The 135703-nt window shown below is 59.1% G+C and overlaps 5 protein-coding genes and 2 long non-coding RNA genes across 12 annotated transcripts in view; 4 read left to right on the forward strand and 3 right to left on the reverse strand.

Moving 5' to 3' along the window:
• Positions 1-1681: 1681 nt before the first annotated feature.
• On the reverse strand, positions 1682-9538 carry LOC134473726 (uncharacterized). Of its 3 annotated transcripts, none has more exons than XR_010044141.1 (5): positions 8562-9538; positions 8344-8476; positions 6661-7700; positions 6172-6267; positions 1682-5925 (listed from the first exon to the last, which is right to left on the reverse strand). It is a non-coding gene; the product is annotated as an uncharacterized LOC134473726 (long non-coding RNA). The 3 variants fall into 3 exon arrangements; XR_010044140.1 differs by having other exon boundaries at positions 1682-4845; positions 5086-6267; XR_010044139.1 differs by having other exon boundaries at positions 1682-6267.
• Positions 9539-26748: 17210 nt separating this feature from the next.
• Mln (motilin) lies at positions 26749-30774 on the forward strand. The gene is given in 6 exon segments (NM_001172860.2): positions 26749-26821; positions 26824-26870; positions 28072-28188; positions 29994-30095; positions 30097-30120; positions 30657-30774. Coding segments are annotated over 6 exon segments (381 nt in total). The 5' UTR covers positions 26749-26754; the 3' UTR covers positions 30681-30774.
• Positions 30775-36031: 5257 nt separating this feature from the next.
• Positions 36032-49415, forward strand: Lemd2 (LEM domain nuclear envelope protein 2). Its single transcript, XM_003473911.5, has 9 exons — positions 36032-36793; positions 38267-38307; positions 40243-40318; positions 42603-42679; positions 43623-43702; positions 44941-45086; positions 45860-45961; positions 46044-46146; positions 48441-49415. Exons 1-9 carry the CDS (start codon positions 36070-36072, stop codon positions 48589-48591), a joined length of 1500 nt encoding a protein of 499 aa, XP_003473959.2. The 5' UTR covers positions 36032-36069; the 3' UTR covers positions 48592-49415.
• Positions 49416-52788: 3373 nt separating this feature from the next.
• On the reverse strand, positions 52789-61139 carry LOC106028487 (uncharacterized). Its single transcript, XR_010044142.1, has 3 exons — positions 56833-61139; positions 53813-56667; positions 52789-53209 (listed from the first exon to the last, which is right to left on the reverse strand). It is a non-coding gene; the product is annotated as an uncharacterized LOC106028487 (long non-coding RNA).
• A 697-nt stretch (positions 61140-61836) lies between these two features.
• Ip6k3 (inositol hexakisphosphate kinase 3) lies at positions 61837-82399 on the forward strand. Of its 2 annotated transcripts, none has more exons than XM_003473913.3 (6): positions 61837-61990; positions 70051-70355; positions 76017-76230; positions 77072-77247; positions 78558-78733; positions 80754-82399. In XM_003473913.3, exons 2-6 carry the CDS (start codon positions 70157-70159, stop codon positions 81192-81194), a joined length of 1206 nt encoding a protein of 401 aa, XP_003473961.2. In that variant the 5' UTR covers positions 61837-61990; positions 70051-70156; the 3' UTR covers positions 81195-82399. The 2 variants fall into 2 exon arrangements, with proteins under 2 accessions (XP_003473961.2, XP_013012432.2); XM_013156978.2 differs by having other exon boundaries at positions 77111-77247.
• A 6590-nt stretch (positions 82400-88989) lies between these two features.
• LOC100728900 (ubiquinol-cytochrome c reductase complex assembly factor 2) lies at positions 88990-99920 on the forward strand. 2 transcript variants are annotated; one of them, XM_003473914.5, is made up of 4 exons: positions 88990-89186; positions 96302-96376; positions 97147-97216; positions 99735-99920. In XM_003473914.5, exons 1-4 carry the CDS (start codon positions 89049-89051, stop codon positions 99860-99862), a joined length of 411 nt encoding a protein of 136 aa, XP_003473962.1. In that variant the 5' UTR covers positions 88990-89048; the 3' UTR covers positions 99863-99920. The 2 variants fall into 2 exon arrangements, with proteins under 2 accessions (XP_003473962.1, XP_063095122.1); XM_063239052.1 differs by lacking the exon at positions 99735-99920 and adding an exon at positions 98486-98802.
• A 708-nt stretch (positions 99921-100628) lies between these two features.
• Positions 100629-135703, reverse strand: part of Itpr3 (inositol 1,4,5-trisphosphate receptor type 3) — a 51116-nt gene continuing 16041 nt past the window's right edge. The window contains exons 3-58 of one of the 2 annotated variants that reach the window (XM_003473915.5): positions 130777-130898; positions 129904-129990; positions 129433-129591; positions 128965-129063; positions 128687-128770; positions 127741-127887; positions 127515-127610; positions 126856-126906; positions 126572-126714; positions 125311-125410; positions 125064-125224; positions 124399-124540; positions 122835-122996; positions 121947-122119; positions 121570-121689; positions 121282-121464; positions 119676-119927; positions 119437-119581; positions 118881-119022; positions 118381-118580; positions 117416-117545; positions 116947-117004; positions 116123-116288; positions 115348-115512; positions 115204-115266; positions 114761-114886; positions 114230-114352; positions 113951-114151; positions 113156-113407; positions 112921-113046; positions 112723-112848; positions 112207-112327; positions 111195-111385; positions 110583-110731; positions 110360-110468; positions 110184-110274; positions 109901-110070; positions 108911-109085; positions 108627-108811; positions 108300-108500; positions 108047-108157; positions 107546-107641; positions 107328-107429; positions 107146-107232; positions 106524-106634; positions 106255-106447; positions 105915-106040; positions 105517-105689; positions 105006-105170; positions 104273-104465; positions 103881-103985; positions 103671-103798; positions 103104-103269; positions 102561-102721; positions 101703-101864; positions 100629-101317 (exon numbers count right to left, since the gene is read on the reverse strand). In XM_003473915.5, the coding sequence (XP_003473963.1) occupies positions 101249-101317; positions 101703-101864; positions 102561-102721; positions 103104-103269; positions 103671-103798; positions 103881-103985; positions 104273-104465; positions 105006-105170; positions 105517-105689; positions 105915-106040; positions 106255-106447; positions 106524-106634; positions 107146-107232; positions 107328-107429; positions 107546-107641; positions 108047-108157; positions 108300-108500; positions 108627-108811; positions 108911-109085; positions 109901-110070; positions 110184-110274; positions 110360-110468; positions 110583-110731; positions 111195-111385; positions 112207-112327; positions 112723-112848; positions 112921-113046; positions 113156-113407; positions 113951-114151; positions 114230-114352; positions 114761-114886; positions 115204-115266; positions 115348-115512; positions 116123-116288; positions 116947-117004; positions 117416-117545; positions 118381-118580; positions 118881-119022; positions 119437-119581; positions 119676-119927; positions 121282-121464; positions 121570-121689; positions 121947-122119; positions 122835-122996; positions 124399-124540; positions 125064-125224; positions 125311-125410; positions 126572-126714; positions 126856-126906; positions 127515-127610; positions 127741-127887; positions 128687-128770; positions 128965-129063; positions 129433-129591; positions 129904-129990; positions 130777-130898 (7844 nt within the window). In that variant the 3' untranslated portion in view covers positions 100629-101248. Of the gene's footprint in view, positions 101318-101702; positions 101865-102560; positions 102722-103103; positions 103270-103670; positions 103799-103877; positions 103986-104272; positions 104466-105005; positions 105171-105516; positions 105690-105914; positions 106041-106254; positions 106448-106523; positions 106635-107145; positions 107233-107327; positions 107430-107545; positions 107642-108046; positions 108158-108299; positions 108501-108626; positions 108812-108910; positions 109086-109900; positions 110071-110183; positions 110275-110359; positions 110469-110582; positions 110732-111194; positions 111386-112206; positions 112328-112722; positions 112849-112920; positions 113047-113155; positions 113408-113950; positions 114152-114229; positions 114353-114760; positions 114887-115203; positions 115267-115347; positions 115513-116122; positions 116289-116946; positions 117005-117415; positions 117546-118380; positions 118581-118880; positions 119023-119436; positions 119582-119675; positions 119928-121281; positions 121465-121569; positions 121690-121946; positions 122120-122834; positions 122997-124398; positions 124541-125063; positions 125225-125310; positions 125411-126571; positions 126715-126855; positions 126907-127514; positions 127611-127740; positions 127888-128686; positions 128771-128964; positions 129064-129432; positions 129592-129903; positions 129991-130776; positions 130899-135703 lie in introns of both variants that reach the window. The other variant, XM_013156712.2, reaches the window with a different exon arrangement.

Here is a 135703-nt window from a genome sequence, read left to right on the forward strand (position 1 = left end):
TGAGGTGCACAGGCCCCATACATGCCCTGCTCTGCCCTGCCTGGGCAAGCAGTGTTGCTCAGTTCTCTGTGCCTCAGTCTCCCCATCTGTAACCATGGTGACAATGGTTCGCCTGAGCGACTGGGAGGGCAGGGTGCTGGCACCGTACCCAGCCATCTTGGGGCTCCGTCAGCCCAGGGTTGGTGCCTCATGGGCCTACATCCACTGTCCCCCACCTGCCTGGGACACAGGCCCTGAGCCTGCCTGGCCTCCGGGGTCCAGCTGCAGGCTTTGGAGCGTAACCCAGGCCTGACTACTAGAAGGCCCCATGTCCTGGTCTGGGATGGACTCAGGACTGGCACGCAGCCCTGGCTGGCCAACCGGAGCTCCCTGGACCCCTGCTGGGCTGGGCCACTGGGGCTGTAGCTGTCAGGAAGATGTAGCCCCTCTCTGCCAGATACACTCCCTTCCCACACCAAGACAAAAGGAGACTGTCACCTTACAGGGTCTTAAAAGGATAAATTTACACTGGTTTATTTCAGCAGGCTGTATGTACCCTAATCAGAGAGACACCCACGGAACAGGCAACATGCAAACCAAGCACAGACAAAAGCCACCACAAGCCAAGAAATACTGTATGTCAGCAGGACCTGAGAGAGGCAAGAAAGGATTCTCCCCCAGAGTGTCCAGAGGGAGCCAAGCCCTGCTGCACCTGGATGGTAGCCTTCTGGCCCCCAAAACGCTGAGAGAATGCATTTCTGTCGGTTGAGGCCACAAAACTTGTTACCATAGTATTTACTATGGCAGCCCCAGGAAATGAATATGGATGGTGAGTGCTGGAGCACTTGGAGCCATCTTGTGCCATGTGGAGAGGGTGAGCTCAAGTCTCCGAAGGAGGGGTAGAGAGGGACAGAGGACTAAGGAGATCCCTGAGGACACTGGGTCACCCTTGAAGGCAGCCTTCCCTAGTGGGTCTGCCCAACATAAGCTAACACATCTCCCTTCTTCCTTAACCCAGCTTGAATTGCTTGACTGCTATCCTTCACTCATGGAAAACAGGTCAAATCTTTGACCCACGAATCCCAGCTTTCTGCTCTAAGAAAATATAACCTGTACAAGAACAGTCGCTGTAGTGAGGAAAAGAAAAATAGAAACAGCACAGACATGGCATTTCAGGACAGGCATTCGTTAACTATAGGGCATCTTTACAGGAGAAACTATGCAATCACTACAAACCATGTTTTCGGGCTCATTATAAAATGGTAAGGAGAAGCAGGACGTTAAAAATGCATACATACACACATGTACATAAATTCATGGGTTTCCTACCAGCAGAATATCTCCACTTTAAAAGTCTTTTGCTTTAGATTATTTTTAAGGAAACCAAACATTACACATCCCGTTGAAACCCTGTGTGACATCCCCCGTGCTGTTCCCTCTCCAGCCCGCCAGTATTATTCCCCTGCGTGCTTTTAAATATCCGCTCCCCCTGCGAGCATCTGCGGGCAGCGCAGAAATGCGGCTGCTACATTTCAATACGCAGTGCGAGGCCGCCGCTTGGCTTTCACTCGGCCGACGTGTCCACGCGTTCACTCCATCTCGGCGAGCGCGCCTCCAGCTCATTAATTTTAACTGCCGCCAGGAATTCCAGTCCTGTGCACTCCCTTCTGCTGGCTCATAAATGCCGAGATGAGGAACAATATTTTTGGACTTGAAGATGCCACACTTGGGGGGCGGGGATTTAGCTCAGGGGCACAAGCACCTGCCTGACAAGCAGGAGGTCGTGAGTTCGATCTGCGGTACCAAAAATAAAAATAAAAAATAAAAAGACGCCACGCTTCTCACTGTCTTTCTAGGACAGGGCTGAGTCCATCCCTAGGGACTTGCACAGGGGGAGCAGCAGCTGTGTCTCCTCTTCATGGGGTGTTGCTGGCCCTAATGGCAGGGGTGGGAGGGGGCTCTGCGTCCTCCACGTCCCCTGGACACTTTTCCAGCAGGTAGGATGTGTCAGCTCTGGGGTTTGGGGCTTGTTTTGCTTTTTAGGGTGTTTTGTTTTGTCACAAGGGCATTAAAACGCTAGGGCTCTGCACTCAGCTACACCCCCAGTCCTTTGGCTAGTTTGTTATTTTAAAACAACCCAAATGACATCCTGCCTCAGCCTTGTAGGCAGGCACCACCAAGACGGGCTTCAACTGTGTCATAAGAGCTTTTAGTTTCTTCTTTGCAGTGACGGAGGGCACCGTTTGGGAGGCGGCCTGTCCTCTTGGTCTGGAAACACCGGGCAGCACCCTGCCAAACACCCTCACCCTCTGTTCGCCCGCAGCCAGCAGCTCTGGGCAGAGATCCCGCCTCGCAGGCAGCAGCGATTGGGCCGGGCTCAGGCACGTGACCCAAGAAAGGCCAATCAGAGTCCTTCTCTGGCTCCGGTCAGACTCTAGTTTGTGGGTGCTGAAAGCCTGTTGGAGTTTTATCTACACGGTGAGCAGTTTTGGGGGAGAAAACTGAATGGATTATGTGTTCCGGGCGGGGTCTCCAGAAGGTGGCAGGGATTAGACCAGGTCGTTAGGGTGGAGCACCTGTGACTAAATGCTGGGACTTTGTAAAAAGGGAGAGACCAGGACACACACACGTGCATGCACTCGCATGATCACACGCACCGGGCCCTTGCCACGGGATGCCTGTGCCACCTCTGAGAAAACAGCCCGCGTGAGGACAGTCAGCATACAGAAGCCATCAGCACCCGTGGCCCTTTGACCCTGGAGCAGATCCGTGAGCATATCACCTTTCCGTGTCCCACCCGTTGTGCAGCGTCTGGTTAGCAGCAACAAAAAGTCCACGAGGCACCTGGGATTTCCAACCGAAGCTCGAGGAGAGCCGCTCTGTCCTACTTGTCCCCGTGTAGGCACGAGGACCCCAGAGCCACCGGGGCCTAGGGAGGGGTCGTGGCAAGCAGGCCTCCCACTCGGCCCAAGGCTCTGCAGCTCTGACCTGCAGGGCTGCAAAGACCAGGCGCTGTGGAGGCGTGGCCTGGCCAGAAACCTGCCCGGCCAGGAGGGTCGCCCCCCACATTCTAGCTCCTACCTTCTTTTATTTTGTACCTAATCCTACTTTGGGGGGTTAAAGGAGAGTTGCTTCCACAGCCTCCACACTGGTCTGCAACCCTTGCCCTTGTGTATCTTTTATGTTGGAATGGGGCCTCATTAAGGCACTCAGTGGCTCACGTGGGCCTCCCAGCATGCTGGGATCACAGGTGTGCGCCAGCTCACAGCAGGAGCAGGGGCAGGGGCAGGGGCAGGGGGCCTGCTGACCTGTGGGAGGGGCTGGCAGCTCCCCACTCCACCTCCTCCTCTTCCCACACAGGCTCAGAAGGCTGAGAAGAGGCGGCTTAAGGGACAACTCCAGCCAAATCAATTAGTGCTAAAACCCTTGAGCAAACACAGCTACTTTTGTCGTTTTACAATGTTCTGATCTGAGCTGCAAAAGAAATTAAATTAAAAACGCAGGAGTCCAGGTCAAAACCCTGGCCGCTCTTGTTGGTTTTTAATCTCCTATTAAACGATGTATCTTCTGATGGCTTTTGTCGGCTTATTCAATGTAATAACCCAGGACAGGCGGCCTGCTGACCTCCTCATTCCTGCCACGTGGCCAGGTCAGCGGCCAGCTTGAAATGGGGATGGGCAGGTGGGCCATAGTCACAGGGAACCAGGGAGTGGGTACAGGGGACCTAGGGAGCGGAGCTGAGCACAGGGCAGGGCAGGCGGGAGCCCCAGGGCCTTCTGTGGCCCCTCACGTTACAGAGGAGCCCCGGGGCCACAGACAGCACCAGTTTCTCCAAGCCCCTCTCAAAAACAAGCTCAGAACCCGAGGCCCTGGACACCCAGCCCCTGGAAAGGGTCTGAGCCTGAGCTGGGAGCGTGTCCTTGGCTCTCCGCTCTCCTCATCTGCATGTATGGGCAAGAAAATTAGAGGCTCCACCTCCATCTTCAGGGAGATCCTGGGCTGACGGAAGAGGCGGCTTCTGTGCTTGGGGACCTCCCCAGGCGATGAGGGGATGCCATGTGAAGGCACCGGAAACTGTAGTAACCAGGCCTATGAGTTCTGATTTGGACAGCAAAAGAAATTAATTCCATGTTTTGGCAAGAACAAGAAGGGTGGCAGGGAGCTGGCATCAGCTTCCCCTGGAAGGGCTTCCTGAGGAGGCTGAGCAGAAGGGGGCACCTCCAGACAGCTTAGGGGAGTCGTGCTGCAGAGCCTGGGCATCCTCGGCGAGTGGACACATACGGGCACACTTCTAAATGTGCTACAGCCCTGTACATACACACTCACACCTGCAAGCACGAACTAATCCATGCATCCCCAGAATCCCAGGCCTAAGCGCTGGGATGAGAAGCAGGAGCTGTCTCCTCCTTCCACGCACAAACGTGTACGTGGGCACATGCATTTGTGTCCACACAATCATACACAGGCTACACAGGCACACGGGGCCTGTGCTTTACATGGTGCTCAAATAGGCTGGAATCTGCATGTGGGCAGGGGTTAGGGGTCAGGGGTTAGGGTGTGCTGGCCTCTGGTGGCTGAGTCATCTGTTGAAAGTTCCTGAGCCCCTGCCTGTGCTGCACCTGTGCCCCTGCCCTTGGCACAGTCCAGCTGCCAGAGGATACTCCTAGGCGAGCCCCTTGAGTCCAGGGTACCCACAGGAGGGGGAGGACTCTCCAGGGGGTGGAGCAGGACTCTACTGGTATCCCAGCAGCCACTTGCTCCCTTGTTTTGTAGTTGGCCTCCAGGGCAAGGCAGGTTCCTGCAAAGTGGACCCTGAGCTGGAGATCGGTGTGCAGGGCTTCTGGGGAAAACTCCTGGGCACAGCCCCTGTGGGTGAAGGAGGAACGTGGGGCAGAGGGAGAAGCTGAGCAGGAAAGCAGCCACAGCCCTGTGGCCACCCAAGGGTGGGGAGACTGTGCCCAGAGATGGCCCCTACAGGCTGTCCTACCTGGGGACAGGGGACCATCCTCTACCCTCATGCATCTACTGGTCATGGATGCCAGCTGCTCCAGAGAGCAGGTGTGTTAGATTTTATCACTACGTCAAATACCTAGGAAAGCCGTTTACCTCATGGCAGCCAGGAAGTGGAGAGAACTGGAAAAAGCCAGAGAGAGGGCAAGGAGCTGGGAACAGAGCACATCTCTTCAGGCCCCAACTCCAGACCAAGACAACGGGAGACCTTGAAAGAGGAGGTGATTTCAGCCAAGACCATCTACAGGGAGGAGGGGTTCGGATTGGAGCTAGCTGTCAGCTGCAGTGTCCCCACAGCTGGAGAACGATCTGCATCCTGAGGAGGGAATTTGGGGTCCACTGTGGTCTCCCCAGTGCCTTCCAAAGCAGGTCTCCCCCAAGGCCCTCCTAGCATGGTTGAACCTGCCTCTCTTGGGTATTCCTGGGCCCCGCTCCTCACCCATCTGCCCATACCACCTCATTTTGGACGGATCTCTGCAACTCCAGGTTTGGGGTCTTTCCTCTTGCTCCCCAGAAAATCAGGGCATGAGCCCCCCCCCACCCTCCACCTGGACCTGGGACGGACTCCGAGCCCAGGGAACTGAGTCACCAGGTCGGGGTCTGGACAGGCCCCACCTGTTGATGCACCATGAGTCAGACAGCGGGACCCAGGTCACCTGTCTCACTCCGAGCTGACAACAGTGGGTGGGCTGGTGGCTTTGTTACTCAGCAGGCTCCCTGGGCACAGATTGCTTTCTGTGTCTGTCACAGGATACCCTCCTGCTTACCTCTGTGACACTGTCACCATCACCATCTACTGTCACCCTGCCCTGCCAAGAGCAGGGGCCCAAGGCCTCTGGATCCGAAGAAAACCTTGCATTTCCTCGGCCGGGAAGGTGTAAGCCACAGCACAGCATGGACGCCTGTGTCTGCTCCCCAGTCCTGTGTGCGGCCTGCCTGGCAGCCCAGAGCACAGCAGGTTTAATCGGCAGCGTTTTCCCTTGGGGTAACCATGTGCCAGATTCTTCCAAACTCAGCAGTATTTTTGTACGCATGCGCCAAGGCCAAACCACTCGCCACACACCCCTGCCTCTGCCTTCCCGGCTGGGCTCTGAGTCTGCCCTGCCCCCGCCCTGTCCTCGCACAGGCAGAGGCAGGGCAGAGCCTGCTCCCGCTATTTTTGGAGACTGGGGCAGACCTTACCTCCAGGGCGCAGAAGACCTCAGCCCGGTGGCCACACCACCTTTTGGGCCTCCAGAGCATTCTGGGCCTGCGCTGAAGCAGGCAGAGCTGAGAAGCCTGGGGTTTGAGAAGAAAACTTGGCATTGGAGGGGGGCGGGGGCCCAGGCTGGCCTCCCGGGACTCTGCACCCAGGCAGCCTCTCTGCTCCCCGGGGGCTTGGCTGAGCGCGGATCCCTACTGAGCAGGCAGGCTACCAGAGCAGGACACTGGGCAGGGCGTGAGCAGTGTCCCCACACCAGGCAGGAGGTCCTGTGCCCCTCCTCACCCTCCACAGCAAGGGCTGCAGGAGGAGGAGAGGCCAGCAGTTTCCCTGGGGCCCAGGCTGACCCTCCTCACTCATCCCTGCACAAACGTGGGCTGAGCACCGGTGTAGGCCCACACACGGAGCTGGGTCCTGGGGACGCAGCGGTGCTGCACATGGGCAAAACTCTCTCCTCCCGAGGACTCTACCTTCTGGCGTGGTAGAGTGACAGAGGTGTCACTTCCGGGCTCTGGTTAGGGTCAAGCATGGAATGACAGCAATGCTGGGAGCCACAGAGAAAACGCAGCCGGAGAAGGATGGGAGGGCTGGAAACACTGCTTCACGGAGCACAGGGAGGGTGGAGCAGGCCCGGTGCAGCGGGAGGTGTCTGCGGGCTCTGTGCTGTTAGCAGCAAGTGCAAAAGCCCTGGGGAGAGGTGGACTTGGGGCGGCCACCGCTTACAGGAAGGGCAGGGCGGGCGCCGGGGGAGGGGGAAGGGCAGGGAGGTGAGCAGCCCGTTCAGGGGCTTTCTGGGCCACAGGAGGGAGTCCGGCCCCCACACTGAGTGAATAGGCAGCAGGTTGGCAGGTTCGGTCTGAGGGTTGGTTCAGCGGGACAGGCAGCAAGGCAGAGCAGGAAGAGGTGGAGGCAGTGGTGCTGGGAGCGAGGTTCTGTTTACCAGATGGAGCACGGAGATCCGCTCACAGGCAGTGGCCAGCACGTGTCTCAGGGATCAGCTGCTGCTTCGTGACAAGCCCTGCCCAGTCCTTGGGACCGTAAAATGAACAGTTCTCTCTTTGGCTCATGAATCTGCAGATCTGGACAGGACCCAGGCATGGGGCTCCTTTCGATTCCACAGGACATTGGGGGCCTCCCTGGAGGGGGTACAGCCACCTGCAGCATGGGTCACCCTGCAGCTGGCTCGGCCCTGTGCATGCGGCCCCCTCAGGGCCTTGGGCTTTCTGCGATGTAGTAGGTGGCTTCCAAGGGGAAGGTATAGGAGTGGGGTTGAGAATCTTCCGGTGCCTCAGTTTCCCTGCCAAGCTGCTGTACGTTCATCTTAGGATTATCATGGATACAGGTGAGCTTGGCCACAGGGCGCCAGGGTTAAAGGGTGGGAAACGCAGGGGACAGCTGCAAGGCCCCCGGTTCTGCCCGCTTCCGTCTTCACCAGAGGTCCACCATCCCTGGGCAGGGGACCAGACCCTTGTCTCACGGCACACAGCTTTGTGGCTGTCAGCAATCTGCACTGTGTCGAGAGGAAGGAGACAGCATGTGATCCTGCGACGCTCGGCCTGGTGCATGCTTTGGTGGGGGCCACCTGCCATTACTGGCCTGCCAGAGACAGCTGTGCCACCTTACCCAGGGTCCTCCCCCTGGAGGGAAAGGACCTATTTCTTCCCACCTGTCAGATACAGGGTCTGCTTAGAAGACACCCATGCCTCAAGGCGCCGCTGTCCCGTGGGTCTCATGGGACCAGTGTCCCTCCCCACCCAGGGAAGCCTGAGGCAGCTGCACTGGGGAGCACTGCAGGAGGCTCCTGGCTCTGACCCCTCCTGCCTCTGCCTCCAGCATGAGCTCAGATGTGCCCAGTCCTGCACAGGGGCCCAGTGCCAGGTCAGAGCTGCCCTGGGAACGTACACTCTGGAAAGAGGTGGCCCAGCCAGCCCGCACATGCCAGGTCATGGTCTCCAGACATTGCTGACCCTGTATCTGCCACCACCACCCTGTGCCAGGCAGCCCGGGCTGGGACCCTGACATCCCTTCCCTGGTGCAGAAGAGGCAGGAGAATCGCTCTGGCAGCTGTGAGCACCCAGCTCCAATCCTGTGGCCATGGGGCGGCTGGAGCTCAGTGTGTCACCCATCCCCCAGAAATTCTAATGCCCACAAACCTCTGGGGTGTCGATAAAGTGTCCAGTCAGATTCCACCTGCATGAACCCTGATTCTGCCTTCCTAATCGGGTCCCAGTGCCACTGGTCCAGAGTCGGGCTTTGGTCTGGCCGGGGTGAGGGCACACTAGGAAACTGTGACACAGAAACCTCAATTGGAGGGGCCCCGTCAGCACCCCCACCACAGAGGACATGACAGCAGCTACTGCACATGGAGCACCTGGGGTGTCCCTGTTAGGAGCCAGGTCCTGGAGCCATGCCGCTCAGAAAGAGGAGTGAGGTGGCTCCTCCATCTGCCTGGGTCTCTGTCTGTTCATCTGCAAAATGGGGAGAGGCCCGGGAATTGGGGAGGGGACCTCACAGGGAGAGGGAAGGAAGGCGGTAGTGAAGGAAGCCAGATGGAGAGGACCTTGGCAGGAAGGGGCTGGCACTGGGCTTGGGACAGGACAAGAGTATACACGAGAGGGTGGAGGCGGGTTGGAAGCACCCCAGACCCCATCTCTCATCTACCCGGAGCTCTGGGGCCCGGTGGAAGTGATGTCCCAGCTGCAGTCCTCCTGGCACATGTCCTGCCTTTTCATTTATGAGGAAAAGGTAAAAAATGACCAGGGAGGCAGGCTACTTTCTTTTAGCAATCGCAGCAAAAATGTCACCACTGGGAGCATAAAAGCCCATCAGGCCTGGTGAGTAACGGCCAGGCCGCCTTCAGCAGGCCCAGCCACCACGGCCGCCCTCCCAGGCAGTGTTTCACCCTGGAGCCCTGTGGCCAGGCTCTCCTATAGCCGTGATGATCCTAAGATAAACGTAAAGCAGCCTGGTAGGGAAACTGAGGCACCAGAAGATTGTCAACCCCACTCCAAACCACAGACCTACTCATTCCCCAACCACTCAGAGGCTCACAGGGACTGGGCTTGTCCTGGAGGGTCCTAGAATGACCCCGGGGAAACAGGATCACCTACCTCTGCCTTCCCATGGTCCACCACCCAAATGCAAACTTCCTGTCTTGATGTTTCCCCCAGACAGCTCCTTGTCAGATGACACTGGCGGCAGGGAGGGGCGGTGGCCTCGGAGGACACAGGAACAGTGTCGCCTTGCAGCCAGAGCTAGAGAACAGTTCTGTGCCTCAGTCCCCCTACTTGGGGCCGACCGGAGGGAAGAGCAGAGGCTGAGGGTGAAAGCCTTTCAGAAGCGCCTTCTGTTCAGGCACAGCGAAAGAAGCCACGAGGCTGGCCAGCTCAGGTCGGGTCCACGCCTGCCCGCCCCGAGACTGCAGCCCCCGCCGCATCCCCGCTGCAGCTGCCCCGGCCGGGCCAGGCGCCCTCCCCATCCTGGGTGGCTGTGCGCAAGCTCGGCCTTCAAGGCCCTGGCAGGTCTTTTTCACTGAACACACAGGCCCCTCACACAGCCCACTGCTGCCCACACCTTTGTAAACCTCTGCTTCCTGTCTCTGAGACACCCTGCACCGCACACTGAGACTGACGGCTGTACACGCTCCTGGCCCTCCTCGCTGTATGTTTTAGTTCTGTGTTTGTTTATTGCCCATTATCCTCTAGTAGAAGGTAAACTCCCCCCGGGGGGCAGTTTCTTCACTTCTGCTGCCCTCCCAGCTTTGCAGCAGAGCACTTGCCTAATAAAATGCCGCTTACACCTGGTTCTTCTCAAATCACGAATTTATGTGGTCGAGCTTCTTCCTGCCGTGAGCCACACACGTGGAAGCTGTTTGCCCTGCCTTGGTGGGCACAGGAGGAAAATGAGGTCCACCATACCATTTGGGGAATCACCTCCTTCCCTTGGAAATCAGGGTGACACGCCCATCAGACCAACAGGAGCGAGAGGCCACAGAGAGCTCAAAGCGCAGGCGTCTGTGCCTGGTGTATTTTGCTTGACACATGGGGAGAAGAAGCCACCTTTTAGAGATGACAGCACAGCGACTGCCCAAGGTCACTCAGCAAGTTAGTGACCACCCAGCACCCTGGGCCACCCCAAGTGGAACCATCCTGCCACTCTGAGGGAGACCAAGCCATGTCCTCAAGGACCCTGGCTGGGACCCTGGAGCGTGTGGACCCTGGGCTCCCCGCCCCTTCCCTGGGCCGGGGTCTAGTACCATGCAGCCAGGGGAGCAGATGAGGGTTTCCCCTTGGTGTGCAATTTGAGGGGGTCACTCCCACCCCAGACAGCACCTGTTCCTGGCTGGGGTGGGGGTGCCACATTGGGGCCTCCAGTGGTTTTTATCAGGGCCTTGTGAGAATGCAGACTCTTCGGCCCCCTGAGAGCCAGACTGGGCACAGATCCGCTGTTCTGACCAGTGCCGTGGCTGCCGGGTGGGGCCCAGCGCAGGGGCTCCCCCACCCTGCCCCTCGCTGCCCCATTTATCCGCACCATTCAGACACCATAGGGATTATTTTCACCAGAGTTTTTTAAACGTTTTACAAGAAAACGAGCAATTTGTGAGCACTGTGAGTAGCAATTACCTATTGAAGGTCAGGAGCGTGTACTATGTACCTACTGTGTGCAGGGCCAGATTAGAAGTGAGTAAACGACACTGCAGCGCCGAGGCGGGACAGAGACAGACAAAGCTGCACTAATGAGCAGGAGGAGGAGGTTCCGCGCCGGAAGCGCTGGCAGGTACATGGGGACACGGGTGGTGATGATTCCACCCGCAGGGCCCGGAAAGCAGCGGAGAAGGCAGCACTTCCACTCAGCCTGGAGGATCCCAGGAAGGGAACAGAGCGGGAAGAAGCGCGGTGTCTGCCTTCCCAAGGACCTGGCCCAAGAGCCTCCTGTGCTGTGTGGCCCGGCAGGGGCCGGGGCAGCCCTGGAGCCAGGCCAAGAAAAGCAGGTGTCAGTCAGGTGGCGGGGTCCCTGTCTAAGTGGCTGTGGCTTTGCAGAAAGCCCGCACCCCTGGATCAGAGAGAGAAGCCCCGGATGTGTGTGGTGTCAAGAGGGCCAGGTGGGGGCCACAAGCACAGCAGGGTCCTGGGTGGCAAAGAGAAGCTGGAGACCAGGCTGGAGGCAGGAGAAGGTGGCCCTGAGGATGAGGGGTCCTCGGCTGGGGACAGCCAGAGGCCCATGGAGAACAGGTATGACCACGGCCTGGTCTGGAAGGAACAGGGTGCTGAGGAATCCACAGGCTCCCAGGTCCCAGGGCGGCCACAGGCTGAGCCAGCACCAGGATCTTGGTGGGTGACCTTGCCCGGGTGGCTGAGATTTTTGCCAGAGACCTCGCTGAGCCTGCACAGGACCCCACGGTCAGCCTGGGATTGAGACAAGGAGGGCAGGAGAGCTGGTGCATCCAGAGGGCCTTCCAGGAGGAGGCAGCAGGCTTCGGAAGGGCAGAAGCCTTGCCAGGGGCACCGGATCAGGCAGGCGGTTGTTAAAGGCCAGCGCTCCGGCTCAGCCGCCCCAGGCAAGTGCCCCTCTATGCGCCCCGTGCCTTGGGAAAAAAGGCTTCGCACTCTTCTGGCCCCTCTGGCTTCGGGCAGGAAGGAATGAGGAAAGGAGCCAGGAAAGGAGCCAGGGAGAGCCGCCACTGCGCTGCGGGTCGCAGCCAGCCGGTGGCCCCCAGGCCTCTTCCCCCTGAGAGGGGCCAGGCTGGCCCTGCTGAAACCTCCCAGTGGATGTGGGTGTGCTCTGCCGACTCAGCCTCCCCAGGCAGAAGTGGGCCTCAGTGCCTCTCCATCTGGAGTCCCCGCATCCTACTGACCCTGCTGGGTGACAAGTCCAGGCCCTGCTGGCCCCTCCCACTGCACCCCCATCCTGCTGCTGCCCACCTGCCCTCCCTTAGTGCCCCTGGAGCAGAGCCCCCCCTGGAAGACAGGAGTTGGAATGCAGGCCGTGGGAGACCGTTTCCCCCTCTCCCTCTGAGCCTCGGCAGGGCCCCAGGAGGAGCCAAAGAAAGAGGAAGCGGGGGCCCAGTGCCAAGCTCTGGGGGACCCGGGGGAGCTGTCTTTCCGCCCAGCACAGTTCCCCAGGCTGCAGCGTGCCCGTCACCTGCCTAATGGCGCACAGCAAGGGAAACTGGGTTACAGGTGCAAACGAGGCCGCACTACACAGCCCACAGTGACCAGAGGCAGCGGCTGCTCTGTGCAGGCCGCCCGCCCTCCTCAGCCCTGGGTCCCTGTGTCCCTAGGTGCCTGTGCCCCGCTTGACCTCAGCACAAGGCTGTCCCTGCCCCTCAGCCTGCGTGTCCCGCCTTCAGTCGCATTGGAATGGTCACCCCAAGCCAGCCCAGTGCAGTCCACGTCCCAGTCGCCACTTGCCCAGTGTCCAAAGAGGCCACTGCACAGCACCTCGCAGCCACAGAGCCTTCTGTCTCTGGACCTCAGCACCCGGACAGGTCTAGGAACACGGTTTTAGCTCAGTGGCATAAGTGCCTGCCTGGCAAGCACGAGGTTGTGAGTTCGATCCTCGATACTGCAAAAAAAAAAATTAATTAACTAAAAGGGGCTGGAGCTATAGGTCAGCAGTGCAGTCCTTGCCTAGCGTGTGCAAGGTCCTGGGTTTATCCACCAGCACCACCAAAATACATAAATACATAAATAAATAAACATTAAAAAAATCTTTGCTTTCAAGCAAATGGCACAAGCTGGGCGTGGTGGTGCAGACCTGTAATGCCAGCACTCGGGAGGTTGGGGCAGGAGGATCCCCAGGAGTTCAAGGCCAGCCTGGGCTCCATAGCAACACCCTGTCCCAAAATAAATAAACAAATAGAATAAAGTGGTGCCAGTTTTTGTTCTTTTTGGAATTCTCCTTTTAAACTTTTTTGTGGTGGAGAACTTGAACGATACATAAAAAGTTCAGAGACCCATCTCATCAGTGTCCATCGCCCAGTGTGTACAACGGTCATCTCCTGGCCTGTCATGTCCCTCTGCACCCGCCACGCCTCCACTCTGTGATTTGAGGCCAATCCCAGGCCTGGTCCCAACTCAGCTGTCGTCAGGTGGGTCTTTCACTCTGCAGCTCCTCCTTGTGAACAGAGCCAGTGCCTCATGGTTATGGTCAGAACAACACATAAACAAATAGGGGAGAGCCCGCCTTAGTGGGGAGTCTTTCCCACCAGGAAAGCGAGCCAGGACCCGTCATGGGCACCCTAGTAATGTGCCGTGGTGGGTGGCACCACCCAGCAGGGCAGTGAGAAGTGGTGGGCACCCGCCCAGGGGCAGGGTCACCCAGACAGCCCCACCTGGCCCTCCAGAGGCCCTGCCAGCCCAGCCTCTCTGCAGCACCTGGGTCCTGTGAGACGCCATGCCTGAGCACCTCTCCACCCTGCATCTCAATGCCAAGCCCTCCTGAAAACCCGACCCTGTGCTCCATTCTCAGGACTGCCCAGCCCACTCCTAACTGGGCTGTGTGTCCATAGCACCCGTGGCCTGGCCTCACTACCACGATGCCAGCGGTGGTCTCTTCCCTGCCCCCTTGGCACTTCTCTGTAAGCCTCTCTCTCTCTCCAGGGTGCCCCCAACCCCTTCTGTTACGGCTGAAGTCACTGAGCCAAGTACCTACTATATACACTGGGCTCCTTTACAGGTGCGTCAGGCACTATCACCAGACACCCAAGCAGCTTTACTTTGGCTTGTGGTTTGAGGTCACAGTCCATGGTCAGGTAGCCCCATGTCTTCCAGGCAGCGATGGAGGACAACTGCTGGCCTCGTGGCAGCCAGGAAATGAGGAGGCAGGAAAGAGAGCTGGAGAGGGGAAGGCGCAGGGACCAGCCGTCCCCAAGGTCACACCCATGAGCTCCTTTCAGCCAGACCCCGTGTCCTGTGTCATCACCTCCCAATGCTGCCACCAGCCCACAGAGCATGTGGAAGCTGTCCATGGTCCTCAGTGTGGCTGTGGAAAGAGCTCTCCTGTCCTGACAACAGTGACGTAGCAGCTCTTCAGCTGAGCACCCCTTCTTGGCTGGGGAGGACGCCATGAGGGGTGTGTGGTCTTGGAGGACGCAGGGCCTGATGGACGCTAAACCCAGAGCCTGGTCTCACCGCCTTCGGGAGTGACCCTCCGGGGTAGGGGGGAGGCATTGCCCAGAAAACGCTCACAGCAGGAGGTGGTGGGCAGAGCTGCCCACTGGAGGTGTTGTGAAGGGGCAGAGACTGTGGATTTGGGACACAGACAAGAATCCCTTGGGTCCGGGGCTGGGGCTTTAGCTCAGCGGCATAAGCGCCTGCCTTGGAAGCAGGCAGTCATGAGTTCAATCCCTGGTACCCATAAAAAGACAAAAAAAAAAAAAAAAGAATCCCTTGGATCCCAAAACTACTTTGGACAAGAACCTGGAGCAGCCTGGGATTCGCCCATCTGAGGGTGGGGAAGGAGACAGAGTCTTTGGCCTAGAGAAGCTGCAGGCAGCGGGTTTCACAGTGGGGAGCTGTTATGGATTAAGAACTGGTGGTCAACTTAACGCCAGTTGGATTACATCAGCATGGCATTGAGTGAAGATGCTCCACCTGAGGAAAGTTGCCAGGATAAATAGGTGGAGAAGAGAGGTGTTGAGGGCATTGAGGCACTGTGAGTTCTCCCATGACTTGCTGTTTGAGCCCTTAGTTCTCCCAGAGAAGCTGTGGTCCTCACATCGAGCATTGCTTCCTGGCTCCGGAGGGGAAGACGTGTGCCACTTGGTCTCCAAGATGAACTCATCACGCTGGCCTCCTGGCATGTACCCGACTGTGCTTGTCATTGGAGGAGCTCAGGGCCTCAATGTCGCTGAAGACAGCTGTGGTACCTTTCAGGACAGCCCTGGTCTTTGTTGTGAATGTGACTTCTCGGCTCCAGCGTAGAACTCTCATCCCACCAGCACAGCTCCTTCACCCCCCTGGCATGGACTTTCTGGCCCCTACCGCTGGTCTTTGGGTCTTCCCAGCATGGATCCGTAAAAGAGACTGGCGTGAATCCTTCTTGTGGGCTCTGGACCTCCAGTTGGACTCCTGGGAGGCATTGTCCTGAGCCCTGGGATTTTATCTGGACTCATGTGGGACATTGCTGTGGGATTTAGGCTCTTGACTAAATAATCTATGTCTTTGGTGTTGCAGATAGATTTCCTGCATTTTCCTGTGTTAACTCCCGGTGACCATTATAAAAATACTATAAACTCCATGTCTTGTTCCTAATTGTTCTCTGTGTACAACCCCCGACTACAACAGAAATGGAGGCCAAACAGCAGCCCAGGCTCCCCCAAGCCCTGCTCTCGGCGCCCTGCACATCTGACCTCCCCAAACCTAGCTCTCCCTGGCCAGAGCCCTTTGGCCCCTCCCTCAGCCAGAAGCTCCTCCCCAGGGTGTGGTCCAGGGTGAGCAGGCTGTCCTGGGCCCCAGGCCCACCTGGGCGCTGACCACCTGCTCACCTCCAGGCCTGTCCACGCGGTAACCAGGAGCCCTCCATCTGTATAAAGCAGTGCCGTCATTACCGCCTCACGCTTTCCTGGCCACACTTCTCCTCGTCCTCTGCCTTCTGGAGGCTGCTTTCTGACAAGTCTGAGGCTCCAGATCTCTACAAAACAGGCAGAAGGATGCTGGGGGTGAGGCTGGGACTGGCAGGGTGTGGGGTGGCTTTTAGTCCTGACTCTCCAGCTGGGCTGGAAGGAAGGCCACGAGAGATCTTCGTGATCCTGCAGCTTCCAAAGTCACCTGGATCTGACGCCCAAATTCACTCATCACAGGTGCAGACTTTTAAATGGTGTTGTTAAAAATATAGACGGGCGTGGTGACACACACCTGTAATCCCAGCAGATGGGAGGCGGAGGCAGGAGGGTTGCTGCAAGTTTGTGGCTAGCCTGGATTACATGGGTGGGCCAAGTGTTAGCCATTGTCAGCAGGGACACTGAATACAAGGTGGCAGAGCCTTCGAGGAGGGTGATGAAGGAGCAGGAACCGAGCTGGGACCTGGAAAAGGGGCTGCTGGGACCCCCCAGGCCACTTCTGGACGTGGGGTGACAAATTGTGGAAGCTGATAAACGGCCACTGGCACAGACAGCACCAACGGGAGACAGGAAAATACTTGGCTGCCCCTCTTCTCCAACCAGGGCCAGCCAGGGACCCAACCCACCAAGAAGCAGCAGGCCAGAACGCTGGGGCGGCCGTGTGACGGGGGCTGCACTGGGCACAGGCAGGGGGCAGACAGATGTCCCCAGAAATCACCCAGGGTCTCCCTCCAAGATTTCTTTTTCTTTTTGCACTAGGGTCTCATTGTGTACGTCAGGCTGGCCTCGAACCTGCTATCCTCTTGCCTCGTCCTGCCAGAACACTGGACTTACAAACCCCCGACATCACAGCCAGCTCCCAGAATGCCTTTGAAAGACAAGACACAGGTCCCGCTACCAGCCTGACACCCCGCACGATGTCCATGGCAGGAACGGCCCCCTCAGGGACACCTGTCTTTCCACCCAGCTTAAAGCACCTGAGACTCAAAGTCCAGGGCAGGAGGGGCGGTCTGCAAGCCAAGCTCCACGCCAGGTCCTGGGGGATGGGGATGGATGTCCAGGCCCTGGCTTCCCTGTCTCGGCCACTAAGCAGAAGGAAGAGCAGCTGCTGACAAAGCACCATAGCATCCATTTGTGGCCCTGAGGCCTTGCGTAACTGCCCGCCTGTCCCCGCCTGTCCACACTGGGCTGACCTGCCAGACTTCCTCCTCCCCTACTGTCTCCCCTGCAGGGTTGCCCAGGTCCCCCTGCTGCGGAGGTGGGGGTGACCTGGAGTCCAGCAGGGACAGGGCCATGACCTGGTGACTGTGGGGGTGGCTCTGAACCAGCCTGAGGCCACCCACGAGGGGTCCCGGGGTGTGGTGGAGGCCGTCAAAGCTCTGGCTGCTCTTCCGTGCAGGGGGCATTGTGTGGTGCCACCTGCACCCCTCCACGCCCCAGCCCCGGTCCCCGAGTGGGTGCAGAATCCTGTCCTCCCTCGATATCCCAGCCTCCACACGGTCCCCTCCCTCTTCCCACGCCTCTTCCCAACAGCTGCAAAAATTCAGCTGAGAGCATAAAGACAGGTGCTTGTCTTTGGCTTTACTCTTTTAAAGAGAAAAACAATGAAGAGCCGAACCCCAGGAAACCAAGGGGAGGCAAGCCTGTGTGCGGAGGAAATGTGGAGTCAGCGAGTTGAAAGGCGGAGATGAAGCGGGGAGCCGGGCTGGGGGCCGTCACCGCCTCTGACAGGGGTGGGGGCGACGCTGGGGGGTGCGGGCCGCCGGCAGCAGCAGCACCCCGTCCAGCTGACCCGAGCACCTCGGCCACGGGGGGCTCCCGGGACCCTTTGCCTCCTGGCTCTCCGTCTCTCCCCACAGCTTATGCAGAGCAGTTTGGGGAGCCCCCTTGCCTTTGCCACCCCCACACCCCCGCCCTTCGTCCTGCAGGAGAGCGCCCCCTACAGGCGGCCTCGTGAGCATCGGGAACCGGCCTTGTCTGCCCCTCCCCCAAGCGTTCAGCCTCGAGCAAGCAGACGAGTTCCAGCTTCCCGGGGCCCAGCGCTGGGTGCCGGGTTCGCGGACATATTACCCCGGATCAGGTGAACACTGAGGTTCCCAGCGTCACGAGTACTCAGGGGACGGGAAGGGAGAGGAGCAAATGGCCGGGGTCAGGCTGGAGGTCCCTGGCTGTGCCAGGTCCCCTCCCTGGAAAGCACAGCAGGCCACCTCGATGGAGCGCTGCAGCCCCCTCCCCGGGTCTTCTCTGCTTTCCCGAGTAGTGTGGGTGAGGGGCTGTTATCCCAGAGACCCCGCAGGGGCCGGTGCTCTGCCTTCCGAAGAGGGAAGCATGGCCAGGTCTACTTATTTAAAACCAGGCATGGTGGTGCACGCCTGTCATCCAAGCACTATAGAGGCCGAGGCAGGAGGATCATTGCAAATTTAAAACCAGCCCGGGCTACAAAGTGAGCTCAAGGCCAGCATGAACTGCATAGGGAAACCCTGTCTCAAAAAGACAAAAACAAAAAACCACCCCCAAACCCTAGGTCTATTTATTGAAATTATCCGCCCTCCAAGTTCCAAATCGACGGAAAGGAACGAAGGGCCGTCAGCACCACGGACAGCGCCAGGCCTGGAGCCTCGCGCGGGCCGCTCTGGCCGCTCACCCGCGTCCCTTCCCCCGCAGCTCGCAGCTCAAAGGGACCTGGGATAAGGAACGTCACCTCCGGGCCCAGCTGCGTGGCCATCAACCATCCTTAGTGCCCTGCATGGGAATGCAATTAAAGCAAGAATTAAAAAGCCGTCGCATCATTTAAAATGCAGTCACACGGCTGGCCTGAGCTGGGTGCTGGGTCCGGGTCGAGGGTGGAGGTGGCATCTGGGAGGGAAAGAGAGGCGCAAACAGGAAGAGGACAGCTCGGTGAGGAGGAGGCAGCCAAGGCTTCCGTGTCTTCCTGCCACACGGCCAGACCCTGAAGCCCGTGCCTCGCCTCTGGCCCTAAGCAAGTTCCCTTCCTTCCTTCCTTCCTTCCTTCCTTCCTTCCTTCCTTCCTTCCTTTCTTTTCTCCCCGCTTTCTGTCTTTTTGAGACTCTGCAGTTCAGCAGGCCTTGAACTCACTTTGAAGCCCAAGCTGGCCTCAAACTCACAACAACCCTCCTGCCTCGGCCTCCCAAGTGCTGGGGTTACAGGTGTGCACTGCCACGCCCGGCCTTCTGAGGACATTTTCTGTGCTGGGTGCCTTCTCCTGGCATCCAGCATTGGTTCCTAGCAGCTCGAGTTTTCTTCTCAGCCAGAGCAAGTGCTCTTGCAGGCACAGACTGTGTTCCTGCGCCTAGCGCCTACACACACACACACACACACACACACACACACACACACAGACACACACACCAGGGCCTGGCCCCCAGCTGATGGCGGCTTAGTGACTGCCCACCACGGACAGGTCCAGCCACCGCCCTGGACTCATCATGCTTCCAGCTGGTCTCGATTTACCATCCCCCACATGAGAACAATAAACCCACGGCACTTGAGTCCATGCATCAAACACGAAGCCAGTCGGTCAGTCAGGCGGTTTCCCGCTTTGGTCTCCAGTGCCTAAAGAGGATTTGTGAGCCGCCTTCATGGCAAGGCTTGGAATTCGCTTCTGGTTCCTAAGTGAGGCTGAGAATTTCTAATCTGCTAAGATGGTGTTAACCCTTGTCACATCAAATAACACTGTTCTGCAGGTAATCTTCCCACGGCAGCTGCCAACGCCTTGATGTGCTGGGGAGGGAGAGGGGAGCCTGTTCCCTTTCATTCCCTACCCTCCCAGTGAGGCCTGAACCCCAGGACTCAAGGATTCGGGTTTGATGGGAGCTGTTCTCACAGTCCAAGCCTCCCATCCCTCGGGGCTTACTCGTGTCTGTTTTAAATAAATTCTTGCTTTTTTCTCTCTCGCTCTCTCTTTATTTTTTATTTTTTTACAAAGAACAACTGCAAATCTTTGAGAGCTTTGCTTTGGGGTGGAATCCAGTTCTGACAGTCGGACTTTCACAAGAGGAGGTCCTGGCTGAATGCCGATGAAGGACGCAGTGCTCTGCCCCACCGACAGGGCCAGCTCTCTCCTGGGAGCTGGGGAAGGCCCTCCCGGCCTGCCGCACCTTCCACTGCAGGCGCCCAATCCCTTGGCTGCTGGTTCCAGAAAAGTCTTACTGCAAGAAGTGGAGAGCGGAGAAAAGGTGGGGAAGGCAGACGCTAGGTCGCAGCCTTCGGAGTTGCTGGGGCAGCTCCTTCTGCTAAGGATCTAAGGAGGGGTAGCTGGGCCAGCCATGGTCCACAGCGCTGGCCTACAGCCATCCTGCCTGTGTGCTGGGCAGATGGGCAGGCGCCCTGGCCACTCCTGTCCTGCCCATGTGGAGCACTTCTGTTGAACATGGCACAGGAGCAACCCCAGGAGCAGCAAAGAGGCACAGGCTGGTTTGGGGAGCCAGCTGGGGTCTCTGCTCAGCAGGCTCCCCAGCAACCTGGAGCTGTAATGGCCCCTTAGCACTAAGCCTGACCTGCAGATGCTCCCGCAGCACTGCGGGCTGAGCTCTCCCTCCCCGTGGTCCCCACAACACCACCAGCACCTCCCCAGGCCCACCCAGCCACACAGCCCCACCTACTCCTGGCCACAGGGAAAGCAGGACCCCCTTTCCCTGCCACTTGCCCTCACCTCAGGCCTCCTGTTGTGGCTGTCACCCACAGCTGCCACAGGCCTGCTGTTTCTGTTTGCACCCCTGGCAGCCTCCGAAATCCTAAAGCCATCAGCCCAGCAGATGAAGGGAAGTTGACGGCAGTTTTGCTGATGCAATGGGAGAGGCAGCTAGTGCCTTTCACCTGAATCCACCCTGGATTAACCAGTGTCTGAGACAGCCCTGGCTCCCGTCCACTCGGCACAAAACCTCTGCAAAGACTTCTCTCCTCTTTCAACATGAAAGTGCAAACTTTCCCCAGCCACGAACTCCTTTAATCATTTATGAAAATGCGTCAGCTGTCTCGGTCTCTATGTTCCAGTGCCTGGCGCCCTCCCTCTCAGAGCGGGAGCTGCCTGCCCCAAGGGGTCAGGGGAAGGGGAGGGGGTGGCTTCTGTGAGCCCAACCTTTCCTTATAATTAATTCCTCATTTCCAAGGTCATCTGTTTCTCTTTAAACACATCCATCATCTCCATAAAAATACAAATACACATATTTAAAATTCAATTAAAAAGAGAAATCTGGAGGCATCTTGGTGCATGCCTGATATCCCAGCACTCTGGGAAGCTGAATCAGGCAGAGTGCAAGTTTGAGCCTCGCCTGGGCAACTTCAGGACTCAGCAAGAACCCTATGTCAAAATAAAAAAATACAAGCGGTAGTTCAGTGCAAAGGCCCTGGGTTCCCTGCCAGTACCACAAGAAGGACGGAAAGGAAAGGCAAGATCAAAAGCTCAGTTCTCAGAGGGGACAAGAAAATCTCTCCCGGACATCCAGCTCACAGACCCTCCTCAGCGTCCACATCCTGTCCCTGGAAAAAGAGTTATGCACCCTCCTCTCCAAGTTTTATAACAGCAGCCTCTGCGATTAAACCCCCATAAATAGACGTGGAGCCTAGAAGCCAGTCGGTGCCTGGGACATTTCCAGGAGCATTTTAACCACCCGGGAAATATCGAGCGGGCAGTCAGCAGGGATCCTATCGTAAAGCTTAGCTGAGTCCCCAGCTTGTGTGTACACCGTCAATACCCCGGGAGGCCGCACCAAAAAGGACCGCATCTTATCGGATTGAGTCAGGTCGGGTTGTCGATGGTGGGCGTTGAGTGGGCTCCCCGGGAAACTGGAGATGCGGGAATGTTAATTTGAGTCACAGATGTGACACACAAACAATCAGCTCGGCAAATTGGAAATTCATTCGGATGGGCCCTGTCTGCGTCCGTTCTCCTCTCTCCCGCTTGCGGCGAGTCTGCATCCGGGCGCTCTGAGGGTAATTTCTGCTGTGTGTCTGCTCAACAAATCATTTGTGAGTTCTGTTTAAAAAAAAAAAAAAAGACCCTGAGCTATGGAAGAAAAAGAACAAAAATACCCCGCAGGTCATCAAAGCCCATGTCCCCTGGGGCACAGTCATTGCCCAAAATATGCTTCTCAGTGCTTTGCTTGGCCTAGATTTAAATGCCGTGGCTCAGCCGGGCTTCTGCTCCAGGCCGGTCACACCCTCCAGCTCACAGGGACATCAAGGACTCCGGGCCCTGGGGCTTTGCCACAGTGAGGCCCCTTCTCCTCCCTTCCCTCCTGCTGCTGGGTTCTTTGCCTCTCCTTGACCCTTGTTTAACATGAGTCGGCACACTGAATTGTTCCCGGGGATCTGAGCAAGCCCCCCCTTCTGAAACCCATCATTTTTCATTTTTATGCCTCGAGCTTTGGCGTTCCAGCAATCCCTGGGCTATTTCGGCTCATGAGAACTCTGCCCCCCTCTCTCCACCACCCTGTGCCTGTCTGAGCGAAACATCTGGAAAAAGCCGAGCAGAATGGTGGAGCTGTCCCGCTGCCCCCCAGGGGCCCCAGGTACCTTTCCTTCCTGCTGGTCCTACCCTCCCCCCACATCTTCTATCTTGCACCCCCCCAAGTCCTGCCGACCCATGTCCAGCCTCCCCACGTACTCCTGTGCTGGGTCTCTGTCCTCCCTGACGTTTGCTATGTCTCCCAATTTAGTATCATCTGCAAATTTAATTAACATGCCATTGCCTCCTCGTTCCAGGCCATTAATGAAGATGTTACGGCAATAACAATATTTTCAAGGTCACGAGGAGGGGAGCGCTCGGCCGGGTGCGTCCGCCCAGCATGAGGGAGGCGGCCATCAAGTGCCCACGCGTGTCTGGGCCGTTTCCTCTGAGTGCGGTGAGCTTGCTTTCGCAGACCTGGGTCAGGTTCTCAGGCCTCCCCTCGGCCTCCGCAACCCTGGGCAAGTCCCGCTTGGAAAATGAGGAACCCTGAACCGTGCCTTTTTCACTTTTCTCTGCTTTTCTGCAGGAGAAACAGCCACTAATTGAGTGTGTGTAGGGAGAGCTGATGGGCATGGTAAAGACAAAGCAGCCATTATTAGGCTTGTTATCCAGGCTCCTCTCCACTCCTCAGGCAGAATCTGTGTCAGCGGAAAATACCCATCAGCGCCCACAGCGCCCGCCCGATCTGGGGCGAGGAAAGATTGAGTCCCAAGGGCCCAGGGGCTGATCACAAGGTCTCAGCCTGGAGGGGCCGGCAGGGGGGCCGTGTCCTTACCGAAGCTCGCACCCCGACACCCTGGCCCGGAAGCAGACCTGGGGCCCCCACGCGGCCGCCCTATCCCTTCCATCCCAGGGAATGGGGGCCTGAACCCCAGTCACCTTCCTTCCTCCCCAAACTGTGAACCTCGGACTTAGCGCTGCATGTTTCTTGGGTTTGATACAGTGAGTCACAGGAGAGAGCCCCGAGGGCACCCCCAAGCCAGAACACCCCCCAGTTATTTTCTGTTTCCAGCCCCTGCCTCCCACCCATCCCACCCTGCCAGCCTGTGCCGGGCTCCAAAGCTCCGGTTGTCACTTCTGAGTGTCTGGAAGGCACCTCTGCACCACAGCCCACATCAGCCGCAGGAATAGGGCGCAGAGGGTAGAGCTCTGCTCAGGGGTCCCCAGGGTCCCCGGGGAGTGGCTGCAGGCTCCGAATCTCTGTCCTCTTCCAGTCCAGGCCTGGCCTCCCCAGCTGCCTGTCCAGTGCCCAAGGGACACAGAGCCCTGTCCCAGTCCAGAGTCCCTGCAGGACGTGGCTCAGGGAGGGAGGAGTCCAGGAGAAAGTCGCCAAGCCCCAGCATGGCCCTCAGCCCCGTTTCCTACCAAGCCCCAGCCCCTGAACACCCCAGCTTTGTGCAGCCCTGGGCCTCTGTCACCTGTGCCCCTGAGACAGCGCAGGATGAAGGAGAGCGGCTGCACCCCAGCCGTGATTTCTTCATGGACACGGAAATTCAATCTGCACATCATTAAATACGATTCTTTTAATTTCTTAATTATGATGAATCTGGAGTTCCAGCGGCAGCTCCCAGACTTCCCGGGAGCAGTGGGGACTCTGCTGTCTACGCTGGAGGTGTGGGTGTTGATGGCCTCTCTGTCACAGCCTGTGGTGTCAAGGTGACCCTGTCTTCAGAGCCCCTCTGGAAACAAGGGCCGTGGGGCTCCAAGCAGGCTGGCCGAGGGGCTCCAGTTGATTGCAGGCCCTGGCGTTTCAAGCCCTGATTGCTCAAGCTGTACCACAGGGCCTCTGGAGACTCCTTACCTTACCCTCACTGAAAGGGGCTGAACGGCTGTGTTGGGATCGAAGCTCTGTGGATGCTTGCTTCTGAGGGAAAAGCCACAGGGTTCCCATCCCTCCTCTGGAGGTTGGGGTATTGCTGTGGAAGGCGCTGCTGGCCAGTGTGAGCCCCCGGGGAAGTGGCCACTCCAGATTTCCCTGCCTCAGCCTCTCCCTTCTCCAGTGCCTTCTCCCCACACCCGCTGTGGTCCAGCCTGTCACATTCATCTCATCCTCTTCATGAGGCCACAAGGCTCCCCTGCACCCTGACACACAATCTCAAATCCCACAGTTAGGCGTGACGGGCCCCTCCCAGCCACACAGGGGACCCCTGGGAGGCAGCGTCCTGGGTGTGACTGTGTACCTGTGAGCCCTCCCCCAGCTGGCCACCATCCAGCCTTGACCTCAGAGGGTGCCTCATTTACTCATCTGTAAAGGAGAGACCTGACAGTACCAACTTCAGGGTGTCACCAAGTGTAATCAGCCTCGCTCTCCGGGTCTCCTGGGGGTCTGGAGGTGACTCGGCCAGCAGCAGTGACAAGGGTCGTGACCCCGGGTCGTGGTCATCTTTCTCCCTCAGATCTCTAAGAGGACACTTCCTGGACAGGCCTGGGGCTCCCTGATCATGGCTACAAACTTCTAGAACCTTCTGTACCTCACCACACTCCTCAGCGCTCTGTGGGCTTGGGCCCCGCATAGCCCTAGACAGTCATTTTCTCTCATTAATTGGCCGAGATTCTGCCATGCCGGCTGGAACGCTTCCTTCCAGGGGGAGATGGCAGAGAAGTGTTTGGCAGAGAGAGAAGTCTCACAGAGAACGATCCTGACAGAGCCGGCCTGGAGGTGTTCAGCATCGCATATGTAAGGACCAAAAGAGAAAAGATGCTCATTAAAGTGCTGCTTTCGGGGCTGGGGGTTTAGCTCAGCGGCATAAGCACCTGCCTTGCTAGCAGGCAGTCGTGAGTTCGATCCCTGGTACCGATAAAAAGGAAAAAGACCAAAAAAAAAAAAAAAAAAATGTGAAGTGCTGCTTTCAGGGCCACCATGTTCTAACCGCACAGGAAGAGGACCCCTAGGGGCTGGCTCCACTGAACCCCAGCTGCCTCATGGAAGAGGCCTTCCAGGAAAGCCCCGGGAGCCTGCAACGAGGCAGGCAGTGCCCATGGTTTCTGTGAGCCCCCAGCGGGGTGGCCAAAGGTGAATGGGCCTCAAAGGAAGGCAGGGGGTACATAAGGGCTGCCAGGCAGGCAGTGCCCAGAGGACAGGCCGGCCCCTCAGGCTGCTGCTCAGACCACGCTCCTGCCGTAAGTACCGTCAGCTTAGAACATGGACACCGGGCCAGGGCCCATGCTGGAGCTGAGCAGGCCGCCTGGCCGGCACCGCAGCGGGAGGGCGTGGGGCAGAGCGGAGCTGGAAGAGCAGGGAGTCGGCGCCTCGCCTGCGGGATAGGTCCCGCTCCCGGCCCCCCACAACCGAGATGCAGTGGATAGGTCCCGCTCCCGGTCCCCCACAACCGAGATGCAGTAGGTGATGGCATGCAGACTGCCAGGTGGATCCAGAAAATGAGCAGCAATTGGATTTCACCTTTTTTATTTAAAGTTTTTATTGATTCTTATGGAATGAATTAAATGCAAACCCCGGAGAGGGAAAGATCTAAGCATCTCTGTGAGGAAATGGGAGGCCATAAACAGACTCATCCGTCTCCACTGGGAGGGAGAGTGGGCACCCCACACTCCGCAGTGGGGAAAGGACAGAAAGAGGGGTGCAGGGAGGAGCGGGGTGGGGCTCTGCCACCCAGGACCCCCTCTATGCCGCTCAGCTCAGGGCCATGGGGCTCCGCTGGGGTGGCCTTCTGTGAGCCGGTGGGGGCAGTGAGAGGGAGCAGGAACTGGAAGGGGGCAGTTCGGGTGGCCCAGGGACCAAGGCCCAGGGTCCAGAGGGAGGCAGGAAGTTCCACTCAAAGTAAAGCCAGAGCCGGCCCCGAACCCTCCCTGCCCAGAGGCCTCACCATGGCCAGCAGCCCCCCGCAGGACCCGAGCCCCCAGAGCCACGCAGTCTGTGTCCAGCCAGCTATGGCCACCACCCGGCAATCCCGGGGCCTGGGGGTCAAGGAGGAGCCCCAGCCTGTTTCTGAGCCAGAGCACTGGAGCAGGGAGTCCAGAGCCAGCGCTCCTCCCAGCTGGTCCCCAACCCACTCCTGGGATGCTGACCTCTCCGGCCACATGGGCAGAGGGCCCTGGCCTCTCCTTTATAGGCCTGGGGTCTTGACCTGATGCTCCCGGAAGAATCTGGGGTTGAGGGGCCTGGGCCCATCTAATTCCTCATCCTAATCAGTACAGGAGCAGGGGCAATGCCCTGGGTTCTGACAGTAATCTAGGAGTTCTTTCTCTGAATGGGGAGGTCCTTCCAGCCTCATGAGGGACCAGCTGACCCCAGAAACCTCACCTAATTAGAAGAGCTCCCAAGTGAGTGATTCACCTTGTGTGTGTGTGTGTGGGGGGCTGAGTGGCCTTTTCCAGGAGCCCGGCCACCTGGGCCTGCTCTGGGCCATGCTCATCTAGGAAAGCCCAGTCCAGTCCTGAGAGGCCAAGCGCCTGCTTGGGATCACATGGCCACGTGGGGTGTGGACCAGAGTGGCTGGCTCCTGTATACAACGTGACAGTCCAACCCTGCACCCCAAGCCGTGACAGGAGCCCCTGTCATTGTCCAGCTCCGGAATGGTGTCCCCAAAGGCCGCGGCTGCCCTGCTGGTGATACACACGGCCACCATGCTGGCTGCCCAGACGAGGCCTTCATTCCCATCTTCACCTACAGCGAGCTGCGGAGGACACAGGTGAGAAGCCCGGCTGCCCCTCCTGGGGGACCCGGGGGCGCAGGGACAGGAGAGCCCCATGCCAGCCCCTCCCCCTGCCGCCCTGTGGAGGCGCCCAAGAGGTGGGAAAAGCAACCCCTCCCCTGTTTCCAAGGAACAGACTCTGTGCCACCTCGAGGCATGAAAAATTAACTAACATGGAAGACAAAAGAGGGGTGTCACAGGCAGGAGGTGATTAACCACCCCGTAGGGGAGGCTGGCGCTGTGCTGGGGGTTCGGAGGGAGAAACCCCCAGCCTGGAGAGGCGAAGTGAGACAGGAGAAGGCCCCGTGGGCCCCCAGGTGACAAGCAGGCAGGCAGGGCCACAGGGACAGAGAAGAGCTGGGCGCGGCTCTGCCTCCTGCTAGCCGGTGCTGCCAGCCCCCCTCTGACCCCCCTCTGACCAAGGACAGGAAGAAGTGGGACTTTTAACCCCTGCAAGGCCTTGGTCCTCACCGGCCCAGGAAACTGGGCCCTTGCACTGCCCGGCCACCTGCAGTGCGTCTCCACACACCTTTCTTCCGTGCCCTGGGGAGACCAGCGGTCCTGAAATCACTGACCAGGCGCCCACCAAGGGTCTCTGAGCTCAGGGCTGCAGGCAGGGCATGCAGCATGCCATGTGAGCCCAGGGCTGGGCAGACCGGCAAACCCAGGAGGGCACCAGCCTGCAAAACAGCAGAGCCGGGCCGTGTGGCATCCATCGCTCCGTGGTTTCCTCCTCTTAATTGCCAGGCCCCGGGATTTTTATGAAGACACCGCCAACTCCTTCCCCATAATTCATCCCCTGTCTTGCCTCTTATAAATCACTTCCCAGGGACTCGGAGTTCTAGGCCGCCCCGTGGCGCCCTCCCAGCCCGGCTGTCTTGCCACCTTTTTTATAGGCTCTCTGCTAAGAAAGACACATTTTCACACTTAATATGCACGAAAGGCGGCCATTCTTCTCGGCGTTTTAACTTAATTAACAGTAACAAGCTGGGCGAAATGTTTTAACTGCACAGGGGCGAACTCCTCCGAGGTGGCCTGGCCGGCCGGAGGCCACACAGCCTCCAGCCCCTGGGCACCTGGGACTCTGCCTAGGAGAGGCGCTGGGGAGCCGGGGCTGGGGGCAATCTGGGCAGGGGGAGGCAGGTGAGGGGCCATCTGGGGGGGAGGGGAGCACTTCTGTACAGTGCTCTGTCCCCAGGAAAGGGAGCAGAACAAAAGGCTAAGGAAGTCCCTGAGCGTACAGCAGAGGTCAGAGGCAGCAGGGCGGCTGGAGCCCCAGGAGGTCATGGAGGAAGAAGAAAATGGGGTGATCAAGGTGAGCACACCACAGGGCCGCCGGAGAGAAGCGGCATGGGCAGCGGCCCCTGTCCCAACCACAGGCAGTGCCCGGCACGCTGGCACCGGAGGGGGTTGGATGGGAGGGCGACAGGGCCAGCGGGGCCCTGCCTGGTCCAGGGGAGTAGACACAGGGCCTCTCCTGGGACTCTCCTGGATTGAAGAGAAGGAGCTACCCAGCCACATGCGTCACCCTGTTCAGAGCTCACCAGGACCCCGGGGGCTCGGGGAGGGGCAGGAGGGTGGGCCGGGGCACCAGGACCCCCGGAGCGGCTGGAGGTTGGCTCGGCCAATCCCACTGCACAGGCCGTACTCCTAACCCCAAAAACCCCAAGTGATGAAGAAACCAGCCTTTAAGAGGTACAGAGCAGCCAGCGAAAGGGAAAGTCCTCGCCCTCCAGAAGAAGCAGAAATGAGACAGAGGAGGACAGGAACAGTCCACAAGCATGATAAATGACCCCACCCTATGTGAGGTAGACCGTGGCGGTGCCATGTGAGAACGAAGCTGGGCATAGCGATGAGTAGGTCGTGGTCTACACAGTGGGGGCAAAGCAGGCTTCCTAAAGCAAACCTGAAGAAAGCAAGGGAATGAACCATAGGGATGCATGGGGAAGAGCGGTCAGGCAGAAGACACAGCTGGTGCAAAGGCCCTGGGGCAGGGGAGGGGTGATCACACAGAGGAATAGTGGAGTGTTCAGAGGGGTCATCACAGAGAGCCAGGAGAGACAGCGGGTGAGGTTAGACTGTGAGAAGGCAGGGAATTGTTTAGACTTTGAATTCACTCCGCTGCAGTGGGAGCCCTTGGGGGCTCGGAGCAGAGGGAAGCAATCTGCTTTGTACTCCAAAGGGTTCCGGCTGCTGCGCTGAGAACAGACTGAAGGGCAAAAACAGAGCTGCAGAGACCCCTGAGAGGCTGGAGAGGCAGGGAGAGCGATGGGAAATGTTCGGAGGTGGAAGCCAGCAGGGTTTTCTGAAAGAATGGATACAGGATGTGAAGAGAGAGAAACATAAAAGCTGGCTTTAAGGTCCATGGCCAGAACAGGAGGCAGGCGGATGGAGACGCTCGAATGGCTGCAGCTGCGGTGGGGGCAGAGCTGGGGGATTAGACGGCTCTGCCTGCCCGGTGCAGACGGTGCTGGGGCAGCAGGGCTGGGGGTGAGAGGTCAGGGCCACAGCCTGTGTGCGGGAGCTACCAGCCAGCAGGCCGGGAGCAAGGAGGCCACACGGGCACCAGGGCAGGGGGCACAGGCTCCACGGATGCTCAGGCTGCTGACCTGCCAGCTCAGCCCCCTCATCGTCACCAACCTCAGCGGCCCAGGGCTCCTGTCCACCCCACATCCCTGCAACTCCTGGCTCTCCTGGACTGGCGGGATGCATCTCTGAGGTGACAGAGGGTAGGCAGGGGTCTTGGAGGCAGAGCCTGGAGCCAGGGTGGGACATCTTCTCCCTCAGCTGCTTGGGACCCTCATCCAGTCACTCAGCCTCCGTCCTCCAATCCTCATCTGCAAAATGGGCACATTACCAGTCCCTACACTTAGGAACAACACAGAGGAAGCTCTCAGAGTGCCTGGCGACACTCTGACTTTAGCTACTACCATAGAGGGGTGAATTCTCCCCTCAAGAGGAGCCGGGTGGGGTTCCTGCCACTGTCAGCCGCTCCACCTCAGTGCCCTGGTGAAAACCAGGCTGTGCAGGCCTGGGCGGCTCCCGTTGGTCCCTCCAGCCACCTGCACGGCACCTGGGGCTAGCGGCCCTCTCCTCCCCTCTCCCTGCCTTATTTCATAGCTGACTGCTCCAGTGGAAATTGGCGTGGGGCTGAGCTCCAGGCAGCTGGAAAAGCACCGGGCCGTCCTGGAAGCTCTGCTCAGTGAGGCGCTGCCGCCCCCCCAGCCTGGTATTCGGAGGGCAGCGGGTGGGTCCCGGGCTCAGCCAGGCTGGCCTTGGCCCAGTGTTACTATTCCAGTGAGTCTGAGGGCGCGGTCTGCTTTTCCGTTCGCCCTTGAGAATAGATCTGTCTTCCTGGGGCGCACCCCATCTCTGAAGGGGAAGGCAGTGGCAGAGGGGGGCAGGCGGGCTCTGTCGCCTGTCAGTGACCAGCAGAAGGCACCCAAGTTCTGCTTTTCTCCCACTCGTTCTGCAAACCAAAGGCCTGCGCCCCACTCGGCCTTGCCCAGTTCAAGGTCTGCCCAAGTTACTTGTGCAAAGCTGTGTCCCGTTTGATAAACAGCCACTAATGACTTCTCATCCCCAGAGGGAGGCTGGAACAGAGCCCGAGGGGGTGGCATTAGAGCCTGGCGAGGAGAACCTGGGAGGTGACTCCCCAGGCAGGGACAGCACAGCTCCCCATCCCCACCCCGGTGCTGTCCCCCTCCTGGGCCTGGCCTAGGAGGCGGCTTCCCCAGAAGACCTGCTGACACTGCTGAGCTGCAGACCTGTGCTTCCCTGCAGCCAGTGACAGCTGCTTGGGAGTGAGGACCGACATGGGTGCCTGTCCTCCAAGTGCAGCCGGGGAAGACCGCTCTCTCCAAGGCAGACTCCTCCAGCAAATAAAGCACAAAACACCCTGAGAGAGCTGCCTCTCTGATTTAATATTCTAATTTCCAAAGGGCAAACTCAGGTCCCTGGGAAGAGGGTGCAGTGGAATCCAAAGGGAAGAAACAGCCACAAGCATTAGTAAAACACAAGAGCTAAATTTGAACAGCAGGTCAGATGCAGGTCTGATTACCAGGAAGATTCCCCCGGGCCCACATGGTGTGGGCAAATCTGAGCCCAGAGAGGCGGCATTGATTTCCCCGTGAGAAAATTGCTGCTAAGCAAGGCCCGAATACAGTCTCCCACGTCGGGCCGTCCTGTCTCCTCACTGGCTCTAATGGCCAGCACTGAAGATCTGGGCGCTCCGCCCCTTGCTGAGCAACGTCCAGCCAGGCCCTTCACCCGGACGAGCCTCTGCACCGGCCAGGCGGTAATACCCACCTGGAGATGGGGCCCCGCAGAAGCAGGGAGCAAACGGCGATATTATGTCATCGCCTTGTGACCACAGGCTCCAGCGTCCGCAGTAGGACTCGGCCAACCCTCTTATTCCTGCCTTCTAAACAAATCTGGATGCGAAGAAATTTCATTCTAATTCAATTTTATGTTAATGAGTATTCATTTATGTATAAACCAGTGCCTCGGAGGACTCCCAGCCCCCTTCGGTCCATGGGTTACCGGGGTCCATGGGATACCAGGGGTTAGACCCTGTGTCTGCTCTGCATTGTCCCCACGCAAGGGGTGAGCTGTAGCAAGTAGTTACCGGAATGGGGACCCATGTACAGGGAGCTCCGAACTGCCCCCAGGAACACCGGACCTTTGTGGGACCTGAAGCACTGTCTCCCTGCCCCACATCCCTCCCCAAGCCCCCCTGCAACCCTGACCCACCCCAGACTCCCGAGAAACACTGTGAAGACGGGGGCACTGCAGGAAGGGGAGGGGCCCTGCGCCAGGGTGCGGGAGAGAAAGGAGGAGACGCAGGGATCTGCCGTGTGCTGCGGGCGCACTCGCCGTCTCTGAATCAGAACACCAAGGGGCTCCAGCGTCTTTCTGTGCAAACACACACACACACACACACACACACACACACACACACACGCTCTCTGCGGCCTTCCCTCATCCTCTGCTCCAACCTGCCTCTATAGTGAGATCGTCTCCCCATCAGCCCAGCAGCGGGGACCCCCTATATCCTCTCCGGAATTTCTCCTACCCCGCTCCTCCCCCAGCAGCACTGACACAGTGGGTGGGGGAATGGGATCCCTTTGCTATTTCTCCTCAAGCAACCCTGCATCTGTTTAAAAAAACAACTTGTTTTTGAGACAGGCTCTTGCTAAGCTGCTCAGGCTGGGCTCAAACTTGTCACCCTCCTGCCTCGGCCTCCCAGCACGCCTCCCGTGCATGGTCTGCATTTTTAAAATGGGAATCGCTTTGGTGAGGCATAAGACCAGGGAAACACTTAGATGTTCTCTCTGCCACCCAAAGGCCTGCTGGGCCCTGGGCCGTGCAGCCCCTTGTCCCCCAGCCCTGGTCTCTGATGTGCTGCCTGGGTGATGATAACAAGCTTCGGCAGACACCAGCCGGCCTCACATCTGTATGCAGCGCAGCGCGGCCCCTCTGAAGTGCCAGCTGCTTCTCTTGTCTTCCTCCTGCTGCCACCGTTCGATTTCTCTGTTTTTATTTTTTGCCAAACGAGCTCCTCCAGTTTCCAGGACCACAGCCTCGACCACTTCCAGGACACTGTGCAGCCTTAGAGGGAATTAGACCTGGGGGCAGGAGGGGGCTCCCGAGAGCTGGGCAGGGAGGGGCCCGAAGGCAGGTGGGTCTCACCCACCCCGCCCGCAGCCGCAGCCGCCAGGGCCAGGACAGCGCCAGGGCCAGGGCTGCCCGCCAGGCACAGGTCTACCCGGAGGCACCTTTCGGAGCCGCCCAGCTGACAGGGAGGCGGCCTGTGCCCCTTCACAACGGAGATGATAAGGTATTTTCTCAGTAACCACATCGGTGTGATTCCGTAATTACCCAGCTACGCGGATTTGCCACGAAACTGAATAGTTAAAAGCAAAGAGTAATTGCCTGATAGCCATACTCTGTAATTTAGTATAATCTAATCATGGACAAAGCCCAAAAGAAAACATTCTGAAAGCATTACATTTTTCTTCATACACAATTTGGTATTGACATCGGCTAAGGCGTTCCACACTTCGAAAGGAACCATTATCCACTGATTTCAAAGAGCTAGTGGGGCCCGGAGTGAGCATTTCCTTTAATTTCCAGTAGATTATGAAAAGCAGGTGGCAGGGCCCCCCCAACCCCTGCCCCTGCCCCCACTCCCACTAAACCCTGCTCTGGCATTTCCCTGTGACCCTGTTGGTCCCCTCTCTTAATCTGCTCCTGGGCCTGGAGAGAGGTGAAGGGTGACCTCCTCTGACACAGGCTCCAGAGTGAGCGTCACTGCTGCAGGTTCAAAGGAAGCCCATTAGCTGGGCACAGTGGAGAGCATCTGGGGAGGCTGAGGCAGGAGGACTGCAAGTGTGAGCCCAGCGCGGGCAACCTAGCAAAACTCTGTTCCAAAAATTTAACAATAACAATGACTAAAAAAGAACATTTAAAGTGCTGGGGATGTAGCCCGGTGTGAAGGCCCTGGATTCAATCTCCGATATCACTTAAAAATCAGAAGAGGAAGGAAAAAGGAAAAGAAAGCCCAGAATAGCTGAAGGCCTCTGAAAGGTGGACCCAGTACGAGTTCCCAGGTTCTCGCTCCTATCTGGAAGCGGATAAATATGCACAGGGCTTTCAGCAGAAGGAGAAAGAGGACGTACCCACTGACGGACTCAGGGCATTATTATAAGGCTCTGCTGAGGCAGGCAGGGCCAGCAAGAAGCCCGGCATGGAGAGCCGGGGCAGGGCGGCCTGCAGCCGCGGCCCGCTGAGTGCGTGGATGCGGTTACTAAGTAGACGGAGACCCAGCAGCTTGTGTTGCTCTTCTGCCTTTAATAAATCAGAAAGCCTGGTCAGGAAGCCTGACCCAGCCGCTTGCCTTAAAACACACCAGTGCAGAGTGATAAGAAAGGAGAGCACCCGCCCCGTGGCCTGCAGTGTCCCCCTTTGTGCAAAGCACTCCCGCTCCACCCCGACTCCCCTTCACCCTCCCCAACAGGCCCCAAGGGGCAGCCACTCTGAAGACCTAGCAGACTTCCAGGCCCCAGGAGGGCTGGAGAGGGCTCTAAATGAGGGGTGGCTCAGAAGACCTGCAGGCCAAGCCCTGCCCAAGCGGGCGGTGTGAAAGCGACACTCCCAGCTGCACTAAACCCAGTGAAAGGGCTGTGGGGACAGAGGCTGGGCTAGATGGGAGAGGAACCGGTACAGATCCCAAGTCAGGCATGGTATCGCGTGCGGTGGGAGGCTGAGGCAGGAGGGTCACAAGTTTGAGAACAGCCTGGACAACTTAGTGACTTAGCAAGACCCTGTCTCAGAAAAAAACAGAGCTGGGAATGTAGCTCAGTGTGAAAGCCCGGGGTTCCACCCCAGTGCTGCAAAGAAAATGAAATTCCAAGAAATGTCAGGGCTGGAGCTTCTAGCTCAGGAGGGAGCAGGAAATCCAAGACCTCCAGGCAGAGAGCTTTGATTTGTGAGGTTTTTTCTGAAGGCAGGTGCTTTAGATCCAGGGGGCTGGGCCACGGGCTGCCAGAGGCCACCTCAGAGGCTGACGGGATGCCTAAAGGTCACCACTACTTCTGGGTCCTGGGCAAAAGGAAGTCAGGTTGGGGAAAGGCAGTGGGCTGTTTGCCCCACATGGACACAAGAGTGGCAGCAGTGTCCCTGGACACTAGGGAGGGCGACAGGACCTCTGCTGAGCTCCATGTTGGGGGTAGCTCTCCTCGGTGCATGTGCTGAAAGCTTCCTGAGAGCCATGGAGATGAAAGAGACTGTAGCTGTGCAATGCTGCACGCTCGCTCTGTTTAAGCATCGGTTTTGGGCCTCCTTAGAGCACTCAGGGCCATACTGACACCAAAAGGCTCGTTCCTTCTCTATTGAACTGCACAGCTGCAAGGAGTTGCACAAATGCTACCAACTCATTTGTCATGCAAACAGTGCTTCGGGAAGAAATAAAATACTATTATGTGGTGTATGTGTTAGGCAATCACTACATCAAATCCGTGGCATTCTGTGCAAACACAGGCAGAGGAAAGGAAAACAACACTTGGTGAGAGAAATCACACTACAAGGGAGCAGCCAAGTCGGGGCCAGGGAGGCTGAGGCTGTAATTTTCCCAGCGTCGAGGCCGGGTGTGGAGGAAGTGGCAGGCGGGAGGTGCCCCATCAGAGGAGCAGGACCCAGGACCTGAAGAGGCAGATGGGGGCGCGGCAGGACTGCCCTAAAGACACAGGCCAGAGGGGGTCAGATGACAGGAGGGCGAGTCTCTGAGACTGTGGCGGATGTGGACGGAATAGAAAGACTGCCGGGGTGCGGGGGAAGAGCTGTTTCCATTGCTGCCCCTCCCATCTCCTCCCTCAGGGCTTCCCGCTAAGCGCCTTCCATAACCAAATCACCTGCCCGGTGGGACGCTCCACGCAGCCACGGCTGCCAGGATTTGGATGAAGGATAAACAGGAACGCGCGTGTGCCAGGCACCATCCCCAGCACCTTGCACAAATTACCTCTTCTAATCCTCACAGCTACGGGCAAATAGGCTAAATATGCTAATCGGAGAGGATCACACGTCTGGGAGTTGAAGTCAGGACTAGAAATCAAACTGGCTCCAGAGCCCACACATCCACACCGCAGCGGCGGCAGCAGGACTGTGGGTCTCTGGGGTTCCCGCCCCAGCCCAAATGTGGACAGGGCTCCAGCACGCCTGGGTCTCCTCCACCACCCAAGTAAACCCGATCACGCATGGGTCCCCACGCAGAGTGGCACACAATTCAGTCTCCCAACTCTTGGAGGCGGCTGTCTCTAACCATTAAGCAATTCATCCATTAAATCGACACGACTTTAAGGAATGCCCCCACACACTACAGACAGCGCTTGGGTTGGAGGATTCAGGGATAAACACCGCCAGGCCTCCCATATCAGAAGGGAGAGGGGCGGAGCAAGAGCAGAAAACAAAACAAAAAAAACCTCCGCCCTCCCCCAAAAAACCAATTGGACCTTCCCCATATGGCGACTCTCAACGCCGAGTCAGACCTCCTCACCATGGCCGACCCGTCGGTCGGCCGACCTCCCCAACATGGCTCCCACCGACCTTCTCATCATGGCGCGCGGCCCCGCCCGCCTTGCCGCGGTCGCTGGCGGGAGCAGTTCCGGGTGCGCTGTACGAGGGGGGCGGCGTCCTGGCCATGGCCGGCCTGTCGGACCTGGAGTTGCGGCGGGAGCTGCAGGCCCTGGGCTTCCAGCCAGGACCCATCACCGACACCACTCGGGACGTCTACCGCAACAAGCTGCGCCGCCTGCGGGGCGAGGCCCGGCTGCGCGACGACGAGCGGCTACGGGAGGAGGCCAGGTCGCGGGCCCCGGAGCGGCTGCGCGAGGAGGCCCGGCTGCGCGAGGAGGCACCACTGCGCGCCAGGCCGGCCGCGGCCTCCCTGCGGGCGGAGCCCCGGCTGTCCCCGCCGTCTCCGGGCGCGGCCCACACTACCGCGGGCGGCTACGGCGACTGCGGAGCGCCAGTGCCGGCCTGGGCCGGGAGCCGCGGCCTCCCCTATGCCGCCCGCCCCACGTCTCTCCGGCGCCGCGCCTCGTTCCGGGGCAGCTCGGAGGAGGACGAGGATGCGCGGCCGCCCGCCAGGCCCGTCCTGGGCCTGACCCGCCGCTGGTGGGCCTCGACCCCAGCCCTGGCGCGGCCTTCGCCCGGGCTCAGTCCCGATCTGCGGCCGGGCCTGCGAACCCCTCGAGCGGGCTCTGCAGGAGTGGCGCGGGCCCGGCCGGAGGCGGGGCGGCGGCTGGAGCGCTGCCTGTCCCGGCTGCTGCTCTGGGCCAGCTTGGGGCTGCTGCTCGTCTTCCTGGGCATCCTCTGGGTGAAGATGGGCAAGCCCTCGGCGCCACAGGAGGCGGAGGACAACAGTACGTCCCGGACCCGCGCAGGGGAGGGCTCGGGAGTCACAGGACCAGGGGACGGCCACCTGGTTCCCCAGCGCCGACCACTGCCTAGTCCCCTCACCTCCAGACCTTCACCTTCCTCCTCCCCAGCATCTGCAATGATTTCTGCCTTCGCTTCCTCCTGTCTGTTCTGGCCAGCCCTGTCCAACACCTCCCTTTCAGCCACCTGCTGGGAGCAGGTGGAATTCTACCACGACCTCTTTTTCCTTCTGGAGAGAAAGCCACACCTCCCTAACAGACAGTCCCAGCCCTGGTTGATTCTTTCTTGTCCTGATCCCTTGTGCACACTTTAGTGGCCTCCTGAAGGCACCCCACATTTCACTGGTCTACACAGGATCTGGTTGGGGTCCCAGCTTTGTAGCATCAAAAAGACCACTTATAGGTGCCACCGGGCCTTCATATGGCAGACTGTGGTGGAAGAACCTTTGAGGGCTTGAACCGATCCTGAGGGGAGGCTTTATCTGCATGCGGCACCTGCACGGGTTGTGTCACAGAGGGTTGGATTCAGGGCTCCTCCCTGCCATCCGCTTGAAGTATTAGATGCCCCAGTGAGAGGTGTGCAGGATACCACTGTTGCCTGCATAGTGCAGATGGGTGTGTTTCCCAAAAGAGAAAGTTGCCTGTCTGTTAACTGTGGCTCTGTTTGAACAGGAAGAGTCACAAAGACCGTTTCATTTAAAATTGCATAAAGACACCACTCCGCTTCACTTTGCAAAGCGTGAATGTGATTAGTTCTGTTCCCAGCCAGCACCACTTTCCTGCCTGAAGTGAGCGGCTGAAGTGCAGGGGAAGCAGAATTGCACCTTAGCAAGGGTGGTACATGGACGTTTGGGTCTTTGCTTGTCAGTGTGGTCACAGACTTATACAGACACCCAACTGGTTTCTCTGCTGGGAGAGAGCAGTTTGTGAACTGTTTGATCCACCGGCTAGAGAAACTAATCGGACCTGAGTGTCACCGTCCTGCCCTGGTACTGTAACCAAGCTACTGAGGGCACAGTGTCACGTATGTGCTCACTGCTAAGATGCTAGAAGAGGACAGTTTGGGAGGCGTGCACTGAGATGGACCCCGAGTTATGCTTTTGTGATGGTCTTAATCTCTGCTTAACATAGCATTGTTTATCACTCAGAAAACTGTCACATATGTTACCTGAACAGAAGTTAAGCAAGCACATTGCAGCCCATTTTCCAGATGAGAATACACAAGTTCCGAGTACTTGAGTTGCCCAGGAACCTGTAGCTATTCATTTTCAGCTGGGACGAGGACCTAGCTTGCCAAAGTCTTGACCCACAGTTGGGAAACCCCTGCATTTTGCAATCTGCAATCAAACGACCTCTTTCCAATCCCCGCCCTGTGTTAGTAATGCGTTGCTTCTGGCTTTTGAGTGATCTCTTCTTCAACCCACACCTGTTAACCTCTCTTTTTTTTCTTGGTCTCAGTGAAATTACTGCCCGTGGACTGTGAAAGAAAAACAGATGAGGTGAGTCTCAATTTTTCTTGTTTTTGTTACTGTTCCTGAGAACGTTTGCCTGCGTCAGGATGTAACTTCCCAGAAAAAGACCCTATTGAGTTCCTTCTCGGGGAGGACTTTCCCGTAAGGGACCAGAATCACATCGTGCTCTGGTCGTTTGTATCAGGCTCGATTGTGGCAGTGGAGGAGCACTTCAAATACAGAGACTGAGCTCCCAGCATCCAGCCCTGGGCTGTCAGGGAAGCTCTCAGGTCAGCCTTAGTGTCAGGGACTTTGATCTGCTGCCTGAGTTTCTGGGGAGGAGACCGTTTCTGTGCATCGCCAGGAGGCGGGGTCCTCAGTTCCACGACCTGCTCTGTGGCGTACACCAGCAGCTCCAAAAACACTGTTCTGATTTGACACAGCAGAGGGGAATTGGTTTAAAATACATCATGGGCAGAAGTAGCCCTCTTCTCCGTTGCTTACTGTGGATTTGTAATGTTCCCTACAAATAACATTTGGACAAGGCGAGCAGCCCCATCCAGTTATGAATCATGCAGGCCTGTTAGTGAGGAGCTGGGATGCTAGTACCAGCAATAGACTAGGGGAGATAGGAGGCAATAAATTTTCAGGTCATAAATCGTAGCAGGAGGAGTCATGTGCTGCCGGAGGACACAGCTTAGTAGTCTAATTATTAAGTGTGTGATGCCAGGCCGCTGCAGCCCAGGGGCTGAGAAATGACGCACGGTCCCAGGGACGCCCCACATCCATGGACTGTGTCAGCCTCGTTAACGAAAGGCAGCCTGCTACAGATTGCCACTTATTTTTCCTGGGCTTCTGGTGTGTCGTGTTTGGGGTGTTTGATCACACTGGTTTATTGTACTCATTCACCGAGTATCTGTGCTTCCCAGTGGTTTTGCAAAAACAGATTCGTCAGTTGAATCTGCCTTCTGTCATAAAAACCGCAGCTCATGATTAGAGCAAATGGCCCAGAATGTAGGCGGCCTGGGGGTGGGGGGGACTCAAGTGTCGCCAACTAAAAAGCAGAAGAAATAACTTTAGTAAGACTCCGCTAGTGATGTTGGCTGCAGTTCCCCTTAATTCGGAAGGGATCCCCCAGTTTCTGTTTCCTGGTCCTAAACATCAGGCCCAAAGTCAGTGACGTGTCTGCTGCCCCGGGCCCTTCTCAGAGCTCTTTGAGCTCAGAGCTGGCCACCCTCAGGGCCACCTAGCAAGCACTGATGGCCCTCTGGGTCCCTGCCACACATGTCCTCAGTGCCCTGCGAGCTGGGCCTAGTGATTGCTTCTTTGTAAATAACGCTTGCAGCCTGTATCTGACCGTGGGCAGCAGGGCCTGGCCACATCCTCCCTGACTTCCCGGGGTACCCTGGGCCTTCAGGGACAGTGGCCCTGGGCAAAGGCAGGTTGGAATGTCCTTTTCGACTCCTCTGCAGCTACCAAGTCCATGGTGCAAGGCTCCAGGCCCACCTGGAACTGAGGCAGGCATCTGAGCGTCCGCCGGGCGACCTTTCCCTCTGGGCCACTGAAGACTGTGACGCTTTATGTTTCTTGTGCTGCTGAGGACTTGCTGACAAGCAGGAGTGGGTGTGCTGTACTCCACATAGTCCCTACCCAGGAGGCCCCCAGGTTCCCTTAAACTGACAAGGTGGCCCAGCAGCGATGGCTCCTCCCACTGTGTCATTGGCCTCTAACCAGCCTTTAATCCAAGGAGACAGGGCAGGGGCCCAGAGCCACTGGGAATCCGTCCCTGCGGGGCTGCATCTGCGTAGGGCCTGGGGACTTAGCCCACTTTTGCCGCCCTCCCCAGGCTGGCGCTTTGCAGAACCAGTCTCTTGTTTTTTTGAACCATGAGCTGCCCCTTGTGGTCAGGGTGCACCCGACACCTGGGCCCCAGAGGCAGAAAGGCACGGCTGACCCCTCTGCCTGCCCGCCCTTGCCTTTCAGTTCTGCCAGGCCAAGCAGAAGGCGGCCCTGCTGGAGGTGCTGCACGAGCTCTACAACTTCCTGGCCATCCAAGCTGGTGAGTTGGCCCGAGGGATGCAGCCCTGCCCGTGCTTGTGCCTGTCCCCACCTCCCCACTCGCACATCTTTTTAAGGCCTTGTGTTGTGTAACCGTGTGGGTCTTCAGGGCTGCAGGGTACACGGGCCTTTCGGCCACTGTGCCCTCTCAGACACCTGCTTCAGGGGCTTGTGTTTGCGTTGGGAGGGGGGCTGGGGCTTCCCAGGGCCTGTGCCTTCTACCCTGGTGGTCAGCCAGACCAGGGCCAAGCCCTCTTGCCCATGTAGGAAGCAGGTGATGGCCCTGGTGTCACATCTGGTCCTGATCACACCATCTGGCTGCAAAACCCTGGTTCTCCCAGAACCTGTCCCTGTGTGACTCAGTGGTTTTGGGTCTGTCTTCTATGCAGTGCTGCCCCCTGGGAGAAGTGCTCTCAGCACCCCCAAAGTGCCCTCTGGAAATGCATTCAACAGGTCCCCTGCTCTGTTTGGTGTGGGTCAGACCTGGGGGTTCTGAGAAGGCACTATGCTCTCCTGCCCCCCACACACCTGTACCTGCAGGTGACAGCTCAAATGTGCATCCAGGGCTTGGCCTCAGGCTCTTGTCGGCACAAGAAGCAGACGGAGCAGTTTGGTCTCAGGAGTAGCAGGAGGCTGCTGTCACCCGAAGGTCAGGGGATGCCCCACGCTTCCACTGGGCAGCAGAGGTCAGGTGGACTTGTACTGGGGCCTATGTCCTGTGGCCCAGTGTCAGGGGTGTCCACAGTGACGCTGGGGACCAGAGGTGACTAGAGAGCCTCAGAGGCAAAAGGAGCTGGGTCTTCTGCTCACGTCACTGTCATTCTGGGCATCCTGCTCCAGACTTCATTGTGGTCCGAGGACCTGTAGCACCAGCATTGCCTGAAACTGACCAGAAATGCGAAGTTCGCTCCAAGTCTTCTTCTCCCGCCCCAAGTCAGACCCCATTGGAACAGAACCCCTGGGAGCCCCGTGCTACACTGGGCCCAGGTGGCCGTTTCACCTCCATCCTGCCCTCTGTGCAGTCCTGGTGTACTCCTGGCATCAGCTGCCCTCTGACCAGCCTGCCAGGGCAGAGGTCTCAGCGGGACAGGGAAGAGGGAAGTGTGACCTCCTGGCCTGGGAGGGGAGTGTGCTGTGTCCCGCAGTCCAGGTGGGGCTACTCGTGCCCATGTGCAGGAAGAAGACAGGCAGAGACAGGACGCAGCAGATCCACAGGGAGATCCACAGGACTGGGGAGGTGCAGGTTGGGCGTAGTGGTCAGCCGTGGGCGCCAGGCCCACAGACCTTGGTCCGGCAGACAATGGGAGCAGGGAGGCTCTGGGCAGGGGAGGGACGCACCAGGAGCAGGGCACCAGGAAGGGGCCGCAGTGTCATTTACTCAGGATCCTTTCAGAGCTTTCTAACAAAACGAGTGGCTGGGAAAGAGGACAGGAGGAAACCAGTGAGGAGGCCATGAGGCCTGGGGCCGGGAGGCTGGCAGAAGGCACCTTGGCCTCGGGACACACAGGGTCAGCGTCAGCCAGAGCGGGAAGACAAGGCTGTGCTGGGACTGCAGGTTCAGGCTGCAGCTCACTGTGAAGGGGAAACAGCATGGCGTCACCTCAGCCTGCCAGCCCCCAGCCGGGTGCCGGAGTCCCAGCGCTGCCAAGGAGGGCCGGTGGCACAGGGAGCATGAGGGACCGACCAGGGGGCCACTGCCCCGCAGGACACAGTGCCCGACTGCAGACCACAGCCATTGGCAGAGCCAGAGGGCTGGGTGGGACCCGGCGGAAGGCAGCCTGCCAGGGTACTCGGGAGCTGCCAGGCGACCCCCACCCTTCTCCACGGGCTGTCTTGGGCCTCTCTGCCCGGGACCGCTCCTAACAGCGGGCTCGGCATCTGGGCTGCCGGCCTGCAGCGTGGCCAGCGCCCCTGTGGTGTCGCAACCTCCCCGCCTGTCCTCGTTCCCGGCCGTGTTTATTTATAGTGCCTTTCGGGTGCCTTCCCAGCCGATCTGTCTCATCCTTTTAGGGATCAATTGCAAACAGACCTTGGTATTGGGCAGCTTTTTAGTCATCTCATGCAAATTGCCACACTGCTTTGCAGGTCAGGTTTTAATGATCTGGAATCGATCCAAGCTAAGTGGCTTTTGATCCTGCTGCTGAGTGAAGATGCCCCACGGAAGGCTCGAGCCCGGCCACGCGCGCCCGATCAGAGCCGATGGCTTGATTCCTGCCGCAGTTTCGGCCCCTTTTGGAGAGGTTCTATTCTTCAGCTCTTCTCTGAATATGGCTCTTTTCTCCTAGGTAATTTTGAGTGTGGAAATCCAGAGAAGCTGAAAAGCAAGTGCATTCCCGTTCTGGAAGCCCAGGAATACCTGGCTGTGAGTAGGCTGCCGGCCCTGCTTCTGAGCGCGGGGGCTTTGTTACTGATCCTACCAGCCCTGCGGGTTTTCCCTTTCTGCCGCATGTTTGCTCTGTGGCTTTTGGAGCCTCTCTTTTTCTTAGCTTAGTGGGGCGTTAGGCTGCAGCGGTGGGCACCGTGCCCTGGAGCTGGCTGCTCCTGCCTGCCCTGCTGCCTGTCACAGCCAAACCGCCCTCCTTTGTTCCTTTCTTTCCGCTCTCCTTGTGTATGTGCCGTATGAGAAGGGAAACCAGCGCCTTTGTGCCGAACCTTAACACCCCACCCCATTTATTTTCATGTTTTTGAGGCAGGATCTCACTAAGTCACTAGGTCGCCCAGGCTGAGCTTGCCCTGGAGACCCTCCTGCCTCAGCCGGTCCTGCTTGGATTCCAGGCATGCACCTCCATGTCTGGCTCCGGCTCCCCTCCCACCCCCTGCTTCAGTGTTTTAGGGTGCACGTGGAACCTGCCCGCTGTCTTTCTCATGATTCCATTCAGACCACTCGGGGTCTGTGGACGTTTCCCATGGCTTCTGGATGGTGGGTGATGGAACTCAGGGCCAGCAGGGATCTCCAGGGCTGTCTAGTTGCATCTGCATTGTACGGACGAGGAGACTGAGGCTGGAGAGGGTTAGGGACTTGCAGGAGGACACACAGTTGGAGGTGGTCACCCGTCCTGCCCAGGGTGGGCTCTGGCCTACAGTTCCAGCCCCTGGGGAGCTCTTACCGCCCGCCTCATTCCTGCACTGCCTCCTAGGGCAGAGCCCCTTCCTGCCAATCATGGCTGAGATTTCCTCCCCGCCAGTTTGCATGCGTCTAGCAGAACGGGGCCCCAGGAGAGGCCTCCCAAATCCAGCCTGAGCCGAGGTTCCAGCTGCTCCAGCTGCCCAGCTCAGGGGCAGAACTGACCCCCTTCCCCCAACAGAATGTGACCAGCAGCTCTGCCTCCAAGTTCGAAGCCGCGCTGACCTGGATACTGAGCAGCAACAAAGACGTGGGGATCTGGTGAGTGCGGTGGATGGCAGCGAGGCCAGGCGGCCCTGCCTCCCCCCATGCTGCGCTCCTGCACCCCAAGGCCAGAGCCGAAAGGGCGGGTGGTTCAGGCCGCAGAGTTGGGGGGTTCAGGAGACACCTGATGCAGGTGTTAGGGTACTGGCCCGGCACCCCGGCTTGGCCTGCTCCAGGTCCCCATCCACCCTCCTCGTTCTCCTCCCCATGGGTGCACGTCCCTGTATGTAGATGAGACAACTGCGTGTTGCTTTTCCTGTGTGGAAATTGCTTGGGAAATGCTGGCCAAGCAGTTTCCGCCTCCTCTTATCACGTGTCGTGGGTGAACACATAGCAGAGACAGCAGGAGGCTGAAAGGCTCTGGCTCCGCTCAGGCAGGCAGGCGTCCTCACCTGGCCCTGCCGCCCTCAGGGTTTGTCAGGGTCTCCAAGCTGGGCTCCAGCTCCTACATGAAGGGCTCTCCAGGGTTTGGTTCCTCTCTGCTCTAATCCACCCAAATTACTAATTCCATCAGATGCATCCCAAAGCCGGCTAACCGGATGCGCAGTGTGATTACAACTCCCGCTGGCAGAGCAGCTGCCCCCTGGGCGGGTTCCTCCTCCAGGGCGTTCCCAGCGTGCCGAGGGGCTGCTCACTAGGGACAGGGGCTCTCGACTTTGCACACTGGGGAGGGCGCCGGCTGCTTGTGGCCACTGTGGGAAACACGGGGCACAGGAGGTCAGGAGGCTTCACTTCCCAGCCACCACAGACCGAGACAGGGCGTGCGGCCCTGGAGGAAGGTTCAGGTGGCCCTGTCCCCGAAAGTCCTGGTGCCTCTTGACGCCCTGCACTCTTTACACTTAAACAGTTTCCGTGGCCGCCCAATCACGGAGCAGAAGCACAGCCCCCGATTCTGTCCATCTCCCCGTGCAGTCGCAGAGCCAGCGATTCAGTAAACATTTCCATTTCTCTACGCTGGGAGGTGGGAATCCAATTTACAGTCTAATCTCCTGCACGCTGAGAGAGGCTGTCAGAGATGTGGCAGAGGAGACGTCACTTTACCGGCAGGGGCCCGAGTGCGCTGCCGTTTTTAAAACCTTATTCTTTCTAAGTAGCCAGCGGGGGAAATCTATGGAAAGAGCACAGGCAGGGTAGCAGGGCCAGTCTATGAGCACCTCCATCGTGCTGGGGGCAGAGGGGCTCAGGCCTGGGCTCCTCGGAGCTTTGGGCGCCCTGAGAGCCCTGTGCTGTTGCAGGTTGAAAGGGGCGGACCCATCCGAGTTGGTGACCTCCGTGGACAAGGTGGTCTGCCTGGAGTCCGCGCGCCCCCGCATGGGCGTGGGTTGCCGGCTGAGCCGCGCACTGCTCACTGCTGTCACCCATGTGCTCATCTTCTTCTGGTGTAAGTGCCACCCCCACCCGGCCCCCACCCAGGGGTCCCCCACCTCTATAACTCGGGGCTGTGTTATAAAATAGGAGATGAACAAGCCACCCTGTGCCCCGCACGGTCTCTGCCTCGGGAGCTTGGCTTCAGCAGGAACGTGGGGATAACTTGAGAGCCCTTGATGCAGCCAGGGACATTAGTGTCCCCAAGCCGGATCTGGACGGTGCAGGGCCTGGGTGTTGCTGCTCCAGCAGGAGGCACAGCAGGGGCTTGGCCTGATTTGATTCCCCGAGATGTAAGCATCTCCCAGGGAGCCACAGATACCTGACAAGGCAGGGAGGTGGGGTGCTGGGCCGGAGGGTGTCTGGAGCCTTTGAGCAGAAGTCTCAGGCGCCGGGGAAGGCCAGAGGCTGGCCAGCCGGGCACCCCACCCCCTCAGCAGGCCCTGGGACACAAAGGCCCGGCCTGGGTATATGCATGAAACTGCCCAGGCTCAGAGGAGGAGATGAAAGCTGCCCGGGGTGGGGGTGGGGGGACAGGTCTGTACGGCTGGGGACACCTCTGGTAACAGTGGTAGGAGGACCCTGGTCACTTCATAGCCCGTCCTCCCTCCTGTTCCATGTCCTGGTTTTCTTGCACGCTCGCCCTGACCCTGACACATAGTAGGTGCTCAGGATGTGTGCGGCAGGTCCCTCGGCCTCCAGCATGGCATCCCACTCGCAGGGACACTGGTCCAGGGCCCCAGCAGCCGCTGCAGACACCAGGGACTGACAGCATCTTGTCCCTTGCAGGCCTGGCCTTCCTGTGGGGACTCCTGATCCTCCTGAAGTACCGATGGCGGAAGCTAGAGGAGGAAGAGCAGGCTATGTACGAGATGGTGAAGAAGATCATAGGTATGTGGGCCCCGGGCCCCGGGCCGCCTGTGCTCGCAGCAGCCTGCCCTGAACCGTGCTTCCCCTATCCTCTGCCCGGCAGACGTGGTCCAGGACCACTACGTGGACTGGGAGCAGGACATGGAGCGCTACCCGTATGTGGGCATCCTGCATGTGCGTGACTCCCTCATCCCTCCGCAGAGCCGGTGAGTACCCTGCCCAGCAGCTGGCTCTGTGCAACAGGGCCAAGGGATGGGTTGGGAGCCGCAGAGGCCTGGGGGTGGATGGCCAGCTCTCTGTCCTCTCCTGCGTGATTCTCACTTTGGCAGGCCCAAGGGGGCTGTCGGCAGGCCAGTCCCTTGTGGCCACAGGGCATGGCCAGCAGCACAGGGAGGAGAGCTGGGCTTCCTCTCACTCATGTAAGCAAGAGAAAGCCTCCCCAGGAGCTCGGCGGGGACACACTCCCAGGGCCTGGTCAGCCAGAACCCGTCCTTTGTCTGTCTGTGAATCCATTTCCAGTGAAGGGGGAGGGAGGCTTTCAGACTTTTGTAGCTGACCCATCAGAAAACTACCAGCCCCGTGATTCAGTTCCTGTGCGCGCGCCCACACCAGCCACTGCCAGTCAGCTTCCAGGGCACATGGCCGCATGGCGAGAGATGTTAGGCCCGGGCGGGTTGGGTGCGGCAGCTGGCATGGCCCTTCGAGGTGTCACCTCCAGTCTCGGTCTGCATATGGTCATCTGCTGGCCGCCTGGTTTCACCCCAAGCTCCACACACAGCTCACTTTGCTTCACCATGGCTGGCAGAGACGGGAACAGCAAGGGGCCCACTTCACAAGAAGGAAACTGAGGAAAAGAACCCCAAGTCCCTTGGGGCCAGGGGCATTTCCGTGAGGTGCCACACCAGGTCTGTGGGCCTCACTCCTTCATGTGCTGCCAGGAGGGCCCCGAGGAGCAGAGGGCCTGCCGTAGACAGGAAGCTGCTCGGTGGGAAGCCCACTCGGGCCAGGCAGGCAGCAGAGCCGGCAGACTGCAGGGCAGGCCCCTGGGGGTGCCCAGGGCCCCCGTCACCCCGACTGGCTGTGATCCTGGCGCGTGAGAGCCGGAAGGCCCGGACGCTGTGGGGGGGACCCGGTTTATTTCCTCTTCCTACGGGCAGCTGACAGCAGGGTGACATCAGCAGAGATCTAAGGGGTCTGAGTAGAGAGAGATTTTTCGGTGGAGGGCATGCTGTAAAGAACGCAGATGCAGTGCTGAAGTTTAAAATTGCAGAGGCAGGCCGCGCAGGTGTGATGGCACCAGCACCTAGCAGGTCCTCGCCTGCTCCTGGCCGTCTTCGGTGCCCAGCCTTACGCTCGGCTCGCAGGGCAGCCCGCGGCTCTCAGGCCAGTCCCGAGCTCCGCTGTGTGCCCCACCCGTGCCTGTGATGGAGGAGCTATGCTGGGGGCAGCAGCCCTGTCCTGCTGGGGCTTCTGTTCTAGAGAGGGAGCCACATGTCGCTGGGCTGTGACAGTCCTAAGGGAGAAGGGCACAGGGTGCCGAGGAGGTGGCCTCAGAGGTCGATTTGTGCCTGGCACCCGAGCGGAGCTTGCAGCAGTTCTCAGTCCTTAACCAAGGGCACGAACGTCAGGGGGTGGTATGCCTGCTGCTGGGCCCCCGAAGAACGCCCCACGCCAGTGCAGGTGTGAGGGCTGCTGCCTGCCACCCGCTCTGCCCGAGGGATGGGAGCTGACCCGCACCCAGGGCTCCCCCACCCCACCAGGCCAGGCTCCCGGCATGGAGGGACTCACTCATGTCCACCCAGGAGTCAGTCAAGGGCCCGCTGTGAGGCAGAGCCCCGTGAGGAGCCCAGAGTGACAGCCACAGCTGGCAGGTGCTATTCGCTGTGCATCACCTGCTGACGGGCCGAGCCCCTGCCCCCGCCTCCTGTAAACCGAGTCCTGGTCCCCAGGGAGGCGTGGCCAGACCCCTACAGCCCCAGGCAGGAAGTCCCGTGCCCCCAAACTGCGATCTCCTCCCAGTAGCTGACGCCCTCACATTCACAGGGCCCTCTCTGCCCTTGTCTGAACGGTGGGGTCCGCCTGGAGCCTCGCCCACTCGGAAAGGGAGAGAGGTGCAGGGCTCTCTATTGGACTACCTGTTCCCCGCGGCCCCACTTGCTAAGCCTGGGTTTCTGGTCGGATGCTTCGCTCATCCGGACCCGCGAGGCGCTGTCCGCTGGACCCGCAGCGCGTAGCTGTTCTGTAATTGGCCCACAGGAGGCGGTTGGCAGCGCAGGGGTTCCCCTGGCAGAGCAGGGGCCCAGCGGATCAGAGGCCCAGCGCACCCCCACATTCGGCCCCCAGCTCCCCCCCCCCGGCCTGTGGAAGGCTTCGGAGCCAAGGCCGAGGACCCTTTCCCTAGCTCTGGAAGCCGCGGTGCTCCGAAGCTGTCGGTTCGCACCCCGCAGCTCCCCCTCGGGAGCGCCTGCACCCCCTCTGCCGAGCCCCGCTCTTGTTGCAGGAGGCGCATGAAGCGGGTGTGGGACCGCGCCGTGGAGTTCTTGGCCTCCAATGAGTCCCGGATCCAGACGGAGTCGCACCGCGTGGCCGGGGAGGACATGCTGGTGTGGCGATGGACTAAGCCCTCCTCCTTCTCGGACTCGGAGCGGTAGTTCCACAGGGCCGGGCCCGACCGCGGTGCTGCATTCACATTTGCCTTGACTGCGCCCCCTGCCGGCCGCGGAGGGGAGCCGCTGCCCCGAGGGTGGGAAGCCGGTGCAGCCTGTGCCCTGCGCCGCGTGGCTGGCGGAGGAGGGCAGAAGGGTTTGCCCTCCGCGGACGGAGAGACGCAGGGCAGTAGCTGCGGGGACGGCCCGGCCGCCAGCGGGCGGCAGTCGCCCAGCCTGGGAGGTGGGGCAGGGGCGCGGGTTGGGGCAGCAGGGACGGGAGTGGCTTGGTCCATGTGCCTTCGGGGTTATCCGGGAGCTCTAGCGTAGGGGGGTAAGCCTGAGCTCGGCGGGGCGTGCGCGGTCCTCAGGCGGACGAGGCTAGGAGTCGGAGGGCCCGGGCGCCATGCGCCACCGGCCAGACCTGCTGCCGGGCACTGGTCGGAGGAGGACGAGGACGCAGCTTCCAGGGCGCGGGGCTGTCCAGAGCGGAGCCACCGGGCTTTACTGTGCCCTCCTCGCCCACGGAGCGGGGCGGTGGCCGCACACTGCCCCCTGCCGACTGCTGGGAGCGCTGCGCCCCGGCCTCCGGCAGCGCGGAAGACAGAAGATTCCCGACCTCTGGCTCTGGGCTCCTCGGTGTGTGTGTCTACCTAATAAAACCATCACCCCGTGGAGCAGTACTCTGGTTTTCTGTGTGTCCGGATGCTCGGCGGGGCCGGACCCGGACACCCGCCCTGTGCTCATCACCAGGCCCAGCCAGGGTGCGACACCATGACGGGCTCCTGATAGGGTGGAAACGAGAAATAAACTATTTATTAAAAAATGGACGCATCTAATTCGTGCTGCTCACTTCCTCGGAGGCATCCCGGGGTAACCGGTCCCCCATACGGGCTGGTGGGAGTGGTCCCCGTGATAGTCGGGAGTGGGGTCCTAAGGCCTTTTCCTGCGGCTGCTCTCATGTCTGCTGTTTTGTTCCCCAGCTCCTCCTGGGGGGTGGAGACGGGCTGGCGGTACAGTGAGCTTGGACGGGCTTCCCAGCGGCAGACCATGACCTGCTTCCCTCTGGGTCCAGCCGTTAAGGCCACGTGGTCCATCTGCTGGCACAGGCTCCCCCTGGAAGCTGTGTGTATCTGAGCTTGGTGCCAGGACGCAGAAGGAGCTCCCAAAGCCGGGCACCCTGGGGGAGAGGCACTCTCTAGACTGGGCCTCCTGGGCTCTGGTGGGTCACAGCCACCTTCTGGAGCATACCCAGCCCACCTGTGGGTGCCCACTGGCACACATACCCTGCTCTGCCCACATCCTCTGGAGGCTAGGAGGGTGACAGGATTTCACTCTCCTGGACTCTCAGTGGGGACCTTGCCTCACCTGTCCTGTTTGGTGCTATTGCGCCGGAGGTGGGGGGCTCATGCAAGGCCCCACAGGGCCAGAGCAACCTGAAGGAAGAAACGTGGCCACGGCCCTGGGTGCCACAGCCAGGGGCCCAGCCTTGCCGGGAACCGTGGACACTTCTACGTGGCTCTGGGCCTATGCCAGGCGTTTCAGTGGCTCTGGGGATGGCACAGGCTGGTGGTTTCTGTGCGAGGAGGGGATGGGAGTGACCTGGGTGCTGGCTGTTTTGTGACTCTGCCCAAGGCCCTCCTGAGCGGTGCCTGGGCCATAGTCTTCTCCTCCTCCTGACAAACAGCCCGCAGGAGCCAATAAAGCAGGGCTGTGGGGCGAGGACAGAGGCCGTAGCCCACAAATCTCAGCTGTGGACGTCCATCGGCCCAGGAGACAGGAGAAAAGTAAACATGGCCATTTGTCACTCACTTATCATGAGGGCTGCAGGAGCAGCTGTTCCCCTTAATTAATGCACCATTGACTTTGAGCCTCAAAAACTCCCTTTGCTGACGCACATGTGTGGACTCGTCTCCCAAAGAGAAGGGGCGGGGGGTGGCTGCGACATCCAGCTGTTCCGGAGCCGCCCTGCCCAGGGCAGCTGGCACAGCTCCCCACCTCCATCCCTGGAGACAGCCTAGTGGCACGGAGTCTGGGGGAGGGGCCCACAATATTCCAGGGACAACTGTGGGCATGTTGCCACCCAGCACCTCCATGTGCACAGCACAGCACAGCACCCAGGCTGTGGGAGCCACGGGGCTCAGCTCCTCGGGAGTGGCTCTGCCTTTGGTGGCCAGGACTCTTAGCAAATCACTGTATCCCTGGAGCTAAGAGTGGCAAAGGAAGAAATGGCCAGTTTTGCCAGCAGGTGACAACATGGTGACCTCTGCACTGGCTGTCACCTTCCCTTCTGAGGTCACACGTGCACGCTCACCCCACACCCTCTGAGACTCAGCCCCCTCCTTCCTCCCGGACCCTGGCTTCCTCGCTGCACTGTGTCCCCACCTCTGCCCCAAAACCTCTGCTCCCCAGGGCATAGATCCGTCTGACCCTTTCTCTGCCCAGTGCCCAGGCAGTGCCTGGCACACAGTGCACATTCAGTAAATATTCAGTGAGTGAACAGAAACGCCCCTCTCAGGAGAAGAAGCAGGCAGGAGAGCTAGGGCCCGCATTCCTGTTTGTGGTCACACTTGCTCTGGTTTTATTTCCACCTTTTTAACCTGAGTGACCTGGGTGAACCCCCCCAACCTGCCAAGGCTCCCATCACATGCACCGCCTGGCAGCAGGGACCGTCCGGCGGCTGCCTCCTGTAGGGTCCAGTTCTGGGTACTCAGGAAAGCACAGCTCCACACCAGCCACAGAGAGGCCCAGGCTGGGCCTTCTGAGACACAGAGTGGGGGGGAGGGTGTCACCCAGCCCCACACCCAGTTCCCCAAGTACTGGGAGAAGCCGTGAAGTCCAGGTCACGCCCTGCCCCTGCCAGACAAGCCCAGGCCCTGGGAAGACTCGAGAGGCCTCCACCACGTGCAGCCTCGCTGCCCCTGGCGGGTGAGCCCTGGAGCAGGGTTTCTTGGGCTCTAAGAGGATGGGATGATTCTCCGTGCCCACGGTGCGGTCTGGCTTGTGGCCAAGGGCCTGCGTGAAACCCAGGGCGACCAGCCCTGCAGAGATGTGATGCCACTCCAGCTGCTTTGCAAACCACAGAGGCGCTGCCCAGCCCAAGCAGGGCTGGGCCAACTGGGCCGCACAGATGCGCAAGTGTGGCTGCAGAGGGCCTCGGGCGTGGGGCAGAGCTGAGCCGCAGGCTGTGAGGAGCGCGGCAGAGGAGGTACCACTGTGATTACAGCCCCGCTTGGAAGCTGCTTCTATTTCGGAAGGAGACAGGGGAAAGTACAGTAATTTTCTTCAATGAAAACAGGCAACAGAATTCCCTTTGCCTCATTCCCCTTGCAATTAAGCCCTTCTCTGCAAATGAAATGATTTGGTTTTCATGGGGACTAATTGGAGCGCACTGGAAGGACCGCTGAACTTTTTGATTGCAAACACCAGCAAGGAAAACAGAATCTGGTGGCAGCACCAGGCCAGCGAGGAGGCCCTGCCCAGGGAGACGGGCGCGTGGCAGGGAGTGGGCTGGTCTCTCCACGACACTGGGCTCAGACCCGGCCCACGGGTCCACACAGCGACCTTGGCAGCCTCTGACATGCTGACCACGGCGACAGGTTGAAGATGTCACTTGATCCTTTCTCTTCTTTCTGGAACCTTGAGTCTGGCCTGGTCCTGTGACCACTTTGACCAGTGGGATGTGGCCGTAAGGACACCAGATGGTCCCCACCTGAGCCCTTGAGAAGCTTTGCCGCTTCTGTTTACACTTTCTTAGGCCCTGAGCCACCACGGAAAGAGTCAGCGCCGCAGATGATAGCCCTTGTGGGGAGAGGCGGTTGGCCAGGCCCTCGGCACCTCCAGGGGTCCCTGGTGACACAGCAGATATGTGACAGAAGCTACCTGTAGCAGCTCAATCCACGCAGTTAGGCCTCCAGCCAAGCCCTGCCCAGATGATAGAAATGGAAAATAAATAGGTTGTTATATTTGTTTGTTTGATTTTTTTGGTACCAGGGATCGAACTCAGGACCTCATGCTTGCCAGGCTGTTGCTTATGCCGCTGAGCTAAATCCCCAGCCCCATAAATGGGTTGTTTTAAATCACTAAAATTGCAGTGCATAGTGATGCAAGCCTATAATCCCAGCACTCAAGAGGCAGAGGCAGGAGGATTGTTACAAATTCAAAACCAGCCTGGGCTACAAATTGAACTCAAGGCCAGCCTGAACTGCTTAGTGAGATCCTGTCTCAAAAAGACCAAAAAAAGAAAAAAAAAAAAAAAGCCACTAAGGTTGTGTTATTATTACAACTTTTTCATTGGCAATAATTTAAAACTCATAAGACGACACAAAGAGGGCACTAAAGGTTCACAGGTAAAATCCGCTGCTTCCCTCAAAGGTGACAACCTGCAGGGTCCCCGAAGGGTGTCGCAGCTGAGAAATGGACCTGGACACAGCAGCCAGGCGAGGCCTCCTCCTGCTGTCAGTAGCTTTACCTGTACGTGTGTGGGTGCCTGGTGCGCTGGAGGGGGGTGATATGTCGGGGTTCTGTGAAACTATCCCAGAAGCCACTGGGGTCTGCTCCTCCCTGGAGGCAGCTGACGTGGCACAGGCGGGTCCCCCAGGGGTGGGGGCTCTGCAGTCTCCAGCTGAAAGCGAGAGGGAGGAGGGAAGGAGGGGAAGGTGCTGGCCGCAGCCCTGAGCGGGGGCCGCTCTGCAATCCGCCCGTGCTCCCCGAGTCCTATCTCAGGCACGCAGCCCAGGGTCTAGGGGACCTTCCGCAGGGGACTGTGCTCCACAGGACTCAGGTGGCCCCGTGGCACTGAGATGGCCAGGGAGCAGGCAGTCACCAAGGCCTTCTGCTAAATGCTGGCACGGGACGAGACTCCCTGTCCCCTTCGAAGCTAGGCACGGCCCTACAACGCTTAATCACTGACAGGAACAGAAGTGACAGATGGCACTTCTAGACAGGATGGGCAAAGGCTCGCCGCAGCCTCTCTCTCCCAGCCAGGGTGTGGCACTGCTGCTGGGGCCATCTGAGTCCCTGAGCAAGCATGTGGGGCAGGACCCCCGCCTCTCCCCCCCTCCACCCCGTGTCACCGACCACCACAGAGCAAGGCTCCTATGTCACCAGCCCTCCCTAACTCTGCCCCAGGGAAGACAGACGCGCGCCCCCCCCCCCGCCTCCTGCCTCCCCCCCCCCCCCACAAACACACACTGCATCAGGGAAGGCAGAGAGCAGGCCTGAGTACCTCCACATCTGGTACCTGGGGCCAGGCCCAGGCTAGGACAGTTCTGAAGGTCCGCCCCAGGCTGGGGACTGGCTCTGCTCAGCTTTGTGCAGGGACAGGGCAGCCTCTGGAGGGGTTTCCCAGCCTGTACCCCTGCCATGCGATCACCACCAAGACAAGGGAAAGACTGAGATGCAGTGCCCAGGGTGCACGGGCAGGGAAGTCTTCACCCGCAGAGAGGCATCTGGCTGCATCCCAGCCGCCACAGGTCAGAGGAGGCCCAAGAGGCCCGGCAGAGCGAGGTGCCCCATCCATGGCAGCTCGACCCCACGCTGGGTTGGTGGAAGAAACCAGCAGGACACTGCCGGGTCCCAGGGTGTGGAAGCAGCAGGCTGCGGGATGGGGGGGATGGCGTGGCTGTCCCCAGAGTGTTCTATGCCCCAGTGACACTGGTACAACTGTTGGGTGCAGGGCCCCAGGACGGGGAGAGCGGGCAGTGCACTAGGGCCTCCTCTGGGGCCAGGGCTCCCAGTGTGCTTCATCTGATCTGCAGACGCCACACAGCTGGGGGCCTAGGAGGACTATGCCAGGTGACAGAGCGGAGATCTAAAGAGGAGCTGACAGGCAGAGCGATGGGGTGGATCCACCGAGATGAAACTTACCAGGGACAAGTGTGTTATTTACTCCCGCAGAGGAGTGGGGACAGGCCAGGGCGCTGTCTCAGGCCCACAGGCTCTCTCGGCCCTGGTGAGACCCCACCGGACGCTGGTGTCCCCTGGGCAGAGCGGAAGTGTCACACGTACACACACACCTGAGGGTGCTGCCTGTCCTCCCTCCCATGTGCAGACTCCGGGGCCCTGCCAGGCTCTGAAGTGGGGCTCAGTTCATCGCCCAGAGCCTGGGCAGCAGGGGAGCGGGCAGCAGGAGCAGTCTCTAGTGTCCACATCACAGCCCGCATTGCAAGCCAGGCCGTGATCCCGTCCAGTGAGATGAGAGAGGCGCCCTCTGCAGTCCCTGGGGCTTCCTGGAGGAGGCGGCCTGCCTGGGGACCTGGGAGCCTTGGGAGGGGTGGCACGGGAGTCCATTGCACAGCCAGCAGGGGCCATGGATCTGAACCCCAAGTGCTGGGAGCCCTGACTTCCCGGCCGGGTGGCCTCAGATGCCACACTGCCCCTGGGCCTTGTGTTCCTGCAGAACGGGGCTGTCACAGGCACCTTAGAGGCCTTGAAAGGACCAAGCAACACAGCACACTGCCTGGCACTGAGGCGGTGTCTGCACTGTGAAGGTGTGGCTCCCCAGTGGGGGACAGAAAGCGTGAGAAGACCCTTTCTTGAGACCTCTGCTAGTTACTCTTTTGAGAGGAGCTGGTATGCTGGCCCCAGCTCCTGAGTTCGTGCACCCCTCTGTGCTAGGCCGCCCAAGTACCTGGGCCTACAGCCTGGCTTACGGAACCTCATCCAGAGGGAGAAGTGTCCACCTGGGGCGGGCTGCCCTTACCATGCCTCAGGCAGGCACGACGGGCCTGGCTCCTCTGCTTCGAGGCGGACGGGGTCCTGGCAGCCTCAGCTGGGCTCAGAGGCCTGGAGGGAGGTGGGAGCCAGGGCAGAGCACGGGGCAGAGGCTGATCCAGCTGCCGGGTCACAGGGCCCCCAGGGCTCTCCTCAGCCCAATCGAGCTGAAAAGCCAGGCTGGGCTGGGCTGCCCTGAAGGGAGGGGCTCAGAGCACGGCCAGGCTGAGGTGGACACACCCAGCCCTAGGGAGCAGGGGGAGCCCCTGTGTCCCCTGCAGCCTGCCCTGTACACACAGCCTTGGGCGGGCTGTTGGGTGCACCCCCAGGGCTGAGGAGGGAGGAAGGCTTGCCCCTTCCTTTGGCCCTGTCAGACAGCATAGGAGCCCAGAGCTGGGGGCTGGGAGGCTCACCCCAGGTAACAGCTGAGCCCAGCTCACGGCTGTCAGCACTGCCTTTGCCCTGAGCTACATCACCAGGCCTTCTGCATTTTATGTTATGTTATTTTATTTTTTAATCCTTGAGGCACGGTCTCGATAAACCACTAAGTGGCCCAGGCTGGGCTTGAACCTGTAATGCTCCTGCTTCAGCCTCCCAGAGTGCTGGGATGACAGGTGTGTGCCACCATACCTGGGACCCCCGAACACATTTTTAGAAGTCCAACATTCTTGGTGGCCTTACAAAGAGCAGGCGGCCGCCCCTGCCCCTCGGGCCCGCTTTCCCTCGTTCGGCTTGCCGCACCCTAGAACACGCCTGCAGCCCGCAGGTCCCGCGTCCTCCGTTCGGGTTTCACCCGCTGGCTTCCCTGCACGGGAGGGAGAGCAGAGCTCCGCCGGCGCTGAACAACCCCTCCGCCCCTCACCTGCCTCCACGCTCTCCCACGGCGTTCGTTAAGTCAGCGCCCCGTGGTGACATTACTGTCACAACAGGTGAGCGCGACTCCGGCCAGCTCACGTGGTGCCCAAGCCTGCAGTGCCCTTTGCGTGCAACCTTTTGTGCCATAAAGTTAATTAATGTGCCCCTCGGTGGTCACTGCCTATTTCTGAGAGTCCACGAGCTGTCTTTGGCTCATCCCCAAGCTCTCCGAGCAGACTTCCAGCCTCCTCTCAGTGGGTACGGCCCTCTGATAAGCTGACCGCATCCTCCCTGCCTGGCCTCAGAGCCTACTGGCCAGGCCGCCCTGCCCGGGCCCCAGCCCCCCCCTTCTCTGCTCCCCAGCGCCAGGTGCCAGCCACCCTCTTCCTGCACTCACGTCCTCACCGTGACAGAGCTCCCTCCAGGAGCTTCCTCAGACACGGACTCAGGTCCCTGACGCCTCCGTGGTGAGCTGCTGGTGGTTCTCGGCTGGTTCCTTGTCCTGCACTGCAGCTAATGGGGGCAGGAAAGAGCTGGTCAGTGGGATGCATGAGAGAGCAAGTGACAATGACAAGTACCACTTCAGGGCTGAGCCTGTAGACACCAGGCTGCCTCCCAACCGCCTTCCTCTCCCGTCTTCGGGAGCCTCGCAGCCAGCAGGGTGGCTTGTCCCTGTACCTTGTCGGCCCCAGGCTCAGCTAGGAGGGCAGCTGCCTCCCTGCCTCTCCTTCCCCTGGTCCAGCCTCCGGAGCAGGTGGCCCTGCTGCTCTGCAGCCTTTCTGCCTGTCCTGCTGGATCCCTCGGTGGCCAGCACTCTGAGTGCACAGAAAGTAGAAGGTGTCCCTGTTGCTTCCCAGAACTGCCATCCCTCGATTACACGGCATCCACCTGCTCATGCTCTGTCCCGTGGCCCCCACCTGCCCACCCCTTGCCCTTCCAGTTCAGTTCTTGCGCCATGTTTGGATGGATGGATGGACTGGATGGATGGATGGATGGATGAATAGATGGATGGATGGATGGATGAATGAGTGGATGAGTGGATGGTTGGATGGATGAAATGTGTAGATGAATGGATGGATGAATGAGTGCATGGATGAATGATGGATGGATGGAATAGATGGATGGATGGATGGATGGATGGATGGATGGATGGATGAATGAGTGCATAGATGAATGATGGATGGATGGAATGGATGGATGGATGGATGGACTGGATGGATGAATGAGTGGATGGATGGATGGATGGATGTATGGATGAATAGATGGATGAATAGATGGATGGATGGATGAATGAGTGGATGAAATGGATGGATAGATGAATGGATGAAGCATGACCTACCCTCAAGAAGCTTATCTTGTTGGGCGGAGGATGTAGGTTGAACGGAGAAGAATCACAAATGTACAAATCTGAACTCTCATAGGACAAACACCAACGTGTTCGTGCAGCCAGGATACTACAGGGACAGTGGGAAGTGGACCGAGTACCGAGAGCAGAGGGAGCACGTCTTTCCCCACCTCTTCACCTGACATGGCTGCTTCCTGGCTGGGACTTCCTGGGCTGGTAACTCACAGCTCCTAAGACCCAGGGTCCCCTCATGTAAAATGCAGCTGGTTAGCCCCCTCCGACACTGGACCCCATTGCCTCCAGTCTAACAACAAACAACCTTCTTACCGTCACCTCGCCCTCCACCGACCCAGGTCCGTGTCATGATCAAAGGGTCCCACACTCTTCATGTGGACCATTGCAGTGCCAGCCCCACTCCTACCACTGGGCTACCCAGCCCCTCACTGCCTTCCTGGGGCACAGAGGGGGCCTGGGGAGTGGGCCACCCAGAGAATCCCAGCACAGCCAGGCACTGCTAGGCATGGGGACAGCTGCCAGGGGACAGCGTGGGGGCTGCTGGGGATGGATGGCACCACCGCCCTGTGTGCCCAGCTCAGCAGAAACCGGGCCGGCGGTAATGGGCTGGCAGCCCCCAGCTGCAGCCAACTTCATTTTCTGCCACAATTAAATGATCGCCGCCTTCGCTCACGCTCACTTATTCAATTACCTTGGCGGCCCTGAAGGACTTACAGAGAAACAGCCATAAATAATGCGCGCCGGCTGCCCCCAGGCTGTCCTCAGCCCTCACACGGCAGCTCCAACCTGGAACCTCCTTCCAGAGCGAGGTCCGGTGTGCAGCCCGGGTCCTCAGGAAACCCCCAGCCAGCTCCCGTCACCACGCCTGCAGGTCCGGCCCCTGACTGCAGCGTTGGCAAGAGTGGGGCTCCCCTGCCCAGCCAGGGCCTCTCGGGCTCACTCGCCCTGGGCTTCCACTGGCTCGTATGTGAGTGCGGGAGTGTCCTGGCTTCCCAGAAGAAATATGGGCGCCTTTCTCCACTCCAGCCCTCTGCAACCACCGCAGTCCCAGAATGCCTCGATGCTCCATGCCCCACGCCCCACTTTCACTTCTTGTCTGGGACTCCTAGACGCCCCGCAAAGCCATTTGTACACCCTCTCTCCTCGGAGGCCTGCACTGCCTCCTACCCACACTCAGCAAGTAGATCGGCCTGTCCCATGACACCTCATGTGTCATAGGTTTGGAGGGACAGTCCCACCTTCCCAGATTCAAATATCCTGAGCCACCACATAACCAGGAGTCAGACTTGAGGGTGAGCAGATGTGGTCTCCATGGTGCCCCCAGATGTGCCCATCCCTCTGTGGCCTGGCTCACTGCTCCGATCACAGTGATAACAATAGTTAAGGTCTGGGGGCCCTGGGGTCCGATGCTGGCTGCTGCAAGGTCACAGCAGTCCCAAGGAGAGCACCCTGGTCGCCGATGAGGATGCTGGGCTGCAGCTGGGGGAGGATACGCGTGGGTCCACACCGTCGGCGACTGCAGCGAGAGGAGCCAGCCGTCCTGGGATGCAGATGTGAGCCCGCTCTGCCCGAATCCATGGCACCACCCGGGCTGTGTCGGCACTCAGTGCCGGATGAAAGGCCGGAGCAGCCGCATGCCGTTTCCCTCCAGCGCTGATGTCCCTGCAGTTTCTGTGGAGCCAGCAAAGCTGTTAAATCCAGCAGGAGCAGTGGCTCAGGCAGTCCCTGGAGATGGTGGCAGACTGGTGGCAGCTCAGACCGGGCAGGCAGCATGAGGCCCCTTTGGCCACCTTCCTCTGTACCAGGGCTCAAGTTGGCTCCCTCTATAGCTCAAAAACAGGATGCACTGTCCTGACTGCCATCTAGGACTGGAAAACCCAGGTCCTCTGTGCCCCACCCAGCCCCTGTGGCCCTCAGGAAGTGCCCTTTCTCTGGGCCTCAGCCAGATGCAAGCCGCAGAAGGTGGCTCGGAACCCGAGTCGCTGCGGACCCCACTGCCAGCCCAGTGCCCAGCCCACCTCTGCGCCTCCTGCCTGTCAGCAACCCAGGTCCCAAAGCAGCCAGGCTCGGCTGAAGACGTGTGACCAAGGGGCTCCCTAGAATTGAGGTGGGGGTTGAGGGAGGGGACTCGGCCAAAGGCCAGCTCTGCCGCTGGCCAGCTGCTCTCTGCCTCAGTTTCCTGTGCTGAGAGATGAAGGTGACACGGTCCCATGGGTGAGCTGGAAGAGCCGAGAGCACCACACTTGGGCCACACACATGGCCGAGCGTCAGAACAGACGTCCATCCCCGAGTCCCGCTGCTTCATAGGCAAAGGCAGTGCATTCTGGATTTGCACTTTGCAGCTTGATGGCTCCTGTGGGGCCCCAGGTCCCAGAGGGAGGCCTCAGTCCTGCAGCTGTTTGGGAGCCAGGCAGACGCCCTGGGCAGGCTCCAAGCACTGGGCTAGAGGCTGCTGGTGGGGCGGGCACCGGGGTTGGTCAGGCCTGCAGGGACAGGGTGGGACTCTGGGACAGCTGCAGGCTGCTGAGCTCCAGGTGCCCTGGCGGTGCCAGCTTGGTGTCCCTCCCCGCTTCCTAGGGAGCTAGGTGGCAGGAGGAGGACAGGTGGGCACCAAACTGGGCCACGAGGGGGGACCTGACAGAGGAAGGAGGGGCTTTTCCTGGGACCTCAGCAAGTCTGCAGCGCTGGTGGCAGCCATCGGGGGCCGTGGGCTGGCAGAGGTGGTTCCCAGATGTGGCCGCAGAGGGAGGCTTAGCAGCAGGATCTCAGAAACAAAGCCGAGCCTGAGAAAACAACCGTGGGCAGGACTTGGCCACTGGGGGAGGACAGAGGCAGAGTGACCTATTTGATTACGTAACAGAAAGCTGACCGCCAGCTCCCACATGTTTTGTGACTGTGTGTCTCTGTCACATGTTTAGGACTCAAAGATGTTGTCAAATAAGCAGGTGAGTAACAAGTCGGCTCTTTGGAACAACAACACAGAAACAGGAAGCAGGCTGTGTCATGCGGCGGGGGCCGGTCCCTCCCGAGACCCGAGACCTGGCTCAGCCACCTTCCGGCCACCAGGTGGGAATCATTCCCTGCAGAGGCCCAGGGGCCTCCCACTCCCCTGTGGTGGCTCTAGGGCTCTGCAACTGGATCTGCTTTGTGGCCAGGAAGAAGGTGGGGGAAGGGGAGGCAGCGGTTGTGGGGGGGCAAGTCACACCGAGATCCACAGCTGGTGACCTGCTCCGGGACACTCAGGGAACAAGTTGCACAAGCAAGACAACAACTGGGCACGGGCTGTGGGAGGGACAAAGCATGCAGGAAGTGGGCGGAACCCTCATTCTACTTCAGGAAACCCCAGAAATTCCTGTTGTGGGATAGCACTGAATGCCTAGATGTGGGGGGCCCGTGATTGTCACAGCAGAGGGTTCGTCACATGGAGGATGGCCAGGGAAGGTGTCAGGCAGGAGCTGCCCCCACACCCAGGGCCCCCGTCCCACCAGACCAGGCCTCTAGGGAGACAGAGAGCACTGCAGGGGTGAACGCAGCCAGCAGCCAGGGCCAGCAGATCCAGGTTCCCGCCACAGCCATAGCATCAGGTGCCCAGGTGGGTGCTGATGGGCCAGCGCTGTACGGTGCCGGGCGGGGTGGAATGGAAAGGTTGCTGTGCCTTGGTGGCCCATCCGCAGGTCTGAGGGCCCAGGAGGTGGGGACAGGGTGACCCAGAGCGACACCGGAGCAGGCCAAGGGCAGGACAGCCTCAGAGGCCCTCAGGCCGTGGGATGGAGTCTCAGGACAGCTCAGACCTGAAGCTTGTCTTTTGGCCAACTGTCCCCACAGGCACAGTCACCAGAGGGCATCCGCCATTTTGCAGGACCCCACCTGTCAGCACCTCTGACCGGGCGAGCCCCGCCTGGCTCCCTGCACACAGAGCTCCGGTTCCTCCCAGGAGCTGAGGGCTGGGCCGGGCTGCTCCTGCTGGTCTCCCAGCTCCCCATTGTCCGAGCTACTGAGCTCACGCTGTAAGGGGCTGGCATTCATCAGGCCTTCAAATACAGTCAGCTGCTGATGTGTGGCCTGGCCCCTTTTCCCCTGACCAGGGGTCACACAGTAACCGGGATAGGCCAGGTAGAGTCTAGGGGCAGAGCGCACGCTTAGCATGTGCAAGGTAGAACAAAAATCAGGGACCTCCAGCCGTCATCCCCTGGTGCCCACGGCCTGGCTGCCCACCCTTCAGATCTCTCTGCCTTTCCCTCCCCCTCTCATCCTCCCTTCCAGCCCCCAGCAGGGCACAGCGGCACCCAGCCCCTCCCGGGAGTCAGGTGACCTGTCCTCTCAGGCCACTGGGAGTGCAGACTGCCGGGCAGACCTTACCCAGCGCCTGAGCAGGCAGCCTGCTCTGAGTGAGACAGGCCTTTGCCCGACACATGCAGGCAGTGGGCACTGCCAACCCAGACGCCTTTCCACATACCCAGCCCCGGAAGGATCCTGGTGAGTGCGGCCTCAGGTCAGGATGCCAGGGACCACCTCGCAGAGCTCCTGTGCGGCCCAGTGCGGGTGGGAAGGTCTCCAGTGCATGGGTCCCACCATAGAGGTCTCGTCTGCATATGGGACTGGCTGGGACCCCCTGTGAAGGCACTGGTGTCCCCGTGTGTCTGCATGCCTGCGCGTGCTGTTGGGGTGCTGAGAGAGAGACCAGCAGTACAGGAAGCCTGCAACTGGGCTCCCCCCACTCCTCCGGTAGTCCTAGCCCAGCCTTTCCAGGAGGCTGCATCTGCTTGCTGTCCCGGTGTGGAGGTGGGGAGGCTGCGCAGAGCCAGGCCTGCAGAGAAAGCGGGGTGCAGCAGGTGCAGGGCCGGAGGCCAAGATTTCCATTCCCCCTGGGGCTCACCCTGCCCCCAGGCAGGGGTCCAGAAAAAGCCACAGCATACCCTGCTGCTGTCCTGGATCGGCATGTCCTATGCCCACAGCCCCGCCCTCCTGCCTGTAGGCCACAGGGCCTGGATGGCATCAGTGTCTGCGGGCAGAGGCCTGAGGGGTCACCGCGGGGAGGGGCGTCCACAGGTGCAGGAGCCACTGCCATGCCTGGCAGTCTTCTGGTCCTGCTTCTTCAGCATTTCTGGGCTCTTCAATGACCCCGACGCTCAGGCCCAATACCAGCCCATGCCCAGGGACTTTACTGTGACACATCCCATAGGGAAGCATTAGAGGATGGCATCACACACGGCACAGCCTGCACCCGGCCCTTGGCAGGCATGCTGAGTTTTGCCACATCCACTCCAGCCCACACACTAAGGTGGAAGGATCTGGAAATCAGTTACAGATGACATGGTGCTCCTTCCCTCCATAAGGGAAACTGAGGCACACCCAGGCAGGGATAGGGAGTCCAAGGCAGGACCAGTTGCTCTCTGTGCCATTTCTCTGCATGACTGCCACACCAGGCTCCTAACTGCTGAGGGTCCCTCGGCCAGAGGGAGTCCCGGGTCCGTCCTGCTGCATCCCAGGGCGCAGGCCAGGCAGAGCCCACCTGGTGGGGACAGTGTCCCAGCTTCCTCCCGCTGAGTGAGGCGTTGGAATAAATCCTTCCTGCAGAAGGCTGTATGGTCGCTGTCTCGCTGCCGAGCAGCTGCAGGGAGCAGTAATAAACTTTATGAGCGCCAGGCAGTTAGTGGGGAGCCTGCTCGCTGGCCAGGGAGGGGGTGCAGAGGGGCTGGGGGGTGGGCAGAGTTCTGGAGCTGGAGCAGCTGCTGCTTTTGTCTCCTAAAGGACAGGGGAGGCCCTGTCGGTGGGGGAAGAGGCTCCAAGGAGTGGGGCCCGCTCTGCTCGGACATGGTCTCAGTGCCCCCCACAGCCCTCCTGGTTCTGCCACCGTGTCCAGTGATGCCGGGTTGTAGAGGTTTGTGACTGACAGGAGGCACCTCGGTGGCTTCAGAGTAGCTCTGGTTTCGGGGTGCATGAGTATTAGGAATGGAAACCAGGGCCTTTGCACTGAGCTACGTCTGAGACAGGGTCTAAGTTGTTAAACTGTCCTCGACTGGGCTAGAACTTTCAATCCTCTTGCCTCAGCCTCCAGAGGTGCTGGGGCAACAGGTGGGCATCGCCCTGCCGGCTGGGTTGTGAGCTTTTTAAACACTCCTGCTCAGTCGAGACAGAACTTCAGCTGTCATCTGGACCTGCGGGGACAGGCCTGTGCAAAGCCAGGGCGGTGGGGACCGGCTCTGCTCTCAGCCGCCTTAATCCCTTCAGGGATTTCCCGGCTTCTTGTGCAGGCTGCTGCCCTCTGCTGGACGGCGGCCCCGCTTGCACTATAAGAGATCCGCCGGCCAGATCCTGGTATGGAGGAACACACAGACAGACAGACAGACAGACAGACAGACAGACACACACACACACACACACACACACACACACACACTGCGCCACGCCACACATTACTACACATTGTAGTCAGGGATTGTGAGGAAAACAATTAGAATCAGGACACAGAATTTATATTATTTTATGATGGTCACCCAGTTAAATACAAGAAAGTGCAGGAAATTGTCCACAAACTAGAGACCTAGAGAATCCAGCCGAGGGTCTGGATCCCGCAGCAGTGTCCTGCATGAGTCCACCTGAAGACCTAGAGCCCATGACAATGACTCCCACGAGTCCAACTGGAGGTCTATGCCAGTGGGGTGAAGGAGCTGTGCTGGTAGGTTGAGGGTTCTCCACTGGAGCTGAGAAGTCATGCTCAAAACAAGGACCAGGGCTGTCCTGAAAAGCCCCACAGCCATCCTCAGCGACATGGAGGCCCAGAGCTGCTCTGATGACAAGAACAGTCGAGCACATGCCAGAAAGCCAGCGTAACGAGTTCATCCTGGAGATTAAATGGCTCACTCTTCCCCTCCAGAGCCAGGAAGCGAGGTAAGGACCAGAGCTCCTCCAAGGTGAACCACAGTCACTCTCACCAACAAGGTCCCGAGCTGCTCTGACGACAATGGCTGAACTCACACTGGGGAAGCTAGTCATGACAAGCTCCTCCAGGAGAACCAACGGCTCAAACAGCAACACTCAGAGAAACCCACAACACCTGGCTTCTTCTCCACGTCTCTATTTATGCTGACAACTTTCCTTAGCTGGAACATCTACGCTCAGCACTATGCTGATTTAATTCAACTGGTGTTAAGTTGACCACCAGTTTTTAATCTATAACACTACGTGCTGGTCTCAAAAAGCTGTTCCTTTCCTGCAGCAGAGCAGTCACTGTGCTGACTGCAGACAGACCCTCGGGTCTGGCTCTCAGGCCATCTGTGTGGGGTCCTCCCCATCCTGGGGGATGCGGCAGGACCGGAGGCTGTCGGAGGCGGGGAACCCTGCAAGAAGGGCCTCGAGTTTGGCCACATCTGAGACCTCAGTGCCCCTTCCACAGGCCAGGCCAGGAGCAGCCAAGGGTGCCAGGGAGCAGGGATGGGGCTTTGGGGCTCATCGGTCCCCTATGCTTTCCCACTGGGCAGCAAGATGGCAGCACTGCCTCCACGGCTAAGCGCACCTGGCGGTGGGTGAAGACGAATCATTGCTGTATTAAAATCAAATTTAATACAGCCCCTACACTGGAAAAACATGGGGAAATTTTAAACGTTAAAAGAAAGCAGGGAAGAGATTCCCCTCTCCAAGGATAAAATCATCCCTGAAATAAGACTCTGTGACTGCAGAAGATGACATATTGCCGTGTAATTCCGGACATCAAGCCTCCCGGGAAAACAGATGCTTCCCCAAAGCGTGTATTTCACCCTTGCTCGGACCTTCCCCAGGGCCCAGTACTGATCCTGCAGGCGGGGACTCCGAGGGGAGGGCAGAGGGCCCTCTAGCCCCGAAGCCCTTTTCAGAATGGATTTCAAAGTGCCATTCCCTGCTCCAGAATTGGCGTGTGCCTCTCCCCCTCTGGTGGCCTGGATGACACCAACCCTGAGAGGCTCTGGGGTTCTCCTAAGCGGTTTTAAATGGGTTTCAGAGCCTCTTGTCTAAAACAGATTTAAAATGGCATCCTTGGGCACCCCGAGGACACTGAATGGTGCTTGTCCCAAACTTCTGGCTCCGAGGGGCCTGGGAAATGGGCTCGGGAGGGGGCGGTGAGCTGGCAGACCATCCACCACGCTGCTTTGAATTGTGTGGCCTGCCAGGCTTCCCTCTCAGACCTCCTCCTCCACCTGTGCCCGTGGTGACCTCCCCAGAGTGCCCTCCCGGGCACCACGCTCAGGAGGCTTTGGGCCTCAGTGGTCTGAGGAGCCCATCTCTTCCCCCAGCTGCGCTGAGACCCTGGGAAATCGCTTCTTTGACATCAGGGGACTGTGGCCACCTGGGGACCAGATGGGGCTTGGCTTGACCCCCTCCATCCTCCAGACCCCAGCCCAGTCCGGCCTCCCTGGCCGTCTGTGTAGCTCCTCTGCACGTGCCTGAAGCAGGCTGAGCCAACTCTCCCTGATCCTAGACCCCTTCCCGGACTGGAAGCCCTCTCCAGCCGCCCCCTTTCTCAGTGGAGGAACTCCCCTCACCTCTCCACGAGGTCTGGTCCTGTGCTTTTCACCTTGCTGGGGATGGAGCCAGCCCCTCGAGCAGATCCACAGATCGGCCCAGCGCTCTGCCCCTGAGCGACACTTCCAGCCCCCAGGACTCCTTCTTCAGCATAATTTCTTCCACACCAGTCCCTGTGCGAGACTCATTATACATTTAGTGTCTGTTGATTGAGAAAATAGACAATGACAAAAACCGCTAGGAATTCAATAACGCCTTTAAATGAATTTGTGTTTTGGTGATCACCAAACTGCTTGCAGACATAAGAGACCATTCGGCTGTTCAGGTACCACCGCCCGAGGCTGCATAGCTCACTGGGGGTGGTGCAGAGGTGGGGGGTCCTGACCTCGCCTCACCCACGAACCTGCAGTGGGGTCCTGTGGCCCGGCCAGGGCCTCCCTGGAAGGCTCCTGTCCTGACACAGTGGGCCGAGGCAGGGGCCACCCACAGCCCATCTTAGGCCCGGCTGCCCAGAGGGGGCCGGATCGGCAGGAGGGACTGACAGATGGGCAGAGCGGGCACCAACTTCAGAAGGGCAGGCCCCATGGCTGAAGCCCAGCTCTGCCACTCGCTGGTCTGGACCCTCAGTGCTTCAGCTGTTGGGACTCTGTTTCTGTGTACGGAAACCTCTACCTTGAGAAACAGAGGTGGCAGAGCCGGCAGGATGATACATAAAAAATATTCGCGCCTTGGAATAAGTGAGCACCTGACTTGTGTAAAGCTGTTTGTCATGTAAGAGCCCCACACTAGGTGATGGCTGTGAGGAGGTGCATAGGTCAGGCCAGACTCTGAGCTGTGCTATGTAACAAACACCCCCGCCCCGAGTGACTCAATGTGGCAGAGATTCCCTTCTCCATGGTGCTACAGCTCCAGTGGGAGTAGTCACACAGGTGCCCCGGCAAGCAGATCAAGCCTGCCAGCAGGAAGGTCCCAGGGTCCTGGAATCATGGGGATTGTCTCTAATCCACGCAGGCAGAGCTGGCTATCACTCAGGCCCGGGGCACAGCAGAGCAGACTGTCTGCCACAGCCAGCCGAGGGCCCCCAAGTGCCAGTGTGGTGGCTTCACCCCACTGGCAGAAGTTAACCCCTGAGCATCCTGGAGTGAGGCCCAGTGTCCACTGGTGACGGGGCAGGAGGACAGGGCCCTGGGACCCTCTGTCTACTTCCCTCCCTGACCTGCTCACCCTAGAGAGGGCACTGATTGAGGAGGGCCCTGGACTGCGTGGCTGTGGGGAATGGCACGGGCCGCAGAGGTGAAGCCCCAGGTCCTCAGCAGATGTGTTTAGGGGTGGCAGGTCCCCACGCAGGCATCCTGCTGCCTCAGAGCGGTCCTGAGACCTGAGAACAACCCACGAGGTCCAAAGCCTGAGTGCGGAGACATTGCAGAGAAGTCCTGTGGCTCCTGCCACCTGAGCCAGTGACACAGTGGCTATGACCCAGCCCAGGCCCGTGACAGACCCGGGCACCTGAATCTCCCCCCCCCCACCCCACTCCTAGCGACAGAATGTGGCCAAGGAGGGCCCCAAAGCCAAGGCCCAGTCACAGACAAGAGACTGCACGTGGCAGGAGGAGCTGCCAGGCTGGGGACAGTCCTGTCTTGTCCTGTCCTGTCCTGTCGAAGGGCATCACTGACTGGGACCTGCAGGAGGGCAGCGGGAAGGATGGAGGCCACACTCGAAAGGGAAACGGAAAAGCTGAGACTTGCTGGGAATCCGAGATCACCCCAGCACCGTGGACCTTCCTGAGTGTGGGGCGGGTCCTCCTTGTCCCCTTGTGATTCCTGAGAATGCACAGCCTTTGGCGCTGGAGGGAGGCACCCCACAGGTGACCCCCAGGGGACCACTGGGGGGCCTCCACCTGGCCCCCCAGCAAGGTTTCTATGGGGCAGGGGGCGCTCAGCTTCCAGACTTATAAAGCGGGTCACTGGCAACCTCGGCCTCCCTGCAGCCGGGTCAGCGGGCACAGGCTGGGCTGAAGCCTGGGTCATGCCTGCTCTCTCTCAGGCCGGCTGGGTGTGCCAGGCTGGTTTCTTAGCTTCCCTGGGCCTCCGTTTCCTGTTTCTGAAACAGGGCTGCTACCCTGATCACCCCAGAGGTGCTGGTGAGGCTTGAATGGGCTTATCTATGTCAGGCAGCTGGGACATGGCCGGCACTGTGTGTGCCCGAGTGTGTGTGTGTGCCCGTGTGTGTGTGTCCGCCCTGCACCGCCTGAGGAGACAGGGGTTCGGGGAGACAGGAGGGCAGCTGGATTGCCCAGTGTGGCCAAGGGGCGCGGCTGGCACGGGTGGGCAAGTCGGGGCTGGCAGCTGAGGGAGGGCGAGCTCCTCACTCCAGGAGTGACTGTCAGCAGCTCTATGCACAGCCATCCCTCTGGTCACCACAAGCGTCCCTGCCAGGGGACAGCTCGGCTAGTGGAGGCCCCTATGTGTGTGAGCCCAGGGACAGGGGGCTGGCTGGCTGCCTCTGCTTTTCTCTTCCTGCCCTTCCCGCCCTCTCCTAATCTGTAAGCAGGATCAGGTCTCATCCCGTAGCCAAAGACCCCACTGGCCTGTGGGCCTCTGCCCTCCCGGCCACATGCCGCTCCCAGCTTCTCCCAAGGGGCTGCCCAGGCGCCTCCTCCCGGATGCAGGCCCAGCCTACCCCTGTGCCTCAACCCAGCTGCCCCAGCCTCACCCTGAACCCTGCGTGTAGATGGGGAACCACGCTTCCTCCCCCTTCCCCACGGCACAGACACCTCCTGGCCCACAGGATTGCAACCCAGGGCTCAGCCTGCTTTGGGAAATGAATGGTCTAGGCTGGAGGCCCTGGGAAGCTTCTGGAATTTTCTGAACAAACTGACAGGCACCGCTGAGCACGGAGCCAGCCAGCCGTGCCGGGCCCCGCCTGAAGGTCAGCTGGAGGGTTAACCATGCCCAGCACGGCTGGCAGGCTCACCTCGAAGCCAGGAACCCAGCCGAGGGAGAGGGTATTAATAACTCGGCAGTGACAGCACCGCTGTGGGACCGTCCTCTCAGCCTGGACACACACACTGGCCTCACAGTGTCTCCTTGGCACACTCCTGAGACAAAGTCAGGACAAGTGTAGGGCTGCATTTCCAGCCCAGGCCGGGACCAGCCAGGCCCACCCTGGGGGAGCCAACCCCACCTCATGACGCTGATAAAATCTGCCCACTGCCAGACATGGTGACCCATGCCTGTAATCCCAGTACTCAGGTGACTGAGGCAGGAAGATCACTGCCAGTTCGAGACTAGCCTGGGGTGGTGAGCTCCAGGCCAGCCTGAACTGCATAGCGAGACTCCGCCTCCAAAAGACCAAAAATCCAGAGCACTGTAGCAGTAATGGTAGATGTCAGCCACCCCTCCCTGTCCCTCTCCGTAATTCTGTCTTAGCTCTGTGAGAGCCAGGTATCCTCCTCCTGTTCTATAGAGCAGTAACTGAGGCTCAGGGGTTTCGTAACTTGCTCAAGGTCACACAGCAATCACACAGTGGAGCCAGGATGCAAGCTGATGGTGCGTAGCGCTGTTGTACAAAAATAAAAACATTCCTGTAAGGTGGTAACTTTCCCCACAGCAGGGGCTCTGATCGGCCCTGGGACCAGTGGCCCTAAAAAAGCAAGGCACAAGTAAGGCACGGTTCTGGAGTTTACAGCAGTATGTGTCGCCTGATGTTTTCAAATGCATGACTAATTAAGGGTGAAGTATTTAAGGGCTCCCTCTCTTCCCTGCCCAGGAGGTGATAGATTATCCCAGAAGTAAGCAATGCTTGTTTTTTTTTTTTTGGTACTGGGGATCAAACTCACAACCTCACACTCACCAGGCAGGTGCTTGTGACACTGAGCTACATCCCTGGCCCCATGATGCATATTTATCGTCTGGTTGGAGCTATGGGGTAGAGGCCTGAGCTGGCAGCCGTTGGCATCAGGGCGCAGCTGGCATCAGGGTGGGTAGGCCCTCCCTCCTGGTGCCATCTCCCCAGTACCCCCATCCTCTGTTTTCCAGCGAGCCCAGCCAGGAGCAGCACAAAGACCTAGGAGCCAGAAGGTGACAGCAGCCTCAGGTCCCGAAGCAGCCGTTGCCACCAGCTTTGCCCTTCCCCTCGAGGCCCATGGTCGTCCAGGACAGTGCAGACCCTGGGGACGCCCGGGGGGGTGTGCGGCTGGAGCCCTTCCTGCACCAGGTCGGGGGCCACCTCAGCGTGCTGCAGTACGATGCACACACGGTGTGCAAGCCCCTCATCTCCCGCGAGCAGCGCTTCTACGAGGCCCTGCCGCTGGCCATGAAGCGGTTCACACCACAGTACAAAGGTGAGCGCTGCGGTGGGCACACGGCGGGCACACAGCAGGCACCTCTGACTTCTCCCCTCGCCGTCTGGCTCCCCCGAGCTCCTCAGAGCCTGTGGGTCTGGAGGGGGGAGGTCACTCGGCTTCCTTGCACACCTGCTCGTCACCCGGCCTAGGGAAGCTGGGAACAGACCCAGAAGGCACTGGGTGCCACTTTGTCCTGTGCCTTGGGACCACTGTGGGTGGCCCTGGGACCCTGGCTCAACACAGGTCAGTCGAAGCCCCCCTGACTTCCCTCTGCAGGCCTAGGCAGAGGCCAGGCATGAATATGCTAGGGTAGGGCTGGCTCAGGAAATCAAATTCTGCCTCACCGGGGAGGCAGGGGCAGCCAGCCAGGGAGCCGGGAACCTCGGCCGGGCAGGCCATGTGGGTCTGAGCGCCAGGTGGAATGGGGAGTGGGCTGGGAACACTATGCCCGGGCAGGTCCAGGCAGCACTGCCCAGGGCCAGGGTTTGGAAGAGGAGGCTCGCTTGGTGGAATGCACAGGGGAAAGCTCGTCTCTGAGGGACTTCAGGTCCTTGACTGCAGGCACTATCCAGCTCTCCTCAGATCTGGGGGACACAACAGTGATGTCCAAATAAGTGCATCAGAAACCACAGGCAGCCAGGCAGGGCGGTGCACTGAGGGAGCCTGAGGCAGGAGGGTGGCAAGTTCGAGTCCCACCAGGGTAACTTAGCCTGAGTTTAATCCCCTGTACGGGGGTGGGGGCTCGCACACCAATGGTGGGGCCAGTGGGAAGGACAGGGCCTGACATCCGGGTTTCTCAGAGGACGAGCTGGGGTGAACAAGCCTCTCTGGAATCCTGTGAGAGTTTGTATCTGTGGCTTTCCAAGGCCCCTTTCAGACCCAGGAATCAGAATCTCTGAGGTCCTGGGGTCAGAGCCAGGTCTGGGACTCTAGGTTTTGTTGGTTGAGTTTTTGTTGTTGTTGCTGTTGTCTGGATTTGACTTGGACATCTGTGTGGTATTGGGAACTGAACCCCGGGTCCCTGCACTGAACTACACCCCTCGCCCTTTTTTGGGAATTCATGTACTTAATTTCTTCTTTACTTGAGATAGGATCTCACTAAATTGCTAAATTGCCCAGACTAAGCTTGAACTTGCAGTCCTCCTGCCTCAGCCTCCCAGAGGGCTGGGATTGCAGGGGCACACTGACAAGTGTGGCTCAGGTATCCCCACGTTTAGCGGTTTAGCATGGTCCCCTTTCAGAACCACTAGGAGGCCTTGAACCCTGGGCGTTACTTCAGCACGGTGCTTCGCATGGACCTGCAGGACCTCCTGAGCAGCGTCAGGCCTCGAGAGACAGGGAGGGCAGGTTGGGGCGAGTGCTCCTGCTCTCAGCAGTTCATGCTAGTTTGGTATCGCTCCAGGACTGCCGCAGGCGGGCGGGAGGGGGAAGGCTGCCCTGGTCCTCAGGATCCCCCGACTCGGCCCCCTGTCTGCGCCCCATCTGCATGAGGCCAGGCCCCTGCAAGGGTGAGAACACACTCTCAGGCACAGGGTCACCTGCAGGCCTTTAGCACCTTGGGGCATCCGCCGTGGGGCTCCGCTAACTCATAATGAATTACAATTTGCATCTGGGTTACAGCCCCTAAAGCGATTGCAAGTTGGAAACAGCCAGTCATAATGTGTTTATTACACCTGACTTCCCCCACACACTAGCTCAGCAGCGCTATGCCCGGTGACGCCTGGGCTGTCCACCCTGGGCTCTCAGGGCTCACGAGCACCGCAATGATTCCCACCTCACAGGAGGGACTCACGCTGCCCACTGCTAACCCCAGAAAAGATCAAAGCATGGTTCCCGCTGCGCGCACACTGATTTCCCAGCATCACAGAGAAAAACCAATAACTGCAAGTTAAAGCACCCTCAGGCGGCCCGGCCTGTATACAGGTCAGGGGGGCCCCAGGTGCACCAGCCTCACCGCAGGCCCCCACAGAAGGTGGTGCGGTGCTCTAAATAACTCAGCAGGGGCCTGAGTCAGGGACCCAGAGACAGTGACTGATGCCTGCCCTGCTGTGGGTGGGCTGGGGGACACCCAACCGTAGGTTTGGGTGACTCAGTGTCTTAGTCACCTTCTCACAGCCCAGACACAATACCTAACACCTACGCCCTACAGGAGGCGAGGATTCAGAGGACTCGGTCCACAGGAGACGGGCTCCAAGGCAGAAAGAGCAGGGAGGAAGGGTCCAGAGGAAGACGGCAGCTCACACCATGGTAGCCGGGACTCAAGGAGAAAGGAAGGCCAGGGAAGGTTATAAAGGCTTCCAGGCCACGCCCCGGCCACACCTCAGGCCACGCCCCTTCCAGCCAGGCCCCACCTCCTCGTGGAGGGGTCCAATGAATCCACTGAGAAATACAGCGCAACCCTGGAGCCACTCACCTCACATGACTCACGCATCTCAATATGCGGGGCTTTGAGGGGACTCCACATCCAGCAAGGTACACGGAAATGCTGCCTGCCTCTCGGACCACAGCATGGTCCACGCAGCCCCAGGTCTAAACACAAACCTGCAAAACAGCCAGTTGCTAGGTAAAGGCCCAGACCATGGGAAGTCCTCAACCTCATTCTCAGTGGGGCAGAGCAGGAGGACCAGCCCCTAAGGTTGGCCTGTGCGTGGGTAGGGACCCAAAGCACCCTGGGTTCCACTGGCTGCTCGATGAACCCTCTGAGGCAGCCACTTTATCATCCCCTTGACAATGATGGGGAAACCGAGGCACAGAGAAGTTATCTGACTTGCCTGAGCGCACACAGCCAGTGGGAGGCAGAGTCAAATTTTGAAACCCTGAGGTCCAGCTCCCATGGGTGGGCTCTTGGTCCAGCAGCCCCACCCCACCCAGCCCCATGGTCACTGGAGGAATGGACTCAGGGTATCTGAGCTCAGGGGTCACCTGGCCCAAGCAGAGAGGGCTCAGGGTTGCCCAGGGGAGTGCAGCCAGTGACCTCACCCCTTTCTCCTCCATAGGCTCAGCACTTGTGGGTGTGGCCAGGTCTGAGGTGGCCACCACGCCACAGAGAACGCCCCTCACTTCTGCCCTGCTTGGCATCACAGTGGTGAAGGGAGACCCTTAGGCAGGGACGTCACCCCAAAGAGCAGCCTCGCTGTGCCAGGCGTTTGCCCTGAGCCTTTGTTGGACTCCCAGGCATGAGGGTGTCTCGGGGACACGTCTGTCTCCTCCCACTCTGCCTGGCAGTCTTGGGCGAATGAGGACACACACTTAGGTCCAGTTGGCTCACGGTTCCGCCAGATTCACATTACACACAGCGTCGAGTTAATGTCCTCATAAGCTTAAAAATAAACGCATGATGGAATATTGGCCGAGGCTCAGGAAGCTGCCTGGCCAAGCCAGAATTGCTGAGCCCCATGGGGCCTGCCAAGGTGGGCATCGAGCACTGGGCAAGATAGTGGCTACTACCGACCCCGCCTAGCAGGGCCAGGCCTTGGCGGACAGAGCCGAGTGGGCAGGAGGGGAGAGGAGGAGGGAGGAAAAATGGCCTGGAGACAGATAGACTCACTGTGCCCGTCAGAGGGACAGGGACAGACCGAGAGGCAGGGATGCGGCCCTGGCAGAGCGATTCCAACAGGGTGAGACATGGAAATGGTCTTTGGATTTTACTGGTTTGGGTTATTTGCACCTTTGCTGGCCTCCACTGACTCACACACTCAGAACCAATGAGATCAGACAAGAACTGATCCCAGGCAGGGAAGGTCACATCTCTCAGCCCTCTGGGGAGGCCTGGGGGCTCGCGCTCTGGCAGCCTTGTCACCCAGGCTTCATGAGTGGAAAAAGCCAGAAGCCTCGGATGCGAGCTTGAAGTTTACAAGACCTGAAAAGCAGAGCCCAGGGCCCCTTTCCCGGCTCCCCCAGCCCCCAGAAAAGGCGCGAGCCCAGCCAGCGGCCTCCCCTCGCCACATAAGGAGGGGGGACCCCAGGTCCGTGCTGGCTTCCAGACAGTCAGCTCTGCTCCCCCAACAAGCGCAGTTACCGTCTGTGAGGACACAGCGCTGCCTGGTGTTCCTGGCTCTGCTGTCCCCGGGAGGGTGGACCTGTGGTGGCTTCGCTCTTTGCTACAGGACAGAATGACAGGTGCACACATGGGAGACCCTCTCCAGAGCCCTAGCTCCACGTACCAGTGTGTCCCTTTCTCCCTGCCATGTCCGGTGTGGACCTCTGGAGCTCCAGTCCACACCAACCCTGTGACCTTGGCCATCCAGCACTCCCAGCCTCTGCGGGTACCATCAACAGACTCCCAAGCATGTCGCAACTCAGAACTCACAGAAGAAAAGCCTACAGGGCCACACGCAGTGGGCAGAAAGACACAGCAATCTCTGTAGGGGTGCAATTTGAGATAGGGTCTCGCTTTGCAATTCAGACTGGTCTTCAACTCGCTATGTAGCCCAGGCTGGCCTCAAACTCACAGAGGTCCTCCTGCCTCAGCCTTCCGAGTGCTGGGATTACAGGGGGGTTAGGCACAAGATGTGCCAATTGTGATCACTGTTGTGACTGTGTCCCCAGCTTGCCCCCCACCCCTCAATCTCATGTGCAGAACAGTGGTGGTGGGTTTGGCCCAGAACAGGGGCCAGCATCAGGGCAGCTGTAAAGTGTCCCCTCGGGGACAGGATTATTATCATTTGCTACGTCACAGCACACAGGAGCCTGGGCGGGGCAGAGGGAGAGTGAGATTTTTCAGGAGCTGGAGGGGACTGAATGTCCCTCCCAGGCCACAAAATTGGGGCACTGGGAATCGGAGATGTCAGGAGTGGCCCAGGGACACAGCAGAGCCTGGCACGGCGGCTCTGGAGAGCAGAGCAAAGGAGAGAGACCAGGGTCTGTGCCATGCCACCTGGGGAGCACAGCGACATGGCCCGGACAGCCTCAGCCTTGCTGCCTGCTCAGCAGAAATCGCTGCTCACACAGGAAAGGTGACCACATGAGCTGCGGGGAGTGCACAGGACAGCAGGCGGGGCCCCAGCAGAACCCTGGAGGGTCTTCCTGAGGGCCCAGCTGCAGACACGAGTGGGGGCAGAAGGGACCAAGCAGCACAGAAGAGGCTGGAGCAAGGGGCCAGTGTCCCTGCAGAGAGACGGCCCAGGGGAGCCCAGGACGCCATGGGGAAAGACCTGCGGCAGGGGCAGGGTGACAGGGTGAGAAGCCCTCTCCACACCCGGTCCTCAAGGACCGCCCTCAGGGCTATCTCAGGCGGGCACCCTGGGGGCCCAGCTCCATGCAGGAAGCCCTGGGCTCTGTCACCGTGGAGGACCTAGAGCACCAATGTGCAGTCACATCTAACTTCCCAAGTGGGGGACTTGCACAGGTCTCTGGAAGGGAGAGAAGAGGTGAGCAGGAAGACAGAGCCCAGGGTGGGGTCCGGGCAGGTGGGCCCTGCTTCCCCCACTGCTGGCCCGCCATGGGGAGGCCAGGCATGGCGACCTCTGCAGACTCCATGCTGTGCGCAGGATCATTCAGGAGCAGGATCCGGTTCCGGTCGAACTAGCCCAGCCCCAAGAGACCCTATGAGGCAGGGAGATCAGTGCCATCACACCAAGCTTAAAGTTAGCTGCAGCCACTGGGCTGGGGGAGTGTCCACAGCGACTCACCTCCCCCCTCACCATGTGTGTCCTGCAGGTACTGTCACCGTGCACCTCTGGAGAGACAGCAGAGGCCACCTCAGCCTGGTGGCCCACCCCCAGAAGGAGAACCGGGAACACTTCGAGGTGTCCCCAGAGTCCACGGCGGTGACCATGTGGCAGACGCTCCAGCAGACCACAGGCAGTGGTGCGGGCGCCCGTCCACTGGCCCAGTGGCAGCACCAGCAGCGGGCACTTGTGCTCCAGGAGAGGTGAGGGCTACCGCACAGGCCACTCCCACTGCACCCAGGGCTACACACTGCCCATGGAAATTGGCACCCAGAAAATGAGAGACTCAGATGGAGACCTCACCTGGAATAACCAAGGTGGCCAGAGAGGAGCTGGGCTCTCCGAGATGCTGAGGGCAGCCCTGGGGAGGCTTCCTCTCAGAGGTCTGCACAGAACGGGAATTTGGTGCCAACTCAGTTGATTAAACACTAAGACCAGGCAGCATCCGAGGGCACCGGGATGTGACAGACAGAGCAGAAACTAGAGCCTGACAGAGGGAGAAGTGTGGCTGAGTTCTCTGGGATTCGCACCCAGTGAGCAAGGTCCTGGGTCAGCCCGGGAGGTCCTGAAGACGCAGAAGGCCAGGGCCTCTGGAGCCTCAGGCAATGTTAGCTGAGCTTTCTCAGCCGAGAGGGAGCCCTGGGAAGTCTTCAGACACTTGGAGGGTGTACGGTGGCCATCCCGCCCCTCCTTGGGGAGCAGAGGATCTAATTAAGCACTTGGCTCCATGTCACGAAGCCCCCTACTGCCTCCTCTCACAGGTGACCAGCCGACAGGGCTGGGGACAGGGACAGGATGGGACAGGATGCGAGGGAGCATGGCCCAAGGTCCCGAGATCATGCCCACCCCACCCCCACACTCGTGGCATTTGAGGTCTCAAGGACACAACATCACACCAGGCCCCTAGCCTAAGTGATTCCAGGGGTGTCGTCCCCACAACTGGGAGCCATCAGGGAGGTCCTCAGGCCCGACAGTGTCCATGGCACTGCCCACACCTGGGCTGGCCCTTTCGGAGCTCAGCAGCTCCTGCTCGCCTGCCCGCAGCCCCACCAAGGCACTGCTAAGGTCCGAGTTCCACTTCAGCACCCAGATGTCCTCGAGGATGGACGATGCCCACGGGAGCCAGGCAGAGAGGAGGGGCTTTAACCCGTGGGGCTTGCTCTGCCATCAGGCCCACCTGAGCCGCCTGTGCACAGAGTACCCAGAGGACAAGCGGCACCGTATCCTTGCCGGCCTCCCCACCAATGGCTGGGGTGATGGGGGTGGAGGCGGGGAGGGGGGCACAGAGACAGAGGCAGAGGAGACACACACGACCTGGAGGAAAGCAGCTCCCAGCCATTCACGGTGGAGCATGCCCGTAATCCCAACAGTCCAGGAGGCTGAGGCGGGAGGATGGCAAGTTTGAGCTGGCCCTGCTGACTCAGTGCCTTGGCAAAATCCTGTCTCCAAAAAAACCACAAAAATGACTGGTGGGTTAGTGTGAGGACTTTGGGTTCAAAACTTCAGAAAAAGAAAAGCAATCAGCTCCCTCGGAGGAAGCCTGGGCAGGCTGGACTGGGAATCACACTCAGCGCTGGTTCCCTGATGAAACCACTGGCCCAGGCTCTGCTGCCTGGGCAGTGAGGACACCAGGAACGAGCAACACGGTTCAGGAGCAGGAGGGGCTTTAGAGGGCTGGAGATCTCCTTCCCTTTGTCCCCCCATGTTCTCCCTGCAGGCATTGTCCAAGGACCTGCAGGGAAAGGAAGGAAAAGTGTGCCCCCCTCTGGGAAGCACCCATGGGTGGCTCAGAAAGGAGCTGCCCCCACACACACAGGCTGCCAATTTCGGTTTAAACGCCCCTTCCCCTTCCGGCCACGGGCGGCTGGTTTCCCAGTATTTACTAAGACACATCTGCTGCAGCCCTAATCCCTAAGAAGCTTTTGCAGGATAATTACTCCGCTGAAATTAATATTCCTGCAACTCATCTCCGAAGTGAACATCAACCCACTTCTCCCCAAAGGTGCGGGCCCATTCAGTGACGGGAGGGTTTAGCCTTATGATTTTCTGCCATAAAATGTAAATTGGGCATGGCCTGCCAGGGATTTCACGCCCGCATTTAAATTTCAACCTCAGAGCAAAATGGAACTGGAAGAAAAGCTCACAGATTCATAAATGGACTTATTAAAGCAGTCTGCAAAGCTAATACCTTGCATTCTTAATAGCAAGAAGGAAGGAAGGAAATGTGGCCGGGTGTAGCGGTGCACATCTGTAATCCCTGCACCTTGAGAGGCTGAGGCGGGGGGATCACAAGTTTGAGGCCAGCCTGAGCCACTTAGCAATGTAGCCCAGCCTGTGTCAAAATAAAAGATAAAAAGAGGCAGGGATATAGCTCCATGTGAAGGCTCTGGAGTTCAATCTCTAGAATCAAAGAAAGGAAAGAGACAGACAGACAGACAGACAGACAAGGAGTGAGGGGAACGGGAGTGAAAGCATCACACCCAGGCAGCAGCCTGGACACCCTCAGAGCCTTCCTTAACTTAGTGACCAGGCTTCTTGCTCCTGGAAAACGTGGTGTCGCCATACACGCATCCCTGCATCCTGGACCTGAAGATGGGGACCCGGCAGCACGGAGACGACGCCTCGGAGGAGAAGAAGGCCCGGCACATGAGGAAGTGCGAGCAGAGTACCTCGGCCTGCCTGGGGGTGCGCATCTGCGGCATGCAGGTAGGGGTGTCCCCCAGGCCTCCCTACCGCACAGCCACTGAGAAGGCCAGGGAGACGGCTTGTCAACCAGCGGGGGGGCGTCCTAGTCTATGACGCATCAGGGGGCTTGTATTGATTTTGGGGTGCTAGGGATGGACCACGGGCCTGCTAGGCAAATGCTCTACCACTCAGAGTTATGCCCCTGGCCCACACGCTGGTTTTGTTTTGTATTTGTTTGTCTTTTTGAGACAGGGTCTCGCTATGCAGTTCAGGCTGGCCTTGAGCTCACTTTGCAGCCCAGGTTGGCCTCCAACTGCCAGTGATCCTCCTGCCTCAGCCTCCCAAATCCTGGGATCACAGGTGTGCGCCACCACGCCCGCCTGTTTTGTTTCATTTTGCTTTTAAAGAGTACCCTTCACAATGGTGGTGTCAAAAGCCCGCCAGTTTTGAACTCGGTCTCACACTGTGCAGCTCGCGCAGGGGCCCCACGGTTCCAGCCCACGGCAAGACAGAGCTTTGATGCTCCGCGCAGCCGCGGTGAGGTGGGGGAGAGCGCTGCTCCGAGTTCTCCCGAATGATGAAGATGTAGCCTGTCCCCCTCAGAGGCTGCGCGGCAGTCTGCTCTTTGAATTCTTATTAATCATTCCTTTTTTCCCTCCCACCTTTTCTGCCTTCCTCTTGCTGCCTGGTTTAGTTAAAATTTTTTTAAAATGGTGGGAAGGTCATACCCTGCCAGGCCCAGGTGAAGGGACCATTAAACCCCTTATTGCTGGAACCCGGCATTCATTTCTGCCGCGGTGGGAGGGGATAAATGGCCTCGCTCCTTTGCGCTGGCAGAATGTCTACTCCAAGCAAACCAGACACCGATGTGACGGTAAACGTTATAGCTTTCCTTAATTGAAACTGCCACCCCTTGAAGCTGGAAGTTGAGTCTATAAATCCGTTGCCCAGATGTCCCTGGGAAGGCTTCAAGTCCTCAAGAGAACAGAGTGTGATGATTTGCGGTGTAAACGGAATCTCGCTCTGGACCTCCAACCTTCTGAAATTGATCTGATTTATTTAGCAAGTGACACCTGTCATGTATTTATGATGGCTAATTTAGCAGCCCATTTCTGGCCCTCCACAGGCAACACTGAGCCTATCCTATCTTCCTGATTTTATTTTTTCCAACGCCGCCTTTCTGTACATGGATCATGTGATCAGAAGGTTGGAGAGACCAGAGGAACTGTCTCAGGCCAGGTACGGACAGGTGGCCTGCCTAGTCTTCCAAGTCCCCCACGGCCATGTCAGTGTGGCCTCTGCCGCTGCCTGGGCCTTCCGAATGGAGTGGGGGCAGCTGCTATGGACCTCCCATCAGCATCTCCTTCCATCTGCTCCCTTCTGGTGGCCAAGACATGCCAGGGAAGGGAAGGGCAGACAATGCCAAGGAGCGAGCCACCAGCCCCACAGTGGCCAGGAGCTTCCTTCTCCCACAGCCCCCAAAGCTGCGCCCTGCAAACGCCATCCACCCTGGTGATCTTCCAACAGTTCACCCCAGTCCACTGCCAGGGCCATCACTGTTGCCTTTGAATCTGCAGAGAAAAGACGTTATAATAAACTTCACTGGGGAGAATTTCATCTAGTTGGCTTTCCAAGGCCATTGGCAGTGATTTCAGGTTCCTGCTAAAGCTTTCTCACTTGGGTTTGCTTAAATATTTGAACTGGAGAGGGACACCAGCCAGGACTTAAATCATGACTCAGAGGTTGACACTGGAAATTCACAAGAGAGGAGATCCAAAGCATTACCTCAAGGGTGGAGGGTCCCCTAAGGGAGGTGACGGACCTTTGGACCTGAGACAGCTGTTGAAGGCTTTCAAGAGAGCATTTCAGAATGGGAAAACAGTGCCGGGGAGGGACGGGAGATCACCCCCGGCTCATCCCAGTCACGCCTGGCATTCTGTTTCTGTATCACCAGAGTCCGTGACGCTGCCACCATAGCAGATGCAATCGCTTTTTTAATTTGCAATTCTTCCCATTTTCTCTTTCTTCTTTTCAATGCAAGGTCTATCAAACTGATAAGAAGCACTTTCTCTGCAAAGACAAGTACTATGGCCGAAAGCTCTCGGCAGAGGGGTTCCGTCAAGGCCTCTGCCAGTTCCTGCACAACGGAGCCCGCCGGCGCACGGAGCTCCTGCAGCCCATCCTGCAGCGGCTGCAGGCCCTCCTCACGGTCATCAGAGCCCAGAGCTCATATCGGTTCTACTCCAGCTCTCTCCTCATCATCTATGACGGGCAGGAGCCACTGGAGATGACCCCAGGTGGCCAGCATCCTCCGGAAGCTCCACAGATGGCCAAGGTTGACGTCCGGATGATCGACTTTGCTCACACGACATACAAGGGCTCCTGGAAGGAGCACACCACCTACGATGGGCCAGATCCTGGCTACATTTTTGGCTTAGAAAACCTCATCCGGATCCTGCAGGACATCCAAGAGGGGGAGTGACGCTTCCTGGGACTCGACGGGACTCTCCACAGATGGATGATGCAAAGGATCTGCCGGCAGCTAGGTCACCCAGACGCCCGTTAGATGTCTTTGCGATAATCAGATCTGCCTTCCCAGCCGTCCCCACCCTTGGCAGGTGGCAGGCACAGCTGCTCAGGCCACGTGCCCCTGAGGCAGCTTCACCCACCCTGGTGGCTCCGGTGGTGCCGCCCATCAGTCAGCGCCGGGCGTCGCTGTGTGCGTGAGTCAGAGGCCAGCACTGAAGTCACAGTCTGGAGAGTCTGCTGCGGGAAGGCTCTTGGCGGAGCCCAAAACCCTCCAGACAGAAGCCGAAAACATGAGTTCCTGGGTAACACGTGAGGCTTGCACTTCTGTGGGCTGACTGAGCTAATGGATGTCTCCACCTTCCTACCAGGAGCCAGAGGTCGGGCAGCTTGGGCACAACAGATTGACTATCTGATCTGCTTCATGCCCAGCTTCTAACAGACAAGGACCCGGGCTGGGCATAGCTCAGCTGCAGGGCAGGTGCTTTGCATGTGTGACGCCCTGGGTTCAGCACAGCAAGTAATAATCATAATAGTGATATAGATACATAAATGGCGGGCATGGTGATGCCCGCCTGTAATTCCAGATTCAGGAGGCAGAGGCAGGATGATTGCTGTAAGTTCGAGGTCAGGCTGGGCTACACAGTGAGTTCAAGGCCAGACTAAACTACATGGTAGGGTCCTGTCTCAAAAAAGGCCAAAAGTAAACAAAAGAGTAAATGGACAAGGCAAAGCCCAGGCCTGAACCCTGGTCGACTCAGATCCAGATTCCCCACTTCCTGCCTAGGGGGAGGACAGTCTTCACAGGTGTCTTGGTGCCCGCTGGAGATGATGATTCTGCCACATGGTGACCATGAACTGACCCTGACCGTGAAAGGCAGCTTCCGTAGTCTCCAATTGCGATTTATTTCCGTGGGGTTGGGACGGAGGAGTCACAAGAACCTGGAGCAGCCAGGAATCCAGGAGTGATGTTTACAAGACTGGTGGACAAGTGTGAGTCCGAGATGAGAGCGAACAGCTCTAATTAATTCCTTCTTCTGTGGTGTGAAACCCATTACAATGCCCTTGAGTCAAGCCCTGGGATCCGCGCCCCAATTAGGGAAATGAATTTGTTAATAAAACTGCTGAGGTCACCAGCGATGACTGGCGGGCCTTATCACCCTTCCTGCTTGTTTATTCTGCTCATCTCCCCGAATGGTAATTCTGATTTAGGAGTGACCAGGGCACACGAGGGAATAGTCCGCAAGCTCCTACAGCTCCTCAGGGGATGGGGTGGGGACGGTGACTGACAGAGCATCTGCCAGGCCGGCACCAGATCCGGGCGGGCTGGGGCTTCCATCTGAACCTTGGAAAGCACAGAAGCAAGTCCCTGTTGGACTCTTAGGGTTGCTTGCTACCAATTTCCGAAAACCCACATACTCGGAAGGGAAAGAGTAGCCGGATAATAAACCCTCTCGTTTCCGTCTGGAACCCATCACCTCGATGGCCAAGCAGGTGAACTTCCTGACAGTGTCTGGCCAAGGGGATGACGGCCACATCCTGCTTCCTCTGGACCGGTTGCCCCTGGAGACGCGGGGAGCATGGCCTCTGAGTCCACACCTCCTGCCTCGGCTGCCCTGCGCTCAGTTCTGGGTGCTGTAGGGCGCACCCCCCCCCCCAGGACCTCCCTCTCTCCGCTCAGCCTTTCCCCAAGGTGCCCTTCACAGACCAGGCTTTTTTCCTCCCAACCAAACTGTTGGAGGCCCAGCTGAGTCCCCGTCCCCTCCTGAAGATGTCCCCAACAAAAGCACAGTCCGTGACAAGAAAGGGAGAGTAGGCTGCTGGTTGGAGTTTTGGTGTTTTCAGACAAGGTCTTGCTGCAGAGTCCAGACTGGCCTTGAGCTCACTAGGTAGCTCAGGCTGGCCTTGTAGTGTGACCCTCCTGCTTCAGCCTCCTGAGCACGGGGATTCCGATGTATACCACCGTGCTGCTGGGGTGCTGTGGTCAGGATTTTGTTTCTGGCCCTGCAGATTAGTAAACTCAGCACAATGAGCCCATGCACGGGACCCACCCCTGGGAAGAATACAAGGGTGCAGAGAGAAGGGAGGGGTCAGCATTTGTCTCTCAGATGAGTGTAAAACAGCCGCAGGCCAAAGGGCTCTAAATAACGAGGTGGTCAGAAGCCTTCCATCCAGGTCTCTCGGCTCATTGTGCCGGGGAAGATGCCACTCTTGAGGAGCTTAGGTTCCAGCTGAAGAGGTGACAGTGACACACGTGAGCTGGCAGCAAGTCACACTGCACAGTGAGTAGCAGTGTGTACTGGAAAGGAAGGGGATTCCTGGCTGCTGGACAGGTTTGGGGCCAGGGGACACAGGCCAGCTGGCTTGGTCCTGGCGGGGACACTGATGGCCATGGTGGGGGCCCAGGGGAAGCCAGAGGACCCCAAGCCTTCTACCTGCTCCCCGCTTGCCTGTATGGCCCCCTCGGCTGGCCGGCTTCCCCAGGGTGGAGAGAGCTCTGCTTCCCTGAGTTAGGAACACTCGGGTATCAGTCAGGCCGGCTGCCCACTGGCACAAACGCCTCCCCAACACCAGCAGGGTCAAACTGTGCTCCAGCGCTGCACAGAGAGGGGAGTGTCACCAGCAGGGAAGGCACCTGCACCCAAGGGCCAGAATCAGTCACGCAGCCTTGATTTGTCAGATGCCGAGGGGCTGCCATGGGGACACAGGACCAGCCTGGAAAGAGAAATGGCTTTGATGACACCTAGTAAGTATCCAGGGTAGCCTCTTTCTTCCCAGGCCTCATGTCAGCAGGGAGCAAGAAATCAAGAGTCAGCAGGTTCGAGGAGACGGCAGGAACCGGAGGGCCACCTCTGCAGGCCCTGACCAGGCCCTTCCCCTGGCTGGGTGCTCAAGCAGATCCTCTGTGTCCTTCCTCTGTGCCACGGGAACTCCAAGCAGGTGACACTGAAGAGCAAACAGGGTCGCTGCCATCTCAGTGGAGCAGCCTGACCTCTCCTCCCCATCCGGCCTCCTGCCATGGCCAGCAGGATCACAGGGCAGCCCAGGACACGGTCACCCCACCCACGCCGGCCCTCAGCTGTCGCCTGTGTGATTAAACAAGGCTGAAGCGCAGAAGTCATTAGGGTTTTTCCGTAATGCAGTGTCATCCACTGGCCCGGGCCCCTGGGCAGCGCCCCGGCAGCCCCATCAATCTCTGGGCTACTCTGAGCTCTCGACCTCACAGCAAAGGGAAGGCGGCTGCCTCGTGAAACACATGGCAAGGCGCACCTGTGCACAGCGGCTCTCCACAGTGATCTAACGCTGACTTCTGATTTAAATCTGCATCCTCTGCGGCCAAAAGCATAAACCAGAAGATGAGGGAGAGAACTGGAGTGAAAGCTGGGTGCCAAGAAGCTGGGGGCCGGGCGCAGAGGCCGCCCTGGACACCGCCAAGGCCACCGGCAGGCTGGGCGTGACAGCTCCGTCCTGTCCCCTCTGCTGCTTCCAAGAGCTGGTCCATGCTGGGTGGGGGCCTTTCCTGATGTCCTCTGGACAGTGTCCCAGAGGGCCGGGCACAGACCCACAGACCTGGCTTTATCCCCCAACTGGGTCGTGATCCCCCGACTCTTTCGCTGTACAGCATTTACTGAGAGCCCAGGCCCTGCCTGCAGTAAGGATGGGTGCTCTCACACGAGAGAGGGGACAAGCACAGGCTGCCGCCTGCTCAGGGTTAGGAGGGCCTCTCTGTAGGGCCGTCAGCCGGGGGCGCAGAGCAGGGAAGGCAGGTGATGGAGGTCACCATGGAGCCCAGCGGCTCTGGGCAGAGTGGGCTGCCCGAGTCCCACAGAGGCCCCTCCCACCAGCTTCCGGCTCTTAGGAAACCTCCAGGCCAGGGCCACTGGCTATGTCACGGTCACTCTTCTGCTCACCCTTGCCCCCGGGGCACGAGATGACCGCGCAGCTGCCCGTTCGCCCTTCCCTCTCCGCACTTGCCGTGATGCAGCCGGCCCTGCACTGCAGCCAATGGCTTCCTCCCGCCGGGTGGTGGAAAGAAGAAAAACCAGGCAACCCCACAACGAGGAGGCATTAATTCCTCTGTAATGTTACATTATTAACACCAGCATTACCTAACGATATTTTTACTTTCAAGCCATTTAAATGTACAATTTGGTGTCTCAATTACTGGGATCATTAGAACTTAAAAACCTGAAGCTGCGATCCCCCCTCTTTCCCCCTGCTGACGCCTCAGTTCTGCAAAGAGCAAGCCGGTTCCACAAAGCCCAGAACCTGGTTCCAAACATCGAGGGCGGGGCAGCCCTGCTGGGGTCACGGTGAGCCCAACTGAGTGACAGCTGGCAGGTGGGCATTAAAACGGTCATCAACTCCTCAAGCACTGGCACTGCGGGCTGCGTTCCAGCAGTGCCCATTAATGTGCCCCACGTGGCACTGGTGACTGACAGGCCAGCGAGCCCAGACTCCAGGTCACACCAGCCACTGCACTGAGAAAGGCAAAGGGGGCCCAGGAGCGAGGCCAGGAGGGCCTGGGGTCCCCGGAGACAGATAAATAAGAGCCGATACACTCTGCTGGCTGCCACCAGAGCCCGGGCACAGAGCTCTGTGCTGAGCAGCCCGACACAGCGTGCCAGATTTAAACCGCAGGAGGGCAGTGACAGCGGCTGCCAGCCTGGGGTCAAATCCTGGCTCTTCCACCTCCTAGCTGGTGACACTGGCAACTCCTAGCTCCTCTGTGCCTCTGTTTCCGCCTCTCAAAATGGGGATGATTGTGGTGCTTGCTTATTTAGAACACCGACCAGCAGGTACAACTACTCAGTGTTATTTTTTATTTTCAGGTGGTGTCTCACCACAGCATACTGAGAGGAGGAAACTGGAGGTCAGAGCAAGTGAAAGACCCACCACCCAGCCCGCGGTGGAAGAGCCCTCGTCCCTCTCACAACCCCGCATGTGGCCACCCCCGGGGACTCACTCGGGTCTCTGCCACCCACAAGCCCTCAGGGACCCCTCCGCCATGGTGGACCCGGCGCCCCGTCTTGACCTCTCTCTGGCACTCATCACACCTGCAGCTACCTCGTGTCATGTAGGTGTTGGTACACACAGCACGGTTACTGCTGTCATCCGTCTGCTTCGAAGCTCTCTAACCCACAGGGTGAGGCCTTAGGAAAGGGAGGCCACAGAAGGAGGCGCCTGCCTGAGCTCCTGTGGCCTCTTCTGTCCATCTTGCCTTCTCCCTGTACGTGGACCTCAGGTGAAGTGCCACCCTGCACTCCTCTTCCTCGTGCCTAAGACGGGGAGTCTGCCAGCCAAATCATGCCCCTCTCTCCTGCCCTCTGCCATCCCCCTCGCCTGCCACATAGTCCCTGAGCTTTCTCCCTAACCCCCCTGTCTTAGTTATGGGACAAAACACCTGACACCCACAGAGCAAAGGAGTAGAGGTTTATTTAGCTCACAGCTTGCGGAGGTTTCAGTCAGCTGTTCCAGAGCCGGGCAGCAGGCAGAGAGGCAACAGTCCACGGCAGGGCAAGCAGCAGCTGCAGGCCTTTCTTTCCCTTGTATTTCACTCGGGTTACAAGCCTGGGTGCCACCCACACCTGGGGAGGCTTTCTCGTTACCCACACTCAGAACTATGCTAAATCCATCCGTGGACTAATTTATTTATTACACCTTTAATCCATATTCGCATCCCCTGGATCCAGCCAGCCCTGAAAAGCTCCCCTTGTGAGCACACGAGGCTTTGGAGGGGGCATCTAGATACAAGCCATGGCATCCCCGGAACGGCTAGAAATAACATGTCTTTCTCAAAATCCAACCTAATACAGTCACGCACCACTCAACAATGGAGGTGGGTTCTGAGAAGTGTGTCACTGGGCGATTTCACCACATCAGTGTCACCCAGCGTACTTACACAGGCTATGTCAGCTCCAGTGTCCCCAGGCAGCATAAGCTTACGGAACAGCCGGCATGGGAGAACTGAAGTGTCGCTGTGGGGACCACGACTGTGCTTCAGCTAAAAGCCTTTCCCCTCCACCTCTGCGGTGTTATGTGTACCCCTGGACACGGCGGCCAACCCCTGAAGAAAGGAGTCTCCAGGATTCACCTCTGCAAAGGAAGGAGGCGGAACAGGAAAGGGGGGAGGAGGGTGAAGTGCTATCGGTTTGCTCTTTCTATTTTCTCTTTTTGGTGTTGTGGTTCAACTCACAGCCTCACAATTGCCAGGTGGGTACTTACGCCACTGAGCTAAATCCCCAGCCCTAATCTGGTCTTGACTCAAGGCAGGATGGTTAGGCAGAGAAGGGCTGAGGATTTTATGAAAATCTAGGTGGCAGGTGGGGCAATCGTATGAAAACAAAAAACAGGCCACATTGGTGATGTGGCTGGAAGTATCTCAGAGGGGAGCTAGCAAAATAAGTCTTAATGGGACAGAATATTTGAAAATCACATATATCATAAGGGTTTAATGTACAGAATAAATAGAGAACTCTGAAAACTTAAAACCAGCAGCCACAAAAAATGCAGCTCAAAAATGGACAAAGAAAGCAGTGTGTGGTGGTCCATGCCCCAAATCCCAACACTGTAGGAGGCTGAAGCAGGAGGATCTAGCCAGAGCAAATTAGTCAACTTAGAATGCCCCTGTCTCAAAATTCAAAAAATGTCAAAAAGGAAGTGCAGCTCGGTGTGAAAGCCCTGGGTTCAGTCCCCAGCACCACACACAGAAAAGGACAAAGTACATCACTAGAGGCTTCTCCAAAGAAGCCCCTTAGCGCAGCAAATCATGCACAATACCAGTAACCATTACAGAATGCAAATCAAAGCTACAAGGAGACACAACCTCACACCCACTAGGATGGCAACTACCAAACTGCTAAAAAAATTAAAATGCAAAAGGGGAGGTAGGGTTCTGACATATGCTACAGCACAGACAACCCGTGAGGACCTTCTGCTAAGAGGAATAACCTAGTCACAAGACAGTGTACGATTCCGTTTCCATGAGAGGTTAAAATTCCAGAGACGCAACACAGAAAGGTGGCTTCCAGGGGCTGGCAAACAGTAAATTATGAGGGGCAGAGTTTCAGTTTTACAAGACAAAGAGGCACAGAGGTGGAAGCCTGTGAGGTCTGAGAGACATCGTGAACATATTTAATGTACACTTACATTACTGTGCACTTAAAATGGTTAAGACGAATTTCATATGCATTTCGCCATCATAAAAAATCTAAGTTTTGGCAGGGTGAAGGAACCCAGTTGACATTACTGTTAGGGAACCTGCATTCCAGGGAAGAGTACTTGGCTTGGAGGGTGGGGCGCAAAGATGCGCACAGTTGGGGCTGCAGAGAGGGATGACAGCTAGAAGCTCGGAAGAAGCCCCCGTGGTGGAGTTTCAGGTGAACTGAAAGGTACCGGAGACAGGGGCTGGACACTGTGTGCGTGCTACATGCCTAAGTGCAAACTCATCTTCATCCAATAACAATCTGTATTTATATGCAAACAAATTCGCTTATGCAAAGCACTCTAGGTCTCGCAGGAGGGTTTTCTAGTCTGGAAATTGTTCAGTCGTTGAAAGAAATGCAAAGCTTTCCCTAGGGCACTCCGTTTGGGCCTGGCCCCTGAGAGTTGGGAGTTCCAGGAGGAAAAGGACCTAGTCAGCTCGGCTTACAGAAAACTGGCAAACAGCGCCACCGCCCGGCGAGCAGTGCGACACCCGCGAAACTGCGCATGCCCGCCGGGGGGGCGAGGAGGGGGGGAGATTGTGCGCCTCAGTGCGCATGCGCCAAATGCCAACTCCGCCTCCAGGGCGGAACAGTTGGGGCCCAAAATGGCGGCCAGCCGCTACCGCCGTTTCCTTAAACTCTGTGAGGAGTGGCCAGTGGACGAGACCAAACGGGGCCGGGACTTGGGCGCTTACCTGCGGCAGCGGGTAGCACAGGCCTTTCGGGAGGGAGAGAACACTCAGGTGACCGGCGGGGAGGTGGCTGGGAAGAGGGAAAGTACGAGGCAGGGGCGGGGCCGGCGACCGGGGAACAGCGGGGCTGCGCATGCGCGCCCGTGTCTTTCTGGCCACACATGTGCGCGGACTTCATCTTGCCTGGGAGCTGCGGCTGCCACTGTTGAGCTGGCTGCACCTTGCAATCACCGCAAAAGTTCTTAAAAATACAGGTGCCCAGGCCGGGCGGGGTGACGCACGCCTGTAATCCCAGCACTCGGGAGGCTGAAACAAGGGAATCATTGCTAGTTGGAGACCAGCCAGGGCAACAAAGTGAACTCAAGGCCAGCGTGAACTGCACAGTGAGACCGTGGCTCAAAAAGAGAGGAAAACAAAAAAAAAAAACAGGTGCCCTTACCTAATATGTTTGGGAGTGGGGCCTGGGCATCAGCATTTTTAGAAGCTCCCCACGTGATTCTGGATACTTACAGGGTTGAAACCCACAGCTCCCATCACGGCTATTGCCAGCAAGTTGCTCTGTTACCCCTCTTGGGGTCTGTATTGACTGAGCTGGTCCCCACTAAGTCTCTGCGCCCTTCCTGAACTATAACTGCGCTGCAGGTGCGGGTTCCCCTGCCAGGCTCCTGTGTGTCATGGGCCTTCTTGGTCTCTAGGTTGGCGTGGAGGCTCTGGGATTCATTCATTCATAGACCACATAGTTATTGAGCACCTGCCATATGCCAGGAACCGTGCTTGATGCCAGGGAGATACCAGTGAATTAGAACGGAAGTCCTGCTCGTGTGGGTTTCCATTCTAGTTCAGAACACAGTAAACCAATAGACATACAAAGACTGTGGTGACCGTAAAGTAGGGTAGCATAATAAAAAGTGGCGGTTATGGTAGGCGTTTCTGAAGAAGTGGCACAGAGGTGAGACCTCAAGAGAGTGTGAGCCAGCAGTGTGCCCTGGAGGGACATGGCATTCCATGAAGAGGACTGGTGTGCCCTCGGTGCCTTTTTTCAAAAGTCACTCTGGTTCTGTGTGGTGATGGATTGTACACAGGCACTGGAGGCAGCCAGATTCCGATTGTATTGTTTGCTTCTGTGTTGGAGGCGGGGAAAGGGAAAGAGGATGAAGATGGCACCTGGATTGTTTTTGTCCGGAGTAGCTGGATGACACTTCCTGAGCTGGGAAAGACTAGATGCGGGCCAGCTGAGCATGGGAAGCACATTGTGAGTGTGATGTTACCCACATTAAACTTGAGATGCCGTTTGATTTCCAAGCCAAATGTCAGGCTAGCAGTGTGGTGTTAGAGCCTGGGGCCCAGGTGAGTACTGAGTGAGAGAGTACACACAGTGGGGAAAGTAACTTGTGAAAACCAAAAACAAAACCAAGGAATGACTTGCCATACTTGGCCAAGACCTGACCAAGGAGGAGCCTGGGGCTCTTGCAGCTCAGCCCGACACAGCCAAAGTGGCCCTCCTAATGGAGCGAGAGCACGCTGATGGGAGTGTGGCCCAGGACGTTGCAGGGGGCCCGCCCTATCCTCAGGGTCTTCACCAGGAGGAAGTGAGAAGATTTGGAAGGCAGGCATCTCATCTGCTCCCAGTTCTGCAGACTCATAGGCTTTCTGGGCTGTGCTGGTGCCTATTTTTAGTGCGAGCTTTTTGCGAATAGAGATGATGCCGTGTATTTTTCCTCCCCCAACCGTAATGTCTAGCGTGGTCCTTGGCGCATAGGACAGCGCTCCGCACGTGTCTGCCTGAGTCGCTGCATAAGCAGTCAGTTATGGCTCACGAGACAGATCATTTGAACGTAGTTGCGGATGTAGCAGAACTAGATGGAGCGAAGTGAGGGCATGTCAGGACTGTGTCTGTGGCCTGGTGGTGCCCTGATGAGGTGCTTTCTGTGTTTCGGGTACAGTAGAAACAACAGAAAAGGGACACAAGCCGGTCCTCACCAGCAGGCTGGGTCCCTCTATGTGGGCGGTCAGGCCCAGGTGAGGCAGGAGTGTGACAGTCACCTACTTGATTGCCAGCATCAGAGCCGCCAGCCAGGAGGGTAGCGCTTTCTCTCTGGGAGTTGTCACCCTTTGTCATCCCCTGGGGAGACAGCTCCTGCCCAGGGAGAGCCCACATGGGTTGAGTCATCATTGCAGATGCAAGTTTTGGCTGTGCCACCATCCCCGGGCAGCTGATGGATGCGATCCTACTGGAGCCAATGGCAGTGGGCACATTACTCAAGGCCACTGTCCTGATCCCTCATCTGATGTGACCTGCAGAAGCACCTGGGCTAGTAAATCACTCCCTGATCGTTTTCAGAGGATGCAGCCAGACTCCAGAACAGCCCTGGGAGTCTCTGCAGCCCAGGTCATTTAGAAAGACCTTGAGAGACGGTGGACTGTATCCTTTATCACTGGGCAGCAGCAGTGGGGTGAGGCCTGGCAGGGTGAGCAGTCAGCACCCCCTTTGGTGATGCCATTTGCCACCAAGAAGCCAGAACAGGATGGGGAGTTGCTGCCCCTTTTGGGGAGAGGGGCTAGCAGGGCTCCTCTGGCCTCTTGGCTTCCTGAGCCCTGCTCTCTCGTGTGCCCGGTCTTCATCCTTAGGGCAGCTGAGCGAGGTGCCATGACTGTTCCCATTTTCCATGCAAGGAAGCAAAGTCAGGAAAATTCACTTAGTCGGAGCCACCCTGGCCCTGGCTGACCTGGTCTCCTCAGGCTGCTCTTCAGAACGGCCTCTCGTTCCTGTCCCCCGCCTTCCTCCCTGCTCAAACCATTTTGGACCTCCCCGTGTGTGCCCACCTGCTCTGTCCACCCTGAGTCCTGCCTCCCTGGGGCAGATGGAGAGAAAGCCAGCCCTTAGCGGGACCCCAGTTCAAAAAAGCAGGCTCAGGAGAAGGCAGATTAATAATTCAGGCTCCAGAAGAGCGCAGAACCTGCCGCCTCCACGTCCTCCGCCTCCAGTTGCCCTTTGGGGAGTCTCAGGGTCCACCCCAAACCCACTGGGAATGGGAACACATGGAACACCTCTCGCCCCCTGGGCCCCATTGTGCGGGATTTTGAGTTGTGTTTACCGGTCTTGCCTCCTTTGAATGTAGTTTCCTGAGAAGAACCTGCGTTCCCTGCTGCACTGAGAGCTCAGAAAAGAATCTCGACATGGGGGAAGGCAGCAGGGCAACTGCGATTGTTGACTTAACCACGGGGAAGGAGCATGGAGCCTCCTAATGGGTTCGTTAGGCCCTTGCACTTTGCCAGCCCCCCTCTTCCTGCCCAGCTCGAGCTGTGGCAGCTGTGTGATGTCCAGGTTAAATCTTTGGCCCCCTTCCAAAGAAGCCCCTCTTTCCTTGGGCGCTAGCAACATAGCGATGCTTCCAGTTTCTCAGCGCGGAGTGCAGGGAGTGCACAGTCTGCCAGAGGCCTGAGGCCTACGTCCCGGTGCAGCGGGGAGCTGCAGCCTCGCGTGTACCGTACGATGGCGAGGAGATGCCGTCTGGGTGAGCCTGGCCCCATGCCCAGCCTGTGCCCCCAGGAGCCCAGGTTGTGAGGCACGGCCTGAGAAGCAGTCACCCTTTGCAGCTGTACTCTAGAGCCTACTGCTAGCGGAGTGGCCTGGAGCAGCAAGAAGGGAGTGCAGATGCTTCTCGGTGGGCTTTCCCAGTCCCTAGTGAAACTGCAGCAAAACACAGTAGTGCTCGCCTGAGGGCCGCGCTGACCCGTGCATGGTCAGCCACAGGTGCACCTCGTAGGGGCCCTTGTGGTGGTCACCATGTTCCCGGAGAGTTTTAGGTTGCCTGCTGGACAGCAGGGGGCAGCCTCGGGAGCCTTTGGTACCCTGTGGTCCTTGGCATCCAAGATCCAGCTGCATGTCCAGCCCAGCCTCGGTGGCCCATGCAGGTCCAGGTGAGGCCTCAGCAAAGGTGCCCTCATTGTCTCCTCATTGCTTATAGTGCCGGAGCGGGGTCTTGTCTGGTCTTTTCATACTGGCAGTTGAACTCTGGGAGCGCTGAGTTATATCCCCAGAATTGCATTAAGTCATCCACACTGGTTTCAGATGCAGTCCCCGCCTCGGTGTGACCGTGCCTAGCACACAGGTGATCCGTAACCTTGGAGACCTGAGGGCCCCAGACGCAGCTCAGCAAACCTTACTGGCAAACCTTACTGTGTCCCAGGCTCTTGAAGCCCTGCCTCCCAGGGCCACCCTGTGTGCCTTCACCCCCACATCGCACTGAGGCCCCGTGTTAGAGGGCACAGACAGCTCCTCTGAGTATCTGTGCCCAGTCTCTTTGGCTTGATCACCAGCTTCTCTAGGGCTGGGGCCAGGTCCTCGTGTCCCCCCAGCCCCTCATGGAACACGCTGTCCATGGCAGGTGCTGGAGAAAGCTCCCCAGTTCAGCTAAGAGGCAGATGCTGCCTAATGGGATGAACTCATTTCAGCAGTTGATTACCGAGTCGTGAATACCTTTTTTTTCAGGGATTCTCCTGGACCAAATCCAGCTCTACCTTAATTAGCAAAGCAATTTGTGACACCCTTTCCCAAAAGTGCTTATGCCTCCCTTTATGTGACTAGAATAAAGGCCACTGCCAGTTGCTGTCACCACTCAAAATTCAATTTTGAAAATCGAAATCGGTGCCTGCGGCCCTGATGTAGATTTGTGTGTATGAAAGTTTAATACAGCAAAGAGAAACTTCCTGACGGCTGAGCAGGGGAAAGGCAAAGGGGGCCAAAACAGAGCTGTAAAGGACGCTCTGTCAGCCGACATCTATTTCACTCACATTCAGGAGCCGTGCGGGGTTTTTCATCACGTCCCTGCTGCTGCCGCTTCCAAGCCCGGTTCCACCATCAGCTCTCAGATGTCTGTGGTCTCATTAGATGTGAATGCAGAGCCCGGTAATTTAAAGCATGGATACAAAACTGGTTCACCAAATGCATAATACGCTTCATCAGAAACGTGTATTTCGGAATCCAGTGTTTGTGGTAGAGTCCGAATAGAGTGCAACGTGGGTGCACAGCGAGGCTCACAGAGTTAGACAGGTGTCTTTGCCGAAGGTCTTTAAGTAGTAAATAGAGGTTGGGTTTGGGCTTGGCTTGGTTTTCCGCTACTGCGAACCTAGGACTGCCTGGGACTCCTCCATTGAGAGTGCTGGGCAGGACGTGCACAGGCGCAGAGCCCATGGGAGCCTGGCTTTGACCAGCCGAGGTGGCAGGAGCCAGGGTAGTGGCCAGGCAGCTGGGGATGTCTTGCCTAGGTGCTCAGTCAGGACATGGCCGGGGCTGGCCTGGGCCAGCCCAGCCACAGAGGACCACTCCCATCTCAGCACAGCCACGCTGACATGCCAGCTCCCGGGGCCTGGGCTCAGTGCCCCCTGCCTCCATGTCCCTGTGCCCATTCTGGCTCTCCTGGCTGCCTTCGAGCCACCAGGGCAGTCCCAGTTGAGTTCTTGTGGTCGGATTGTGCCCTTGCCGCAGTGGCTGTTGGCTGCGAATGATCACAGCGACACTAAGCCTGTGCTCCGGGCCTGGCTTTCAGAGCAGCCTGTGTATCATCGCCTCCCCCAGAACAGGGCTGTTATTATCCTCCTTTTCAAAAGGGAGGTCGAGTTGGCCTGTGTGTTAGAAATGGCAGCGCTTGGCAGAGGAGGGCTGAGGACCTGTCCCGGATTATAAGGGCCTGGGGTCAGACACCGGTGCCTGCTGTAAGGGTCCTGCATCCTGTCGGGGTTGCACGGATGCAGCAGCCACCCCTGGGTGGGGACAGTCAGCATGCAGGGGACGCACCCTGAAGTGAGGTGAGGGCCGCTGCCTCCCAGTGGGTCTGAAGGGAAACATCTGGAGGGTGGTACCGCAGCAGGTGGGGTTTGCAGCCTGGGTCTGAGGGCAGAAGGCGGTAGGGTGACTTGCTAACTACCCGGAGCCAGGAAGTGGTGGTGCCAGGCTTCCCCGTGGGCCCTTGACTGCCACTGTCCCCACAGCCATGGACATGCTGGCCCCCAGGTGCACACACAGGCTCCTGGTGACAGGGGTTGGGTGTGATGTAAAAATGACACCCTGTGGCCTCTGTGCCAGTGTCCTTGAAGGCCCAGCCTCCCCACGGGCCACACCTGTGATCTCTTCCTGGGTGTCTCCCAGAGGGCACACAGGCTAGACCTGGGCGGGGTGGAGGTAAGGGCCCCTGACCCACGCTCAAAGGTAGATGAATTTCACTCCTGCTGTCTTCAAGAAAGGACACCAGTTGGGGGAAAAAATGATTTGAATTCTGGGAAGAAATATAAAAGGGAAAGTTTTGTTCTGGAGGCTTTCAGAATTCTTGGTCTAAAAATAAGAAACTGCCTGGCATGAAGGTGAGGCTGAGGCAGGAGGATCAATGCGAGTTCAAAGCCGGCCTGGGCTACAGAGTGAGTTCAAGGCCAGCCTGAAATGCACAGTGAAATCCTGTCTCAGGAAGAACCATAAAAGGAACTGTAGAGAGCAGAGTGGGCAGGCCAGATGCACCTGTGTGGGTCATGGCCCAGAGGACCTATCACTTCCCCCTCGAAGTCGCAGGCCCTGTGAGTGATCCAGGGTCTGCCTCCTGCCGGGCACCCCTGCGTCTCTGTTGCCCTCCCCGGGTCTGGTCTCACTGAAGCCCCACCTCCTCCTCCCTTCTCTCCTTCCTGGAGTTTCAGTGAGCCCCGACTCCCAACTGTCTCCTCTCTGCCTTTCACCAGAAGATCTTTACTTGGCACATTTCGTGCTGCAGGTTTAACTCCGAGCGCTTTTTCTCAGCCAGGCTCTTGTACCTCGCCCTCGGCCCTGGGGCTCCCCCTGCCCCTGCCCCCTGAGGGTGTGGGCCCCAGCCTTCGAGCTTTCTGGTTTTGTTTGATTTTGGGTTCTGAGAATCAAACCTGGGACAGCGGGCTTAGTGTTTTAGCAAAGTGCCTCCCACCACATTCGGCTTGGTGGTTCACAAGTCACCGAGGCTCAGCCTATGCTTGTTTGCTGGCTGATTGATCAGGTTTCCTGCTGGTGACTTGTGGAAGCGGGTGCCAGAGGCCAGGCTCGCTGCCTACCAAGTGGGCACGGTGCATGCTGAAGGCTGCTTCCCGTGAGCCCTTGCGCTCGGGTGCGGGGCCACCCTGCTCAGTGCTCCGGGCTCTTTGTCTTTCAGGTTGCAGAGCCCGAGGCCTGCGATCAGATGTATGAGAGCTTAGCACGACTCCATTCAAACTACTACAAACACAAGGTGAGTGGGCTGCGTTGGGTGGGCGGCGGGAGGGGGGTGAAACGCTGATTAAGCAGTGTGTTATATGGAACTGTTTTGCTGCTTTCAGATGTAACCATCAATTTCAGCCGTGCCAATAAAGGTACCTGGTAGAGACTGTTAGGTCACCTAAGTAGAAGCTACTAGAAATTCTGAACAAGGGCCAGAGACAGTCCTGGGCATGCCAGTCTGTGCTCCTGGGAGCCTCTGGCCGGTGGGGTCTCACGCCCTCTCCCCATCCCCCACCTCAGGAGGCCAGTGCTGTCCAGCTCCGAGGGGATGGGCCGGCCGGGAAAGCCCCATCCGACAGAGCTGTGCTCTTCCTCAGCCTTGACCTGATGTCTGTCAAATTCCACTTAGTGTGGTTTTTCCAGGCTTGAAAAATACGTTCAGTCACTGCAAATAGACATTGCCAGGTGGAAAAGCTTACAGGCCAGAGGGATTTCTCCAGAATCCTCTCGGCTTAGAGCGCAGCCGGAGAGCAGTAGTGCAGGCCTCTCCGGGGAGCCGATCAGACGTGCAGAGGCACAACACGCACAACCCGCCAGGCCTGTGTGGGGGTCCGCCTTCCCCCAGGAATTGGGGGCGCTCAGACCAGGAGCTGCCTTGCTCCTGGCTGGTTCTTGCAAGGCCTGGCCTTGGCCTCAAGGTGGCGCTGCCCGCCACCTCGCCCGGCCACCTCGCCCCTGGACCGCAGCACGAGGGGCTGCGGAGCTAATCTCCCCTCCCTCCTCTCTCCTGCTCCTTGCCAGTACCCCCGGCCCAGAGACACCAGCTTTAGCGGCCTGTCCTTGGAGGAGTACAAGCTGATCCTGTCCACAGGTACGGAGAGTGCAGCGGTGCCTTGTGGGTTGTTTCGCGGAGGACTTGAGCTGCAGAGGCCAAAGGGAATCATCCAGTGAGAAGGCTTGCATGCTGCAGGGCCTCGCCCAGAGGGAACCCAGAAGCTCTGGGGCTCAGGCTCCTGAGCTGTAGAATGTAGGGAAAGTCGGAGGCATTATTTAAAAGGAAATCCATCCTTACGGCTTTGAAATTCAACGCTGGGCAGTGGGGGACAAGGACCACATATTTGCCAAATGAAAGTCATTGAAATCAGGATGGAAGGAAAATAATTTTATTTTTATGGTCCCGGGGGGGCTTTACAAGCAATGAGGGTTTTAATTAAAACAAAAAGCCTTTCAGCAAACGGGGATGGGATATCCGCCTGTGCGTTATCAGGCCCAGGGGACGCAGCGTACGGGTGAGATGGGGCCTCACCAGACATGCTTTAGAGTCACGGGTAGACCCCTGGTGGCAAGAGAGGGAGCCCCTGCCCTGCCGAGCCCCCTCTACTCTTCCAGATACATTGTCCTGCTGGGGGACGCAGGCAGGGGGGCCAGGGGTGAAGTAGGCAGGCACTGGAAATCGCTGTTTTTACTGCCAAGGATGCCGTGTACAGAAATAGGCCAAGCTTTCCTGCGGGGCATGGCCCTGGACTGTGCGCGGGCAGGCACTGTGGAAGTGCCTCTTTCCTGTTCTCTGGGAGCTTTCACCAGCTCAGTTTTAGAGAGCTGACCTTCTGGAACACTCTGTCCCTTCCAAGCAGATTGAAGCCTGGTGCCATCGCCTGCCGTGTGTCACAGGAATTCCGGGGCAGAGGTGCTGGTCCAGGCAGAATGGCTTCATGGGGGCTTTTTTTTTTTAGTTTCTTTCTTTTTAAATCGGTACTGGGGATCGAATCATGACCATGCGCTTGCAAGGCAGGCGCTTATGCCGCTGAGCTCAATCCCCAGCCCCTTCATGGGGGCTTTATATTTTCAGCTCCCAAGTCCCTGGGTCTTGTCATCACCAGAACCTAGGCACATTGCCTTGGTGAGGGGCTCAGGGAGTGCAAGCCAGGCCTGCACTTGCACTCGGAGCGGAGGTGAGCTGCAGAGGCGGGCATCTGCCCGGGAAGCCTCCGAGGGCCGGCAGGAAGCCAGGAAGTGCCGCTGCTGCTCCTTCTGCCCCGAGGTCAGCTCGGGAAGCTCACTGATAATTTGTTTTCGCAGCAGGCCTCGTATTTACGCTGCAGCTGTGTGACGAAAGCTTACCAAGTGTTTTCTCTGACAGGGCAAGCAAAGACCTGCCCCACCTTGCAGAGAGAGTTGGAAGGGTGCGAGGGCCTCGGTCATCAGGGTGTCCAGCGTTGGGCTGGGCTCCTGAGAGGCCCTGAAGAGATCTCCCAGTGCAGGACCCCCCACTGTTCACATTTTGTTCCCCATTTGGGAACCTGGACTTTCAGAAAAGTCCCAGGACAGAGGCCATGCTCGGGCTGAGGGCTGTGCAGAGCATGTCGGTGTAGTCCGGAGACTCTGACCAAGAATGCCAGAGGATAATGAAAAGCCACTCTTTCGGTTAAAAATAAATACTTTTTTTTTGTCTATAAATTTCTTTAACAGATACATACGCAGACTCTGAAAACTAAACAGTATGAGCATCCTTAGATATCAGGGAACCTTAGCCTTGGAGAGATTTTAGACCAGAGTTACTCTGCTGGGGAAGAGACCCCACACACACCTGCAGTGACACCTGGAGATGCCCGCATTCCCCGCTCACATCTGTTGGCGTGGAGGTCTGGGCCCCCGCCTACGGGTGTGTGTGTGTTTTTGTGCTGGGGTATGTGTGTGGGTGTGTGTATCAGTCAAGGGGGTGCTGGACTAGCCTGCTGGTGCTGTCCCAGCCCGGCTGTCACAGTGAGGATGGCCGACTTTCCAGCAGGGGCCAGCAATCCTTGTGTTCCTCTAGTCTGTTTCTGTCCTCACTTTGCAGGTGAGGAGCCAGGCTCAGGGGCCGAGAGCAGTTTGCCTGCCTGTCCCTGGGGAAACAATGGGTGGGGGCTCCGGCCCAAGTCCACCTCCTCTCCTGCACACTGGGCTGCACACATGCTGGGGACCTGCCCTGTCCAGGTTAAAATCCCAGGCACCCCACTGTCTGGCTGTCCGACCTGAGAGAGCCGCTTGCCCTCCTCACCCCAGTTTCCAGGCCTGTGGGGAAGGTACCCAGGCCAGTGCCCACGACGTGGGTTACATAGCTGACACCTCAGTGCCATTTCTTCGCCCTTTTGAACAGAGCAGGGGGACAAGAAACAGGCCCTGCTTCGATGGTAAAGGTGAGGAGGGGAGGTGACACTGGTGCTGTGCCCCGTCACCTCAAACTGTCACTTCCACTCTACCCTGCGGACCTGCCTTCCAGAGGCTGGGGCCCCGATTCCTTCCCCAGCAAGCACCGTGCAGAACCCACGGGGCTCGTGCTGAGGGGCCCCGAGGGCTGGCCATGCCGTCAGGTTTCAGACCTGAGTGTGTCTCTGTCTCCCATGCAGACACCCTGGAAGAGTTTCAGGACATGAACAAAGGCCTGTGGAAGAAACTGCAGGAGAGGTTCACCCCCAAGAGTCCTGAGGAGAAGCAGAAGGCCTGGGCTCGGGTCTTGTCTCGCCCGCAGGCCTGAGTGTGGGGTCTTGTACCTGTCAGTATTGCTCCTGTCAATAAAACCGCTGGCTCCCTAACCTCGCTGTGTACCCATGCCAGGAGGGCGTCTCAACCCGCACAGGGATGCATGTGAGCACTGGCCACCGCCAGCAGCCCGGCCTGTGAGGGGCCACCGGCCAGGGGTCTGCGGCCTGCAAGGCCTCTCAGGCTCCTGTTGTCCCAGGAGTGGCTAAGAGAAACCTAAGAGCTACTGGAAGTCTGGGAAGGACGTCCTGTTGCAAACTGAGAGCTGTGGGCAGGAGGCAGTGGAGGCCCAGAAGCAAGGAGCTTGGCACCTGCAGACTCAGCACAGAGCTCGGGCCGCTGCCCGTGTGTCCAGGAGGCTGAAGGCACAGCAAAGGTCCAGGCAGACGGCCGTGGTGGGGTGGGCCTCGGGCTGCAGCTGCCTCCAGCCCTGGCAGGCACATGGGGTGAGGCCTGCTGTCGGGACGCCTGGAGCCCTGCCCAAGAGAGCTGCGGTGTTGGCTCGGAGAGGGCACCACTGGCAGCGCCACCTGGACACTCAGCACAGGTGGCTGCCAGCCACCTGTGAATAAAACAGAGGGTTACACCAAGGCACTCTGCTGTCCTCAGAGCCCAGGGAGCAGTCGCTGTGGGCTGAGGTGGTTGTGTGTCCCCTGAGAGCTGAGCTAGCGGAGACGGCATGTGTCCTGTCCTCTGCTGGTTTACAACAGTACCCATTTGTCCCTGTTGGCCTGGGAAGTAAAGGAAACATCCATCCTTCGTGAACTAGAATCTATTAATTTATTTAAGGCAATTAATGAATTAGTTCCAGGGACAAAGGATTTATAAAACATTACACCAAAAGAAAAAAATAAGGCAAAAGATAGCCACTCTCAGGGGGCTCAGCCCTGTTCCCTGGGGTGTGAACTCCCCAGGAAGCCAGGGGGAGGGGCTCCAGACAGGCTCTGCATCTGCACGTGGCCCACAGCAGAGCAGGTCAGCGGGGCTGGCACGGCACCTCCAAATAAGTTAAATAAGAGCGAAAGTTCGAAAGTCCTTGGGCAGCGGCGTGCTGCCACCTCCCCCAGCGGCAGCCAGCAGCCGGAATGTAGTGTTAGAGTTGCCCGCCCGGCCACTCTCAGGGAGGGCTGGGAAGCGGTGTCCTACTTCCTGCTCGGAAGGACTTGTCTTTGTCTGAGGCATTAAGGTAAACTGAGTCTCTGAGGCTGCCGGTGCCAAGGCTCCCCCTCTTGGCTGGGCTCGAGGGTGTGGGGTACCTGGCAGAGTAGGAGGGCAGGCACCTCACATTGGGAGTCTGGTGGGCAGCTGAGCGGTCAGCAGAGACAGGCAGCGTTTCCAGCTGGTCCCGGGACGCGGGTCCCCTCCGGGCCTTCGTGGGCTCTCAGCGGCTCATGCAGTTCTGGACGTCAACAAAGCCCAGGCGCTGCCTGCGTTTGCGCTGCTCCGTCATCTGGAGTCAAACGTGTCCAGTCAGGATGGGGGCACCCCAGTCCCCAGGGGCCCAGCTGGGCTGCAGCACAGATGTCAGCCTCACCCGCGTTCTCACTCAGCTCAACACAAACCCCTGGCCTGGCACAGCTGGGAGAGACCCTGCCTGTAAGAGGGGCCACCAATGCTATGGGCACCACCAGGGGCAGAGGCAGATGCTCTGGGCCAGGGGATCCCAGCAGCAGCAGTTGGATGCCTGAGCCTCCTGTCACCACAGTGCCAACAGGGACCGCCTCCCTTGACCAGACTTGCTGGGGCTGCCCAGCCCCACTGGGACCCAGCAGGGGACCCCAGCACCCCCTGCCACTCGCAAGGCAGCGGGGGGCCGGGCAGGGGAGAGCACGCACCTGCTCCTTGAGCTCGTTGAGCTGGGCGGTGAGGTGGGACACCAGCTTCATGGTGGAGCCAAGCTTGTCCTGGAGGATGCGGATCTCGTTCTGCTCGCCCTCGCCCTCGCTGCTCACCAGGGACATGGCCCGCATCCTTGGGAACCAGTCCAGGTTCTTGTTCTGCAAGAGACTTGCGGCGTGAGCAGGCCTAGCCGAGCGGCAGTGCTGTGCTCTGGAAAGAGTGGTTCTGGGCCAGGCTGCCGCACCCTTGACAACATTCCTGGCCTCCATGGGTCATGGGAAAATCTGAATTGGCCACCTCCTGCTAGACGGTCCTTGGCCCTGTCAGCCCCATCTGTTGACTCCCGACACGGCGGTGCAGGGGACCTCCCCACCCAGACCCAGACCCAGGCCTCGAATCTCCTTCCTTCCGCCCACTCGCCCCACACCCCAGGAAGGGGTGAGTCAGAGAGCAGACTCAGCAGGACGGCACTGGCGAGGGCTGGCATCTGACACATCGTCACTTCGAGGCTAAGCCATGTCCCCAGGACACCAAGCAGTTTCTTGGTCTTTGTTACAACTGACAAGGCACCCAAGAACCCCATACCCAAGAGCATCCAGGGACAGCCGTCATGCTTGGTGCCAACAGGTTTGCCCTGGTTTGCCTGCCCGAAACCATGACACAAGGCCACTCGCACACAGCAGCTGGCAGCTGGCAAGGTGTGCAGAGCTGGGGGCTGGTCCAGCTGCCGCTCACCTCCAGCTGCTTCCAACAAGTGTCCACAGCTGTCTGCCCCTCAGGCCTCCCAGGACTGCGTGGACAGATGGGTCACTCTGCCAGCACCCAGGAGGCGGGGAGCTGAGGCCCTCTCACACCTTGATCATCTGCGCCACGTAGCTCTCGGGGCCCGTGTAGTCTGTCTTGTTCTTCACGCGCACCAGCACGATGAAGTGCAGGTAGCTCCACATGTTGTGCTCCAGCTTGATGTGCTCCTCAAAGGACACTGTCTTGTTGTCGAACTTGTCCCTCTCCAGACCTGAGGGGCGGTGGGGGGTGAGAAGGCCTCAGCCTCGGGAGCCTCACAGGGCCCCTTGGGGGAGGGGATCATTGTTCTCATGATAGACAGCACCGGGCAGCCTGGGTCACCGTGTCTAAGGTGCCAGCCACTGCACCGTACAGACCCTGCCATGCCCAGCTGTAGCCCTCCTGCAGTGGCTGCTGGGGACCCTGTGTGCAGTGCTACCCTTCCCAGTGGGTGCGGGGCCTGTTCTGTGGGCAATAGAGAAGCACTGGCTGGAGACCCGAAGCTCAAGGCCCGCACAGCACTGCCCCTTCCCACGTCCACCTGTCCCTAGGCTCAGGCACAGGCACAGCCTCCCTGGCCGTGGCCGCCCTGGCCTGCAGGGGCCGGGCCTCACCGCAGATGAAGCACGTGGTCTTGAGAATCTCCTCCTTCTTCTGCTTCTCGCTGCGCAGGTCGGCAAAGGTGTCAATGATGACCCCAAAGATGAGGTTCAGCACAATGATGATGACGATGAAGAAGAAGAGCAGGTCGTACACCACGCGGGCGGGGAACAGGGACTCCTGCGGGGCAAGACAGCAAGGCTGGGCCCAGGGTCCCTGGGCCCGGCAAGACAGGACAGGACAGGCAGCTGGGGCGGACCGAGCCAGGTCCCAGATGGTGAGGCTGCCTCTCGGAGCTGACTCAGCCTCACGCCTTGCCTTGGCTGCGGAGACCGGAAACTGGGGAGCCCCTGCCTGACTCACACCTCCCGGCCCCTGGGCCAGGTCTGGCTGCCAGAGTCTCAGCCTCTGGTGAGCTGGGAGGAAGAGGGAGGTGCGAGCGACCTGGCAGTCAGCCGGGGGAAGGCCAGAAAAGCGGCCTCACAAGTTGGGGTGTCCACACTGAAGGTCGAGGGGCACCGGTGGGTCCCAAGCACAGGCCGCTCCCTCTCACAGCCCCCACCTGGACAGGGCACACTCACATCCTTGGAGGGCTTGCGGAGGATGTCGCCCACGCCGCCACCATTGCGCAGCCCGTGGTTCATGACAGTAACAATGCACATCAGCAGGGTGTCACAGGCCCGCTCCATGCTGTCCGCCGCCTCGTCCTCTGTGAATGGACAGTGTCCTCAGACCCAGGCCACCGGCCTAGGCCCGCCCTGCCTCCCAGATCCCCCCAATATCCTCACCACCTTCGGGGACCTCGGGTACGGCGACCTCTGCCACACAGTCCAACTTGTCCCCACTGCATGTGCCCACAAACGTGGCAGCTCCATGTGGCACTCCCAGGGGGCTGGCTGGAGGGGTAGAGACAAAGTCACCAGGAGGACCGAGGGCCTGGCCTGTCACCCTCCTAGGGTGCCCCAGGAGGCCTTGCTTGGTCCTGCCTGCCCCCACTCCATCTGGCTGCAGAGCAAGCGCTTCCTGCCTCTGTATCCTGCGCCAGGCTAAGAGCAGGAACGAGCTGATCGCTGAAGCCGGGGCCCAGCACACAGGCAGGACCTCGCTCTCCCCAGAACCCAGCGGGAGTCACCTGTCCAGCCCTGGGCTCACCCACACCTGCCCCCAGAAGGAAGCTCCGGACCTCGGGAGTGGTTGCCAGGCAGCCGGTCCACCTCCAGGATGAAGTCGTCCTTGAGGAAGAGGAAGCCCACGATGGAGAAGAGGTAGACGAGGATGAGGGCCAGCAGGGCGGTCAGCAGGATGGAGCGGCCGTTGCGGGTCACACTTTTGATAACGTTGAACAAGGTCTCCTCACGATAGATGAGGTCAAAGAGCTGCCAGGCAGGGATAAAGCATTGAGGGCCCATCCAGACCCCTCCCCAGGACACTGCCTGACCACCACAGGCTGCTCTGGGCGTCTGTACTCATGCAGGAACAGCTGGCAGAAGCTGGAGCTCCAGGGCCAGCAGTGGTGTGTGGGGTGGCATGAGTGGGTAGGTACCAGCCATGGGAGCGGATGGCAACTGCCGGTGCCCTGCCAAGCACCAGGACCGTCCTGAGCGCTTTTTTTGAGTAGCTCCTCTCATCTCCACAGTTATTCTGGAAGGTAGAGGCTACTATTCTCCATTTCACAGATGGAGAGACTGAGGCACAAGGCAGTGAAGAAACACCCAGTGTTACACAGCCCGGAGATGTCAAGCTGGATGCAAAGCCGTGGAGAGATGGGGCGGGCGGGGCCCAGAGAGGCCTGAGGGCCTTGAGGGCTGGACTGGGGTCAGGCGGAAGAGGACTGAAAACCCACTGCTCCTGGAGCAGCAGAGGCTCAGACTGGCGCCTGAGTGCCCCACCCAGCCCCGGCCGCGCGGTGGGCTCACCAGGATGCTGTAGAAGAGCTCGTGGGCGAAGAGGCCCAGGACACTCGTGAGGATGTAGCCCACATGGTACAGGAACTCCATGTCCATGACCATGGCCTTGTAGCCCCGGATGAAGGTGCCACGGTTGCCCACGAAGCTCACCACGAACACGATCTTGTTGGTCAGCTGGGTGAGGCAGGACACTGGGTCGGTGCCCGGCAGGCACCCCAACCTTCCACCCTGCCACAGTGCCTCTCCAGTGCCAGCCAGAGCATGGACCCCCACAGTCAGTCAGGAAAGGGCCCCGGCTCAAGGCACCCTGCGCCCAGCTGTCCAGAAACTGTCCTCACCCCCAGATCTGCACTGCCCCCATGTCCCATGCCTCTGGATGGTGAGGAGCAGCGCGGTGTCCGCAGCAGCCCTGTGGTTCCCACCTGCCCACCTGTAGTCGGGGCTGCCCCCAGCTATGGTCTACAAGGAGCTTGGGTGTGACCCGGGGCTCAGAGCTACCAGGGGGGCTCCCCCCACTCACATTGAGGGTGCCCAGGATGTTGAGCGTGGGCCCGATGCCCAGGTAGTAGATGGAGCGCAGGAGGAGCGCCACGATGAGGGGGCGGATGCTGTAGCGCTTGGTGAACAGCGCGGCAATGGAGAAGCAGATGAGGATCCAGAACAGCAGCGAGATGAGCGGGGAGCCCAGTACGCCTGTGGGGCAGGAAGGCCGGCCGCGGGGCTCACCACAGCCCAGAGCAGTCCGCCAGACCCCGAGAGGCCTCGTTCCTGGGAGCCTTGCGTACTGTCTTCCCAGCCCCACTCCTGCATCTGGAGGCCTACGGGGCGCACCCTGTGCAGCTGCTACGGCCACTCCTGGTTCCTGGCTCACACCTGCGTGCACCTTGGGCGGCCCTCACCTGTGGACGAGGTCCTCACCTGTGGACGCGCCCTCCACGTACGGGTAGAAGAAGGCGATGATGATGTTGATGAACACGGCCAGGTTGAAGGAGATGCTGCCCCACAGGGTCATGCGGCGGGAGAACCAGTAGATCAGCGGCATGCCTGGGGGAGGGGACATGCTGGCATGGGGTCCCTGAGGCCCTCTGCCCACCAGAGGGGCTCTGCTGCCCTCACAGGATCCCCTTCTGGGGGGAGGTGTGATCAGAAGACCCTCGCCTAGGGCAGGGGTGGAGCCAGGCACCCAGCGGCTGGAAGCCAGGGAGGCGCAAAAGCGTCATCCGGGGACCCTGCGCGCTGCCCTCCGCCCGGTGCTCACTGCGGAGCTTGCGCTGCCACTCCATCTCGTTGTGCAGGAAGGAGGACTGGTCGAAGAAGTCGCTCACTTTGCTGCCCTGCTCGTCCTGCTCCGTGGTGGTGAAGAGCCGGTGCTTGGTCTCCTCCGTCAGGAACTGGCAGATGGCAGGCACCGGAAACACGATCTGCTCCATGCTGCGGTCCTGCCGCACGATCTGGTGCATGGGGACACGGTCACACCTGGCCAAGGCCCTCGCTCGCTTGCCCCAGCCCCACGCCCCGGATCTGCACCTCGATCTGAGACGTGTGGTTCTCATAGTAAGCCAGTGGGTCTTCCTCTTCCTCCTGCGCCGGCACTGAGGACTTGAGCATCTGTGACAGCTGCTTGTTGTTGAGGCTGAGCTGAAGTCGCAGAGGGCCCCAGGTCACACCAGACACCCCACTGCCAGGGACAGCCCCAGAGCCCCCACTGCCAGGCCTGAGCTCCACGGCAAACCCCACAAAGGAAGTGACCGCCCCAAGCCGGCCAGGCCACGCCCACCCAACCGGGACTGGGCTCAGGCGCCAAACAGGACTGGGAGGGCCCGGGCTGGCCCGCAGGACAATCTGAGACCTGCTGATGTACGGCCTGGAACCTGCTGGAAGCTCCCAGGCCCATGCAGGCCATGCTTCCCACTCTCCTCCAAGCCCAGCCCCTCAAACCTTGCCCAACTCAGATCCGAGCTCCCCATTCTGCCTTGGGGGCAGCCCACCCCAGATTCCCACAGACCCTCGCATCTCAGCTCTGGCCTCATCCCCGCCCTCGGGTGGAACCCTAGCTCCATTCCTCAGATACCAGCCCATCAGTCTCCATCAGGCCACGCCCCCAGTCTAAGTCCTGCCCTGCTCCCAGCCTCACCCCTGCAGCACCCACCATGGAAGAGATACCCTCGGCCTCCTCCTCCTGGATGCGCTTCACCGGCTTCAGCAGGTGCTGCAGCTGTTTGTTGTGCCTGGAAAGCTGGGGAAGGCAGCGGAGTCGTGGGGCGGGGCCGGCATGGGGCGGGGCCTCCGAAGGGGAGGGGCTTCAGGAAGGGGCGGGGCTCGGGCACCTACCTGCAGTGCCAGAATGTAGATGTTGTGCCCCACTTCTCGTGGGCTCACCTCCGAGTTCTCACGCTCTTCCTCCTGCACGTAGGCCTTCTTGATGACATCCACCTGCAGGGCAGCACCTGCTCGAACGTAGGCTCCCTGGGCAGCAGGGCCCGCTGGACTCGCCCCTTCCCAGTACATCTGCCAGCCCATCCTCCGGCCTGCTGCCCCCCCAGACTGACCAGCTCCTGCGGCCGCAGGCTGATGAGGATGCGCTCTGCGTTTTCACTGTCATGCCGGCTCTCCATCAAGGCCAAGAGCAGCTTGGAAGCATTATCCTACAGGGTCCAGGGGACACAGGCTACAGGCTCAGGGCCCCCACTACGCACCCCACAACCTCCTCCTCTTGAAACTCCTGCTCCAAAGCCTGCCAAGACCTCCCACCCCAGGCTTGCTGAGAAGGGGCTGCATATCTAGCCACCCCCACCACACCCTGCGGCCCACACTCTCAATCCCAGATCCACGCGCAGTGCACCCAGGACGTGACCGCTTCCATAGTAAGTGTGTGCCTAGCATGACTGCTCACAGGCACTCGTGGAATACAGCATGTGTGTTACACATACGGAACCTGCATGCATCACCCCAAGCTCATGCACCCACAGAATGCCCACAGCACGCTCCACTGTGTGCACTCAGTACACAGGTCACGTGCGGACCACATTCCTGCCCTCCGCCAGCCCCACCTTGAGCTGCAGCACCAGGTCCATGCGGTATTTGCACAGGGGGCTGATGTCATTGAGGATCAGCGCGGTGATGATGTCTATGCCATTGGACTCGTGTGTCACGATGCAGGTCTGGCAGAAGGCAGTGGGGGGCCCAGCCCAGACTCCTCAGAACCCTGGTGGCCCAGAGCCTGCAGCCTCTGTCTCCCCACCCCAGCCACTGGGACCGCACATCCCCACGCCCACACTGCCCCGCAGCTGGGCCCTGGCGCACCTGGTTCTCATGGCAGGGGCCCTGGCAGTACTCCGTGAGAGTCTCCAAGGTCTGGGTGATGAGGCCCACGTTGTCCTCATTGATGTAGAGCCCCAGCAGCCCCAGGCCCCCGGTGGTGCTGCCGCACATGATGTCTAGGAACTGCAGCGTCTCGCACACCAGGTTGTAGTTGGTCTTGTTGTTCTGACAGCGCAGAAAGTTCTGCGGGGTGGATGTGGCATGGTGGGGTCCCGGCAGAAGCCCCAGGAGGAGTCTCAGGCCGGGGACTCAGCCAAGAGCAGCTGTGCCCAGCAGGCGGTGGGTGCCAGGTGCAGGGCGCACGCTCACCTGCAGGTCGCGGTTGTGGTTCTCGCACAGCAGCTGCAGGAAGCGCAGGATGGGCTGCATGATGAGCACTGAGGAGCCCATCTCATTGCTCTGCACGCGCTCGCTCATCTCGTGCCTCCCGCGCAGGCTGGGGCCCAGCGAGAATCCGGACGGGGAGCCGGGCATGGAGAAGGAGGCCACACGGCCTGTAGGTGCAGGGTGGGACCCGGTGACTGGGGCTGCTGGGAGCCTTCAGGCCCGGCCCTCCCCAGAGCGCCCCTGGTTCTGCACCCTGGGTCCCTCACCTTTGGCAGCGGGGTTGGCCGGCTCACGGTCCTCCCGCGGCTGGCCGCCCAGGTCGTTCATGTTCACAGCCACCGTGGACTTGGTCTCCTGCTGAGCCCGCTTCATGCGGTCGTGCAGCACCTTGAAGAAGCACTCAGACTTCTTGTCACTTGTCATCAGGTTATAGAAGGACTTCTGGAGGACAGGAAGACAGGAACAGCTCAGCACCCAGCCTGGCTCAGAGTGCAGGAACAGAGACCGAATACACGTGGCCCGTGTGCCCCAAAGATATGGAGGCCTGCAGGACACAGGGACACTTGCACCCCTGCCAAGGCTGGGGGAGTCGGGGTCGTCAGAAGTGGCCGGGTATAAGGGCCTGAATGAGGGTGAACCACCCAGGGCAGAGCTGGATCCCTGCACTACCTCCCAGCCCAGGCACTGCCTTTCCTCCTCTATGCACCCTGCACACAGCCAGAGGGATCCCCACGATATCTGAGCCCACCCCAAACCTGCAGCAGCTCCACCTCCCACAGAACAAAAGCCATGGCCTCAGTGCCCATGAGGCCAGGTGATGGCTGGGCACCTCCAATCCCAGGTCCTCTGTGCGCCCCAGCTTGCAGCCCTGCCCTCCGACCGCCCTGCCGGGTGAGCTTCTGTCTCTGTCCCTGTCCTGTCCATTCACAGCCCCACCTCCAAGCCCTGGCCTAAGCCTGCTCTCCACACTGCCTAGGGTCAACTGGGCTCCTGCATCCCCACTAGGGCACAGGCGCCAAGAGGACACAGATCTCAGCTCTGTCTTCTCAGATGGAACCCTCCGTGCCTAGAACTCTGTGGTGCAGGGCCAGGTGTCAGATGTGAGGGCTTTTGATGCAGGAGGCAGGGCCAAGCTGGTACCCAGGGCTGAGCGAATGCACAACAGATGGGGAGGCCTGCACCCACACCCCTCCCACAGGGGCCCCCCTCAGCAGGAAGTGCCCCCAAAGCCTGCTGCCGCCTCTCCCAGCCCACACCTGGGTCTCAGTGTTGCCCCCGTCCAGCAGGCGGATGGCCAGGCCAATACTCTCCTGGAAGATCTTCTCATTCTTGGTGCTGGTGATGAGGTCACACACCAGCTTGGTGGCCCCCTCCTTGTCCAGCCGGCACTGAGTGGCCCCGATCACTGACCAGTCTTGGTCCAGGCCTGGAGGTGGGGGGTTGCACTTGAGGGAGGGCTGCTGGGGTGGCGTAGGGGAGGCAGAGCCCAGGCCTGGGAGAAGAGGCCTTGGAAGCGGGGGCACGGCAGGCGGCACTGACCAGTGCCCATGGGGTCTGGGAGGTCCCCTCTCGAGCTGGACTTCCGGTTCTGGAGGTAGTTCTGCAGCAGCATCTTGCGGAGCTGATTGCCCTGGGGGTGGACAGGAGTGAGAGGCCCTGGAGACCCCTCGGCCGGGGCCCAGGCCACACGCCGCGCCCCCTGCCCGCTCACTCACCCGCTCCCCGTACTTGTTCTTCTTGAGCAGCATCTGCTGCAGGGTCCGCAGCACCTTCACGCACAGCTTCTCCTCCGACTCCATGAGGTCCTTGGTGTGCTGGATCAGTCTGGGGGGAGAGGCTCAGCCACCACTGTGCCCCCCCGCACCCCTCACCCAACCTGCAGGCCCCTCCTGGGCCCAGGCCGCCGTGTCCCCCTGCCCTGCACCCCACCCTGCTCACTTGGACAGGAAGCCGCCACTTTCGCAGCGCTGATGGGCCTCACTGCCCTCCAGGAAGAGCAGCTCAGGCCAGTGCAGGACGTCCACCAGCACGGATAGCTCGGCCTGCACCAGGGGCTTCAGCCGCTCCTCCAGAGCCGTGATGATGTCCTGGGGTGGGCAGGGCAGGTGGGGTCACTGCCAGCCAGAACCCCCTGGTGACGGCCATCACCCCACCAGTCCTCCTGGCTGAGGGCCTTGGCCAGGACTGCAGACCCCCCAGCAAAGCCTGTCCCCAGCCTGCCTCTGCTCTTGGTTACTCTGACTCGTGTGACCCGGGGCGAACTCTGCCCTCTCTCAGCCTCTGTCTCCCACGCTACTCCCCACAGCCTGGTACTTGCCAGGCAGGTGCTTACACCACTGAGCTAAGTCTCCAGCCCTACACTACTCCTCCTTACAGACCGGCCAGGCAGCCCAGAGTGGGGGGTGACATGAGGGGGTGCTTGCATATGAGTGGGGGCTCCAGACCCTCACCGCCCCTCCCCCACCAGCAGGCTCCCCGCCACCCCAAGCCCACAGGCCCACGCAGGAAGGACAGAACTCAGCCACAAGCTCAGCCACAAGGCCTACCCACCTGCAGCTTCTCAATGATGTTCTTGTAGTCCCACTGGTTGGCTGTGGGGGTGACGCGGGGGAAGGTCCGGGTGGCCGTCTTGTAGCTGGCGGCGTTGCGCTGTGCAGCTGCGGCACAGCTCGCCCCACTGCTGAGCAGGGAGCTGATGTGGGCATCCAGGTCCATGGGCAGCGAGATGGCCCGGCCCTTGGCTGGGGGAGACCGGACTCGGGTCAGCACACTGCACCGAGGCTGAGGACCCTACTGACTCCCACTCGAGGGACTGAGGTGCTCTGCTCCCTGCCTGGGGTAACAAGAAACTAGCTGGGCGTGGGGGCTCGTGCCTGTAAGCCCGGCATTCTGGGAGGCTGAGGCAGGAGGATGGCAGGTTGGAGCCCAGCTGGGGCAGTTTAGCAAGATCCGACTCAAAATGAAATGTAGTCTAAAGAGGCCTGGGGGTGTAACCCAGGGGGGAAGCTCTGTGTTCAATCCACAAAAACAGAGAGAAGAGAGGTGGGGAAGGAGGGAGAGAAAAGAAAGGGAAAGAAAAGAAAAAGGAGACAATACAGGCAATTTCTTTTTTTTTTTTTTTCATTACTTCTTTTTTTTTGTTTTGTTTTGTTTTTTTTTTTTTTTGTTTGTTTGTTTTTTTTGTCTTTTTCATTGGTACCGGGGATTGAACTCATGACCGCCTGCGTCCAAGGCAGGTGCTTATGCCGCTGAGCTAAATCCCCAGCCCCCAATACAGGCAATTTCTATCTTGATTCCCTGCCCTTCCTCCCTGCTCAGCTTCCCCTGCTGTCCCTAAAGCTGGCGAAGCCACCCTACTGCCCGGAACCGTGTGCAAACACAGAGCATAGCCCTTCGAGCTGGACAGTGCCACTCGGCTGTCCCCTCCAAGTGTAGACCCCACTGGAGAGGACCTGCTATGACCACCTGGGGCAGGTGACATGCCACCAACGGATGAGGCATGAAGTGTGAGGGCAGGCGCCCTGCAGCCTCAGGGTGCCAAGGGGACGGCTGGCGTACTTACCCACCATGGCGAGGGTTCGGATGCAGACCTCCACAGAGCCCTTGTGCTGCTGCTGCAGCCACGGGCACTCCAGCAGCCGCATGGTGGACTGCAGCAGCTGCACCACGATGGTCTGGTGCATCTGCAAGAAGCCACGCCACGCCCTGCTGCAGTTCAGGGACGCCCAGGGCCAGCGCTGAGGCCCTGAGGGTGGGGACACCGGGCCTTCAGCCACCACCCTGTTCCTCCCTGCCTGTTGGAAACCTGCCACTCTGTCTTTGCTGATTAAATGCTGTACACTGTCCCCTGCCACCCTGGGACGGACCTTCCCGTGTGACAGCACAGTGCCCCTGCCATTCCTGACCTGCAGGCACTGTGAGGCGATAAACGATTTTCTCAGCTGAACGTGGGGCGACTCATCACCCAGCTCAGGTAACCGATACACCTGTGTATCCCCACGTGCTGCCATGCAACCATGGCTCAGTGCTCAGCCTGCCCCTTACCCCAGGGCCAGCTGAGGCCAGCAGAGCTGCCTACCTGCAGCGAGGTACTGTTCTCCGAGAACGGGGAGCTGAAGAAGGCGTTGATGGTGTCCAGCACCACCGTCAGCACGTACTTCTCCAGGGCAGGGTCTGGCAGGCGCTTCTCCCGCCGGCTGCACACCTGGGGAGGAGCGGCCCCGGGTCAGGGCAGGCCCGGCTCCTGCCACTCCCACCCCCAGGGCCCGGGACGCACCCGCGCCATGTCCAGCGTGAAGCTCTCAAAGAGGGTCCAGATGTGGTTGCTGGTGTAGATCTCCTTCATCTCCACCTCCGTGTCCACGTAGCAGTGGTTCACGAAGTTCACATAGGCCATCTTCACCTGGGCACAGGGTGCAGGTCGGGCACACTCAGGGCCATGCGAGGTCCCCACTCCCGTGCTGCCCTATGCCTGGGCCCCGTCCGCCTCCCCAGCCTCCCTGCCACCCTACCTCGGTGATGCAGTCCTCGTGGGTCACCACGGACACAACGTCCTCCAGCGGCAGCAAGGACGTGCACTTGATCTCCGTGTAGACGTTCTTGCCCTCGGCACAGGCGGCCAGCAGGTCCACCAGGGAGATGTGGTACATGAGGGGGCTGTGGTCCTCCACGCCGTCTCGGGCGGCCTTCATCATCTCCAGCAGGTGGGCCAGCGAGGCCTTGTCATTGTAGAACACGACCACGTCGTCGCCCGCGTTGGTCAGCTGTAGGGGGCACAGGCGGCAGACCCGAGTCTGGCTGCAGTGGTCTCCGCTGCTCTGCACTTGGTTACCCCGGAGAGGCTGGGGCTCTGCCTTAAGGAAAGGCTTCCCTGCCTGAGTGGGGGCTCCAGCAGAGACACCAGGACCCCTCCATGTCACCCCCGCCAGCCGGTCCCTGTCCCCGCACCCCGGACTCCAGCATAGATTTTTGTTTTTTCTGGAGTTTTCTTGGTACTAGGGATTGACCCCAGGGCCTTTGCAGTGAGCTACCTCCCCAGCCCTTTTCATGTTTTATTTTGATGCTAAGCTGAAGATGCCCAGGCTAGATTTAAACTCTCCACTGCCTGCCTCAGCCTCCCAGCGTGCTGCAATTACAGGGTTCAACAGGGCACCCCGCCCAGGTGCAGAATTTACACTCCATGGCACACGCCCTGCCCTTCCAGGGCAGTGGGCTGTGCGGTCCCCCGCGTGTCCCTGGTGTCCCCAGGCTCGCTCTCCCCCCTCCCCACCCACCAGCGCTGGCCCATGGCCCTGCTGGGCCCTCACCTCAGTCATGATCATGTCCTGGCACTTCTTGACGTACTTGCCCTCGGCCTTGATGACGGTGTGCAGGAAGTCCAGGTACTGCACGTGGCGCCCGTGCGTGGCCAGCAGGTGCACGAAGTGCTGCAGCACGGGCTCGCCCACCTCGGAGCACAGCTGGTAGTTGTTCAGGAAGATGTGCTGCATGGTCTCAGCCTCCAGCAGCTGCAGACGGGCGGGGGCAGGTGTCAGAACAGGGCCCGGCGCCACCTCCCGCGCTGCGTCCTGCGCCCTGCCTCTCACCCCTGGCGTGAGGAAGAGGTGCAGGTGCTTGTGCAGCAGGGCCTGGTTGCCCGGGTTGCCGGCGCAGAACTTCTGCAGGAACTGGTGCGTGTAGCGCAGGATCTCCAGCATCTTAGCGTCTCCCTGCACAGCCCAGGAGAAAGTGCTGGGCTCACCCAGCTCTCGGGGAGGCGCGGCCAGGGCTTGGAGGGGCCGGGCGGGAAAAGGACGAGGGGCACGGGCCAGAGTCCAAGGAGGCCTCAACTGCACTGAGGGCCAAGTGAGGCGAGGCCAGGGCAGGGGAGGCCGGGTGCGGATGAGGCCACTAGGGTAGCACTGACTCGGGGAGGCTGGGGGAGCCGCAGCAAACCACGGTCCCAGGCTCAGAGTCAGGAGGAGGCTAAGCTTGGACTCAGGCCCCTGGGGAAGCAGGGTACAGGTCCAGACAGAGGGTCCTTTCAAGGCCAGCACCAGGGACTGGAATACAGTGTGGGTTGGGTCAGGCTTCAAGGTGGAGCTCCTTGGGGGTCACAAGTCAAAGGCCAAGGTCACCTTGTCGTAGGGGATCTGCAGCAGGTCCAGCATGACCTTGTGGGCATCCATGTTCTTCAGAAGCCGCTGCTGCTTCTTCCGCATCTGCTCCCCAACACCACACATCTTGTTCAGCCGCTCCAGGATCTGGGGGGAGGCAAGTGAGCGAGGCCCTCCCTCCCCACTGGCTCCCCAATCCCAGGCCACCCCTTCACACCGCAGGGTAAGGGGTCACGCAGCTCAGTCAGCTCACCATAGCCGGCCAAGGAGGCACCGACAACGCAATTCCACCCACCCATAAAAGTAAATAGAACAATAGGACGGCAAAGTGGAATTTCATTAAGTTCCCTTGGTTTTAAAATGATTCCATCCAGCCCTGGCAGAGCTGCTGGTAACAGGCCAGGGAAGCTGGAGACCTGGAAGGGGCCCTGCAGAGCCCGCCACCGGCCCTGCCAGCCACTCACGCCTTTGACGATCTGATAGTTCTCGCTGCCCTTCTCCCCGGTGGCCTCCTCGTCTGCAGGCCCCTGGGGACAGAGGCTCTGGTCAGGGTCACACTGGGCCCCTGGGGCGGCCGCCCCACCCCGGCTCCCTGCCCCCGAGCACACCTCCTTCTTGTCCTTGGCAGTGGCCGCCTCGCCCTCCTCGCCCTTGCCGCTGCCCTTCTTGTCCACCCACAGCTCTGACTTCTCCACCATGGTCCGCAGCCGGTCCAGCTCCGACTTGATCACCTTGTAGTTCTCCACATCCTGAGCCGAGATCAGGAGCTGCACCTGCAGGTGGGGGCGGCTGGCTCGTTGATGGGCACCCCAGCTTCACAGTGACTCGCCCAGTGCTCTCCCTGGGCTGGGTGTCACCCTACCACCACCCAGTCCTCCATGTTTATAGTCCTGCTGAAAGGTCACCACCTCCAGGAAGCTTTCCCTGATGGCCTGCAGCCACCCCGCACTCCCTGCCCTGAGCTGCCACATGATCTGGCTCCCCGTCACCTATAAGCCCGTCCTGTGCTTACACTGGGATCACTGGGCACTGGCAGAGAGGGACCTGAACCCCAGCTGGGCCTGTGTCTGATGCCCATCTTCCCCACTCACGGCTAAAAGACCATGGAGGAAACTCCCTGAGCCTGTATCTGCCCCCGGCCCCCAGGGACTGTGGGAACCCCAGGCGGCAGTGGAGGTGCAAAGCCAGTGCCGGCCACAGGGAGCCCTGGCCAAGAGCCAGCGGCAGGTACCACAAGCTGCTCACACAGAGCCATCGGAGGGCAGGACACCACGGTGACGAACCCCAGGGTTTCAGCAGGATGCACACCGGGCCCCCACAGCTCTTAACGCAGCAGCACTTGCTGACCACGAGGGCCAGAGCCCACCATGTCCCCATGGTCACCTGCTTGAAGGTGTGCATGGCCTCCTGGCGCTGGCTAAAGTGCTTAAAGAGCAGCTGCAGGGCACCCGAGACGAGCGGCGCGTAGTCGTGCATCGTGAGGTGGATGAGCACACGCAGGAAGGTGCGGCCGCCCTCGTCGTCCACCTCCAGCATGCTGCTGGTCTTCCTGCGGGGTGCGGGGGCAGGCATGGGCGGGGCGCTCTCTGCAGCCCCTCGTGTCACCCTGGACTAAGCACCTAAAACAGGGACCTCTTCCTAGGGGACGCCGAGGCCGTCACCTACACCAACCCCCCACGCACAGAGGTGAGCAAACATCTGTCTTTACCAATCCATGGGCCAAATGCAGCCCTGCCTTCAATGAGGTCCGAGTACACCCACAGAGTCTCCCCAGCAGAGGACTGTCCCCAGCACCGTGAGCCTCCCTTTCCACCTCCACTCCCCAGGGTCGGTTCTAATGGCACCCAGGGGCGAAGCTTGTGTATCACTACAGCTTCCCGTTTGCGTCCTCCATATTGTGACAGCCATGGCTTGATGTCACCAGGCCCTCTGGGATGTCCTGGGCTTTACTGTATTAATTTCTCCAATGCCTTATGAGAAGGGGTCTTGGCCATGCTGGATACCCACAAAGGTCAGGGCACAGACTTGGCCTCTCAGGGCGGCGATCGGGCACACAACTCCACCCCTCCTCCCTGCTGCAGGACAGGGGACATCTGTCCAGCTGGGTCCCCAAGCCCGGCTGCAGAGGCAAGGAATATCTAGGCAGCCCCCAGGGACCACCAGCCCAGGTCAGCACCACCACCCAGCCCAACCTCCCCGGGCCTCACCCCACACCGAACATGGCCTCCGCCTGCTCCCCGATGCGGTCCAGGTTCATGTTAGCAGCTGCGGGGGACAAGAGGGGCAGATGAGGCACAGGGTTGGCCCACATCCAGGAAAGGAGGGGAGCAGAGAGAACCCCGAGGCACCCCCTCACTTGCCAGCCTAGCAGCCCCTTAGCTGGCCATGTCCAGGACAGATGCAGCCAGAATCTCCACAGCCCGGCCACCGGGAGGTAGGTGAGCTGGGTCCTGGTCTGGTTCAGCTATGACTTTGGATAAATCCTTGTGCCTGTCTGGGCTCAGTTCCCCCTATTAGGGGTGGAGAGGACTCCTGCCCTTCCCCTCACCATGCCAATCAAACAGGACCAGGAAGAGGAGAGGCATTTGTGGCCTGGAAAATGGCCAGGCCAGGGCACCGGCCCTGCGGTCCCCACCCACCCTGTGTCTCCATGTCCCCCATACCCTGGTCGCTTACTGGTGGAGTCGAAGGCGGGCGCCGTTCCATCAGCCCCGCTGTCCTGCATGGGAAACACTTCCACAAACTCCTTCTTGAAGACGGACAGAAGGTAGGAGATGCGGTAGTCCAGGCGCACGTTGAGGATGAACTGCAATCAGGGAGGAGGAGAGGATGGGGTGAGGGCCGGGCTTTGGCGGGAGGCCTTTCCTGCCCCTCCAGGGTGATGGGGACCCCGGTGGCCTCTAGCACCCTCGGCTTCAGGGATGCTCTGGATGTCAGGACAAAGTAATGGTCACCCTCTCCTCAGGGCACCCCTGGCCAGCTGTGCCCCAGTGGCAGGCCTGGCCCCTCCCATCAGGGAGTACACCCCTCCCCACCCCTACCTGTCTTCCAGCCTGAGGACCCCGACAGGAAAGGGAAGTATGCCCCCCAGGTCCACAGCCCACTCCTCATCCTATCCTCTCTGCCACCCAGACCTTGGGGCTCTCTGGGACAGGAAACTGAGGCATAGGGACACAGAGTTTGCCCCTGACTAGCCTCCATCCTCACGGGGCATGGTCTGGACAGACCTCAGGGTGCAGACACATGGAAACAGGAGGATCAGAAGCCTCTGCCCTCATTCCCCAGCCACACCTTGGGTCAGCTGGGTCCCCATGGGGGCACCTTCCTATCGCATGGTGACACAAGGTCTCATCTCTCCTAAGGACCCAAGTCCCTGCCCTAGGTGCTGCTGGGAGTCAGGGTGAGCCACAAACAGGGGTGAAGAAATCTCCAACTCTATGCAGCAGCTCTGTGACCTGGAGACCCCACCCTACTCTCCTTAACCGGGGAATGGAGATGGTGCCAAGGGTCTGTCACACTGGCTGTGGCCCAACCCACAGCCCCAGAACCACAGTTAGAGGACCACTGCGCCAGGCCTCCAGTCAACCTGGGGCCTCCCTGTCTGGACTCTGAGCTCTGGAAGGGCCGCCCTGCCCAGCCACCTGCAGGATATCCAGGATCTTAAGCTTGGTCTCCATCACCACGATGGCCTCGTTGTTCTCAAACTTGCTCCTGTCCAGGGGCTCGGGGGCACCGGCACTGACAGGCAGGTTGGGGGCCCCAAAGACAGACTGCTTGCGGCTCAGCACCATGGTGGACATCATGTGCCCCACGCCCTGGATGGATCGCCGCACATTCTTGCCTGTAGTTAAGATGGAAGGGTTGGGGGCGCAGCAGGGGTCTCCAGCCTGCCTGGGGTGGGGTGCAGTGTGCACACGTCCCCATCATCTGCAGGTCAGGGCTCACCAAGGGAGGGACAGTGCAAACCCAGGAGGCTTCCTGGACCTGGCTACACTTTAGGGTCACCACCACACACGAGCAGGCACCCCCTGGTCCGGCCCAGGTTGGAGCCCATGGATCCCCCTTGAGAGGAGGTCACACGGGGGCTGGAGGAGACTGCCAAACCCTAGGGCACTGGTGGCTGCGCAGGGGAGTGTCTCACCCCCGGGGTCCTCATAGGCCTGCAGCATGGCTGGGGGCCCCTGCACGCAGTCGATGATGCCCAGCAGCGTGCGTGTGAGGCGCAGTAACTCGCTGAAGCTGTAGAAGCCGAAATAGATGAGGTTGTGCGCCAGACTGACCACCTGCGGAGGGGCGGGGCCGGGGTCAGAACGGGCGGGGTCTCTGTGTGGGCGGGGCCGAGACAAGGCGCGAGCAGTGAGATGGGGCTGCTGTGGATCTGGGAGGCGCTGCTTCACCCTCCAACTCTGTAATCTGTCACTCTCGGAGGCTGAGGCAGGAGGAGGGCAAACTTGAGTCCAACCTGGGCAACTTTGCAACTTATTGAGACTATCTCAAAACAAAAAAATCCAAAAAAGGCTGGGGATATAGCTCAGAGCAAAAGGTCTGAGGATGATCTCTAGTACCCGGAAAAAAACAGCTAGGGGAGTCCTGGCCATCTGTGCAGCTCCCCCCAACCACGCTGGGTGAGGGTACAGAGTAAAGTGGGGTACCAACTGAGGCCCGTGTGGGCGGCTAAGCCCACCACGCCCGCCCACCTCGTAGGTGAGCATGTTCTTCTCCTCGTTGGCGAAGGGCACGGCCTCGCTGACCACGTTGTTCAGGTAGTCCTCCACGAACTCCATGGTGCTGGCGAACTTGTTCTTCTTGTCGTCTCGGGAGGCGTTGAGGTTGGAGTCGTAGCTGGAGTGGAAGAGGAGGAGGGGGCGACATGAGGGTCAGACACACCACCTTGGTCCTGCTGCCCCGCCCCGCTTCCTTCCCAACGCCCTCTCACTCCTTGATGGTGATGACCGTGGGGATTTCCGTCCAGAGGCGGGCAAACTTAACAGGCGTGACCAGCTCCTGGGGGTCCCGGTCCACGTGCACATGTAGCATCAGGTGGCAGAAGGAGGCTCGCAGGTCGAAGGGCAGCATCTCATCCGCCATGCACAGGAAGATGAGGTCCACGCCCAGCTGCTGGGAGATCTCATCGATGGCCAGGTACTGGCGGTCCAGGCACATGCGGGCGAACAGCTTCAGCTGGTACCTGCGGGGCGGGGAAGGTGAGGACCCACGCCTATGGGAGTGGCCGGCACTTGGGTCTGGGCTTGGTGAGAGTCCAGGGTCATTAAATGGCAGAGAGTCTGGGAGGCTGAGGCAGAAGCATTGGAAGTTCGAGTCCAGTATGGGCAACCTAGCAACTTGGCAAGACCCTTGTGAAAATTTTGTAAGAGTAGACACATGCCAGGTGTAGTGGTGCACACCTGTGATCCCAGCACTTGGGAGGCTGAGGTAGGAGGATCGCCAGAAGTTCGAGGGCAGCCTGGGCTACATACTGAGACTGTCTCAAAAAGGCAAAAATAAATAACAAATAAGAGCTGTAGCTCAATTCCTAGTCCTGGGGTAAAACAGTGGCGGGGGGATTTGGCAGAGACTACGCACTAGGCACTACAACTGGAAACACCCGGATGTAATGGCAGCAGGAAGCCATGGGAAGCACCCGGATGTAAAGGCGGAAGGAAGCCAACGTGTGTGATGATGAGTGTGCAACTGTCCCTTCTTGGCTCAACACACTGGCCCAGCCAGGCCAGATCTATACGGGAAAGGGGTGGCCAGGGAGGACGGAGAGTGGGCGTGGGCCTAGAGGGGGAGATGGCACTGCTCCAGACCACATCACAACACGGCCTCTTCCAGGGGACCGCGTTACTCCAGGGGATTCTGCAGCCTCACAGACCGGGTGGGAACCGGGGCTCGCCACCGTTTCTGTGTAGCCTCCGGCAAGCTACCTGACCTCTCTGTGCTTCTGCTTTTCCAGCTTACATGGAGGGCGATGGTAGGTGGCATAAATGGGGGCCAGGGGGTGCTGAGCGCAGCGGCTGGTACATGGAGGGCGGTCAGGGCCGTCGTTGGGATCGGATCACGGGTTGTTTTGTTTTTGGTACCAGGAATCGAACTCAGGACCTTGCACTTGCCAGGCAGGTGCTGTGCCACTGAGCTGTACCCTAGCACTATGTTTCTTTTCTATTATATTTGTATTCATTCGTTCATTCACTCATTTTTGTCTTTTTGAGACAGGGTCTCTGTGCAACTCTGGCCTTGAGTTCACTTTGTAGCCCAGGCTGGCCTCGAACTCGCAACGATCCTCCTGCCTCAGCCTCCCAAGTGCTCGTTTACAGGTGTGAGCCACCACGCCCGGCTTATTCATTTATATTTTGGGGTGCTGTGGTTGGACACAGCGCCTCCACACTGAGCTACACGTCCAATTCTTATTTTTTTATTTTGAGATGGGGTCTCACTGGGTCACTAAGCCGCCCAGGCTGGGCTTAAGCTTTCGATCCTCCTGTCTCAGTGTCCCAGAGTACGGAGGTTAGGTTTCTCTGCAGCCTGCCCACCACGGGCACCTGTAGTAGCTGAGCACGTTCTCGTCGTGGGCATTGCCCGCGCGCGCCTCCTGGGCCAGCTGCCGCACGCTCTTCTCGTGGCGCTCGTTGTTCTTATCGGTCCACATGAGCCACACCTCCTCCTCCGAGTACTCGATGCTCAGGTACTCGTGGGACTGCGCCATCTCCTTCACCGGCCGGAGCCTGCAGAGGAAGGCGCCGTGGGACCCCTGCCCTGGGCCCTGCTGCCCTGAACCCCATGCCTTGAGCGTGGTGCCAGCCCCACAGTGCCCGGATGGGCCAGCTCACTCCGTCCGGATGAGGATATCGCTGTTCTTAGGGTCCAGCACACACTTGCAGATGAGCTCCTGGGTGACGGGGATGGCGATGTGGTTGGACACACACAGGTCCGAGAGGTAGTCCAGGAACCTGGGGTGGCGACAGCAGGCCGGGAGGGCTCAGGCTCCTGCCCACAAGTAACCCAGCAGAGCCCAACTGACTGCTCCTGCTCCCTCCAGGCTGCTGGGCTCCTGGGACGCAGGCCACGCACCAACACTGAACACATGTTCAGCACTGTGGTGACTGTCACCAGGGAAGGATGGGGGCTCCTGCTGCTCCAGGGGTCGCTAGATTGGGCCAAGTCCAGGAAGGTCCCCAAGAGGGGCTGCCTGGGGCAGCAGGCGCACCTGGGCTCCCGGTTCCTGCGCACCAGGCTCACGAAGGTCTCCACCTCCGTCTTGGTGATGTGCTTCTCCAGCAGCTTGCGGTTGTTATGCAGTAGGGCAGTGATGGTGTCCTCTGCCAGGATGTCATAGCCGATCTGCGACTGCATCATCCCAAACTGCTTGGCAATGTGCTCCTGGGGGCAGACAGCCAGAGTCACAGGGGCCACAGGCGTGGTGAGGCACACCCGTTATTCCAGCACCCAGGAGGCTGAGGCAGGAGGATGCTGTGAGCTCAAGGCCAGCCTGGGCTACACAATGAGACCCTATCAACAGAAAAAAAAAAAAAAATGCCCCAGACCCCAAGACAGGGATGCGGCACAGGCAGGGGGGACCCACGCCCTTGAAAGGTGGAGATGTGGGCCAAGGAGCAGCCAGGCAGGATGGTGGCTTTGGAGAGATCTAGCCTCTGGTCAGCCTCCTGCCACAGTGAAACGTAAGAGGCAGGGGACCTCATCTTTCTGGCAGAGCCAGCTACATGGGACCCGCATAGAACAATGCCAAAGAAATTCTGCTCAAAAACTAATAATTTCAAAGCCAGGCGTGGTGACTTAGTGAGACTCAAAAGATACAAAAGGGACCAGGGACACAGCTCAGGGGCATAAGGGCCTGCCTGGCAAGTGCAACGTCATAAATTGGATCCCCAGGACCCCTCTCCCCCCCCCAAAAAAACCCAATAGGGCTCTGTTTGGATTTGATCCCCAGGACAATTTAACAAATAAATAAAAAGGAAGAATCTCGAGACAGCCAGAGCAGAGCATTGGGCCCAGTGTGGGCTTCTGTGAGCCCCTGCACGCTCACAGCGTGCGGCTGGGCTGCCGGGTACCGGGTACCGGGACCCACGGCGCCCACCTGGTTCTTGCGGTAGTCCTCCTGCGAGTGCCGCAGCACGCGGTAGCAGAGGCGGAACATGTGCTGGTAGGGCGCGTTCTTCTGGTCCGACAGCTCCTCCAGCCGCACCAGGGGGCCCTCGCCCCCCTTGTCTCGGAAGGGCGCCTTCAGGATGCCGAAGATCTGGGGGCAAAAGGAGACCCTGAGCCCAGACTGACCCTCCAAGACCCCGAGACGTGAACCCCGAGCCAATTCCTTGCAGGGCCATCACCCCCGAGTTGTCCTCACTCCCAGCTCCTGGCCACGTGTGATTACACAACGTTTACAGGTCGGGTTGAACAGAATAAAAAACTGGTCTAGAACAGGAAAGAAAGAGACACAGCAGCCGAACATAATGAAAAACCTTAGCTGGAACCTCATTAAATCGATAAAGCATTAAAAAGACATTACAGCTGGGCTCTGTGGGAGGATGAGGCAGGAAGATCACCTTGAGTTCAAGGTCAGCCTGAACTACACAGCAAGGCCTTATCTCCAAGGGGGGAAAAGGGCATTCTGGGAAAGCTGGAGACACGGGACACGGACTGGTGTGGCTGCAGCTTTTTCAGGTGTGATAAAGCTGTGGCCAGGCAGGTCAGGAGGAGCCAGGGGAGGATGTCCAGGTGTAGAGCACCCTGCTCTGAAATACATGGGTCAAAGGGGGACAGGGAACACAGGGCACATAAACCAGGGACCCCAGGACTGTAATGAGTGAGCTCAGGTGGTAAATTTACCACCATCATGGATCCTTGTTTTGTTTTGGTTTTGGGTTTTTTTTTTTTTTGAGGCAGGGTTTCAGTATGTGGTCACTCACTCTGTAGCCCAGGCTGGCCTCAAACTCAACACAATCCTCCTGCCTCAGCCTTCCAAGTGCTGAGAGTACAACTGCCAGGCACTGTGATCCATTTTCTAACCCCTTCTCAATATTTGAAAATTCTACTAAAAATTTTAAAAAGCAAAATTTTTTAACTATAAGCCAGTCGCAGTGCTCTAGGTCTGTAATCCCAGCCATCCTGGGAGGCTGAAGCAGGAGGCTGGCAAATTCAAGTCTAAGCTGAACAACTCAGTGACTTAGATATTGTCTCAGAAAGAAAAAAAATGCTGGGCTTGTAACTCAGTGTGAAGGTCCTTGGTTCAAGCCCCAGGACTACTAAAAAATAAAATTTTAAGTGTACATAATTTTGTTAGGCACGACTTCTGGATCCATCATCTTGGGTTCAAATCCTAGCCCTACGGCTTCCCCACTGTGCTCAGGTCCAGGCCACTCTGCCTCTGTGGACCACAAATCCCCTTCGTCCCTCTCTGTGGGGCTGGGAACAAAGCCCAGGGCCTTGCACACCCCACACCGCAGCAGCCCACTTTCCATGCTTTGCCAACCTCAAGAGCAGGGGGAGCCACAAGCAAGGCCAAGCTCAGTGGACCCATCCCCGCCCCCCTGCTGCCCCGCCCCTCCTCCGCCCCGCCCCTCGCAGCCCCGCCCCTCCTCCGTCCCGCCCCTCGCAGCCCCGCCCCTCCGCCGCCCCGCCCCCCGCAGCTCCGCCCATCGTACCTGTTTGAGGATGTTCTGCTCCCTCATCAGCTTCTGCCGCTCCCGGTTGGGCTTGGTGACCATGATATCTAGGACGTTCTGCCCATTGTTGGGGACGTCGCTGACGAAGAACACCAGGTCCTCCAGCAGCTGGATGACAAACCTGGGCAAGGGAACACCAGGGTAACAGGCGTGAGATGTTGAGCTGGGGGCCGAGGGCGGTCAGCCCCTCCCAGGCATGGCGTTCATCAAGTCACCACCAACCCGCTGCCTGGCATCGGACTTCTGTCCCCAGCTCTACCCCACACTCCTCTCAGGACAGCCGTACTGGCCTCCCAGCCTGGACTCCAGTCCCCCGACTGCAGGGCACGGGCCCGGTGTCCACTGCAAAGGCTGCTGCCTCACCTCCTGACTGCCACCTGCCAGCTGTGTGGCTCTAGAGAGGTCTCTTGACCCCTCTGAGCCTCTGTCCAGCACTGAACAGGAGTAGCCATGGCTCCCTCATAGTTCTGGGAGGACGTGGGCAGCAAGCAGGCTCCCAACTTCAGGGTTTCAGGGCCAGACGGGGCTCCCCAAGGACCAGGCCCCACCTCCATTTTGCTGCCCCAACCCCATCTGCCTGGCTTCTGCTGCTGTGTGACCCCAAGAGGATGAGATCCTGGAACCCCTTGGCCTCCTGCACTCACCTTCGGTCATTCTGGCTGATAAAGCCCTCGTTGAGTTTCTCTACGGCACTGGCCAGCATGGAGCTGGCATCGTTGGCAAAGTCCAGGTCACGGATCTCGGACACAGGCACGGACACGATGGCAAAGGCCTCCTTGTCCTCCTTGGTGGGGCAGGTGCCCAGCTGCAAGGACACGGATCAGCAGCACAGCCAAGATCAGCCCCGGCCCCGGCCCCGGCCCCAGCCCCAGCCCCATCCTGGAGCCGCACCATGAGGCGGATGGGCCGCTCCTCGTCCACGTCGATGGGCACATTGGTGCTCTGGATCCAGGTGTTGGTGCACAGGTGCCGCAGCCGCACATATGAGTTCCTGTGGGTGGGCAGAGCTCAGCCTCCCCAGGCACCTGCAGCCCTGCTGTGGGGCCATGCTCAGCCAGGAAGCCCGCATCCAGGTGCACGGGGAGGTCCAAGTTAGTGCCCACACCTGGGGCAGAGTTCACTCACACAAAGCAGCTACTAGGATGGTTTATCCACTAATGCTGAGAGGTATACGGTTCGCAGAAGTCTTCATCTCTGATTATGGATTCAAGACTGTCTTTTCCTTCTCCTTTCATTATTTTTTTGCTACATCAGGGATTAAACCAAGGCCTTTGCACTGAGCTACATCTCTTTCTATTTTATTGTGTTTCTAAATTTTTTTTGTACCAGGAATCAAACTCACCACCTCACGCTTGCAGGCAGATGCTTATGCCACTAAGCTAAATCCCTGGCTATGTTTTTAATTTTGAAACAAAATTTCACTCAGACTGGGGTTGAACTTTTGATCGTCCTGCCTCAGCCTCCTCCAAATTCCTGGAATTTTTGGCCTGCACCACTGTGTCCTGTTACAAGATTATCTTTCGGCAATCAAAAACCATCTGAATCTCAAAATGCATCTGGCCCCAAGATTTTCAGGCCAGGGGCGGTGGGTCTATAGTCTCAGTTAACCCTTCCCACAGCCCTGTTGCTAGATGGACTAGATATTCCCATTTTACAGATATGAAGACAGAGACAGAGTGACTGAGTCCACTGCCACAAGTCCTGGAGCTAGGCCCAGACAGGTGCTTGGCAGGGCCAGAAGCCCAGGCTCCCCAGCCATGTTCAGGTCCCCATGTTGCTGGGCCCTGGACAAACTATCAGGCAGCCTGTATTTGGCCACCCCAGGTGGCAGGGCAGGCACTGGACAGGAGCCTCTGCCCATACAGGGGTTGAACCCAGGGACCTATCAGTGAGCTGTGTCCCCAGCCTTTTTTCAGTTTTTACTTTGAGATAGGGACCTACTAAGTTGCCCAGGCTGGGCTCAAACCTGTAAGGACAGGGTGCTTTTGAGAAGGTGGTGACGTGCACAGGACAGCACCGAGCGTGTGCAGAACCCAGGCTCTGGCAGGCCCAAGGCAGCGACAGCCAGCTGCCCACAGACCTGGAGGCCCCCAGGACAGAGGACAGGCACACTGAAGAGCCCGTCGGGCCCCACCTGTCCTGGGACACCCACCGGGGCACGAAGGAGTCCGTCTTCTGCAGGGTGGTGGGGTCCAGTTCAAAGAGAGAGGCGATGTCGTTGCCGTGCGGCACAGCCACGAGGCGGTACTTGATCTGCTCCCCGGCGTTCCTGCGACCTACACGGCCCTGGGCCCCCTGGGTGAAGCCCCAAGTCAGGGACCTGCCTCTCCTTCCTCAAGCCCTGAAACATGGGGAAGCCCAGGGGCCTTCTCCCCTAGTTCAGCCCCCAACATTCGGCCCCTGCCCTGTGCTCCCCAGGACACCCATGGCCCTCACCGCTCCTGCCGCCTTGGGGTCCGGGGTGTCGCCTTTGTAGCTGGGGTTTTCCTGGACAGACACAGATGGGAGCTACTGGACACCACAGTCAGCCCAGGATGGCCCTGGGCCTCTGCCCTCCCCAAGGCACCCACCCTTGCTCCCAAGCCAGTGTCACCCACAGTGAGCCACAGATGGCCCTATGGTTGCACACAGGTAATCACACACAGCAGTGTCCTGTACACACTGCATGTGGACAGCCTGGGGCTGGTTTTTTCTAGGGGGTATTTTAGCCAGGGTGCTCTACCACTGAGCTACACCCCCAGTCCCTTCTTTTTACTTTAGTTGAGATAGGGTCTCACTAAGTTGCCCAAATTGGCCTCAAACTTGCAATCCTGCTGCCTCAGCCTCTCCAAACGCAGGTTACAGGTGGCGTGTCACTGCACCTGGCCAGACTGGCACTTCTGCCAACTGCTCCACCCCGGCTCCCAGGAGAGCCAGTGGTTGGCCCACGCCAAGTTGTGCTTGGCTCACAGCCACACACAGATCTGCTAAAGGGGCGCATGACTGTGGCCATGCCAGGGACAGGCTCTGGTGTCCACTTGTGCCATGTGTGCAGCTCCCCTGTACCCTCCTGCACACAGCCCGAGCCCTCAGAATGTCCTCTGCATGCCGCTCACCTCTGCAGCCAGGTAGTTGCCCGTGGCCAGGTGTTTGAAGCGGTAAAGGCCGTTCCAGTGGCCGGCGCCTCCGCGGCAGGGGTCATGGTGGACCACCTAGGGGTGGGGGTGAGGAACAAGGACAGGCAGACGGGTGAGGGCGGGGCGGGACCCGTGGGGAGCAGGTCCTGAGCCTCCCTGGCTCCGCCCCTGGGGAGGCGGGGCGTCCTGGGGGCGGGGCTCTGACCTCCACCTCCCAGAGCGCGTTGGAGCTGGTGGCAGAGGTGGCCGACTGGCGCAGCGTGGTCCGCAGGAACACCTGCAGCTTGCCCTTGTACTCGTCACACGTCAGGAACTTCTCCTGCTCCGCGTGGAACAGCCGCACCACGTCTCCCTGGCGGCGGGGGCAGGCTGAAGGCAGAGGCAGACTTCCCTCCCAGGGCCTGGCCGCCCCAGGCGCGGGTCTCCCTCCCTCTCTCTCACACCATTTATTTGGCTCCCTGGAGCTGCACAGTGGTGGCTGATTCACCAACACAGCCTGGCCACCAAGGCTGGATCCCAGCTCTGCTCTTCTAAGCTGGTTGCACCTCGGATAAATTCCTAACATCCCGGGCCTCGGCTTCCTCTTCTGAAGGATAAGGCCACTCTACCCCCAGGCGGAAGTGGCAAGGCCACCCATGATTCGTCTAGGGACGCCTGCCCTTCCCCTGCACCAGCAGCGACGTTGGACCCCGGGCAGCACATTGTCACCCAGTCCCATGGGAGGAACACGGGTCCTGCCAAGAGTCACACCACTGATGGAAGGGGAGCATGAATGCCTGCCTCCTTTCCAGGGCCCTCTCCTTAATCTCTCCACGCTTTCTCTCCGAAAAGATGCCCACTGGCGGCCCTGGACACCAGGCCTCGTCTGTTGTCGGGCAGTGCAGGTGAGGCTCAGACTCCCGGGACAGCACAGGGCCAAGGCCCTGGCTGCCTGGTTCCGGGCACGAGTGGGGTAGGTGCGAGCTTGGAGCCGACTGAGGTGCAGGCACTACGCAGGCGCAGGGTGCAGGGTGAGCACCTGGTGCTCAGAGGATCTGGGCCACCCCAAGGTGGAGGATGGGAGCCCTGAGAACACAGAGCGGAGGTACTGGGGAGGGGGTGGGGGGAGACGGGGTGGAGAGCAGCTGCTGGGCAGGGGCCTCTGTCCTCACCCCCTTCAACACCTCCTCCAGGTGGTCCCGGAACTGCATGAACAGGTTGATCTTCCAGCTGGTGTTGCAATTCACCGAGTTGACCTGGAGGGGGCAGCGTGAATGAGCCCGCTCCACCCACCACTGGTGCACAGCCCCAAAGCTGAGCCCAGACCCCAGATCCCCGCCCCGGCCACCCCACGCCCGTGGGCTGGGGCGGAGCTGCCGCAGGTAGGGGCTAGGTGTGCCCCAGCCGCAGAATCAGGAGTCGCGGGAGCAGCCCCACCCCCACGCCTCACCTCCTTGCAGCCCGCGTTGTCACTAAGCTCGTAGCTGCTGGCGTGCAGAGGCTGTCCTGCGTTGACAGGATTCAGGATCACCTTGTCCCCGACGACCACCTTCGGGGAGGCGCAGGGTGAGGGTGGGGAGGCTAGGGCCGGCACAGCGCGTCCTGTGGCCCCAGTCTGGTCTCTTTTTGCATTTTGTGGGGGATGGAACGCAAGGCCTCACACGTGTCCCAGGCACACGTGCCCTACCACACAGCGACTGCCCCTGACCTCCGTCAGTTTCTTTTGAGTCACGGCCTCACCACACTGCCCAGGCTGAGCTCGGGTGCAGTCCTCCTGCCTCAGCCTCCCGTGTGGCCGGGATTACAGGTGTGGATCACTGTGCCTGGGCTCAGTCTGCCCTTCTAGGACGTGGCCTGCTCCCACTCTGGGACATGACCTGCATCTCCCACCGCCCGCCCCACCCCACCCCGAGCTCACGTTGTCCCCGTTGCTCCGCAGCTTCCAGAAGGGTTGGATGAAGAGCCACGAGCCCTCGTTGCCTGTGGCGTCCAGCGTCACCCGCATGGCATTTTTCTCCAACAGAGCCGGGAGCCGCTTGTTCACCGTCAGGTACTTGTTGCTCTTCATGTGCAGGAGCTGGAGGGGCGGGGAGGAAGGCAATGGGGATGGCCCGGGGAGGGGACACCGGAGACCCCCGAACCGTGGACTTGGGGTGGTCGGATGCGCCCTGCTGCAGCGGGGGCCTGGGAACCCTCACCTGTGTCCACCAGGGAAGCTCTCAAGCTCCAGGGACCAACACGGTCCCTGGCTGCTTTTTGGATGGGGAAACTGAATCACAAGACCAAGGACAGGCAGAGCCGAGTTTTAGAAGCACGCCCACGGCATAGCCACTCAGGCCACCCTCCAGGACACACACGCATGCGCACACACGCGCTGACCCAGCCACACCTGGATCACGCTGCCGTATTTGACGACATCCCCGTGCACCTTCTTGTTCTCCGTGTCGTTCTGTTTCCGCTCCATCTGGGCTGCATGCTGGACACACGGGGCGTGGGGTATCAGAAGCTGCTCCTGGCAGAGTCGTCCCCACCCGCATACACACCCGGATCCTGACCTGGGCGCAGGGGGCCCCAGTGAGCCACAGCCCTCACCCCAACCCTGCCACAGCCTGGGGGTCACAAGCCAGCAACCTAAACTCCGGTGCCTCCCACGTCCCAGACTCCGCAGACCCTGAACGCCACAGTGTGGTGCGTGCCATGTGTTTCCTCCTCCCCTGCACCCCCACCCTGGGAGCGGTGGGGCCGCACCCACTCTGGTGACTTCCAAGATAGGAAGCCTCCCACCCCAAGAGATCTGAAGCCGCTGAGGAGAGCCCCCCCATAGTCAGCAGGAACCCCTGCCCCGTGTGGGTCCCACCTCCTGAGGTGCAGGCAAGAGGGCAGGTGGATGCAAGGTCCACATGACAGCTCGGGGACCAGGCCCAGAGGGTGGGAAGTTGTCAATTAAGCCAGAGCCCCAAGGCCCTCCACCAAGGCACGGGGCTGGGCCGCCAGGACTTGCACCTGACCACTGCCCACAGGGCCAGGCACAGGCTGCCCCGAGCACAATGCAGGGCAGAGAAACCCAAAGACAGCCAAGAAGTGGAGCCTTTCGGGACCAGCGGGACCAGCGACAGAAGGGGCCAGCCCTGTGAGGCTGGGGCGCTGAAGCGTGCACCCCTGGTTATCAGACCAGGTCCCCTGGTGAGTCCGTGTACAGCTGTGCACGATGTCCACACACACACACACACACACACACGCACACACACACACACGCACACACCTGCAGCTTCTGCAGCAGCACCACATCTGCGATCTTCTCCTTGTCCTGCTTGCTCTGCTTGGCTTTCCAATACTGCTTCTGGGCTGAGTAGCGGTTCATGGGGCACACCTTGAAGAGGCAGTCTGCGGGGCGGCTGGTGGTCACAAGGGCTCGGGACCCCCTAGGAGCCCCGCCCCCCAGCCCCTGCCACTGCGCCACCACTGGGGCGAGGAAGTGGAGCCTCCTGCATGATGTGGAGTCCCCAGAGCAGGTGTGACAGCCCCAGGTCTGGCTTTGGAGGTGGCCCAATGGGAATACAGAGGGGCTCCTGGGGCCATGCCACATGCTCTGCCCGTGCCCAGCTTCCACAGGGGCCAGCGGCATCCTCCCGTCCTCCCCCTCCCAGAGAGGACTCTCTGAGGGACGGGTCACAGTCCCGGGCCCCCTGGAATCACACCCTGGCTTGGCACCTGCCCTGCCCCACACAATCCTGTGGGCATTCACCCAACTGTGCTCCGGGACAGACAGGCGGTGCCCTCGGAATTCCAGGAACGCACTCACTGTGGGTTTTTATTTGGTAAGGAGAGGAGACGCCCGTCGCTGCCCTGAGCTGGAGCTCCAGGAGGGCTGCCCCGTTCTCACACTGATGGGCAGGAGGCGCAGCCAGAGACCCCACTCTGAGGCAGCAGGGCCTCGCAGGGCTGGAGCCCCGGGGACAGGTTAGTTGTCCCAGCCTCGGTCTCAGCTGGTACTTAACAAGGAGAGGGCACCGGACCCCTGCACCAGGAGCCTCCTCATGCCCCACACCTGCGGGTGCAGCGCTGGGCCCAGCAAGATGCCCGGAAGCACAAATGCATTCTCCGGGAAGGTGGCCGGTGTGACGGGACCCTGTCCGCACCTGTCCCCAGAGAGGGATCCTGTCTGTGCTGTTCTGTTCCTTCCAAATGTGCATTGAGCGTGCACACAGCTGTGGCCCAGCGCCAGGCGTTTGGTCACCACCTTGGGCCTTCAGGTTGTGCTCAGCGTTCTTTCATTTATTTTTTGGTCAGTTCTGGGGATGAAACCCAGAGCCTGGTGCCAGGTAAACGCTGCACCACCGAGCTGCACCCCGGCCCTTCAACATTTACCTCTAAAGGAAGTAGTTACTTTCTTTTTTTTTTTTTTTGCCTTAATTTTCTCTCGCACGCTCTCTCTCTTACTCGCTCTTTGAGATAATAAAACCCAACAAAACAAAACAGAATAAAGCCAACCAAAACACAGCAGTGAAACTGGTTCAGAACTTGGAAGCAGGAACCTAGAACAGCCACGGCTACCATTGTGTACCCTGCCACTTGCACAACAGTTGTTCACTTCCATCAATCACAGCAGAGTCAAAACAGAACAAAGCCAATCAGAGCAGAACACTGAATAAAGCAAAACAATAAATAAGAACAAAACAGTGAGAACAATGCTGGATTTCAAAAACAAGACAGGGGGCTGGGGATTTAGCTCAGTGATAGAATGCTTGTCTAGCAAGCTGGAAGCCCTGGGTTCGGTCCTGGGCACCAAAAAACAAAAAACAAAAACTCTAAAAAACACAAAAGACCAAAAGCAAGGCAGAGGGAGCTCCCCCACGTTTGCCACACTGCACACTGTCATCTTCCCTCTAGATGCTCAGACCGCCGGCCAGGCCTGCAAAGTCAATACAGTGTGCAGTTGCTTTTGTCTGTCCGTTGCCATCAGCTCAGCCTGCCCTCCCAGCGGCCAGTTGCTGATGGGGTGGGGGAGTCCTGATTCTCAGCCTGTGCGCTGGTCGGCTCATGGGTGGGCAAGGTCTCATTGTGTAGCCCAGGCTGGCCTCGAACTCACGCCAATCCTCCTGCCTCAGCCTGCTGAGTGCTGGGATCACAGGTGTGTGCCACCACACCCAGCTGGTGGTTTCTTCTTAAAAACCACTTTTCCTTTCACTCAGCCTGTCCTCGCCTGTGAGACATCTAGGATGCCGTACGCACCTCCCCTGCATCCCTAACCCAGACTGGGGAAAGGAGCAGAGCCAGGTGCTGTCCGAGTACCCAGAGCGGGGCTCTCCAGCTCTTGGGCCTTGACCCAGCCTGGAAACACAGGAGCTGTCCATGATGTGGAGCAGCAGGCCAGCTCCCCGCCCTGCTCGGTGACTCTGAACATACCTGCTGCCGTGCACAGCTGTGCTCACCACCCCACACCCATGGCACCAGGGCCCTCGGCTGTGCTCATCCGAGCCTGTGTGACTCCCGCTTGTCCCTCGATCAGACAAACTCTCTGCAATCAGCGCCACAGACTCTGAGACCACAGCATTAATAAACTTCCTTTCCTCGGGCCGGGGATTTAGCTTGGTGGCATAAGTGCCTGCCTTGTAAGCGCACTGTCATGAGTTCGATCCCCGGTACCCCTCCCAAAGAAAACTTCCTTCCTTTCTGAGCTCCTGCCTACTGTTGACTCAGGTTCCCTGCAACTGTACTTCCGGGCGCAGCTGCCCCTGGGGGTACTGAGCCGGGTAGGGGTTCCCTGGACAGCTCAATCCCCGAACTGGAGCTGGGCTGCAGGTGGCAGGGTCAGTGACGCCCAGGGCTTGGGTGAGCAGGGGAGACACAGGCTGTGGAGGGGGCTCTTGCAGGCCTCCACTGTGACAGACGAGCCCGCCCCCCGGTGTGACAGAGAGACCCCAGTAACACAAGTGGAGAGACTTCAGAGCCTCGGCCTCCCCTGCTGCCATCAATGAGGGGAAAGCAGGTGGTCCCTGCAAGAGGGCAGCACACGCCAGGTAACTGCAGACCAAAAGGCACCAACTGCATTTCTAGAAACAAAAAAGCTTCCATAACCCAAACTGAAAACTCACTGGGCACAGTCGAGGAGAGCCAGAGCCAAACAAAGAACCGACACAACAGTAACAGCCCTCAGGGCCGTCTGCATGCTGGAACCCCTCAGAGGACCCAGGACCCGCACCTTGCTGCCCACCACGCTGCAGGGCCGCAGGGCAGAGAGGACGGTCCACACACAGAGACCGCGGCATCCGGCCGAGGAGGGGCCAATGGGAGGAACCCAGAGAGCTGCAAGCTGCCCAGCTGGGACCCCACAGGGCCGACCTGAGGCCAGGGCTTTGCGGTGTTTGCTTTGTTCTGTTTTGGTGGCTCTGGGTACCAAACTGAAGGCCTCGCCCACCTAGGAGGCAAGCATCCCTGCTGGGTGACACCCCCACTCCCTGGAAGAAGCGTTTCCAGATTGAGTAACTGAGACTCTCGGCCTTTTCAAGGTGACAGCGGAGGGTCTGCAGCAGCAACCACAGGTTTGGGAGGATGAGGGCAGGCAGTAGCCCGCGGTCACCGAGCTCCCACACCTGCACTGCCGGTGCATGCGGGAGGCACATGCAGAAAGGGGACCGATCAAGGACGGGGAGCGGCCCTAGCGTCCATGCAGAGGACACAGGAGAAACAAACGCTGCCTCGAGGGAGATGCTAACCCAGGCCGTGATGTGGATGAGTGTGGAGACACCACACTGACATCGGCCAGTCTCAAAAGGACAACTTCTGGCACAATTCCACTTTTATCAGGTCCCCAAAGTGGTCAGATTCACAGAAACAGAAAGCGAACATTGGCCGTCGGTTCTGGAGGGGGCCAGGGATGAGAAGCTGTGTCTAAGCAGCCCCGAGTTTCAGTTTTACAGGAAGAGCCGACGATCTGAACTCTGGGAGGCTGAAGCAGGAGGATCGTGAGTTCAAGTTCCAACTGGCCAACTTAGAGACTGTCGCTATTACAAGAAACACCAAGGCCCTGGGTTCAACGCTCAGTATTAAAAAGGAAAAAGTGTCAGTGGGGGGATGATGGTTGCCAAAGATATATACTTTACACACTGAACTGGACGCCTAGGAGTAACTGAGAAGGGAAACTGCGTGTGGTGGTGTGGATCATACCACGGTGGCCACCTAATGCCAGCGATTAAAGATAAGTAATCTTTTTCTAGACATGGTAGCATACACCGGTAATCCCACCCATCGGGATGCTGAGGCAGGACTGTTTCTGTGAGTTCAAAGCCAGCCTGGACACCACACTGAGACCCTGTGACCCACAGAGACCCAGAATAAATAACTTTTTTACATGCCTAAAACTTTGGGAAGCTGGAAATTTAGCTCAGAGGCATAGGCGCCTGCCTGGCAAGCCTGAGGTTGTGAGTTCAATCCCCGGTACCAACCCCCCCCCCAAAAAAAAAAACTTTGGGAGGAAAAAAAAATGTTGAATGTGTAAGAATGCTATTTTCACAGTTGCCCAAAACACGAAACTAAAATGAACCCTTCTAGAGACAGAGATTTTGAACTTCTATATGTGAATATGGAAATATCCTGGGGGGCGTGGCTCAGGGGTGAGCACGTACCCAGCATGCACCGGGCCCTGAGGTGCATCCCCAGCGCACGAGCCTGCCCAGGAGGTCGGGTTTGCGCTACGAGGACAAAAGAAGGCGGCAGAGAACTGCGCAGCGCACACCGGATGCTCCTCTGCGCAACCAAGGGAGACAACCGTGAGTATTCTCGACACCTGGCCACTGCGCTACATCCTCGGCCCGAGAACGAAATGGTAAGTCACTAAGGCACATGCGGAAAGACGCCCAACCTCATTAGCGGCCCAACAAATGCAAACAAAACCACGACCTGAGCTGTGTTCACAGCCAGTGCAGCACAGTCACCACCGGACGCCAGGCTCCCGGAGGGGCTCGGGGAGGCGCCCTCTACACCAGGGCTGGCACAAGTAATCCAGGAAAACCAGCCAGCGCACAACGCCCTGAAGTGACCAGTCACTAAAGCCACATGCAAGAGTGCACCCTCTACTGGAGGTGAAGAAACCCCCAGTCCCACCGCACTATTCCCCCAGGGGCGCTTGGACAATGCCCCTGAGCTGAAGAGGAACACCCGCTGCAGCGGCTGAGAAGCTGCCGGGACTC

The sequence above is a fragment of the Cavia porcellus genome, unplaced genomic scaffold (assembly GCF_034190915.1).
Source record: "Cavia porcellus strain 051 isolate PalLab524CR breed Dunkin Hartley unplaced genomic scaffold, mCavPor4.1 scaffold_28, whole genome shotgun sequence".
In the NCBI taxonomy this organism is placed as follows: domain Eukaryota; kingdom Metazoa; phylum Chordata; class Mammalia; order Rodentia; family Caviidae; genus Cavia; species Cavia porcellus.

Coding starts and splice junctions, on each gene's coding strand:
- Lemd2 (XM_003473911.5), top strand. CDS start 36,070: ATGGCCGGCCTGTCGGACCTGGAGTTGCGGCGGGAGCTGCAGGCCCTG. Junction 36,794..38,266: donor ACAGGAGGCGGAGGACAACA/GTACGTCCCGGA, acceptor TCTTGGTCTCAG/TGAAATTACTGCCCGTGGAC. Junction 45,962..46,043: donor GATGGTGAAGAAGATCATAG/GTATGTGGGCCC, acceptor TCTGCCCGGCAG/ACGTGGTCCAGGACCACTAC.
- Ip6k3 (XM_003473913.3), top strand. CDS start 70,157: ATGGTCGTCCAGGACAGTGCAGACCCTGGGGACGCCCGGGGGGGTGTG. Junction 76,231..77,071: donor GCACTTGTGCTCCAGGAGAG/GTGAGGGCTACC, acceptor GCCTGCCCGCAG/CCCCACCAAGGCACTGCTAA. Junction 78,734..80,753: donor TGCGCATCTGCGGCATGCAG/GTAGGGGTGTCC, acceptor TTTCAATGCAAG/GTCTATCAAACTGATAAGAA.
- LOC100728900 (XM_063239052.1), top strand. CDS start 89,049: ATGGCGGCCAGCCGCTACCGCCGTTTCCTTAAACTCTGTGAGGAGTGG. Junction 89,187..96,301: donor GGGAGGGAGAGAACACTCAG/GTGACCGGCGGG, acceptor TTTGTCTTTCAG/GTTGCAGAGCCCGAGGCCTG. Junction 97,217..98,485: donor CAAGCTGATCCTGTCCACAG/GTACGGAGAGTG, acceptor TTTCTCTGACAG/GGCAAGCAAAGACCTGCCCC.